We start from the raw sequence: 144,179 nt of genomic DNA on the forward strand, positions 1-144,179 counted from the left end.
TCTCTCCACAAGGCAATCGTTGATTATGCTCCTGTTATTTAATGGATTTATTAAAGGCTTAGAGGACTTATGCGTAGAACTGATTTAGATTGTTGTCATTTATTAGTCGATATTTTTTGCTCATGCTATACAATAATCACATGTCACTTGGCTGATGCTTACCCACAAAGTGATTAGACCGTATGAAGTGAGTATACTTTTTATTTATTTCTGACTGTATCTGTCTGTCCAACACCTGAGAAATAAATCATTTACTGGCCATGAAATTTGCTGTGGATTTTTATGATCCTTGGATGATGAACTCCACATTTAGTGACCTTTTCAGCTGAACTGGAGAAGGTTGTCATCATCCAGCAATGACATTTCTTTATTTAACATAATGAGTTTGATCATCTTCTCTTCTAATATTGGTAAGTATAAATATCCATATACGTACCCAACAATAGAATAGAGGTCTGAATATGTGACAAAATGATGTCAAAGTTTCACTTTTTCACAGTTTTCAATGTCAACATCTTGTTATACCTTTAGCTGGTTTTATATTTAACACAAGGGGTTAATTGAAGGTACATAACCACTTGTTGTGGCAACTGGTTCAGTCAGAAGTGTGTGTGTGTGTGTGTGTGTGTGTGTGTGTGTGTGTGTGTGTATGTGTGTGTTGAAATGACTCCTATTTTATGTAAGTAAAGTAAATGAGCCAATTTAGCTGTGTATTGATTTGAGAAATCCACTGAAACGTTGTTGAACACACACACACACACACACACACACACACACACACACACACACACCCTTCAATATCCAAGCCAGTTAGCCTGTATAACTCCTGTTATGTCTCACACACACAAATAATACCATGCATATTTGTTTGTTTGTTTTTTTGACTGACACTAAAGGACGCCAAAAGATTAGCTGCAGGTCTTCCGAAGCTTTAAAAGTGATTGTTAAAGCCAAAGTTCTTCTTCTTCTTCAAGTTTTTCACAGAATGTTGGAAGGAATTAATCCAGTGGGACAGATTTTATTAGATACAGTCACATTCATTCTGGACCAGAAATTATCTTCCAATTCATCACAAGAATTAGGACTCATTTTGTTGTGCTCATTTGTATTAAGAAATGTGATTCCCATTTAGTCTTATGTTAACAACTCCTAGCCAGTTTGCAAAAAAATTACTGTGATTATTTATGGAGAACACAGATAAAACAGCAGATAAAAGGTATGCTGGGCTCACCCTCAGGTGACGGAAGGAGTTGAGAGTAGAACTTGTTGACGTGTGAAGAGGCAGTTGAGGTGACTGTGTTTGCAGGCTTTACAGATGCAGCCAGGTCAGTCGAAAAATAAACCAGAAGTTGACATAACTTGGCTCCAGTGAACACGTGCTCTGTTCTGGATCTGTTCAGTTTCTGATCTTTCCACTTTTTCAGTTCCAGTTCACCCTACTCTCTTCATATCTTGACAAAAAAGACAACAATATATCTACAACAACAAAAAATATTCAGTGTGTCAGTTTGTGGCACTACTTGTGAAACTAATGTTTCCAGGTTGTCCTGACAGGCAGCACTCTCTTTCTATCAACATTCCTTACCTCTCTCAACCCTCTCATTTGCTCTCTTGCTATGTCTCTCTTCATCTTGTTTATCCCTTCATTTATCTTTCTCTGTCTGTCTTTCCATGTAGGGTATGTCTCTTTGCCCTTATCTTCGCCTGTCAGTCACGGTGCTCTGTGGCGCCCTATTTAGTATTCCCCTCAGTCACATCTGTCGGCTCGCAATCAATCACACACACACACACGCGCTCGCACACACACACACACACACACACACACACACACACAGACTGCAAGTACTAGTGTTAATGACTTATATTTTAACACAGGCTACAAATTAGAAAAACAAATAGATGCAGTGGCATACCCACACACCCACAAAGCTGACAGTCTCATGTCCTTGGTTGCATGGTTTAATGAGCAGGAGGACACATGTAATGGCTGTGCTGGTCCAATGTCACGGTCACTTTATTAAAAGGGGAAGTATTTTGCAATCGCACCACGTCTGGGTCATTTGTACCAAGGACAGCCAGATTTGGCGTCCCATTTCAGACTCAGTCTCTTCCAAAGGACGAGGCCCTCGGAATGGAACGTGAAACTGTCCAAGCACCATCAATCACCATGGTGATGGTAAACATTTATGTTGCTAGATAATAATTTGAGATAAATGTGAAGTTAGTTTACAGTCATTCACTGTACTTGTTAAATACAATAAAAGAACCCCAACATGTGCTAATTATATAAGCCTAACTCCCGAAAGTCCACTGACTGAATTTGTCCTTTTTGTGTTTCTACTACCTTCTTCACAGCTCTCTGTCAGGTTTTGTTATGTTGTCTGCATGGCTGCATATCCCACAGGGATCAGAGCATTTTGCCTGCCTGATTCTGCTGACGTGTTTTTTTGTTGATTTGGTCATCAGTGCTTGCTTTTTATGCTTCAACTATGATTAAGTAGGCTACATAGTTAAATGTAAAAGTTCTTTTTTTGTCTGCTTTAACTGGGTTTATTGTTGTTTTATGATCGGGAGTCTGCACAGGTAATTTTATTATGAAAATCGGATTCTCTATGTCATTGTGTGTCTGACTTCCTGCCCAGTTCGATCTGCTCTATGCTGCTTGATGCAGCTTCTGTCAAAAATAGACCCACTGCCTATTCTCTGCGGAGTGGACAGCTGCATCTGGGGCGTGCTGCTGCCACGTCTGCAAGCATTAACTAGATTGACCGTGATTAGCTCCGCAGCCGTAACGCGGTGGAGTAGGACTCGGTGGACTTTGCGGTTGAAGGCATGTCCTGGCAGAATGTCATGCAAATTTCAAAAGCAATGTGATTGTAAACAAAGTCAATGTTGTGAATTAATGGAAATTTGTTCAAGAAAATTATTCATCTTAACGAATCTACGACAAGAGAAAGAAAAATATTTAACAACAAAAAGAAATTAAGTTCCTGGTGAGTCCGAGTCTGAGGTGTCACAAAAACAAGATCAGTGCATACATTGCTGGCTAACTTACAGCTAACATCTGTTCACATCAATGGGCAAATTAACAGAGGCTGCAAAACAGTCCTATGATCAAATTTCCACAGATATCACGAGGCTAACAATACAGTCCTCTGAACAATTTGTACAGTTTGTGTTTTTCACAAAGTTTATGAACTAAGTGACTCTACAACCCGCTAATGTTTTTTTTGTTTTTTTGTTGTTGTTTTTCAATACTGCTGCATTTTAATGTTTATTCTGCCTCTTCAGCTTTGTATTATAACTGACTAATGTCGTTGACTGTGTTCTTAATATTGACTCTAGTTGTTTTATGAACTGCAGCTTGTGCTCTTATGTTCTGTCGCCTCCAGCTGCATTTCTACTTAAGCTCTGTAGCGCAAGAACTTCTTGTTGCATGTTTGTTTTGGCGTCTTATTCCTGCTAATGTAGCAAATGTAATGTTTATTGTATTTTTGTTTTACCTATTACCTATTTTCAGGGTGCCTATTGTACATCGGGCCTAGGACTACAGATGAAAAATAGCCTTTTGGCTAACTCTGGCATATTTTGAGCTATCATGTTAATATGCACTGTCCTTGCAAATATAAATAAAAGTAAAAAAAACAAAAGAAATGAATGTTGCATACATGAATTGATTAATTGACCCTTCGCTAAGCCACATCCCCCTTAGTTACTGTTGCTAAGTCTAACAAACAGACCTGTCAGACTTTTATCACGGCGCTGCCACTGTCTATTATTTCACTCCCAGGATGTTGACAAATTTGTGGAAAAAGCAATCTTAGAAAGAAGCAGGCAGTTTTGCAGTTGTGTTGTGCATTTGAAGGCTGTATTCAGGCGGCTATTGAAACAGAAGACAATGATATTAAGGATCAACACTATTCCTTTAAAGCTGGTAGGTCTCTATTCACTATTACAATCATTAAAAAGCAGAACAGTAGGGCTTTATAACGTTACATTCAGTCGTAAGTTAGTTAGCATTAGCAAACCAACATTACATTAGGAACAATCCACAGCCTACATTTTCTGGATTTGTTTTAGGTTTTGGAAAGGGAATAAATCGTACTTCTTCTTTCAACCTCTCTGGGTGGCGACTGTAACTATTACAAGTTCCCCAGGAACAGCGTTTAACCTTTTAAAAATACAGTAAAATAAAGCTAGAAAACAACTCCTTTTACATACAAGTCAATGGAGTGCAGCCATGAAAGTGTCGGACCTAATTTAAGGTGAGTCTTATACTGCGCTGTCATTGGCCAGCTTCGTGTTCGGGGCATGGCATAGCGAAGGGTGAATTGCATGATGTATACAAAAGCAACCCTGTTATGTGCATGAAACGTAAGATAGTAATATTTTTTGCTTCCAGAATGGAAAACATTTTATGCAGAATTTAAGGGAATACATTTTACGTTTATTAAAAAGTTTAACAAAATACTTGGTGGTGGTTGAGGTGAGTCCCCCCCACTTCACTGTGAAGTGCTTTGAGTATCTATGATAAAGCGCTATATAAATGTAATTCATTATTATTAGTAGTAGTAAGGTTGTTATTTACTGGTCATACACTAGCACTTAACATTAGTTTTTCACAATTGCTTAAACACTAAACCCCGTTCTCTGAACCAAATGCTCAGTAGCCTAAATCCATTTGTCGAATCAGTCACTCTTTTGGCAAAACCTTAAACAAGTTCAGGTAGTTAAGTTGCAAATCTCATGCACTCTTTTTGCAAAACTCTAAATACATTCTCAAACACCAAAACACATTTTTCACTGTTCAATTCAATTCAATTTCAATTCAATTTTATTTATATAGCGCCAAATCACAACAACAGTTATCTCACAGCGCTTTTCATAAAAGAGCAGGTCTAGACCGTACTCTGTGATGTTATTTACAGAAGCCCAACAGTTCCCACCAAGAGCACTGTGATGCACTTGTGTTGCAAAATGTTAAATACATGACGCAAAAGTTAAACACAACTACAACACAGCTTTTACACACAACAACTCATAATTCTGCTCACTTATTTCTAATGATGTGATAAAACCTATATGTGGTCAAGACCCTGGCCAGTGTAGTAGCAATGTCACACTTTGACCAAGCTATAAGTAAGTGACTGTCATTTGACCTTGGGGCCATATTACACTGAACACTGTCTTACTTTTCTGGGTGGTCTTTGGAATTTTGTGTTTGAGCGTGAGCAGCAGGATCATCAGCCGGCAGTGCATCCTGTCTATCTGACAACGTCAGCTTTTACTGTGGTTTCCCGCTAAGCAAGTTGTTCAATATCAACTAGCAACCAGTGATTCATAAATGTTTACCTTCAACCATACAGCCCTTACCTCAATCCAATAAAGGATAAAGGAATGAGAATTTTTCTCTGCCTGGTAGTGGAATGTCTATGACTCATTTACTAGGTAAAATCTCTTACAGGCAATGGAATTGGCCTGTGGTGAGATAGGTGTGCAGTGTACAGTAAGGCTGCATCCAGCACACCAGAGGGTTTTCCTCCTTTGCTTGGCAAGGGACAAGGTTGCATGCGATGTGAACGGAGTCCTCTGGCCGGACCCAGCACAAAGACGTGATGGTGAGGCAAAATTAATCTCTCATTGCCTTTGATTCTGCACAACATTTTTTTATGTAATAGGCTTTTCATAGAGTTTTCTCTGTTCTCTGGGCTTACAGTACTGTATTTTTATGCAAGTGCTGAATGTACAAATATTCAATACTGCATTACTTGCAGTACTTACTGTATACTAGATATTTACTGTAGTAAGTTGTGATTACTATACTTTTTTAAATTTGAAAATGTGTTTCCTATATGCCAAAAAACATTCCCTGGACGCTGTGTTCTCATTTTTTTAATGTAGTGTCTAAAGAATGCTCTGTTGTGTTTTATATATTGACTGTGTTTATGTTTTGAAAGAGGTGTTTGATTTTGAGCATAGATTACATGGTTTTTACAATTGTTTGATTTTGCCAGAAGAGTCAGGAGTTTTGTGAATATATTATATAGTTTTGTTTAAAGTTTTGAGAAAATGAATGAAGGTTTCAAGAAAAAAAAAAATAAATAATAATAATAATAATAGCCCCCAAAAATGACATGTGCACCAAGACTACATGAGCTCTACAAAAAGTGACTAAACAATCAAACTAGTCTTCTAACAACTAAAATACAAAATTATGTGGACCTTTACTGTAGCCATAACAGTAGCAATTTCCAGCTCAGAAATAGGTCATTGCAGCAAAGAATATATCAGAAAAAAAAAATTGCAACCAATCTTTTGCCACCCGTATGCAGTTAATGAGCCAGAAGTGAACCATTACAACCGTTTTGTGCCTGTTGGTTTGCTACTCCAGATAAAGCCATCAATCAACAGGATTAACAGGGCTTATGTTAGATAAAGATATACCATTAATGTTTTATGTTGCATAATACCGCAAAGAGGAGGGGTGATAAAGATAGGAGAAAGGAGAGAAAGAACTGAAGGGTCAAGGAGGTTAGAGCTGGAGATGAGGAGATGAGAGGGCAGGAAAGGTGACGAGGTGAAGAGAGGAGAGGTGATGAGTGTAATGGATTAATATCGAGGAGAAATAGACAGGAAGTGAAAACACAAGAGGAAGGGAGGGATAAGAAGTAGGAGATTTGGAAAAATGCCAGTATTAGACGTGTTCAGAAAACAACACTGTGTTAGACAAAAAGGGGCTGCACTGGTGTGGGCATGTGTGTACAGGTACTGGAGAAGAGGAAATATGATCCAGAAAGTCCATTTTGAATAATACAGTACCTCTATAAATAACAAAGTATTCTGCCAGGAATGTAACCTTGCACTTACTTAATTTGAGTTTTTTTAATTATTAATTATTATGCCCAGAATTATGCTTATTTTGTTTAATTCTGTAGCGCACATCTTATGTCCAAGGCCAAAATTTGGTGCCAATGCAAGCGGTAGTATGCAAGGTGTGAAGTGAGAGTGACTGGGATAGTGAATGGACATGTAAAGCTTCTGACATAAAGCTGTTATAATTTATATTTTTTATAATAACTCAAAATGACAATGTGAAAAAGGTTGCTTGTAATGATGAACCTACAGAGAATTATCATCTGAATATGCAGCACCTCTTGCCTTTATGGTACTTGTTAGTGAGTCTGAGATCATTGTTTAGCTGTCCAACCCACAACTTCAATATTTTGATTCGCTCTCACTCCTCTTGTAGGGACATTTTCTGCTACATAAGGTAGTGAAAAAATGCTAAAAATCCACTGAACACTACTTGCTCACACATAGAGCAGCATTTAGCAAGAGAAATATGTCAACATCTGCTATGGGATAGCACAACATTTGGTAAAGACATTCATGGTTCCCAGAGGATGAATCCCACTGACTTTGGTGATCCCCTGACTTTTCCTCTAGCACCACCATGAGTTTAGTAAAATATCTTGACAACTATTTGATACCATAGACTGAAGTGACCATATTTGGACAAGAGGGTGGAGCTAGCTAGCTTGGTTAGCAGGTGCATCCATAATTCACAGATGCTAATTCAATTGTAATTCCCACAAGGTAAACATACCGCGGTCGAGCGGGGGCAGGGACCTGGCGTTTTTTTAACGGTAGAAATGCGGCAGTGGATGCTGTGATGTTATACGGATTGGATATGTCCAACACTTGCAGTTTGTGTTTATATCTGTCTTTTTCTTAAGTTGAAAGGTGATCCAAATTAAATTTTACTGCTTTTTCGGTGTCTTTACAGGGGAGTTGCGGTGTGAGCCGCTATGTTGGTCTGTTGTTTTGCCCTCCAGGTCACCGCCCATGTCACATGACTGAAAACAATGAATTGCAGTCTGACTTCTTTTGCAACCAGTGGAGTCGCCCCCTGCTGGCAATTAGAAAGAATGCAAGTTTAAGGCACTTCCACATTGGCTTCACTTTTCAGATCTGGAGGTTGCTGCTTATATGAAACATACATTCCTGTTTCCTCAGGGTTAATTGTAAAAATGGTGCTAGTCTGACTTTTCATCTACCACCAAGAAAAAAATGTATTGGTTCAAATGTTAGCATGTTAACAGGTTAAGGTAAGATGGAGAAGATGGAATACACTGTACATGCTAAATGTTAGCATGCTAGCATTGTTAGCATGCTGATGTTACAGCCTCACAGAGTTACTAGCATGGCTGTAGATTAACAGAGGGGGGTGTGTGAAAATTCTCCATCACTGGAAAAAAGGGAGCAAAACATTTAAAGGAGGTAAAAGACAAGGAAGACTGGAGATGTGAGAGGGTTAGTAAGAGAAACCAAGAACAGAGAGGGAGAAGGTGGAGAGGTGGCAGATAAATTGGTATGTGACTGGAGCTGTTATCTATTCACTCATCACTGTGTTAGAGGAGACACTCTCACTCTCTTCTGTGCCTTATCTGTCCCTGTTACTCTTTTCTGCCTCTTTCCATTTGCTTCACCGGTCTCTTCTCTCCTCTGTAGATATAGATAGGCTACAGATTAATAACACGTTGGACCGAGAGACAGAGGGTAGGAAACAGTGGCATTACGTACTCTGCCAATTTATGCAAGGCCTCTGCAGCATACTGGAGGCCTTACACTTACAGTGTCTGTAGATTTATTTTCTTAAAATTTTTGTCTCTCCTATTTCAGACAAATACATACACACAGGATTTGTCATGCTATATCATTATCTTGTCGCAAGTCTGAGTGTGAATGAGAGAGAGACTCCTGCTGAGTGTAAGAGGGAGATAGACTGACAGTGATAACAGGGTGATGATGGTGAGATGAATAAGTCCTGACAGAACGGCTCACCCAGACACGTGCCTTGTCACCAATCAGGCTGTCAATTGTTCCTCAGTCAATCAACTGTTCAGCCTGCACTTAGATTATATGACACACTTAGCCCTTTTAGTAGGTAGTCATGCAGATAGTTTTGATTTTAGTAAGTTTTGAGGTCCTCAGACTTGGAGTATGAGAATATAAATCAGCGCATCCAAGTCTGAGGCTATGGGTCTTTTTTGGGTTGGGAGTGAATTTGCTGTCCCAAGTTCCGGTATCTCAGGGTGTCATTCACATGTGAGGGTAAAATGGAGCGTAAGACTGACAGGTGGACTGGTATGTTGTCAGAAGTAATGCATGTGTTATACCAGACCATTGTGTTTAACAGTGTTAGGGTAGTTACTCAAAAAAGGTAATGGATTACACATTACTAGTTACTTTTTTTTAAAGTAATGCATTACTTTACTAGATTTCTCACTGCTGAAAGTAACTAGTTACATTACTTTTGGATTACTGCATAACATCACCTGTGATGCACAATAACAATATAAAGTTACACCTCATATATGCCCAGATCAACACAAATCCTTATTATAATGAGGACACAGGATCTCTCTTTTATGCTCTTTAATACTACAAAGCTGACAACAAAGTTGTGAACATCAGCCCAACATTTGTCAAGAGAAGAACGAGGCTAGAGTACAGTACTACAATGCTTAGAACTTCAATTGGACATTTGGAAACATTAAATTTTTTTAAATAATGAATTTCATTACAATACAACATAACTTGAAATAGGTTGTCCTTCCAACCATCTAGTACAAATATCATTTTGTCAATCAATAAAAAAACAAGAAACTGGCCTTTGTCAAAATATCAGATTCTGCTGAGACTTCAAAGGAAAAACAGTGAGAGAGAAGAATTTAGAAAGTTGTGTGGCACTACAGGGAGCCCCCAGGTGCAGTAGTGCATGGATCATGCGTAAAATTCTTCCAGCCAGAGGGAACGATCACGAACTGATCACGAACCGTTCACAGCGTGTCGGTCGTACTAGCGACACAACCCGTACCGGAGAGGGAGTGGGGCGGTGGAGCGTACACAGCCAGGAGATCGTGGAGCGACCGGCCCGCTGCGGAAAAGTGTTAAGCCCTGGATATAGTTTCTTTTAACTACGCGTTCGCGTACACAAGATGGCTGCCATGTGTATCCTGCGTTCCTTTGGAACATAGGTAGTGCACGTCTCCAGATATTAAGGCTACGCGTCTGCGAGATGCAATTCCGCACATGAACGTGGTGGCAGTATGTCGATCTGACCGGCAGGTCAGCAGCAATCTATCAAATCATTAATCAATTGATTACAACACTGGTGGTGAACAGGGAGTTGAGCCAGATGGCAAAGCTTTAGATTTACCAGTCAGTCTGTTTTCTCACCCTCACCCTCATGAGCTTTGTTTAGTGACTGAAAGAATAAGATTGTGGATACAAGCAAACAAACGGACCCTGGGGTAGATGCAGAACACGCAAGAGAGATTATATATCTCATCTGGCTTGGAAACGCTTTGGGATCCCCCAGGAGGAGATGGAAAACATTGATGGGGAGAAGGACGTCTGGACAACCTTGCTTAGACTGCTTCCACCACAACAGAGCCCGGGATAAGCTGTAGAAAATGGTTGGATGGATATAAGTTTTAAGGGTCATCATAACTGAGACTTCTGCCATCAAACCAGTACAACAACCACCTATTTTATTCACCTCTGTTGTATTGGGAGGGTGTCAGATATGTCAGCGATTTCCCTCAACTGCTTTCAGATGTTGTGTCAAGGTATTTGTGCAACAAACCAAACAACAAACAATGTTTTTTTTTATCATCACCTTCTAAAATGACCCAAAATGCAGACGGCACACACTTTTCAAATGTGAAAATGGCAACAGATTTCTGACTGCATCAAATTAGAAGCTAACAATCAACTAGTTATCCCAAGTCTGATCTGTAGTAGTTGATTTGACCTCAACACTTTGTCTAGACGTCCATTAAGTGCTTCCTCTTGTGGCAGCATGTCTCTCAATCTGAGTCCAGTTTGCCTCTGTAATTAACTTTCTCTCTTTGCCTCTATTTTCTCTCTAACTCGTTTTGTTGTCTCACGACCTCCCCCGGCTCTTTCTCTCCCTCTCTGAGACAGAGCCGGAGGAGATGATAATGGAGGATGGAACATCGATTTAGAGCTGAAACCCAATGATGAACATGCTCACGCATGTACCTACACACACACACACACACAAACACACACACACACTGTGATTTGGTCTGAGTGAGTCACACCTTAGCGTGGATCTCCAAGTTAAGGTTCTTCTGTTTAGAAGTTGCTGACAGGAGAAGGAAAGAAATCAGACTGACATGTAGATTGTTCTGGTTTACATTCTCCTCTTTTTGGTGAGGACAATATTATAATGCCTCGGCTTAAAAGAGCCATCCATGGACAAGTGGTCAGATTAATAATGTCCGGTCATCAACCTGAAAGCAGGTGGGCCCTCACAGGAAGACCCTGTATACTCATTCAGGGTTGCTTACATCTTGCACTAACGCTAATAAACTGTCAATGGGTCCTTTTGAAGAAGCTGCAGTGACGTCAATGATCTGATGGGCCATTTTGTGCTGCATCATAAGCTCCATTCAAAAGGGATTTATGTCTGTAGTGGAGGTCAGATCATTTTATTTCTGCAGCAGTGATGTTAATCCCATCCGGATCGGCCACGTCTGTGTTTTTCACCTCCCGCCCTTAAGACACCTGCTGTCTCAAAAGCTGCTCCGATTATAGTTGTTCCATCATGTTTTGATGATGATGATGATGATGATGATAAAGGACACACAGCCAACTCAACAACCACAGTTTTGTCAACACTGTCAGCACTAATGTGTTCTGTCATTTCTGTCTTGATGGGAAACTATATGATATACAGCACTGTGCAAGAGTCTGATTAAGTCATTCACTGATAAATAAAGTCTATTAACATGTCTACTTTTGAAAGCATTCTTACTTTCTAGCATTTTTTTTTACCACACCTACCCAAAACTCTTGCATAGTATGTATATATTTGTGGCTAGCATCTTTTCAGCTATGGCAATTTAGTGTATTTGATTTTTATTTTACGTGCCACTCTTTATGGTGGTTTCTGAGATGTGAACCTAGCCTGTTTTTGTGTCTTTAAGAAGTGACTTGGCCAAACCACCTTTGGTACTACCAAACTGGAATCAAACCTATGACATGAGGGTGTGTTTTTGTTCTGTTTTTATTTGTTACTGACACCTAGCTTGCCGGGTTATTGCAAAGCATTTGCTGAACCCTGTCTCTTTCTTCCTCCCCCTAGGGACTGTGTGTCTATGTTCAATACGTGTCACTCTTGGACACAGACAAGAGACCAGTCAGAGACAGCAAGAGAAATATCCTAATAAATTACATGTGAAAAGAATTGAACCCAAACCCTGGCCTGCACCAGAAACCAACAAACTACCCTATAACTAACCTTTACTGTCTGCTTTGTAAGTCATATCAATCACAGTCATAACTGAGTTCAAAGCTGTTTGGACTGACCATACGGTTGATTTTATTCCCCACATTATCCTGAGAAACTGAACCTGTATAAATGTTATCAGGCAGACAAACTCTGTTTTTCTGTAAATCTTTTGGCTTTACATGAAAACCTGAGAGTTTTAGTTGTTAGGAGAGTTCCTACTAGGGTTCACCAGTTTTTCATGATCAAAGGACAACTGATGTAAACTTAAATTTCTAATTCATGTGAGTTTATGCTACATTTTCTAGCAAATCTGAAACTTGTCTGAAAATTATATATTCATATATACATATATTTAAACATCCCAGAAGCTTAGCTGCTGTTGAGTTGGTCAGAACTACATGCAGCGTTAGCATGTGGGCTCATTACCACTTTGGTGTTTTATTTAACAAGTTATTAAATATGCATTATGTTTCAGATACTGTAGATGCCACCCCCCATCTTTCCTCAGAAACAGTAGCTGCCATTACTTTCTCTGGGCTGAGTGTTTATTATCTCTTTGCCTCCATATGTCCATAGTGGGTTAGTTGCTGCTCTGTGCACACAAGATGACACGTGAGTTCAACAGCCGAAAATCCACCAGGCTGCATAAAAAAACCAGTGTTAATTCTGTAAATATGTCTCTGGGGCTGTTCAGCCAATATGCACTCTCTGTCTCACTCTCACTACTGGATGATGTGCCCCTTTTTTATATAGAGCCAATTTTAAATTGGTTTTGGACTATTATAATTGGAGGAATATGCTATTTTCTGCACTATTTGTTTGATATGGCCAGTTATGTTTAGCACCTCCTTTAAACCATTAGCTGAGGAAAGGCAGGCAGTCATGTCAGGATATTGGTAGAAAACGGTATATATATTTATCCTTTCAATTTATTTTTCACACTTGAACCAAAACAGAATAATGTATGCACATGTACTTGAACAAAAAGTATTTTTAAAGTTTACTCGAGCTTGTACAGTGTTTTTTTTTTTTTTACTGCACTTGACTCTTATTTTTGCCTGTGTCTTGTCTGTGAAGACAGCAGCTTGTACATAACACATCAGGCATGTGTGTATTTGTGTGAGTGTGTGGGTAGCAAAATAGGAGGCTGAATATAGAATATAGTTCTGCATGAATTTACAAGATCAGTCCAGAGGTCAGGAATTGTGAACTTTACAGCACGCTTTATTATTGTATTATATTAATATACAGCAGCATTTATACCTTTTGTTCAGTTTGTTGGACAGATGACTAAAATGTCATTTGAAATTGGGCAACACCTAATAACTGCACCAGAACATCAAAGAATTCTTGGAAAAGATTTCAGACAGATTACTGTTTTTTTACTGCAGTGAGAAACACCATTTTTTTTAAGTGCAAAGCTGCATACACAATTTTGGTCATTAGGGGACAGCAGAACTCCACACAAGCTGACAGAAGTGGAGATAATACTGCCTTATAAAGTAGATGAGACTAACAATTTAGCAAACGGCAAACATAGAGCAACAGTAACATTCATTTGGAGTCGTGTCACCTTATGAGTGTCCAACATTCTCTCTTCTTTTAGGTCTGGTTTGGTCTCCACCAACTCCTGAGAAAGCACCTGGTCCTTTTCCACTTTCTTCACCAGCTAATTTGTCAACTTTGTCACTCTGTTGTTTGGTGTTGGGCATGTAGTGTACAATCAATTTATCAGTTTGCTGAAAACTGCTGTGTGATAATTACCTGTGAGTTTGTCACTACAAGGTAGTGACATATTTTCTATTAGACTTGCATTTGATTAAATATCACAAAAAATATTGATTAATGCAGCTTTATAATATTTATATTTTCTTAAATATTTCATGTCTTAGGAAAGCCTAATGGGCAGACTGATGATTCCTGGTGTCTGATTGGAAGCACAAGACTGCAAGAGACTATAAGTTAGTGAATGAGGTCTTCTTCCATCTGTTTGCACTGTCTATGGTTATTATACGCTGTGTGTACTGTCTGTATGTCTGTGTGTGACCTGAATGTGTACGTGGCTGCTTCATGTGTGAATAATTCTCAGCAATCTGCGGTTCACTTTACTTCAGTTCCAAACTCAACGAGGGACTTACTGATTGCAGCATAAAATTATGCCACACTAAATGTATTAGACACAACAGGAACAACAGAAATACACAGTCATTATGGTAAAACGTAAATAAGAAGACTACAGGAAAACAACTGTATAAATGCATGTGGGGATGAAATTTGAATTTTGTATGGGTGTGTTTGCGTTTCCTGTTTTGCAGACATGGGTGGAGGTTTCACTTCCTCCTCAGCAAAACTTCAACCTGACAGAATCTGCAAGTCTATAGGTAAAAAAAAGAGAGAAAACACACTCTCTGTGCATTGTTGAATTTAGTTTCTCTGAACTTCACATTTTTACCCACAGTGTCAGGAACAATACGTGTGCAATAGCCTGTAACATCTACTTTACCTGTAAAATATTTAGTTTATTTTTCATTGTTGAAATTCAGCTTCTTTTTAAAACATAAATATCATCACTCAAAACACATCTATTCCTCCTGCCTGAAAAGTATCTGTACATTATATATATTATATAGTGCAAAGTTACAAATAACACTTCACGAGTCACATCTCCATAATTAAACCCAGCAAAAACTGGTTTTATGCTGAAAAAGGTCAACTGTTGAACAGGTCAGGCTGACCTGACACATAACAGAAATGTTTATTTAAGCAAATCTATTTACACATCTAATGATATCACACCTACACTAACTTTTGTTTACATGTCAACTAATGTGGTTACTGGCGGTGAATTACTCTATTTCATGCCAGCCATCGTTACCCAAAGCTCCATGTTTCTGCCCATGTTTGTCTCATTTAATGTTCTCAATAACAACTGTATTGTTTTCTCACAACTCTTATTGAATACTCTGCACTCCTGCCGGATACTCTTCTTTGAATTGCCACGCTAAAGGCTTTATTTTTCCTTTACATAATAAATTTTATCTGGCAGTTTGTGCTTACTTGTTTCCTTTATTCATTTGATGCTGATGCAGAATCCTCTGCATGTTGTTTTGATGACTTTCCAGATCTCTGTAGGCTCTTTGACGTCCTTTGAGACACACTTGTGATGAAGAGGGAAATTAACTTGACGCGAAACTCAATGAGAAATGCTCAGCCTTCCCTCAGAAACGACTAGTCCTATCCTCAGGCAAAGCAATTAAGCCCTAATTCCCTCAGTGGAACTAATCACTATAAGATTATAGTTGTGTAGTCTGTACTCAGGTGGTAATGCCCAGTAATGTGAAAGTGGGGTGGTGTTCCTGGACCTTCCCTGGATCACAGAGTTATAAAAACAACACAATCTGCTCTCAGCTCAGGTTCTTTGAGGACAAATCAAATGTTTGGAGCAGAGGGAGCCAACGCATCCTGAATGCTACTGTTGGTCAATATCTGTCTGCAAAAAACAACAACAACAAAAAAAACACCATCTGCATAACCTCAAAAAGGGGAGTATAAACAAACGACTTGATATGCAGCTTTAGTGCCCCCCTGTGGTGACACAAAGCACATCACAGGACATTCAACAAGTGGCCGGTTTAGTATATTTCATGGAAACTGCTAGGACAGATGCGTGCTTTCTACAGGTTACAGCATTTTGGCATTATTTGATCATATTGTAGACATATTAACATAAAATAAATTTTTGTCAAAAGTCCCACAATATCGTGTGTTTTTGCCTTGTGTAGTTTGTATTAGTGAGATTTACAATGCATCACAGTAATCCTAAATGTTTTCATGTCACCTAGACTCAAAGCAGCAGATACGCTTTGGGCAGTGGAAATGCATTTGATAAGACTTCACACCCCGAACACAGATCAGAGGAGATTTGTGCCGCTAGATATGATTCAGAATTATATCACCGATCAAAGGTTAACCTCTGATAACATATTGTGGTGGAGACTAAAGCCAGCTCCGCTCAGTATCTGTGACAGTGTTCCAACAGAGGGCGCCCGGCTGAAAAAACAGATTGTACCGCCAATATTTCAAGTCAACTGTTGGGTATTTTAAACTTAAATACCCCAATGATCAACCTGACTCAAAGGACATGTAATATCAGTGGTAAAGGGCCCTGACAGTGTTCTTGTAACCCTATGATTTAAGAGAAATTAAATGAATGAGAATAAGAGCATTTAACAGTGATGTGCAATGGGAGGTGATTCAGTAAACTCACCATGCACTTGTATGTTTTTAGCAAACCAATTTTGGAGAATTTAAAAGCCTAATGTTGGCATATTCATGAGTCTCGTGACTGAAAATGAGGAAACAATGCCCAAATTGAAAAAGAACACTTGACTTTACTGGACATGCGTATCTTTGACACTTTCACTAGTTGATATGGAATTGCTGGGTATTATAGAGGACTGCTTAGTGTGCTAGTATAAGTATTACAGTAGGGCACTTTTATTATTAAATAAATACAAATCACCCCCCATCCTCCTCTCTCCTCTCTCTCTCTCTTTTTGCCTCCTTTTTCCCTGTCTCATTGGTGTATGGCGCCCCCTCCTGTTGCTATTGGTCCATTCACATCATTTGAAGCAATCACTCATTTCCTGTTAAAACTCCACAGATCATACATTTCACAAAAAAAGATGATTTATCCTGCCTTATAACCACAAAACTAAATCTGAAGTATTCTAGGGGACTAATTACAATTCAGGTATCTTTGAGTTTTTGAGCTTCAGCCACCTTAAAATTACTATCTTGTTACACTCTATGAGTCAAATTAGGGCCTGTAAATCCCTGGGGTCTGTACAACAAATTGTATTATTGTTCTTTAAATGTGCAAGTCGCATGCAACATTATCTCCATGTATGCCAGGAAATAAGGATGTATGCATGGATGGATGAAAATAGTGTGGCTCCAGAATATACTATTAGTGAATAATAGCATTGGTGGCTGCTGTAGGTAATTGTACTGATTCTCATGGCAACCTTAAGATTCCTCAAAAAGAAGGAATCATAGTTCATGGAGGATTGATGGTGTTTTTCTCTCTCCTTCTAGGTTTCTGTGTTATTTTCTGACCACTGTTTTCCCAAGTCGAGCCACTGATTAGAAGAAAGTGTTGCAGAGATCTGTACAAGAACATTGTAATGTTGTAAATCAAGCTCTGAATATTAGGGACCAAACTTTTAACAATGAAATCTGAAAGCTTCTCTAAACGTTCTCAGCAGGATACAAGAAGAGAAAAGAAGTTGGAGGTCCAGTGGTTTGAATCTATGGCCAGAAATATCTAATGCTGACCTGGGGTGTGTATGAAAAATGTCTGTCTGATTCAGTTTTAAAAATTGTCAATTATACACTCCATAGTGTAGTGTTTAATAAATATAAAAACTCTAAATACAAGTTTATTGTGATGTGGATACGTTATTACTTTAAACTACACTTCCTTGTGTGTAATAACATTTACAACGAAAAAACTTGATATATGCAGTATATCAAGTTTTCAGTAGCCTATATAAAGTTTTATAACTCCGGGTCTCCTCCTGCTTGGATGGACGTGAAACCGCGCATGCGCTCCGCCGCCCTGTCCGCCAGGGCGGTGATCTCGCTCCCTCTCTCTCTCTCTCTCCTCTCTCTCTCTCTCACTCACACACACACACATACACTTTCTGTATGTCTCTCTATCACTCTCTCTCTCTGGGAAAAACCCGAGCAGGAGGAGAGCAGCAGAAGGGGGAGGAGGCGGACTCCTTCTTCTTCTTCTTCTTCTTCCGATACAGCGTCGGCGGTAGGATATTTAGAAAAATAAATCAAAAGAAATCCACGCACCAACCCCCCCACCGGTGCGGAGCCACAGAGGGGAAAAAACACACGGATGTGCCTCCGAAAGCGCAGCGGATACCGCCCTCCGGACCTTATTAATGCCAAGATTGTGAGTATCTGATCGGCTGCAGAAGCGAGCTTGAACACGGGGAGGGAGGGGTGCTGGTTTCAGTTTAATTTCCCCTTCCCTGGTCTCCAGTCAGCGGCGGGGCTTTTCCTCGCTCCGCGGTGTTGAGGAAAAGGTCGGTCTCCGTGGTTCCTCCCCTCCCCTCCCCTCCCCTCCCTCCTTTCCTTCTCACCTTCTTTCCTTTCTTGCTTTCCTTGATTCCTTCTCAAGAACACCAACAGCTCATTGGTAGAAAACTGAGAGAAAAATGGAGGGTTTTCTTACTTTACTTCTATATTTCTTTCTTTCATTTGTCATGTATAGTGAGTTTGGAAGAAACTGACTGTAAGCGGACGTTTCTGTGGGTTAACCATGCAACCTTCAAAGACAGTTTCTATAGGGGAGAACGGGTTCAGTTGTAACCCACCTCTCTTGTTAAACCAGCATGTAAAACACACATTTTGTATAGAACTTTATTCGTTTGACTGAAACCTTTTATTCTCTGATTTGTTTGTGTGTTGTATCTATTTCCCCTTTCAACTAATAGCAAATTGTCTTTTACTGTGTTTATGTCTGAACATACATTTGCAATGCAGATTCAAAAATGTAAGGAAGCTATATTAGGTGCCTTTTTAAGTTAAATGTTTGATAAAGTTGTTCTCTGGCAACATGAAAGTTGCAGCGGACCTGGGGCAGGTTGCACAAAACACCTTACATTCATCTCCTGAAGCTGTCCTTCAAATGTTTAAGGTTTTCTCCTAATCTTGAGCTGTGTCTCAATTTGGATTCTTCCATTAGTACATTTACATGTAGCACACTGTGTGCACTATTTACTTAGTATGTGAATTTTGACAGGGTAGTCAAACATGGCCGTATTGCGAATTGAAACTAAGTGGATCATTCTCATCAATAGTTGCAACAATTGTCAGCTACCAAAATATCTTCCAGCTTGCCGCCATTTAAACAAGTTTGAAAATAGGTTGGTTGACCCTCCCCTACGCAGTCATGATGTAAAACCATTGAGGGTGAGAAGTGTCCAGCGTTCCACCCTCATGCTTTTTCACTGTTTTGAGTGTACCATCATTGTGCACTGCATTTCACCATGTTTGCCAGTGTGAAAGCACATATGCACTCAAAAGAGTAAATATGGAAGCGTGCAAATTGAGACACAGCATTTGTCTTAAATAATCCTTTAAAGTTAGCTAAGCCATTGCACAAAAGACCACAAATGTCCTCTGACTCTATCTTAACCGCAACATGACAGAGTTTATGGCTATAAATGAAGAAAACAATGGCATCCCAAGAGGAATGTTCCGCGACCATGAGATCCCACTGGACAGACAATGAGCAATTAATTTTACATTATTATAGTCAATTCATGAGTCATCCAACCGTCTACAGTTTACCTTACTTTCCACTGTGGTGTTATTTCAGCAATTTGGCAATTAATGGTTGCTCCACCATTTTATGATGTCGGCTACCATCACTGCATCATTTGAAAGAGGATTGGGAGGTGGAAAATTAAATTTTGTATGGAATAAACGTACGAACCATATAAGCAGTTAGTCTAACATTAACGGATAGACATATTTCCAAGTAAGCTGTAAGGTTTCTTACAGCTTATGTTAAAGTTATTCTTAGCAGTTTTGTTGGATTCCTTCCTGAAACTAGTGATCTATTAAATGTTATTATTATTTATGTTTGATCCTCTTGGATGGACCTCTTCACCAGACTTTGGATGAATTTTTGTTGCAATTTCCTTCCTAATTTGTTGTTTTTTGCTTGCTGTTATTTGTGGATCAAGTATACTTTTTAGTACATGGTCTCTTTTATTGAATTCCTCCAGAAGAAAATATTTTCTTCCTCTGAGCAATTTGGTTTTCTTCTGCCATTTAAAAAAATAAAATAAATAAAAAAATAAATCTTATCACTTTGTGAGACGATAAGATGATAACGGATAGCCTAGGCTATCACAAGTACTGGTCGATGGATGTGGGATTTTCAATAGCCGATATTTAGAGTGCAGGACAGCCAAAACTAACCCAATTTTCCACAGCAGCCACACTGACAAGGCTGTCTCTCAGCTAGGCTTTCTCTCAGGAGAAATTAAGCCTTAAATGTTATACTGTTTTGAGATACAGATTCAGTAGATGTTTTAAATCTGTGTTTTTGTTTTTAGTTGTCAAGTTTGCTAGCTTGCTACATAGCAATTTGCTAGCTTGAGACTTCATGCCTCAACGACATGCAAAGTCATCTTGTTCTTTAAGTTGCAGGAATGACTGGAATGGCTCGAACATGTAATTTTTCAAATATCAAAAATAAATTTTGTGCTTGTGTTTTGAGGAATTTTTCTCCCAGCACATGAAGTGGAGTGATGTAATTGGTTTAGGGGCTGGTTTATCTCAACAACGTTTACAAGAATTTTTAAGATACATGGCAAACTATGCTGAACAGTTAAACTACATACAGAATCTGTGTATGGTTCGTTCTTTGATTATTCCATTTCAAAGCCAAATCGTAAAAATGGAAAAACGGTAAACAAAGAAGCAGACATCTGTTTTTTTCTGTTTTAAACCCAAAATGGAAAAACAAAGCAGCTGCATTTTGTTCTGTGACCGACGTTGTATCACTGCTGGGTTTCAAACTAACTGGCTGCTGTACACGTGCACCTGATGCAACAGCTGTGGTCTGCCTCCGTCCCCAGATTGGTCACACTAGCAAAACATACATGGTATTTCTTTTCAAGTCGCATCGCATCTCATAGTGACTGTGGCGAATATCACTGTAGAAGTGAGCACTATATTATAGCCACATATGAAAAAAAAAATTAAAGAAAATGTAAGCTACTTTTTTTGCAAGATCGCGCCAAGCTGGGTTTGAACTCACTGGAGCAAGCAACATTTCCGTGTTGTGACTTGTTGCATTGCATAAACAAGGAGGAACAATCACCGTCCATCCGCAGCGCACCTCTCCCTCGCCCTTTATGCTCCAGCGCCCTGCTCCCTCTCCAGTAGACCTACAATGGGTTGTGTTGCCCATGGAACCGGCGCATTGTGGAAGGTCGGTGATCGTTCCCTTTGGCTGGATGAAGTCCGACGCTTCTGGTTTTATGCATGATTCATGTGCTACTGCAGCTGGAGGCTTTCTGCAGCGCCATGCAACTTTCTAAATTCTTCCATCTCAAGAAAAAAATAAATGTCAGGTTGAAACCCTGTAGAGAGACTGCTGCAGCTGTTGTGTCTTCTCTACACTGATTGTAGCAAAATGGCTACTTATAATGGCTACTAATAATGGGCATCGCAATGCTTGAATTAATTCATAATTAAGAAAGACATATTTATTTGCCATAAAGTGCTCGTCCATACCGTGCTTTAAAGCAGAGCTTTGCTCCAAATGAGCCCAGTATGATGTATTAGGCTATATAGCCTACATTTAAATAATGAACGAAAATTACCCGAACATCTTAATCAGTGTATGATTTGTTAATATACAGCTTGCCGAATTAACTGATTACAGTTCGTCTTTGGTGTGTACCATTGGATGTACTGACAACTATCACTGAATTAATTTGATATTGAAGAAATCTTAAAAAGGGTTCTCAGGCAACTTCTGAGACGTTCCTCTTCCTGTCCCAGTTGTACATAGGCCTCCTGTTTTTCTAACTAAAAACCCACTTATGTTCAAGCTCATCTTAATTACATTTAATCAGGTACCGCCATCGCCCAAGTGTATCTGCTGCAGGTTTATAAAGTGTAACACACAAACCTACACAAATCGGACACATTAAATATCAAAACCAATATTTTTCCGTTTTGGTTTTAAAATGGAAAAAACAAAAACTTGTTTTCTTTTGGTTTTTCCGATTTGGTTTTGAAACTAAATAATCACAGAACCATACACTGATTATACAGACAGCTTTTGTTTTAGCTTGTTTGTAACTATTTGCTATGGAGCCTATCAATACTACGGCCTTTAATAATTTAGCCCTTGGGCCCGTTTAATACCCGGTTTCAGTACCCATCTCTAGTCTAGGTATTTCACTTTTTGTCACATATTTTGTTCACATGACACGAAACTGAAATAATGTTAAAGTTTGTCACCTGTCTGCAGTGATGTGTTTTTCTCTCATCCTCGATGATATGAAGTAGCCTACTGACAATTGTCGCAAGAGGTTTTGTCTCCGTTCTGACCGCAGCGTCCTCCAACTTGTGACTTTATTGTTGTATGTCGTGCTGAATTTAGATTTTTGCTATTCCAAATGCAGCTACATGACTTCAGCGTATCTGTTGGTGCTGCTAAAGCAAAAAAAAGCACTTAAAGGTATATACAGTAAAACTTCAATAAATAGCCGAGTCCCAAATAGCCACCTACCCCGTTTACTGGCCTGGTGTGGGAACACATTTTGACAAATAAACGCAGGTCTCCCTTTAAACGCCTGGTCTGGTTGTTACATCTTAAACCCTGCGGGGTCGCCTGCTTTAGCTGCTTCTAAGCTGCTTAGATCGTTTATACAAATAGCCTATGCAATAGCTAATGTTTAAAGTGGTGGTTTATGCTGATTTTCTGGTTCAAAATCTTATTATGGGGTCGTACCAGAACAGATTTACATGGTTTAATTTTCAAAAAACATATTTTTTTTCATACTGCACATTGCTGCAGCTCCTCACCATGTGTTGAAGGCTTTGTTTTAGCTGTGGAGTGATAAATCTTGTCTTTGTTGGGAGTTGCACACGAATAGTTCCTAGTTAAGGAATACTAGCCAATCAGAAGCAGTGAAGGGCGGGTCAGCCAAAAGACAGTAAGCCGCTTCGGTTAAGCTGTAGGCTACATGGACTGAAGCAAGAGTTTCAGAGTGGTGAGTTATTAATCTGTAACAAAAGTATTTTTCATCCATAAAGTTATAACTGAGCTCTGTCTCTACATCACAGTAACAACTTTCTGTCCATTGACTGCCTGGAGGGTAGCTAGTGTTTGGAAGGGAGAGGGTCTAGATCAAATGAATGACGTGTCTTTGATATTATTGGATCATTTTTGTACATGTAATATTCTCTTTCAACTATTTCATAGTAGCCTATTTTAGTTTTGTGCAACAGGCCTGTCCCGTATGGACGCCTTTCCCAACTAAAGGCAGGTTCAATTCAATGATTTGAGCAAATAAAAGCCCGGGCTATTAATCAAAGTTTTATGGTAGTTCTAAGCGGAAGTCACCAGAACAGTTTGATTCGAAAAAGCCTTATGATTTTGTAGCCGACAATGTTAGCCGGTGGCAGCGTTGGACGATGGCATCGTCCTTCGCTCTTAATTACTCGAAGCTTCGAAGCTCAAAAAATTATTTTCAGGCCAGCCCTACATGTTGCGCCTGGCACTTTAGAAGTAAGAATAGAAGAGACATTTTTAGCACAAGAGCCGAAAAGCTGCCACTGTAGCTTCTCCTGCGCGCTCGGAAAGGGAGGTGTGAGCGATGCATTCATGTGTTGTCGGAATAATCAGAATCTTTTTTTCCTCCTTTTGATAACGGTTAATTTACTGTCCATGTAGAGTGAACTAGATGTCTGCGTAGGGCTGTGCAATATGACAAAAAATCCATATCCCGATATAGGTCATTCCATATCCCAATAACAATATAGAACATTTTTGTAAATTCAATGAAAATGGCATTTCCAACTGTAACTTGGGGTATTTCTCTGCATTATTAAGTTGAGATGACAAATACCATGATAGACAACACAGTAATAAGTAATGTAACTAATGTTAGCTAGGTTGTGGGTTAGCAATCTGACGCTACTGCTGCAAAGCTAACATGAGAGGACGAGACGGCCCCAGAGCAGCTCCAGACAGCGACACTCGAAACCCTCCTGCTACTACAGCTAACATCACAACAGCAGCATGTCTTGATGAACTATAAAGTAAGCTGTTTGTCCGTGGGCAAGTCATTTGACATTACCAAATTTCTGCCCTGCAACACCGGCATGTGTGGAAGAACGGACCGCAGTGAAGTTAGTTTCAAGTTTGATGTTAGTTTTACGTTGGACATTCGGTAGATGCTTTCCAACGTAAAACTAACTTCACTGCAGTGCAAAGCGCTGTCCCTCCAAAATATTACAGTAAAGTGTGGAATTTGTGACACAACGATATAAATCGTGTATAATTGTAAATGATAGACGGTTTTCTATCGTCGCATGATAGATATTGTCATATTGCACAGTCCTATGTGTGCGTGTTGTTTATACGCTCTGATAATGCTAATCCAACAAATTTTCGTTGTAGCATCCATGTTGATTAAGAGCACATGAACACACTTAAGTCGGAAAATGACTTCACAACTCGAGAAATGGGACCATCCGAAGAGCACATGAATGCATCGTGAGCCACTGGTTGCAATTTACAACCCTCACCACTAGATGCTACTAAAACTTACACACTGAACCTTTAATATTAATATTTGTCTATTAACAGCATAAATCGTTTTAAGAAAAGGTAAAATGTAAATTGTTTAGAAAATCATGGCACATGGTTGCAACCTTATGATGAAGAAATAGTTGCTGAAAATTGTAAAATATATACACATCGTTATTTAGATTGGCTTAACTTGGAACATGATCTTAATTTCTGAGGTTTTGTGTTTCTATCTGGATCAAAGTTTGACACGAAGTCCCTCTAGGAATATTAAAACTTGCAGTGGATGTTGTAGTGATGTCACAAGTTACTTTAACAGAAAAAGTGAAATTGAACAGTGGTTGCTGTTCCTCATAAGTGCATACATGGTAATAAAACACAAACTCTGACAGGGTTATTGCCTCTACCTATGTAACACAGAGAATTTAACCCTGACCCTAGTATGTTCCATACAGATTCAGTGAGACAATAAAAAGCTCAGATCAGCTGGTATTTTGGACAGTTAAGACAAAAATCACACTGTCTTTGTGAATTTTGTGAGTTTATAGTGACTTTGCTGTACTTGATGGTATGTTTATGTATAAACTGCCACCACGAAGTTCCTGCTACAAAGCAGTCGAGCAGCAGATTTATTGTGTACATTCTTTTGTATAGCACACCCTTTAGCTTTAAACTATAGCTTTAATATTCCTAGTGGGACATATAGGATTATATCATTCCTTTTTATGACCATATAAGGTTTAGCCTCTAGTTAAGCGCTTTTAAGAGGAAGAGACACAAAAAAGGAGAAATGAATCTGTTGTTGCATTAATGTATAGGTTACTTAATTTGAGCACATATGGTATTTTACAACTGATGTTCCTTTACTTTCTCTCAGGCTCCTCATCCTTTCGCTGTGTAGTAAATGCCTTTTCATGAATCACACTGGACAGCTCTGTGTGAAGGTATTGCACAGGAAGGTGTTTTTGAAATCAGAAATAAAGGTGTCAGACTTGAAAGTATGGCCCTTTGCATTTCTTCCCTGTTTTCTATTTGGTGTCTCCAAGCATGTGGAACTGCTGGCTATCAAATGTCAACATCCATCTCCTTTTATCCTCATAAATCCTTTTGTTTTGGGTTCCTTCCCTGTAGCCGGTTCAGATTACACACTCGGCTATAAAAAAGAAAGTCCTCTTGAATGAGAAGTGAGATTTGTTTTCAGGTGCCTCTGTGAGGTTCGAGGTTATAAAAACCTTTTACGCACGTGAGTAACTAAACCAAGCTGAAGGAGGGAAAGTTTAATTGAACAATTTCAAAAACATTTGGTGTGAAAACGCCCTCAGAAATTGCAGGCATCCAAATTCCTTCTCTATATGCTCTGTCATTTATTGGAGATTTTTACTCAAAGCAGCAGTTGTATACTGCATCACCATGGAAGCCAACATAAACAGTATCAGCTCTCAGAAAAAGAAGTCTGTGGCCTATTTGGGGTCCCAAACCTGAGATTAAGAAACATACCACCTCTCAGATACTGACATACACCCTATCAGGATTCTTGAAGTATTTTGCCTACTTCTTTTTGCCAGTTGGTACACACTTCCTCTTCCTGCGTCTTTCTTCATTGTGTCTGTTGCTTGCTTCCTCTTTTTTTAAGTTGGTCATCGCCTTCCCTTCCTGTGTCTCTCGCTCACTATTTCTGTCTCCCCCATTGTTTTTTCTTTTTGTCTCTTATTGTTTGTTTCTGTCTTTCTGGCCATCTTTTGTGTAATGTGTGTGTTTGTGTCTATGTAAAGTGTGTGGTTGCCATTCTAAAGTGTCTTTGTCATCATCTTGTGCTTCTAGTGTCTTGTGGTGGAACTGGTCAGTCTTTGTTTCTTGTTTGATGTTTAAGTCCATGAAAACACAAAAGTAGAACTCCCATGTCCCATATTGATGTAAGTTGAAAACCTTAGATCTCCCTAATGTCAAATGTTTCTCCAGGAACAAACCCCACCCACCACCACCACCTTATTTTTAGTTTGATCACCACACATTTTTGAGGTTCCGGGGGGATTTTGAAAGGATTGCATCAAGAGGTCGGAGAGTTTTCTCAGCCCATAGAGGACCATGTCTTGGGAAAATATGAACTCAACAAAAAGTCACAGAAATTGGAGTTCCAAGTGAAAGCTGAAACATTCTTTTGTGAAATCTAGAGCTCTAAATAACAATTTACTTGATTATTATATTATATATAATTTTCAGAAGGCCAGTGTGATCAAATAGTTTTGTTCAACTAACACTCCAAAACTACTCACAATTGAGAACCTTGAACAAGGGAATGTTTGCCACAGTGGCTTGAAATATGACGAATATAAAAGACGAACGGAGAAAGGAGAATAATTTTCATATTATCAAAATTGTTGCAGATCATTTTTCTGTTAATCACTAAATTGAAATTATAATTATTTCAGCTCTAGCTGAAAATCTTAGGTGTGTCTGCAGTTGCATTGGCAGATATCAGATTGATTTATCAATAGGGTTGGATACCGAAACCTGGTGCCAATATAGAACCAGTTCCTATATGACTGGCACCTACTGGACTAAATTAGAACGCAAATTTCAGTACCTCATTTTGGTCCCACATAAATGTGTCAATTGAACCATTTTCTCTCTGGTGCTCCGAAACAGAGGTAAGGTATGGTCATCACCATTCACTGCAGTACCAAATGTAGCAGCTGACAGCCTCTGTCTGTATTAATGCGGCAACAGTACAGGCTAACGTGAGCCGTAGCGCATGGCAAAGAAACAAACCTGGCTCAACAGCAAGCTGCACGTGTTAACTTTTATCGTTATTCACCCTCTCTGTCCCGAGGCCAACAAACACTCTCCTCCAGGCCAACAGGAACAACAACAACCGTCCCCCTTAACTCTCTGTCAGTCACAGGTAGGAAAATAAAAGATTGACAGGCTTCTACACAAAACTACAATAAACAGCCCTATCTTTTACTCTATCTATTAAGTTTAAAGTTGGTTTGTAGCATAAGAAAACCTGTTAACTGTTATTTAGTGTTAAATTATTTTAGTTGGGTTAGGTGATTTAGGTTTTATATATTGTGAATTTGTCATGTAAACAACCGGAATCATAAAAATCCCAAACGATACCCAAACCTAGTTATCAGTATAAGATTGAAATTTCTTTTTGGCTCAAATCAGATCTGAAAATATCATAATCCAGCCAATATCAGTATGTAAGCTCAAAACCTCAAAAATCCAACATCAGTGCAGTCAACATGCATTTTCTAAACATGTTCATAATACATTATCTAATCTGTGCTACATCAGCTAGAAATCAGAAATGTGCCACCTTGGAGCGCGCCGGTAGCCACAACAGTTCTGCTCCCGCTTTGATTCCAGACGAGGATTTCTGATGTATGTCACAACCCATCTATATCCCCTTGTTTCCTGTCAGTCTCTTCACTCTCGACTTCCAGTAAAGGCAAAACAATCTTTAAAAAGTGTCACCTCTATCAGGCAGTGCAAATGTGGCCTTAGGCGTTGTCCTCACACTTGACAAGATTTCTGGGTAATGAAGTCTTAGAAATTCAAATTCAGCTTTATATTGCAGTCCTCTATAATCAAATTAAAACAGTACAGGGAAGGCATGAATTCATACGTAGGGGTACAAGTGTCCACAAGTTAAAATATACTTTGAGTTATGGGGATGTTACTCTGTATTTTTTAAAAGTAAACCTCTGTTTATTTTGCCATAAGTGTCAGGTTTGAGGCCATAGTCCCTAAATTAGTCCTTTCAGTTTCTCCAGAATGACTTTTTAGCATCATTAGCATTCCTTATTGAAAATAATTGGCATGATGAGCAATAACCTTGCCACTAATCTCTGTCTCATGGTTTCAATTTAGAATTCAGCTGCTGTTTAAGAACTCCAAGCTTGCATTTGTTAAGAAACGCTTTGGGGAGCTCACATTTATTTGTGTTTTTTACACTGTTTTCAACATATTCAAATTGTTTTTCTTTTCCATGCAACAGATTTTCTATTCTCAAATTTGTGCACATTTTAAATTTGGTTTGAAGCAGTATTCCCGATTGTTACGGCCCTGGTTTGGTCCAGTCTTCAATGCAGGGTGTCTGCGGGGTCTTAAAAAGTCATAATAAATAAATTGTTGCGAAAATTAAGGCCATTAAAAAGTATTAAAAAGTCTTAATCGCCATTTAACAAAGTATTAAATTTTGAAGATATTTTTTTCAATGTGAAAATCCTGTTTGTCCAAAAGTTTGTTTGCTAAAAGTGTAGGTGAACGTATTTATTTATAATGCGTAGCCAAAAATACCAGACAGGCAGAGCGTAGCGACTGTGTCTCTGTAACGTAAGGCGCAGGGATCTACCGTGCGCCTATTTCACTCATAAACCTTCAAAAAATAGATCCGTGCGAACCGGAAAATGATGACGAATACAACCGACCGTAAACTCCCACCCCGCCGGACCCGCATTGTTAATCGTCCAAAACATAGTCGGAGTGGCGATCAGGAGTAACGGGATTAACCCGGTTGGGCGGTCACTCTGTGGCCAGTTGAACAGCCCCGTACCTGAAAAACAAGCGTGAGATGCGCCGCCAGCTGCTGAATCGGTAAGACAGAAGACAACAAGGAAAATTCAAGGAGCTTGTGTGTTTGGCTATTTAGCTAAATTGGTGCTTTTTATTGAAACAAAATCAACTTTTCATAAAGCCGATATTCTCGTCAGTGTCACTTTTTGTGAACAAATTAATCACAGCCTGGATGGAGCGGGATAAAAAAAAAAAAAAAGCTTGATGTGCTGCAACAAACTTTATAAATGTTGAACTCAGTGTTCTGCATAAACGGTAATGATTGCTGACGAGTTAGTAGCCTGCCCACCATCAAGGTTGGAGACTATCATGTAGCCTAGAGCATTTTTCTTGCACAAAGTTAATCAATAAAAAACAACCCCAAACTGAAGCAGCTGTGATTTGAATTAATATTACACTAGTGGTAAGTTATATATTATTATTGAATATATTAATATCAAGCTTACAGTTTACTATTAAATTAACAATATACTTTTTATTTTAATGTTCTATTTTTATACTAATACAGTCATTTAGACTAGTTCCTCCTCCAGGTTGTGCCTGTGCTACACCGCCTACACTACTTGCGTTATTCATCACTCTGTTTATTCTCTTCATCTTTGTTCCCCCCTGGCCTATTTGAATTTTGTTGTATTGATCAAGTGGTCAATGAAAGTTCTCACACGTCTTTGCAGGCAAGCTCACATTATCTAGTTTAAACCAACTAAAACACAAAATGACACTGTGTTTCACATGATTTGCTGTAATATTGCGTACATAAAAGTCATAGCTTATGTAAAACAGTTGCTTTTCGCAGGAAATCTGACCAGTCCCTCACATAGAAAACTAACTAACTTCTAGGCAACTGAGAAAGTTGGTGAATGCCTCAATTTTTAGGTAGCGTTACAACCTGATGACATATAGGCAATAAATACGTTATATGTGTATATATATACTTAAATTCCTTTTAAAACCTCAAAAATGTCCCTTTTAAAGGTGTGTGGCTGATTTAATCGGTTACAGTTCAAAGTGGCGCGGCAGTCTTAAAATATGTTGAAAAAGTCTCAAAGGTCTTAAAAAGGTATTGATTTTTACTTCAGGATTCCTGTATATACCCTCACTGTTTTTTTGGTCACTTGGTTTGGTCCAATATATCCGTGGTCACATCATAACTGATACCCGATCCGCTTAATAAAGTCAGTATCAGCACTGATACTGATTGGGTGTATTTTCACATTACAGTACCTGATTCAGTGTTAATATGAATTGTTTTTTTTCAATTATTCTTTGATGGGTCATAGCAAAAGCATACCATGATCACCAATAGAAGACTTGCTATAGCTCTTGATTGAATAATCTTCTTAGGACGTCCTCACAATGTTTGTAGAGTTCATGGAAACAGAGTGACTTTTTCTTTCACTAAATCTTTGGAATTTATTTGCTTAAAATGTGAGCATCATTTGAATAAAAAATTGTGTAATAGGATCCGCCATTGATGGACGATTTTTAGGTTGACAGGAGGATGATTGTTACACAAACACTCACTATGGCCTTTTTTCTCTCCTTGTGTGTTTGTGCGTATATGTGTGTGTGTGTGTGTGTTTGTGTGTGTGTGCTATTGTCTGTGTATACCTATGTTTTTGTGGATTAATATACATTCCCCTGGGATTTTTAAATCATTTTGTGGGTGCTGTATGTTCTGTGTGCTTGTAAATTGGTCCGTGACTCCATGCTCTTGTGGGATTTCACACGTTAATGTGTGACTGTGTATGTTTTTTGTGACATTTTCGTACTGTGCGTGCTTGTGTGTGCTTGTGTGTGGCATATTTGCGTGAATGCATGTTTGCACGTACATTTGTGCATTCCCCTGTATGTATGTGCGTGTCTGTTCTGTTTGTGTGTGTGTGTGTTTTATAAAGGAGAGGTCCGAGGCAGAAGGGGAGATGACATGCATGCGTCCGGCTTGCTAACATCGCTGACGACTCGCACACTAACCTGCCCGCCCTCACGACATGACAGACGTACTGGTAAACCTGCACCTCTTCCTCTCTCTGTCAACCAAAATCCTTTTTTTTGCTTTTCCTGTGGTCATTTCTTTATTTCTTGATGAATTTCTTTGTTTCACTGTCTGGAAAATGTTTTTGGAACTAAAGCATATATCTGCTAGCAAAGGAACAGGCCAATGGAAATAATATTAATAATAGGACTTTTACGGAACAGAATACAACAAAAACTTGTGTACTTACTCTCTAATCTATTTAGAAGGGATGTCCTGTTTTTCCTTTTATAGTCAAAAAATAATAATTTTGCAATTATTTTGACAGATACTGCAATATGAGTCACTATTTTGGGGACAATGGTAATATTAGCTTTACCATATAAAAATGATGTTATTTCTGCTGGGGTCTTTACCAAACAAGCATGTTCCCTTATGTATATAGAACATGCTTTTTGTAGGCCTCTATAGCACAACAAAGCTTCATTTATAATGGTATATTGTGACATCTTTATCAAAAAATGGCAGCTCCAGCGATTTTGATATTGCACTTGGCCATATTGCGATTTTGATCATTTCAATGAATTAAGCGGGTCAGATACTGGTATTTACTTCATACTTCATTTATAAGCTTAAATTATTCATATGATATGAATGAAAGTTTAATTGGGAGGTTCCAACTCCTGAAATTGTTGGACTTGATCCAATAGAGAGAAGACGCATCACTCTAGAGATGAAATGAATAGAGTGTGGAGTAGGGCTGCAACTAATGACTATTTTCGTAGTCGACTAATCTGTTAATTATTTATTCGATTAGTCGACTAATCACGATTATTTTCGTCACCCCCTAACCCTAACCCTAATTAAACAATTTAACTAATTAAATATCTTTCAAGTGAATTACTGATCTCCAACACGCAGCCTAACTAGCTAACGTTACCATTAAGTGAACAAGTTTTACACCAGTATCAACGCCAGAGGGAAACCAGGGAAGAAGACAAGACAGCGTAGGCTACTCCTAAAATTTCTCTGATTTATACAAACTTTAAAACTGTTTAACAAAGATTTTTGCTTGGGAACTATATAAAATAAAAGCAAAATTAAAAGCAAGTACTATAACCACAACTGTACACTAACAATGTAATGTCTATTTAGAACAATAAAGCAAAAGTTCCCTTTCATACTACTGTGGTTTATTTTTCAAAAGTGCTTATAGGCTATAACTCAGTGGAGAATGTTTTGTAGGCTACATCACGAGCCAGATGTCGCTTGATGTACTTTAAACCATTACTCATTACTAATAACGCTTTTAAAGCTGGGTCTCCAACATTGCCAGCATTGTCTTGTCTCATGAGAGAGAAAGAGAGACGAGCGAGAGGATGTGCTGCGCGAATGCACTCTGCAATCAAATAAGATTTTAAATAGGCTTAGTAAAAAAAATAAAATAAATAAATTAATGTATAGGAAACACTGCCTTTCCTCTGTCTCTGCAGCTCTGCTGTTCTGTGGTCAGAGTAATAGAGATGTGCGGATCGATCCTAAAGTATCAATATTTCTGATACCAACATTTCCTGCTCTAGGATCGATACTCATATAAAAGGATCGATATCTAAACTCAGTAATTTGGAGTGAGTGTGTGTTTTATCATAAGTATCTTACTGTCACCAGGATGGTCTAACTGCTCGGTTGATAGGAACTACTTCCTTCCGACTGTCAAAGTCATGCTTGCGCTATGGCTCTGTGACGGAGCTTCTTTGAAGTGAGCCGCTGCGGCCTTTTACATTTCCTGCGATTGAATATTGACTCTGGCTGACTGTAAAAGCAGTCACGTCTGGCTGCATTTTAGCTGTGAAGGTAATAATGTTGCTCTGTGTGACATGTGTGCAAAGACAGTGAAATACTTTGGCAACACTGCAAACTTTGCTACACATCTGAGATTAAGTCAAAATAATATGATGATGTTATGAATTGACAGTTCTGAGCAGGATATTTTAATTATAATTAAAGAATATGACTATATAAATATGAGTTTAATGTCTTGTCATTATGCAGCTTTTATTTTGAATTGGTAAGGCCACAGCCTACTCCTTTTTTCTCTCATAAATACAGAAACGGGAGAGGGTAGGTCACATTAAACTAGAAATAAAATATGTAAAAAGTATTGGTATTGGTATCCGCAATACCAGCCTGGGTATTACTTGGTATTGGATCGGATAGGAATTAAGTGGTATCGCACATCACTACAGAGTAACTGGGACCAGAGGGCCCTGTGGGCGTGACTGGCACCGGCTGGCTGACACCGCTAACCTCACGGGCACTTGTGGAGCTTCTCAACCCCGAAAACGTTTGAGCACATTTTCGATTCGCCATCAACTTTGGTCAAACTGCCAATATTCAAGTTCTACACAGTTGATTTCTCGCCTCAAAACCGCTCAAAAGTGTATTTAGTAATTAAATAGCGTACAAATCTTGTAAAAACAAAAGCCGTTCTGCTGTTCGCCTCTTTATCCGTTAATTTCGCTTCTCGCATGAATGCTTCTTCTTCGTGAGTTTTCTTACAGTCGAGCAGTCATGGCAGACAGTGGAAGTGATGTAGACGCTCTCACCTGTAGAGTGAGTCCTCGCATCGTAGAAAAACGTTGATCGTCCACGACAACACAATTAGTGTTCTCAAACTGCATAATTGTCTGTATCTGACAAATGTCTGCGGTTTAGCTGAACCTCTAGAGGATTGTTAGTGCTTCTCTAGCAGGGTACTTGAACTTCAGCATAAAAGAAAGATAATAAGAGAAATGAAAGAAAACAATATGAAGCTTGGCTCTTTTGCCTCTAACTTTGATTCAGCTGATTAGCTAAATGGAACAGATATATTTGTAACTTTACTTCAAATATTGATATCAATATATGAAATAAACTACTGTGCTTGTCATTTCGATGTTTTTTTTCTCCTCTCCCCTCCGCCGCTTGATCATTCTCCTAAATTTAACTGGCATTTAATTTTCACATGTCACTGGCACTATATATAACTGCTGTCAGCTTGTCTCCCTCATATCTCCTTGTAATTTCTCTCTCCCCTCTCTCCCTCCCTTGGTTTGCCTTCTTTCTCTTCCTCTCTCCTATACTTCTTTTCTTATCTCGCTCTCACCCATTCCCTCCACTTTTTTTCTCTGATTATCTCTGCCTCTCACCCACTTTCCCTTTTCATCACCCCCTCTCTTTCTCTAGTTCTGCCTCCCACTCCCCCAAATTCCTTAATTCTCTCAACTTTCTCTCCCTGTCCTTTACTCGCCTAATGTCCTTAATGTTTCCTACATACATAATGATTATGAAATACAGTGGAGCTGTGCATATATGGCTATGTGACTGATTGCTTGATGGTATCATGGTATTAAGGCTTACTGTTTCAGTGTCTTCTGATGGATGTGAATACCCTTGTCCTCAGTCAGTCAGAGGAAAGCAAGACATTAGCAAAACTGCTCTGAGCAGTCCTGCAAACTGCTGGCCGCTTTTTTACTGTCCTCCCCATCAAAGAATAAGGAGAAAGACTCGGCAGGTTTGAAGAGATGTTCCTGAAGAGATGCATGGATGCCTGGAGCATTTATGTAGATTGAGGGCTAAATAGTCAGATTTGTAAAGTGTGGCATTCTTGTGAAAGAGACAAAGACGTTGGCAAGTCTAGACTGGCCTGCAGGGGTGTCCAAGTTTAGAGGAAGAAGGAATACAAATTATGGTTTTAGGAGATTTTTTCTTTAAGCCATCGTGGCATGAATAGGCCCATGCAGTCCTAACGGGTTGGGTTGCGTCGGGTTGGTGTGTGTGTGTGTGTGTGTGTGTGTGTGGACAACAGGTCTGATTCATCAAGATTCAGAAGAAACCAAGAAACCCTGTGTGTCACAATACCTCTGACTCTGTTTCCTGTCTCCTCCCTCTCTCTCTCTCTCTCTCTCTCTCTCTCTCTCTCTCACTCACTCATTTTTTCTGTCTCCATCTTTTCCTGTTGCTTTTCGTCTCTCTTCCTCCTTTACTGGAGGCAAGGCGTGTTGATTGATGGAACTAATGTAGCTATTAGCAAAGGAGTGAGAGAAAGTCAAAAGAAGGACCCGTTTTGTTCTTTCATTCAGTCGTCCATCGTTGATCCACCATTGAATCGTCTCGTCTCTGGTGAGCTTTGCTGCTCAGTGTTTTCTATGTGCTGACAGTTTAATGTGCCAGTATTTGAACAGGGTTTGCGCACTCTTCAAAGTTGTGACTTTATAGCTCAACAGGCAGTACCGGGGTTAGTGGTTGGAGTCACTTTCTGGCTGCCTATGCAGTTGGAAAGAGTGTCTACCAAAGTTTTGGTCGAGTGTTGCTTCATTACTCAAATTTATGTCATTTAATAACGCCTCTGTGGGTTATTGAGGAAATTCTCTGTTGTCTCGCTGATGAAACACTTTCAACACCCTCTTAGATAAACTTGAAAATGCATTGTCATCAAGCTTAAACAAGACTGTGTTTCAGTTCCTGAAAAATATACATCTTGGTGATAAGCAAATTTTGGCTGATAAACAACAAATAACCTACATATTTGTCGTTCCAAATCAGAAGGTTTCAGATGGATTTCACACTTTCCAGTGCAGGCATTAGCTGCAATTTATAATTTAACATGTATTTGGTTGCCTTGGGAACAACTTAAATTTTAAAAAATATGGTTGAATAAGCAAATGTTTACATTACAATTCATAAGTGCTAATTTTGTCAGCAATGGTAAACGTCCCTATTAAAACCATAAAAATCCTCTTTTCAGACATTTTAAATATACAGTATACTGCCCCAATTTAATTGAGAACATTTTAGTTCAAATGAAAGTGAAATCTCTCATTTGAGATTCATTTATACCAATGTATAATGTTTTTATTGTTTAATTTGTCAAAATATGTCAAACGTCTGGCATGGGCCCATGATTGTTCCCAGTAAACCCTCCTCACGATTTATTGATAAATCAATATATACTGTATATATAAAAAAAAATAAATGCAGCCAAAAAACTATTATTTAACTAAATCAAAACTATGGTGGAAATTGCTCTTCAATACTTAATCTTTACATATGTCTTGACATTTTGTCTATATCTCTATCCTATGGTATGCTGTTGGCCAAAATTTCTGGTCTCTGTTTCTGTTTTTATTACGACTTATAAAGACCAATTCACTGAGTCATTAATTATTAGCCTATAACTCAAAGCAACATTATGTAAGATTTGTTTGTTTTTTGTGCGATTTGGCACCTCTACCGTTTCAGAGTGTAATGCACCACTGTCGTTGTGACGGCCTTGCCTAGTTGGATGTTTAACTGTGTGGTGTTGTAACTAAGTTGTAAATAAGGACAGCTGTATGTGAAGGTTCTCAGTCAAGCAGGTCATAGTTATCCAAGGAAGGTTAAAATCAAGGGCAACTGGACTTGGTTGAAGATACTAGAAGACGTTTTGTCCCTCATCCAAGTGACTTCTTAAGTTCTGACTGACTGGTAGGACAACTCAGCTATTTAACCTTGGTGGGGTCGTTTGCCAAGATCATCGATCCTACTGGTTCTTTAGTGATCCTGGCTGTTGTAACGACAGTAGTTATGGTCATTAGAGCCACCCGAGGACAATCCTCTCCTAGCAAAATATTCAGGCCTACCTCCACACTGCTGGTGCATTGCGTAATATGTGTGTAATTGAATTGAATAGATCAGCCCCAGATCAGGCCCCTTGTCACTGATACCTGATCCAGCTATTTGAGTCAGTATCGGGCCGATATCCAAAATCAGTATGAGATCAGTGCATCCCTAGTTTTTATTATCTTTAATCAACTGTATCCTGTTTTTTGTATCCTTATGAGCTTTTAATGTCCACATTGCTTCCCTTCTGATAAAGCAATGCATTGCTTGTTTCTTTCTCCCGAGCCCTGTTGTCATTGTTGCTTGCTTTCTGTAAATGCAACAGATATGCACAATTTCAATTTATGCAGCTGTCACATGGGTATACCATTACCTGAAGCATTTAATTATGCTTCAAGTCTATTTTTTTCACAGTACGCCCATAAACAAAAAGGTGATGACCAATGAAAAGGAACTGAATAAATATCTTTATCTACATTTTGCAACCTAGAGTGTGCTGTTCTCTGGCTCTTTGCTCTGGTTTGTAATGTAGCCTAGGTTTTAGTGATGGCTTGGCCATCATGCATTGCTGGACTCGGTAGTTTAGGTTTTCTGTTTTTTGTTCCAAAATGCAATTATTTTTGTTTATGATGTGTGTGTGTGTGTGTGTGTGTGTGTGTTCAGAGCATAGTGGTTTATGTTGGTAATTGTCATTTTTGTGCTGGTTTATAGTTCCGACCATTAGTGAGGTGAGGTGGCTGGTTTTTTTGCTACATTTTTGAGTTAACGAAGAAAGAGATTTTGGTAAAATTTTTATTTTTTAAATTATTAAATTGATTAAATTACATTTTTACATCTTTTTTCAATTTAGCATGTTGATTAGTCACAGTTGTTTTTTAGTGACATCGATGCTGTCTCGTCAACTTCTAGCTTTAGACATCGGAAAAAACCATCATCGACGAACATACAGTATGTAGTCATAGTTTTCATTAATGTTTTTTTTTGTAGGCTAATTCTGATTTCCGATTTTTTAAATGTCTGACCTGCCAATTTCAGATTTTCTTTATTTCTAAGAACTATAATTGACAGCGTACTTAATAATTTTTGTAACTTTTATTTAATCGAAATAGGCCCGTCGCAGTGAAGTAATTTCCCCTATGGTAATATGTTGGGGCTCAACAGCGCGGGATACGGTATTATTGCTATTTTTGATCAATGAAGTAATTTGGTTCCATATAGCATAGTAAGTGTGTCTGTGGATTTTACCTCACTGCTAGCAGCTTTATGGTCTGAGCAGGCTAGCTGCTGGGAATCGCATTGCATTTATTCACTGAGCTGACTTACAATCGCTATATATGGCGGCTTTTCCATTACCAGTACCAGCTCAACTCGCCTCGACTCGATGCTACTCAACTCGGTTTGTCCGTCCTCCGTTTTCCATTGCAGATAGTAGCCAGAGATAGCTCCCCTCAGTGTAGCTTGTCGTCATAGCGACGCCACACACAACTGCCGCGATGTAACTTTCAATGCGACACACACACAGCTGTCTCTTGATTTAAGTTAAAATGTTTCAACATTACTCAGAATGTAAGATAAGCGGTACGAAAACCTTCCAGCTGTGTTTTTTTTCTGCTGTTGTTGCTGCAGCGGTCTGTGTGACGGTGGGAGCAGAGGGATCTGTGAGCAGGCGGCTGGCCGGCCTCACGAGCTCCTCCCGCGGGTTGGCCCAGGCTTCCCTCGCCGCCACATGCGGAGCTCTTCAACTCTGAAAGCTTTCAAGCACATTTTTGCTCTGCCATCGCTTTTTGTAAATCTGGCAATATTTGAAATCTACACAGTTGATTTCTCACCTCAAAACTTCTCAGAAGTGGATTTAATGATGAAAATTTTGTGAAAAAAATTGTAAAATATAAAACGTTCTGTTGCTGGCCTCTGTCAGGCGCGCGCAGTGTTAATGCAGTGAATAGTGACGATTCTCTCTGACCAATCAGTAGTCTGCTGTGTTTTCACGTCACATTTTAGTATTGCCTCAGCTCGCTTGGAGCCTCGACGGAGTTGATACGAAAAAAAGTACCTGGAAGCAGGTACAGGTACAACTTTTCCACAATGGAAAACCAAACAAAGCCGAGTCGAGCTGGAACTGTGCAGTGGAAAAGGGACTGAACCCCTGGAGCAACGAGAGGTTAAGTGTCTTGCTCAGGGACACATTGGTGGATGTGTCACAGTGGGGAATTGAACCCGGGTCTCTCACACCAAAGGCATGTTGTCTTAGGCCCCATCCACACAAAATTAATTTTCTTTCTTTATTAGGATCCCCATGAGCACTAAGCGTTGGCTATTCTTCCTGGGGTCCATTCAATTGTATTTCACAAAACATTGGCATATAACCTCTGATGCAGACTGATATGATGTATAATAAATAATATAAATAATGATAATGATATTTGTTATTTTTTACTTGATTTAAACATATTTGAAATAATATATTACCCTATTTCTAGTATGTTATTTCCTATCTCACCATTTTAATTCTACTTATTCTTCACCTTATTATTGTTTACTCACAAACTACTTTAATCTGCTCACCTTTCTTTTCACTTCAGACACACACCTACACCCGTCTCTCTCTGTTGACTTTCTTCAACAGCAGTTTGTTTTATCAAGTCAGCCAAACTCGGATTTTGGATTTTTTCACCTGCGATTCCATTTTCATGGCAGCAGGTGAGCTGCATGGAGGGGGGTTGTTGTTACTGAAGTAGCCTATCAAAACAAAACCATGGAATGACATCATTCACTGTTGCTTTACCTGGCCCATGCTTGTAAAATATCCACCGTTTCCTCTTCTTCTATCGTAATACCAGATAATCTCTTTCGTTCTTTCTTTACAAAGTGCTGAATTGGGTCGCCATTAATCTACCTGGGTGGTCTGCACAAGTAAAGTCTATGGGGCAAACCACAGCTTATTTTGGCCTGACAGGTATCAAAAATTGCAAGCTTTGTGTCTTCTTCACAGGGTTGGGTATCGTGTCAAAGTTTATGATACCAGTACCAAAACCAGTAACCTGAAAGTGATACCGATACTAATACATCATTCGATGCCTTTAAAATGCCACCTGTTGAAGCCATAGTAGTTGATTGATGGCCTGTTATTATTTTTATTGTTGTTATGGACAAGCAAGATAATCTATTTTTATTTTTTTTCTTGTTTCAAATAACTTTTACATAAAAGTATTGGGAAATTGTATCAGATCCTTCTCATCCTAGGCCTAATTAGTTCATCCCCACGGGTATTATACAGGAAAAGACTACAGGTTGCAAATTTTTGATCGTCCAGCTGATCAGACTAACTAGCAGCTGCAGCGGAGGCTCCGTGGGTAAAATCAGCTAATCGCTGCTGCGCCACAAAAGTGTTTAATTGATGTGATGGAACGCAGTGATCGATAGGTGACAAGTGATGTGAATAGCAAATAAAAATGTACAGAGAGGTGTTAAATGATACCAGTAGATGAAACCAATGGAAAGCCAAGCTTATGGTGATAAACTCGCAACAGTGACAAACATGCCTGAGACCCCAGCCGTAGGTGAGCGGCTGTTAAAACCACTCATGGACTGAGCGTGTGCAGGCCTTTGTTATACAGTTTATGGTGCAGGCACATAAGGAAAAAAAAGGCGGGCTCTTCTCTTTCTTTCGGTGTGTTGCTTGTGTTTTTGGCTGCAAGCAAAACCATTCAAACAGTCATTTTTGCCGCAATCTGGTTACAAAAATTGATTGAAGTACTGGTTTGATGTTTTGATTCTACTCGATACTGGGCTGCTTCAGTCGATATCATAAAGGTATTGAGTAGCGATACACATCCCCACTTCTTCACACTGACTGCATGTTTTGCCGCGTGTGTTTGACAGCGACAATAGTTGGTTACTATCTGTGCACCATCATCCGGCGCAACATGCATATAAATCTGACCAGAACAGAATCGAATATGTGTACTGATCGGCCCCGGTCACTGGTCATTGGTCACCAGTCATGGTTGATCAAGCTGAAAACTGTCCGATTCCAGTCACTGGCCGATCGACCCGTGCATATCAGTCTGAGTGTAATGCAAAGGCCGAGTCGGATTTGACTTTGTTAATGCTATGCAACAGTTACATGACAATAGTCACATTCTTGATTATTTTCTGCATTAATTAATTCATTTAAAGAAATAACAATCATGATTTAAAGCCCAAGATGATGTCATCAAATTTCTTGTTTTGTCCAACCAACCCTAAGGGTTGACTGTTTGTGGTAGTCAAAGCCCTGAAAAAAACAGCAAAGTCTTTCCAGAGTGAATAACTACGAATTAAGTCTCTTTGTATGTTTCTTTCTCCTCATTTTGGACAGGAATTGTATTTCAAGTGTTTAGGCAGATCCTCTTGAAATATGTGTTGCAGCTTGTACAGTTATAGTGGTGTGTGTTTTTGTGAATGTGTGTATATGTGGTTGTGGTGTGATCATAGGTGGACATGTGTATGCTGTGATTGTGTGTGCATCACAGTGTGTTTGTGTACTGTAACTTTGAATGCACGTGTGAGCAGTTGTAGCTTGATTGTGTGTATCTAGTCAGTGTGTGTGTGTGTGTGCGTGTGTGTGAGTGTGTTTAGACAGGCTTGTCCATATAAGGAGAGGAGAGGAGATGAATTTGGGAGCTGATATGGTTTGTCGGCGCAGCCCTCTGGTAAAAAAAAAAACCTTGAATCTGTCACCACAGAGCGCTGTTAGGTTGGATTTATAGACCCAGTTACTGTGTGTGTGAGAGAGAGTTTTAGTGTGAAAGCGAGGGAGTGTGTGTGACATTTTCAAATAGACTAAATGAAGAGAGACGGATCAAGAGCGAGGGAAGAGGAGCATACTGTACAAAGCCATAGCGTGTGTGTGTGTGTGTATGTGTGTTAAACAGTGCATTAGTGAAGCTTTAGCAGTGTTTAACATGTCAGGGCAGGAGTTCGGAGAAGCTCCTCTCCTCTATAAAACATTTCCAGCACCAGATCTGGGATGTGACACCTCAACCGCTTGTAATAATAATAAAACAAGAATCACAGGAACATAAATAGAATCTGCAAAGAAACCAGAAAACAACTTGCTTTACCTACAGTGACTTCAGAACCAAAACACTGACCAAAACAGAAACACGTCTGCTTAAGTTGAGTTAATTTACTGTATAAGTGAGGGAAAATGGAAGCAGTGGCAATTTCAACTCAAGCTGGGAATTTAACGATTGAAGTCCTTTTACTCCCACTCATTTTTGTTGTGTATTGAAATCAGAGCTGAAACTGTTAATTATCTGATTAGTCGATTAACAGAAAATTAATCTGCAAAGCGTTTGGTGATTGATTAATCGTTACAGTTGTTTATTTCAGCAAAAATGACAAAAACGGTTCCTCAGGTGTGAATATTTGATGTTTTAAATTTTTGGCTTTTGGACTGTTTTAAAGAATTATATTTTCAATTTAATAATCTAAAAAAGAATGAACAGATTAGCCGCCATAAAAATGATTAAGTGCAGCCCCATTTAAAATGTTTTATGGTTTTGTGCTGCCGCTTATTTTAATCACACCTGAGACAGTGTTTCCCACATACAGACTTTGCTTGGGCGGGCCAACCAGGTATATGAACGACCACCCAGGTAAATATGGCGACCCATTTTAGCATTTTGCAGAGAAACGCAGAGAGAGATGTTAACTGGTACTTTGCTAGAAGACGCGGACACGATGGATATTTTACAAGCCCTGACCAGGTAAAGCAACAGTGTCAGTATCGTGTTGTTAATGACATAGCCTATTGAAACGGTCAAAACCAAGTGTCCTCCACATGCGTCCCACCTGCTGCTGTAAAAAAAGTATCGGGGTGGAAAGATCAAAATGTTTTGTGTTTTCTCAGCGACAATCAGCCGAGCAGACACATACAGGGAGGGAGGGAGGTAGAGAGAGGGAGAGAGAGAGTGTTTACAGTAAGAGACCAGAGGTGTAGGTGTGTGTTTGTGTGTGTGAATGTGAGGAAAAGAGACATTTACACTGTCATTCTGTGGGAAACATTGTGAAATCTTTGAAAACACATGCCAGATACACAGATGAAATACAGGTGTTTCCTCGCCTGAGGTCTTTTTTTAATGTTGTGACTTGACTGCGAACACACCCACAGAATAAAATCATTGACAAAACATGAGATAACGTGTCAGGCAGGTAATTGGAAACGGACCAGCCACTTTCAGCTCTGAAGTAATAATGCCTAAAAGATTAAGGAAGTATGATGTGTAGTGTAGCATGAATTTAGGTTCCACAAAAGGCAGTGCTGCACAGGTCACATTTGTTGGAAATGGGCGAATGAAGAGTGAAATGAAAAGTGATGAAGTAAAGATCTATGATTTTGTGATAAGTAGTGATGTCCTTATTTGATCTGCAGGGTTGTGATTGGGGCTTGACAACTGAGATGCTGGTATTTTTATGGAATTGGCAGCAAAATAGGGGGATCCCAGGACTTTTAGCGTGTGTGCTTGTGTGTTTCTGTTCACGTAAGACTATTGTATGTTTTGAGGAAAAGACCCCCTTTACATCTGGCACTAAAATGCCTTCAGTGATGGGATTGCAATCAGATAGTGTTTGACCACTATGAAATTACAGGTCTAAATGCACCTAAGGTGCACTGAGGATAAATTGTGAACCCGATCAACTTTTCACCTGTTTCAATTATTTTTTATATTAAAATAGCTGTTTAAAGTTTAGCCATGTGGTAAAATACGTTTTTAGATTAAGCAAACAAAGCGGAGAACAAAATCTGTGGATGAAAACCAGGCAGGCGGTCCAACAGTTGAGCCAATCTGACATGCAAACCATGATTCTAAAAAAAAAAGAAAAAAACTGAGATTTAAAGTGTTTAAAAAACAAGTTTACATTATAAATATTCAGCTCCAGTGACAATGCCAGTTATCTTTTACTATCATTATTTATTTTGGAGAATAACCTGGTGAGGGTCCCCTCCTTTCCACACTAGTGCGTCCTGTGTCCTCAATGACACTCACTGCAGAGTGAACTCTGCACTGTTCCCAGTATTCAGCAAAAAATATGCTACAGTTAACAAAACTCTTACATTTTTGGGTTTTATAATGTAAAATATTAAACCTCAAACACACATGCACACGTGCACAGACAAACAGCAGTGGAAACAAACAGTTTTTGCACTGGTTGCCTGCAGGTGGCACGTGTATCAAATTTTTACTTTCGTTGCCTGTAGATGGCGCACATTCATTTATCTACATCTGCAGATCAAACTGCTACTGCAGCTACCGCTCTGTTAATCTAAAAAGTTCACATTTTGTCCTAAGAGTTCTTCCTCTAAGGACCATGAATGTACCCAGTAAGTAAAAAATAACCAGTTGATTTTATTTTAATATTCTATTTTAGGTTTCATATTTGTTTGTGCAAGTGCAAATTTTGGTCTGATGGAGGAAGCGTTGGGCAGACCAAGCAACTGGCAGATGATGGCCATCCACACTCTGCTCTGTTAAATCATAACAATGCAAAAGTTTCATTACAGCCCGGCTGGTAGAACCTCCTGACTTCAGGACTTTGAAGGTTAGCAAGTGGGTCTACATGCCCCAGAATTCCTCTTTGTCTCTTACCTCCCCCCAGTTTTATCTGTGACTCCCTTTCTTTCCTTCGCACTGCTGCCACTTTTTGTTCAGTTCAGCGTAATGTTCATCGTCCTAATTTAGACAACACATACAAAAGACATTGTGGACTGTGCAAACGGCAGAGACAAGAAGTACAAGGCCTTTTGGTTCTGTCCCTGACAAAGTCTGATATGTTTTAATATAGTAGAATGTTTTCAATACACCTAAAACTTTTTTTGAAAGACAGAACATACTTGAGCTCTTTTACTCCCCATTACATCCCCTCTCTCTTTCATTTCATCTCTTTGTCTCTTGATCTGTCATTGTGACCCCCACCTCCACACACACACACACACACACACACACACACACACACACACACACACACACACACACACACACACACACACATACTCACTGAGGACTGTTGGCAATCAGGTGGTGAGATTATGGAGCAGTAATCTCTGAGATTAATACTTAAAATGAGTGCTTAATTACTTAAACCCTGCTGGCATTTGCAGCTGCGTGTGTGTGTGTGTGTGTGTGTGTGTGTGAGTGTGTGCGTGTTGGGAGATGTACATGCAGTACACAAAAGCCCTGGCAGTGTCTCTCTCTGAATTTAAATTTCATCTTGCTTTATTGGTATGGCATGTGAGTCCATCTGTGCTAGCAAAGTATGCAGAGATGGCAAACAAACTAGGACAGTACAAAGGTGATCACGGTGATTTTGCACAGAACCGCTTGCATTTGCACTTATAGTATCTCACAAAAATGACTACACCCCTCACATTATTGTAAATATTTGATTATATCTTTTCATGTGACAACACTGAAGAAATTACACTTTGCTACAATGTAAATTAGTGAGTGTACAGCTTGCTTAACAGTGTAAATTTGCTGTCCTCTCAAAATAACACATCACACAGCCATTAATGTCTAAACCGCTGGCAACAAAAGTGAGTACACCTCTAAATGAAAATGTCAAAACTGGGGCCAAAGTGTCAATATTTTGTATGGCCTCCATTGTTTTCCAGCACTGCCCTCTTGGGCATGGAGTTCACCAGAGCTTCACAGGAGGCCACTGGAGTCCTCTTCCACTCCTCCATGACGACATCATGGAGCTGGTGGATGTTAGAGACCTTGTGCTCCTCCACCTTCTGAGGATACCCCACAGATTCTCAATAGGGTTTAGGTCTGGAGATATGCTTGGCCAGTCCATCACCTTTACCCTCAGCTCCTTTGGCAAGGCAGTGTTCGTCTTGGTGTGTTTGGGGTCGTTATCATGTTGGAATACTGGCCAGCGACCCAGTCTCCAAAGGGAGGAGATCATGCTCCGCTTCAGTATGTCACAGTACATGCTGGCCTTCATGGTTCCCTCAATAAACTGTAGCTCCCTAGTGCAGGCAGCACTCATGCAGCCGCAGACCATGACACTCCCACCACCATGCTTGACTGTAGGCAAGACACACTTTGTACTCCTCACGTGTTTGCCGCCACACATGCTTGACACCATCTGAACCAAATAAGTTTATTTTGGTCTCATCAGACCACAGGACATGGATCCAGTAATCCATGTCCTTGGTCGACCATGGCGAGGCCTGTTATGAGTGGAACTTGTCATGTTGAACCGCTGTGCGGTCTTGGCCGCCGTGCTACAGCTCAGTTTCAGGGTCTTAGCAAACTTCTCAAAGCCTAGGCCATCTTTATGTAGAGCAACCATTCTTTTTTTCCAGATCCTCAGAGAGTTCTTTGCCATGAGGTGCCATGTTGAACTTCCAGTGACCAGTGTGACGACCTTTCACACCTGAAACCTTGTAACACGGACAGGGAGGGAAAATGGCTAAATGGGCCCAATTTGGACATTTTCACTTAGGGGTGGACTCAGTTTTGTTGCCAACGGTTTAGACATTAGACATAGAAACGGCTGTGTGATGTGTTGTTTTGAAGGGACAGTAATTTTACAGTTATACAAGCTGTACATATCATATAATAGATATAATCATATATTTACAAAAATTTAAAGGGTTTATTTTATCACTTTTGTGAGATTCTGTATACTGTATATTTCAGGATATATGAATGTGTTCTTAACTATACAGTATACATTTGGTTGTTTTTATTAATACATGGCAGCATGTATGCATGAAATAACATTTACATGACATCCTTAAGCAATTAAGAACAAAAACATATGTTCTGGTGAGACCAATGCTCATGTTATTACGATTGTGTATTGAGAACCGGTTCCAAGTAGGAACCATTACCAAATTTCCAAGAACCAACCAAGACTCCTAACTGTTTGCATATTTCAGCGGCGCTCATGATTCAACTGCAGTGAGCATTTTACAGTCCATAATAATGTCACATATCTGCCAGGACCTGCTACGCCGACCGAACATCGCGTCATTTGTTACGCAGTACGTCAACAAAGCATGAAGAAGAGAGAACTTCTGTTTACATTCCTGGACCATGGGGGACTGTGGCAAACACTTGAAAGTTTAGCTTAGCTTCACTAAAGAAGATAACGACACAGCAAAATACAACACCTGCATTAAGCAGATTTGGTGCAAGGGAGGAAGCAGCTCCAATATGATGAATCATTTAATTCAACGCAGCGTGAATCTGAAAGAACGCACCAGTGTTCAGTGTGTTGTGGTTTCCCAGCTACAGTGATGGCCCAGATACAGCTAACGCTAACAGTAGCAACATCTCAGACTCAGGTACAAAACACATATGTGCTGACATTCACCTTTTATAAAGAAGGTAAAGTACTACTACTACTACTGCTACTGCTACTTCTCACCTGATTTATTACCTGAATAAAAACTTTCCTCATGAATGTATGGTCTCAGTAGCTAGTTTCAAGTGTTCTTCAATACTATGATGCTTATTTAGTAAATGATAGTCCCATTTAGAGGAAAATAGATGATGCACATTGACATGTCTCTTCCATTGCATCCTGTCAATCATGCAATTCCACTGCACTGTGTAAATTTAACCAGCCCTGTTGAAAAAATCTGTTTAATTTAGTGCTTTAAAAACCAACAAAGGCCCTGCCGAGTGTCCAGATACAAGGGGCTTCCACTTCCATAGTCCTCTACTGGTTTTCACATCATAGTTGCACACATAGAGAATGAGCACACACAAACACAGACAGTATAAATACTAGGTACGAGATCTCGTACCATTATGACAATATTTCTCGTTGGGTAAAAAGGTGTCTCGCGAGACTCGCGCAATTGGCATTTTTCACATGCTGTCAAGCCACACGTTAATTTTGTCATACAGTGAAATACAAATGTAATTATAACTGATAAGATCACTCACAGAGCAAATCAACTACTCCCAGCTGATGCAACATCGGCGTATGCCCTTATAATTAACTGAATCGAACAGCTCGCGCTGTGAGTCCAGACAGCTTTGGCGAGTGGTAATGTAGCTGGTAGAATTTTGCAACATAAACGTCTAAAAACTGAGGCTCTACCTTGCTCTGTTTGGGACTGTGAGCTGCACTTTTTGATCTGCTGAAGTTAACATGTGGATTTGAGGTCACTTTCGGTTTCACATGCAGTCCCAAACTGTGTCGGTCAAACGGTCTGAAGGGGATAACGTTACTACCAGCGGATCAATAACGTAATGCACCGCAGAGTAAAGGGCAGGTATACTTCTCATTAAATGATGACATTAGTCTCGTAATATTATGACTTTTCTCTGGACATGTCAGAGAACAGAGATGTGCAGAAAGTTCTGTACATGAAACACAGGAGCTAATAAAGTCCAGGAGTTTCTAACTGAATTAAAATTAAATCATTTATTATTTAGGTGAAAAGATGCCACAGTCGCATTTAAAGCGGTTATTTCCCCAAACAAAGACACAGAAGAGGAGGAAAGACTAAATCGTGACTCAGCAGGGATGATTTTAACTAAGTTGATCTACGGGAGAAACAGATCTGATAGCAGCACAGAATGACTGAGAGCTGCACTGACTTAGATTCTGGTAGAGTTAGGCTATAGAGTTTGAATTGTCACCTGCCACTTGAATTTTGTGGTTCTCTTGACATAAATAAAAACATTTTCACCATAAACCGGTGCAGGTAGATTCATAAGAATGCAGGAATTAAAGTTTTTAATGCTCAAAATGTCCATATAATTCAGCACCAAAAATTTCTTAAAAATAGCGTTAAAATCTCGTCTCGTCTCGATCTCTTGAACCCAATCTCAAATCTTGTGGGTTAAGTGTCTCATCACACTCCTAATAAATATGTATGTAAAAAATACATTTAATAAACTGTGTTACTTGAATATTTTTTACTGTGCTCCTTAATTTCTTTGAGTTCACATTGATTGTGGCAGAAATTGTTTTGTAAATAATAAATAAAGATGTCTTGGGAGATAAGTTCAAACTCTCCTCCTGGCTCCTTTTTCACTGGCCAATCATGGCGTAACATTTTTATTTATTTATTTTTTTCCAAAATAAAGCAGTGGTCGGATACAGCCCCCTAACAAACAAACACTTGTGATGAAGTATACTGGCAGCTTCAAGGTTTTTGGTTTGAATTTCTCCCTAGGACAATGTGACTAAGGCAATTACATAAGGCATAAAATAAGAAACTATCTGCTTTCGCCTTTTTCCTTTTCTTTAGTAACAGGTAGTCTGTGCCCTTAAGCAAGGCATTTATAATCCTAACTGGTCCATTTGAGTTTCTTATTGGCCTCTGTGTGTGTGTGTGTGTGTGTGTGTGTAGCAGGGAGTTGTGGGAAAACAGCATGTGTGCCCTGTCAACCTTACCAGGATAATTAAAGGGTAAAAAAATATTTACAGAGATGGAGTTAAGATGACAAGGAGAAGTGAACTACCATGTCTGTGTGCGTGTAAGTCTTTCTAATGTCATCTAGCTTAATCAGATTGACACTTGAACCGAATCCTGTTAAAAACGCACACACTGAAATTCAAATGGAACAGAAGAGGAAGTAAGACATCTGCTCAAAAGGAAGTGCACACATTTTCTTTTTTTCTTTCTTTCTTAATGTCTTTTTCTTTGTAGTTTCCCTCTATTTCGAAACTGAACTGGTAACGAACCTTGCCGTATTCAGTCATCATCTCTAGAAAACAGACACACACACACACAAAGGCAGAAACATGATAGCTCTGTGTTATAAAAGATGGGCCGGGTGATAAAAGAGAGGAAGGGAGTGTTGCACTTGTCTCTGGCTCTGACTGTGCAGGTAAACTGTCACATCAGAGTGTGTGGGTGTGTGTGTGTACGTGTTCCTGAAGGTGTGTGGTTGTCTATGTATTTTGTGTGTGTTTGAGTAGTGACTATACTCACACACTGTATACCTGTCAGCAGTGCCACAGTTGGCTACCTTGCTCAAACACACATTAACAAAGAAACATCAGTTCACTTCAGCTTTTCGTTGCTCTTCTTCAGGCAATCTTATGGTCACTATACATACCTGAAGTCCTGCCCCCTTTTCTTAGTTGGCCTCTGATCAGCAAGCATCTGTAACTTAGTGGGTTTTCTCCATAGGTGTAATAAGAAAGCTGGACACAGTGGGGTATGTCAGCTTCGTTGCCAATTTGACCCAGTGGCAAACCGCCGTACTGCAGGCCGAAAAGTAGTTTCCATGAACTCCCACTACTCCTATGAAAAATAAAATAAAAGATAATGTTTCATTATAAAAGAAACATTGGTAAAACTGTTATATTGGTAAAACAGGATATCCAAAACCAAAAACTGGGTAGTTAAAACTCTTTTCCAGAGCCCAGAAAATCGTATTTTTATGTGCATGACAACACATACACTAAGTGAAAAACTCTTGGGAATGAATGGGCGCCATCTTGAAGCACAGTGTCCAGATCTCATAATACATCCATGGTTTCATCACAAAGGTTGTTTTCAGTCTTTGTGAGAAACTGTTCCTTTAGTTTTCTGTATTTTTCAAATTTGGTTTAATAAATCTGTTTTAAAATAAAATGTTGCTGTCTTGACAAATCTAATGAACTGCACAACATACCTTAGAGTAAGGGTTCCTAACCAACAAGTGAGCATCTGGAAGCAGCAGATATGTAAATCTACACTAAGGTATCTGATGATGATGTTGTATTATGTTGTATCATGGAGCACGAAATGACTCCTCTCACTATGAGAAACTGATCCATTCATACAAATAACATTTGGAAAGTCTAAAAGAGCCACAAAATTATATTTTTACCCTCAGGGAAAGTTAGCAGAATGCTAAACCGGAAGTTAGCCAGCTCGGCTGGCGGAAGTCAACACAGTGGAAAATAAAAACCCCACCGCCAACCAGCATTTGGCGAAGTAATTACAGAGTGAATTAGACACCAACGCACAAATATAAATGCCCATGATTTTTTGGCCACGTGTGCAGAAGTATAAATTTGCATTAATTAATTAATAACAACACTGTAGACTGAAGTGCTGCTAATGTATTGTAAAATTCAGCTTTACATGTGGGATCTATGTTTTCAAATAGTCTTGGCACGTGCACGTGCTTCTGGCAATCCAAAGAATTTAAACAGTTTACATTGTTTAGAAGCTATGACTAAAAATAATATACAGTTTATGTTACAGCAGTAGATCATAAAGAGACAAACCTGCAACATTCTTTATTGACATGTACTGGCTTTATATTGAATTGTGACTGTGTTTAATCACTCAGCAGAACAGATCCTTATTAACATGAAATGTTGCAGGTTACGGCTTTCAATTCTAAATTTACTCGGTTAACAACATCAGACCATTCTGCCACATTTGCCGGCTGTCTGGAGTGTTGGCATCAAACACACACACACACACACACACACACACACACACACACACAGGTCAGCAGCCTATGTCTGTCCCTGTGCTGGCAGACAGAGTTGACAGCTGGAGGCTAATGTCAGCTGAGCTGTAGTTTCACCATTTTAGAGAAATGTAAAAATAAGAAACACATCCAGTCTAATGGTAATAGCATCGATGTGAAATTCTCTGGCGGGGACACACACGGCACTGTCTGTGTGTATTTGTGTGCATTGGCTTACATTTCTTGGTACACCTTTTATGTGTGCATATGCATGCGCTTTTTCATTATGTTTTTTCACATGATGTACACCATGTGCTCATACATTCATTACTGTTTGTAACTATACTGTATGTGTACCACAAAACTTCAATTAATAGCGGAGTCCCAAATAGCCGCCTAACTCCTTTACTGGCCTGGTGTAGGAACACATTTTGACAAATAAGCGCAGGTCTCCATTAGACGCCTGGTCTGGTTTAAGTTCTTTGGATGTATAAAACCTCTTAAACACCGCGGGTCGCCATTTTAGATGCTTCTAAGCTGCTTAGATCATTAATACAAATATTAATGTTTAAACGTATGATCAATGTCAGTATGGACATACTGCAAAGTTAGATCGGTTAGATTCTCCACAATTCAATCCTTCAGTTCATTTAATGGAAACGAGCCCCAAAGTGTAATTCTTATAGATTTACCGGTGTAACCTGCATTCTACAAAAAAGTGCTGACTGTCGTTACCTTTTGAAGCGCTCGTTAAGTCCACTTGTTAGGAATGTGTCCGTTCCTTGATTATTTATAGCCTATTCCTTTAGTCTGTAAGGGTCCACCAGATCAAAAGAATCAACTTTTCATAAAAGTTGTAAATCCTGTCCTGTGAAGTCCATCACTCTCTGTCTGCTAATTTCTCTCATCCTGCACGGTGCTGTTTTCAAGATGTTACTTCAAAATAAAAGCGCATGTCGGCGCTAGATCAAATGAATGACGTTCATTTGATATTATTGGATAAGTTTTATACAAGTAATATTCTGTTTGAAATAAATAAACTGTTTCATAGTAGTTTCAGTTTTGTGCAAAAGGAATTAAAGGCCTGTCCTATATGGATGCCTGTCCCAAATATAGGCAGGGTCAATTTAGTCCAGGCTATTAGCTATGGTTTTATGGTTTTATGGTATATTTGCCCCTATGGCTGTGTTTCTTAACTCTTTCTGGCACACACGTCTCGAAATAATGAATTGAATCCAAGCTGGGACTGCTGTTAAATTGTTTAATTCTATTTTAAAGAAGATGGTGGGAGCTTTAAATAGAATATACACTTACAGGAACTGTAAATGTTAAATATTAAAAAAAATGCATCAGCCTTAAAGATCTTATCTGCAAATCAAGCGATCCAGGGGGCTCAAGGTCCAGAAGCCAAATTGAGAAACATGTGTCTATGTGTGATCATCTGTCTGTGTGTGTGTGTGTGTGTGTGTGTGTGTGTGATCACAGCTCAATCACATGATGCATCACATTGCCCGGTCTGTCTCCATACCCGCACTCTTTCACTTCCTCTATTCTGCATGGTATCTGTCTCTTCTTCTATACCCTCTAAATTAGCAAATCTCTTGTTTCCTTCTTTCTCTCTTCCTCTTTTACTCTATAATCTCTTTCTAGTCATCTTTTAGCATATCGCACCTTTTTTATTTCTCCCAATACATTTATTTATGCCCCCTTTTAACCTCTGTTTTTCTTTTTTCCATTTTAATCTCTTTCCCCATCTCACTCAGTGTTTGAGAAGAAAAAGAAAAGAAAATGCTGACAAGAATGTGGTCAAATACCGAATCATTATTTTTGTATAAAGTTATTATATTTTCATCTTGATCTATATCTGAAGCTCGTTTATGTAAGCAGCTTTATGTTGTTCTGTCTTTTGCGAAACCTCAAAGCAGGTTACACTGGAAAGCTCATAACTGCATTCAAGTCAAGTCTGTCTTCATTCTGCTTTCCTCTCCCTCCCATCACAATTTCCAATAAAATTATCATTAGCATGTATGATTAACAGACAGCACTACTACTCAATGCGTAAAAGACTGTCTGGCAGGATAGAGACTACTGCCAGAGAAGTTAATAAAATATACATTTTAGAATCCATTTTAGAAACTCATTATCATCAATCATCCATAAAGGCAAACATGCTATGTGTAGTATTTTAAAACACTGGCACACACACGTTTGCCATGCTAACTGTGCTACCTTGGTATGATTACTGTAAACAAAGATGATCACGTGAAGACCATTTTTAGCCTCTGTCCAACATCAGTGGTGTTGTGAGAGCTCAAGTTTCTCAATATTCAGACACATCTCTATATGTTGGGACATATTGTTTTCAGGAAGATGACGTTTTTTCTGTACGCAATTAAGCAGAATGCTTTACCCCTCAGGCAGCTCTTTGTGGCACCCTGACCAACCTGAAAGTCATCTCTTGTTAGCAAAAACTTTCCCCAGACCCACGTTAGGATCAGTGCGAGGCTCTACAGGTTGACAGGCTTCTTTTGGATTCACTTGTGGGTTTTATTGAGGATTGATTGCAAAAATGCTAGATGTCACACCTTGTGACGTTTTAGATATGAAAATTTAATTGTTAGCAGCTCCACCAAAAAGATATTTTTTTGTCATTGTGGTTTTGATACTTTTACTTTTAATTAAAGGATATGAATACTTCTTCCACCTTTGTAAATGACTCCTAAGAATTCAGAAGAAATAATAGTATCTCTCTCTCTCTTTCTCTCTCTGTCCATGCAGTACACAGGTCCGATCCCGGCCGAGCGAGGGGGCGAGCTGGCCATGGGGGGAGGTCGCAGCGAGACCTCGGCACTGAGCGGGACGGGAGGGGGGCGGGGCATGGCCACCACCCAGAATTCTCAACGGCCCAACGCCTGCTGCTTCTGCTGGTGCTGCTGTTGCAGCTGCTCATGGTAACAAACACACACACACAAGAACACACTGCATTTACTCAGACAAATACACACAAACACTTGCACACATGCACCCCTAATGTAAGCAAACACACACTGGCAGAGCAGTTCTCTGGAGCTGAAGTCCTGTTAACACAGCTGTAACAGATATGACGCACAGCTGCCTTATCGTTATTGAAATATTCTCCACAAAGTTTGATGAGACTTGTCAACTTCAGCAGTATCTGTGCATTTCCTCTTCCTTAGTGTTACTGAGAGGTTTTATAAAATGCATTTATTAAGTAACAATGAGATTAGGGCCTAATAAAGTTAAGCTTCAGTTTCTGTTAAAGTGGATTTATCGCTCTACGTTGAGTGTCTCAGCGGCACAAATGGGTTTTCAGTTGTGTAGCATGGTCTGCCTTGAAACTATTGCTGTGCTGTGCAGTCCTTAAGAGGAGGTCTAATCATTCTTGAATTTACTCTGATAGAAAATGGCAGTCATAGCAAGCAGGAAGTCTGCACGATAAATAGCTTTGCCTATCATGAAATATGTCCAATGTTATTTGATAAGGAGCATGTTACTGAGCCTTTCTTCAAGTTGCTTTATCTTGTCTTCGCTTGCAACAATCTCTGCCAGCATCAGAAACTTGTATGGAGGATCCACAAGCAGCCCAAGCTGACAAATCACCGTTCTGGTGGTGTCCACTTAGTATACTTTCAGCTACCGTGGCATCGACACATACTTAACTATTTTTGGTCCAGTCTCTCTATGTACACACATACAAATACATTGGACAAACCTGCTCACAGTCACACACACTGAGTCTCCAGACATTAGTCAGACAGTCGCTGTACAGTGTTTAGGTGTATGTAGTTCCCACAGGGGAGCTAATTATTTATAGATCTTTCTCTCTCTCTGTGTTACTCACACCCACACACACAGTGTGTAGACACCTGTAGCTGCTGCTTTACCCTGCTGTTAACATAACTGTGGTTACTATTGCCATTAAATGGGGTAATAACATCCCTGTGGGTGATTGTACATGTGTTTATAGTTCTGAGAGCAGTTACTCTTCTGTCAGCTGTGGTTTTGTGTAGTGTGTGTGTGTGTGTGTGTGTGTGTGTGTGTGTGTGTGTGTGTGTGTGTGTGTGTGTGTGTGTGTGTGTGTTCCCTGTCTGAAAGCCGTTTTATCATGTCAGTCTCACCGTCAGGAATGAAGAGGAGAGACGAAGGCGGAGTAGAAGGAAGAGAATATCACAGGACACCAAGATGGAAACTATACCAGACCGTGAAGACTGGTGAGTTTGCAGCACTAACACACACTCATTGCGTTTGGTTTCAAATTTGTTAAAAGATTTAGATAAACCTTTTGTAGCTTAGGCCATCACACAAAGAACAATGATTCATTTTTGGTGTGGATGCAAGATTATAAACATTTTTTATATTTTCCATGTGAGTGTCTGCTCTTCATTTCTAACTAAACATTCTCAGCCATACAAGTGAATCATTACACTCTCTTATAGTTAGCATGTGAATTGTCAATTCACATTTATCTTCTAACATGTTAGCATGCTTGTAGGGTATGCAACGGTAAGCATTTTAACATGGGTACAAAGTAGCGTGGTTATGATGGTGAAAATTAGCATGCAAATGTCAGGACTTTTGATCTATTGATGGTTGTAGATCAACAAACCTCATCCTCTGGGGACCAGAAAGTCCTGTACAAAAAACACACACACACACACACGCATAGTCGGATTTCCAGTCATATTTTGGTGTAGATGTAGATTCCAATGGAGGTGTGTGCTCTACTGAGTGCTTTATAATTTCTGTTTAGTTTACTGGTGAATGCAGGATTCATGAGATATTTTGCATTCAAAAACAATACAGTTGCACAGATGTGGTGCTGACTGGAAGACAAAATAACAGTTACTAGAAATACAACACAAGGCAGAAACAAAATCCCAAACATTTAGGTAAATAATGAATGAAATAAATGAACCATCCTTTTTACTCCTCCTCCCTCAGTACCAAACCCTCAGCAGAAGAGATCCGGCTGTGGTCTCAGTCCTTCGACAAGCTGATGAGGAACCCGGCGGGTCGAAATGTTTTTCGGGAGTTCCTGCGGACAGAGTACAGCGAGGAGAATATGCTGTTCTGGCTGGCCTGCGAAGACCTCAAACAGGAAATCAACAAGAGCGCCATTGAGGAGAAAGCGCGCTCCATCTATGAGGACTACATTTCCATATTGTCGCCAAAAGAGGTAGGAGAGCTCTTAGCTGACTTAACGTTGCTGTTTTTTGTTAATATTGCAAGATATTGCAGATGCAAACAAGGGCAGGTTGAAAGACACCGACAGCCAAAAATTTATTTTCTGTATATCCATTTTTTTAAAATTTGATTTCATAATGTAACTCACAAATACAACACTCTCTGAAAGCTGAAGGTTACATCTCTGCCACATCACAGTCTATCACTCCCTCTTTTAGGGACTTTGTTCTTCGGAGAGATACCCTGGAGGTTTTCAGACAGTTCTAGGGGTTACCGATTTACTGCTTGTGTCATTGTTTAAATTCCAAGAGATTATTGCCTGTTAATCACTTCAGGATGTTGAACCATCATAAGAACGTTGCTCAAGGTCTGTTCTTGTATCTGAGAAATGAGATGATTGTAATTTAGGGAACTACAGTGTTTTGAAAACATATTCTTATGTAAGATCTGGCTGATGCATTTTGTTTTCCAATAGGGTTATTGCTTCATCCGTGCCCAACTGTCAGTCTGTGTGTCCATACGTCCAACATTTTGATTCTCTAGAGCCATTATCAGGCCAAAATTCCCACTTATACAAAATAAATGGATAGTTGTTATGCTAGGAAATTTACTGACCACATTCCAGATGATCTCTTACACTACCATCAGGACAAAGTTTAATCATTTAGGCCTTAGTTCAAACAAAGGATTTGATGGTTCTTGCTTCTCAAATGTGAGAATCTTTAGCTTTTCCTTGTCATACATGTCATGCCGTCAACTTGATGGGTATAAACCCTTCATGGAAAATATATTCAGCAGATAAAATCGATAATGAAAGAATTGTTAGTTGTACATCATCATGTTATTAATTCTAACATTTCGAAATAGTAAGAACATTGCAGCCTCTGGGGACTTCTGCAGTGTTTTTGTGAACAGGTCCTTAAATTCCTCTGCAGCTTCTTTATTTTTACGTAAAACTTGTCAGGTGTTACACACATGCTCCATGTTCACACCAACACGCACCTTAAGAAATGCGAGCCCTACTGATTGAACCAGTGATAAACTTAGACATACTGTAGTACACAGACACACAGATATTTAAAATTTATTTATTTCTGGTGTGAAATGGGGGAAGCATTGTCTGCTTTAATGGTATTTTTAACTGACCATGTGTTTAACAGTGGTTGCTTTATTTAGTTTAAGAGCTTGAGGCTTTGCTTGTCAGGCTCCATCACCAGTGTGTGTGAATTGGCATGTTAAGACACTGGTGTGTTTGAATGTAGAGTTGTCTGCATGTGTGTAAGTGTGTGTGTGTACAGTGTGTTTACAGGAAGCTATAAATTGCTGCTCTCATCACCTTCTGGCAGTAGATGCTTTTTTTTTTTTAGATGCACATGCACAGAGAAAAATACAGAGATATCCAGACATGTGAATTTGGCAGAAAAGATGCATGCCTGGCTGTCTGTCTGCATGCCTGACCTTGGTAGGATGCCTCTCTCTCTTTCTGTGTGTCTCTTTCCTAAATAAGAGCAGAAGGAAAACATAAGAGAAAGCTTGTCATTCTATAAATATCTGCTGGTGCCGTAGCTGTGGGGCCACTCTGAGTGTATATATGTATTTGGCTCTATGGAAGCTAATTAATGACAAAACTACAGAGTACAAAACAACTTCAAACTTTAATCAGCCTGTAAGTCCAGATATGAGAGTGCAGAGACAGATTTAAAGATGGGATATTAGTTTAAAATTTTCAAAGTACAGAATCCTGGTTTTCTTGCGTTCAGATTGAAATCAGCACAAATGTTCCCCCCAACGGAACCAACCGATCTACTGCGATCTACTGGAATGAGTCCGCCAAGCTGACTCCAGGAGGTAGTATAAACAGAAGTAGTCCACGTCTGTGGCGTCCGCAGCTGTCCATGTGCACTTTCACATTGGAATATATTTGAGGCTTCATAAAAAAGACCCAACGCTCGCAATTTAAACCTGCAGAGAAACACAGAGACGCTATCTTGTATTAAGCTACATTAGAAGACGCAGAGAGGGTGGATATTTTACAAAGCATGTAAAGCAACAGCGGACACAGCTGTTGGTGCAATGCCATTCAGTTACACAGTCGCTTATCAAAAAAACAGAAAGGGAAAAAATCAAAACGGCAGTTGTTTTTATAAAATTGCTGTCAAATAAAGTCCACAGAGCAGACAGGTGCAGGGAGAGAGAGAAAAGTGTAGGTGTTTGTGTCTGAAGGGAAAAGCAAGGTGAGCAGATTACTGTAGTTTGTTAGTAAACACTAAAGTAAAATTAAATTAAAATGGTGAGATAAGCAATAAATATTTTCCTGCTACAGTTTGGAGAAAAATGATTATTAGAATCAAGAACAGTTATTTGAATAGACCTCTGCCAGAAAAGCAAATGCTAATGGAGATCCTAATAAAGAAAGTATTTTCCAATAAAGAAAAGTTACAGTTGGGTATGCTGTCAGTTATAGTTTTAGAAAGAAAGAAAATTGGAATCAGCAGGTCACACATTTAACAAATCGTTAATCTTAATCAGCCAGGACAAATAACATTAGTGGCATCTTTAGTTTTAGTAAGCCGATGTTATGATAATACAGAAACAGAGCGCTCTCTCTCTCTCACACACGCAGACAGTGACTTACACACTCACGACCACCTGACTCATTGCCAGAACTTCTTGGGCACCCATCCTGGTTTCTGCTGTTCTGCTTCTATCTATCAAATACATAGCTCTGGCTCGTGAAGTGACAGCCTGCCTAACAACAGACGTCAGTCGGTGTAACGCGACTGTTGAGCCCCTAACAGTTTAGAATATTCGCTGTTAATTACTAGGGCTGCACCCGAATATTCGATCGTTGGGTACACATTCGATTTTCAATTTTGAGATTAGAATATTGAGGGGGTTTTTTCCATGCGCCTGACCTCCACAAACAGCAGTGAACGTAACACTCCAGTTCACGTCAAAGGGGGGAAAAAAATTAAGTCCTCAGCTGTGTGGGAGCACTTTAAACTGAGTAATAACAGCAGCAATGTGGCGTTTATTAATTAATTAATAATTGCTTAATTTCATTTCAGATCAAAACAGTCAAATCGTAAAAACTGTAGGCTACAAAAAACAAACAAAAACATAATGAACACATTTAAATTATATTAGGCCGATTATGTAAGAAGAACATTTAGTAAGCTATAATAAAAGTCAAAAGTGAATTATGCGTTATAACGTGTTATTTAGTTTCGCTAATAGTTCTGCTGTCCATGGACCCCCGCCCGGCTAAACCCATGCTGACTATCTGATCCCTTTAACCCTGCAATAAATATTCCTCTTTTATGTAACTCCTCCCTTTCTTAGTCCCGCACTTGGGTCTTCTAACATAGCCAAAGTTAAAAACAAAGTTTTGGTAATAATCAATTAGTTAGCCTAGCTATGAGAACAAATATACTCTCTCTCTGTTTCTCTCTCTCTCACACACGCACACACAGACAGACTTACGCACCCATGCCCGCCGTTATATCTCCCCCATCCGATCCTCCCTCACTTGGCAGAACTTCTTGGGCATTTATCCTTTTTCTGCTGTTCTGCTTCTATCTATGAAATACGTAGCTGTAGCTTATGACAGCCTGCTTATCAACACACGTTTAAGCAATTGCCATAACGGGACTGGGAATTGGGGGGGGGGGGGGGGGGATCCTTTGATGTGTTGTCTTACTTTTGTCACTAAACAAAATTTCCCTCCAGGTGAGTCTGGACGCCCGGGTTCGAGAGGTGATCAACAGGAGGATTCAGGACCCGACGCCTCACGCGTTTGAAGACGCCCAGCTACAGATCTACACGCTGATGCATAGGGACTCCTACCCACGATTCCTCTCATCCAACATCTACAAGTCGCTCATTAATGGCGGCTCGCGTACCTCCTCTGAATCCTAGTCCCACGCCGCCTCCCCACCTCTGATCCTACACTTACAGGATTGATGTCAGACCATTTCATCGCTTCTCTCGCACACTGCTCCCAGTACAAAATTTTACAGAATTTCAGAGTCCTCCTCAGTTCACTTCTCTTCTCAGAATCCCAAATCTTTCCAATCTCTAAGACTTCTCATTTCTTGTTTTTAACCCTCCATATCCTAAACCTGTAGTGCTGTTGCCAAGACCTCCTTTCCTCTCCTCTTTTCTCTTCTCTCTCTCTCCAGTTGACTCTTCTCTTCTGTATGTCTTCTATTCCTTCTTCCTTCTTTGTTCTCAATAAATCGCCCTTTACACTGTCCCACCCCCACCCCATTCTCTTCACTTTTACGGTTGGAAAACTCAGCCAAGTGTCTAGAGGGCCTTCAAAAACAAGAAATGTAGTAAATTAATAACAGATTTACAACATAAAATAAAACTGTATAACACAATAACATTTATTTTTCCAGTAATAATGAAAAAGTAAACCTGTTAAATTCTATTAATTTTGTTATTAGAACAATATCTTAAAATGTTATACCCATAAATATTTTCAATCTCCATAAGCATCTGAAACAGTGACATCATATTAGGTAACCTTTCATTCATAACATTTAAATTATTAGTGCCACATGTTGAAAGTAGAATCCATCCAGCAGCCAAGAATTGATTTCAATATGTATTTGTAAACAGGCCAATCTGATAATACATGGACCCATTGGTTTTTAACAAATTCGTCACTTCAAAAAAAATCTTAACTCAAGGTCCAATTTCTAGCTTTTCTGGAGCTTTTAACCTCATCTCACTGTCTTCCTCAGTGGGTGGAGTTTGCACAGTTTGATAGTTCTGAGCTACGTCCTGTACGGAAGGATGTGGTTCAAAGTTCCAGAAAAAGATAGAGAGTAAAAAGATTACAGTCTGACCAATACTGGATATTTAACAAGATTGTGATATCTGCTAATGTTCTTCTGTCCGTCCAACTCCATTCTTCTATTCATACTTTCAATCAGTTTTCTATCTTCCCACCTTTTTCCCTGTTTTTCATCCTCAACAGAGAAGCAAGCAATCTCGTAGTTGAAGTATTTCTTTGGGACATCATCTACTGTTATGTGGACATGATTACTTGGGAGATTTTATTGCATTTCAAGGGGAGAAAAATACATCTGTGCCATGGATTCTTAGAGATTATTTTTTTTTGTGATTTGCCCATCCAGTCACATTTAAGAGCCAATTACAGATGGATGCCCCTGACTTCCGCCCACCTCATCGCCTGTTTTTCATCCTATGGTTATCCATACCAGGACTAACGGAAAGGCAAAAGAAAAAGATAGATCATTCCTTCTCTTTCTTTTTCTCTCTTTCAACTGGAAAACACAGGGTGCTCCCTCCATCCTAGCTACAAACGAGAAAACATTTTGTTCTTATTTTTATTGTTTAGTTATCCGCTCTTGTTTGCTGGATCAATCATTTCTCTCCTGTGATAAACAAATGGATGGCTGTCACTTCCTTCCGACTACTGATTTACAAACAGACGTCTATTTTTTAAGAGAAAACTATATGGAACATTTTAATCATTGTTGATTTTTCTTTTTGTTTTGTTTATTTGGTTTCTCCCGCTCGCTCCCCTTCCTGGAATTTTTGCAAGAAGAGGAGGATTCCTCTGGGACTGTACTGATCCACACCCAACGCAACACCACAGACAGCACAGACAGGTGCAATAAAACACTGGAGTTTAGAAAAACAACACACACATACATGTGTTACTATACTTCAGTGGATCTCTCAAAAACCAAATTGATAAAATTCCTTCTTGTCCAAACCATAATCCCTTAACAAGATATGATCATGTCTACCAAAATAGCAGATATTTATACCTCAGGTTTGTTGTGTGAGATTTTGTGAATTTTATCTATGCTGTGAAACATTTCTCATTTTCTCAGTGAAGCGATAATCCACTGCCATGCAGTTATAAAAATAATGCACCCACAGAGTGTGATATTTCGTAACAACCATCGGCACTTCTAATTATTTAAAGTGTGTCTTTATTCATATTTAATACTGCAATACGCCTTTTAAATGTATTTATTGTGTTATTCAGTATTTCTCTAGGCTAAAGTTGCCATCTTTTAAAAAATAATTTAATTGTTTACTTTTGGATCTATTAATCATTTTATCATGTTCTTTTCTGAATGTTAGAGCCTTGGAATTGGAGCTGAAACAATTCAAACAGTTGATTCATTTTTTCAATTAATTGATTAGTTAATGGACAGCTTCTCAAATGTGAACATTTTCTGCTTTTGGTGTATGATGTAATTTGCAATTAAATATCTTAGCAGTTTCCACGGATACAAAAAACAAAATATGAAAATATATTTTGGCTATTGGTACATGTGAATTGCATTTTTCACACTTTTGACATTTCATGACTAAATAATTACAAATTAACACATTGAAAAAAAAATTGTTCATCATTTAAGCATTTAAACTCCATAAAACACAACTTGAAGTGTCAGAAAGGAAAGACTCAATGTTTAAATTAGCTCACGTTAAATTCTGTTGTCTGCACAGTGTGGATGGGTGTATTCTCTTAAAAAGCCAGCATTCAGTGGAACATTATAATGTTCTTTCTTCTAAACCAGTTATGAGTACAGTTTAATTTCTGCTGCATTGATGCCATATGGACATTAACATAACTAACATTTCCAACTAGAAAACACTGTATACACCATTATGTAGTAAGTAATGTAAAAGCAAACTGCATACAATTGGAATTTTTGAAAGCTGCAGTATGTCTGACTTACCACTAAACATGACATGGGGGGGGGGGGCACCTGTAGTTTTAATGGTCAAGAAGGACCAAAGAAGATAAAATGTTGCTGTCTTCTATAAAGATCCCCAAGTTTTAAATCCAGAAGTCAAAGTTGTCCTACTAAGTATAGTAATACAAGTATACGCACACACACACACACACACACACATCAGGGTGGCCTACCTGGGCACTGCTGCTGCTGACCTCTGCCTCTGTGACCTCTCACCTTTGATCTCACCACTGTCTGTCGCCCACTCCTGATTGGCTGCAGGAGGCTGCCGGGCTGAACTGTGGTTGGTCAATTCAGGAAGGGGGGGTGGGAGGAAATCCCAGGTGCAAAAAAAAAATAAAATTAAAATATATATATATAGATATATTAATGAAATACAACTAATAAAATATATAGCGAGAAAAAAGGAAGATATTATGTGAGAGGGGATGCGCACACCCAGTGCTTCATGGGAATTTGTAGTTTGAGGAAAAGAAACGTTTGTAGTTGTCTGTGGAGGCAGAAACAACAGATTTTTAAAAAAAGAGATGCCGAGCTCTTAACCAGATTGGTCACTCAGAATGCTTTTATCTTAGTATTGTTAATGTTATTTATTTTATATTTTGTTAAAACTGTGATTTTAATTGTACATATAAAAACGGAAACCCTTGAACATCTGATGGGAAGCAGCTTCATTTGTTCAGTGTTTGTGTGCAAGTGATTTTCCCCCCCCCCATCTTCTTCATCAGAGGTACAGTATGAATTTCCCTGAACCTTGCCACTGTCACTGCTTTTCTCTACCCTGCCTTTTACATGATAAACAATTTATAAACTATTTGCTTTACAATTCAGGCCTTCTTTTTATAGCCGTGCTATTGGATTATTGAGGCGGTACGATACATTGATATTTGGGATCTGATCAGATAAATTGGCCAAGAGTTTTTTTGTTTGTATTTTTACATAAATACATAACAAAGAATCATGAGAAGGATTCCTTTGGTGTTTTTTGTGACCAAGCTATACATACTCATTCTAGCTAAACTTATTTTCTATCATAAGAACAACATACCAAATGACCGCAGAGATATGGAAACATGGTGGCAGCAATAAAAATGATTCTAACAAGGAAAGAAACAAAAGCAGTCAGACACACAAATCCCAGGGACAGTCAATACCAAAGAATGCCAATAATCCACTGTAAACATCCATCAGTTTTTATTACTGCTTCAACTTTGACCTCCCGTCCTTGCTGTAATTGTGTGCAGTTTTCTTGCACAATCAAGGGATTATTAGCAACATTTCAAGTGCGCTCACTTTCAGTTTTACCGCCAAATAAAGTGCTTTGGATTATCTGGTTTAAACTGTTTGCTTGTTTCCAACCTGTCTGACCACTCATGTTTCTAATCTCACTAGACTTTGTTCCACTCCTAGCAATAGCTTGGAGAGTACATTTTATACTCTAACTGATAGGAATCAGGGGCCCAAAATTGCAAAATAAAACCTTAGATTCAATACACCAGAAATTTTCCTTTAAAAGGAAGCAGGTGGGTGTTCGTGGTGCGATAAGGAAAAGGTTTTGCTTACCCTGATTGTGTGTGCTGAAGGTTTGAGCTTCACCCATACTGTAGGTTTAAGCCCCAGCAGCTCTCCACATACTATAACCACTATGTAAATAAGAAGACATTAACAGCTCTCACCAAACATTAGTTAACCAACCATCACACACACACACACACACACACATTTAACATCTGTACATATCCCCCCACTGGTAAATCAAAACCTAAAAACAGAAAAATGAGAGGAAAAAAACAAAACTAACTCACCACTGCCATAATGCAAGAACACAAAGGCAAAAAGCAAGTTGACATGTTCCTCAAATCTTCGCCAATCGGTCAAAACCTTACAGACTGCAGACTGATAAAACTCATCATTTACATATTTGACTCTTTTAGAGTTTCCATGAAAAAATGTAAACATCCACAGTCAACATGGTTACCTACCCATTTATTTTTCCCATAGTCAATATTATACGTCTCACAGAGCTTTTCTATGGTGAAACTTTCAGAAGGTGGGAGCTTAAGATTGCGCTGTTGAGAAAACAGATTTTTTATTTATTTATTTTATCCACAGCTTAAATCAGTTAACTTAAAACATTTTTAACTTTGGTTGAATTTGGTGGTCATAAGGTATACCTATATGATTGATGCATTATCCAGGAGAGTCCTTTGTTTCTGTTTTAAGCAACACTAAGGATAATGTTAAAAGAAATAAATTCAATGGAAATAGATAATGAAGAAAAATACTTCTGGAACAAGCAACTCAACTTTACTGCAGAGAAAGAACATGCTCCTTCAAACCTCAATTTAGTTACTGTAATATGCGCCAATCCATTACTATTAAACAAGGAACAGTCCATTCAAATAATGCTGGATCAAAGTCAAGCAGTAGTGGATCTGAAGGTCACTGAAAAGTTTGATTTAATCGGAACTGATCTTTTATGAGACTACGTGTTATAGTATACACTATCTCTGAGAATCCTCCGTCAATATAGAATACACTATTTAATTTCATAAATATATACACAACAGAATCACAGAATTAATTATTTCACTGTTTTTATACAGGCTGTATAAAGCACAAAACTTTTTTTCTACTAATATTATGTATTGCAATTGCTTCCAATTCACTGCTAGCTTAACCAAAAGTCACAGGCAAACATACATTCAACATATATGAAAAATAATAATAAATACTAATTTATTTGCTTTAAGTTTAATGAAGCACAAAATAATGGCCCTATAAAAGGTTTACCAACTTGTTCAACACTAGCATTTGCTAATACTAACAGCTAGCTAGTTTTGGTAACTATATATTTTTTGATATTTCTGCAGCTTTGGCCTGAAAACATGGTGAGATGTTACTACATAGTAAGCTACATACAAAAATATTTAAAACTAACCATCACATTGTCTTTAAGATATGATTTCTCACTCAAACCACACTGTAAACCAAATATGGTCAAAGAAAAAATGAGAGAAATTTACACAGTCAGATTGTAACCTGTTGGCTAGTTCACTGTAACCACGTCTCTCTCTGATCCAGCAGCCCTGCGTTCTGTCTACACCACGACTTCAGTCTGTTTTCCATCCAGGGAGAAGACACCTAACAGAACCTGGTATCACAATGGCCTTCCAGTGTCTCTCCCATGCTCATGTATGGAAAGAGCTCAGCAGTGTTTCCACAACAAACACAACAGGAACTTTCTCTGCTCTGCTTTCTCACCACTTTTCATCGCCTCTGTCAACATGCTCGCGTCATTTGGAAAACGGAGAGGACGGCTCGGGTTCATACTTTAATTAATTGTGATTCATTTGATTTATTGTTTAAATGAATGAAGGTGACACAGGCCTCTGTTGTCATAGGGAGGAATTTCATAAACAGTGATCATGTTTACATTTTCTTGAAGATAAAAAGTCTATACTTAAGTCAGACTGTTGCCTTTTCTTTATAGTGTATTGTTTATATAATAATAGAAATCACTTGAGCAACTTAACATAACTTGAAAATCATGTTTTTATTTACCTCCAGTGGTTTAACTACTCTTCTTGCTGCAGTTTGTTTAAAAAAAATACACAACTAAATAAATCATAATAATTCCCTTATGGAAGATTATTAAATAATTATGGTTACACTATTTACTCAGCATTTTACAGTTGAAAACTAAACTTGTCGGTCCTCTGGTGGACAAACTATGTAAGGGTGGCAGTGTTTCTAAACCACTTATCTGCAGACATAACACCAGACTATCTATGTGGTCTCTCTAACTGACTCATTAAAATATGTGAAAGCGGTTGAGATATTTTGCTAACTATTAAAATCCAGACCAGCCACAAAGAGAAAAGGACTACAGTGATGTTGTCTTAATCCAAGAGCTACTTTAATATAAATGTTAAGGGCAAAATATGTGGCAGCACAACATGGCAAAGAAAGGCACATCCACTGTTTCTACAAGGCCTAAATGTGATTTAAATCTGGCTTAAAGCTTCATCTAGCGTATGAAATAAACTCTGTGCTCCATACAAAACAAATTCAACCAATAGAAAACGTTAACTGGCTTATTTTTCTCGTAATATATAACAGCTTTTAGTTTTATAGATATATAAAATTATACAAAATAAAGAAAAGAACTATATTATTTTTTTAAATCCACATTCAGTTCACTTAAGTCAGTTTGCTTCATGAAGGAATAATAACCACAGGTCCTCTTCAACAGAACTGGAAGAAAGGAAAAAAAAAGAAAGATCGTGATTAAGATTCTTTTAAGTTTCAACCTATAATTAGAGCTCATTTTGCCTAACTTAGAGGTAAAGGAGCCCTATCCAAACAACTTAAATGAATTTCCTTCCTCATTAAGCTGTTCATTAAAAGCTAAAACAAAGTTACGCTGAGTTTAACTTTAAAACGCAAGATGCCATTTGTTTACTTAATTAAAACCCTGCATTGTTTACATGTTTTCTTGCTAGATGTCTTTTTTTTGCTGCCTTTGTGGGTACATTGCTATGTTTGTTGGCACGTTACTGCTGCCAACTGCCAATCAGTGGAATAGCATAAAACAATACAATACAAATTCACACTCCTTAGCAATACTAGTGGTCAAAAACTCCTTAGGGAAGGTTTATCTCTTGCCGCCATCTTTGTAAGTTATTACAGCCAGAAAGTACTTGCTTTGAGCAAAGCAGTGGAACCTGAACAGAGCTGATGTGGGATGAACCAACTTTTTAGTACTTTTAATTAAAATTATTTCTCTTTGATGAACTCAGCTAAAAAGTGCACTAATCTCTACATTCTATTTAAATAATGGATGAAGTAACCATGTGTCATGTGAAAGGTGTCACCCGTAGTGACAAACAAGAGAATGTAGGTCTACAGAGCTTTGTAGTTTATTTTAGCGCATAGTTTTGCTTTTACAGCACATTTTCTGTTTGGTCCAGTCTCAGGCTCTCAGCAACCCCGCTTTTTTTGATAAGCCTACTGTACACTATCGGCCCAGCACCAAACAGCGAGAGAGACAAAAAGTTAACAAATAGCTGATGAAGAAAGTGGAGCATCCACCAATTTTTTTTCAGGGGTTGGTGCAGACCAAACCAGAGACAGAAGGATGGTAAATATTAGACTAACAGTTATTAACAGATTTGCTTAATGTTCTTCAATTGATGCAGATTTAATCACAGTAGATTAAGCAACATATCTCTAGTAACACAAACTTTTAAATATTTTATTAATTTGCTTAATTAGCTTTAAACATTTTTTGGTGTTGGGTGTGTTGTTGGGTTAATACCTACTATGTATAATGTCAACTTTCCCATCCATCCATTTCAGAAATACAAATGTGGTGCGGACCAATGAGCATCTTATGAAGAACTACTGGCAGCTATGGGCATGGTTTAGGTATGACAACAGCAAGAAGCAAAGCAACTGTTCAAGAAAAACAGTGGCGTCTCCTGAAGAGATTGGCGTAGATGCTGTTACTGCATCAGTTGTATCCAAACTGGAGAGTATTTCTTCATTGAAAGAAGAGCAAAGAATGGCACTGAAGGCTTTTCTGGATGGAAAATGTGTTTTTGCTCTTCTCCCAAGTGGCTTCAGCTCTCTTACGACATCATATGGTTCGTTGATCTGATTGGTTGAAGTTAACACTGATAGACAAATGGTTCATCCAATCACCTGCCAAGTATTTGTTGAAGGTGCCTGCCCTTTTGCAGTTATCAAGAACAACTTCTCAGATGGTTAAGTGTAATAAATCATCTGGTGCATTCGCTTGCCAAATTACACGAAATAAATATTTCTACATGTGATGTTCTGTGTGTCATTGTAATAAGAACTTCCCAAAACTACAAGAAGGAGAAGGAAGAAGTAACAATGGAGAAGAAAAGAGAGGGATGCAATGGAAGGAGGAGGGTGAAAACCACAGCGAGGAGGTGTGAGATGTAAACAAGAGGTGAGGGAGGGGAAGGATGAAATGTGAGGAAAGTGAAAAAGAGAGAATGAGAAGGAAGGAAGGTGAGAAGAAGACAAAGAATTAAAAAAGAAAGATCAAAAATAAGCTGTAAAGCAGAAACATTTGGGAAAGAAGAAAAATTGGGGGATGAGAGCGTTAGGACATAAAAGGTGAACGGAAGCAGCACTAACTGAAGGAGAATAGAGGAAGAGACCAGTCTCTGCTGCCATCTTGTGGTGGGAGTCTGTTACTGACATTCAGGTCAATCACTCAGCCTTTATTACACTTCAAAAGGGAAAAAAAGTGTATTGTAATTTAGTTATTAATTGATTTTAACTGGACCTGTCCCATGCACATAAATACTTCAGTAAATAATGTCATATATATATATATATATATATATATCTCAGAGTGCATTTCAACATGAGAGATGAACTGTTAAACATTTGATAAGAAAACACATATTTCATGTTTATTCTGAACAACCTTTACATCTTTATTGTATAGATTGATTTTGCAGGTTATTTTTGTGAAGGTTTCACTTGCTGATGGGTGGATGGGTACATACATACACATTTATTTTATGGGTGGATATACATAGTACATGGAAGAACTGATCTCTGTATTTTAACCCTAAATTAAACATTTAGCCGTTTGTTAATAATATTCAATACTACTAATTAGTATTTATTGTTTCTTTACCTTCCATCGGTTGCCGCAGCTGTTACATAACACAAAGGTGGTCATTGGCTCATCAGCACTGCGAGTCTGGACCTACGACACACACATGAAATAACATAATGAAATATTTACCTCAAACTTTTAAAAAAAGTTTTTTTTTTCCTTTTGCCATTTTAATGTATTCTTTTGAATTCGTCAGATTTTATTTGCCGAGTCACAGTCCTGAAATGCTCCAATCCTGATTCAGGCATGTAAAACACTTTGTAACTTTTGTTTTGAAAAAGTTAAAGAAGAAAATGAAGTTTATTTTTTTTTTTAAGAAAACACACCTGTGTGTAGGTGCAGCTCTTTCCGTGACACTTGTTGCAGATGAACATGTCCGTCTCAGTTCCTCCAACCTTCGACAGCTGATGCTCTCTGATGGACTCTTTAGTCAGAGCCTCTCTGATCTGCTTCAGCTCTGCACTCGCCATCTCCTGCACACACACACACACACTTCAAATATTTAAATAGACAGGATTCAAATATTTACAGCGGTTAGATGCATTCTTTGACACTTGAATGTGCTCAAAAATAAAATATCAGTATCACTAATCTGCATTTATATGCTAGCTCAGTGATATTTGCAATGAGGGACTAGACAATATTTAATCTGTTTATCAGATTAATATATCTCTTTGACCTTCATCTTAAAAAACCCCCACAAACCCTAAAACCAGCCTTAACACTCAAACAGCCCCTTGAAGATGTAAGGATGAGACTAAATGTCTCCATGACTAACCTCAGCGGTCATGCAGGCAATGCGTTGAGGCGAGATGTTTCCACACAGGACATTACGCCGCAGGTCGGGATTCTTCTGGTCCTTCAGGTTGGAGATCCGGCTTCGTAGACGAGATTTATATTTCATATCTGTTGACTTAAACTCCTGGAAGATCTGTGGGCACAATGAGCAGTCAAGGACAAAAACACTACAAGTGATGACAAAACACACACATCCTGTATGTATCCATCACATGCATCTTGGATGCGACACTGCCTTAAGCTCCTCTTCACTCTGAATAGTACTGATTTGACTTCACGTAAAATGTAAAAATACAAAAGGATTTGCACACTTGCACATAATGTATGTATCTGTATGAAAAGATTCTCAACTTAGCAAGATGTCTGCTAAGTTTGCATCAGTGAAACTAAAACACATAGGATCTTGAAGAATATTTGGCTTGGAGTCAAAGAGGATTAAATGTCTACAGGTTGTTCAAGGCTATGGTGCTTATTTTGCATAACAACACAAAATTGTTGGATGGACAAAAAAATGGGGAGACAGCCTTACTATTCTTTAGGTCCACTAGAGGAAAGCTCATGTTGTTAACTAAATCAGAAAAGTGTAACACCTATATGGTGACAATTTAGGACATCTCAGCCTCAGCTTATCAGGCTCAGCTCTGCGTTGTTAAAGTCAGCTCAATTCTCATCAGCTTCAATTTGGGCTGAATACATTATGTTTAACCATTCAACTGAGATCATTTTGGAGGACATAGTTTGGGGTGCTGTTGAACTGTATTGCATCATACAGAGAGTTGTTTCTGTTATTTAGCCTTCCATTATTAAAGTGAACATGGTGGACATAATGCTGAACAGACACACGGGCCTACGTCGCCCTCACAGAGTCCGTCTGCAAACACAGCTCAAGTGTTTCTCTAACAAAGTGAAACACACCTCGACAGTACACTCAGATTAAGATCTTTCATTCAGGTGTGAAATCCTGTTCTGTTGGTTCATGTGTGCATTGAGAAAGTGAAAGGATATCCTCTTCAATTTGTGCTGCGAGGTGCTCACAGTCGACTCCAATTGTCTTGTGGTCATCTGGAATGAACTCAAACAACACACACACGATTGTTTAATTTTAAGTGTTATAAACATTAATTCACTTTTTACAAAAGCAAAATGAATGACACCATGATGAAACAAACTGGGAACATGCAAACAAAATTACTAACACACATTTGCTGCCAGAGTTTGATTTTCACATATTTATTTGATTGGTTTATTGTTGTTGGAATAGATCTTTTTTTTTTTTTTGAGTACTTAGTAATGCTCTTACCCAGAACTAGGGATGAAACAATTACCGGTTTAACGGTAAACCATGGTAAAATTCCTGACGGTTATTATTACCTTACACATTTTAATTACCATGACAACCGGTCACAGCAAACTGTCCAGCATCTCCCAGAAGCAGGCTCGCATGTGCAGAATGCAACGTGGGTCTGTTTGGGTCAATGACAACACGGTGGAACGCTGCAGAGATTTTTCAGTCACTCTGAAGTCTGGTCGTATTTTAGTTTTTATGAGAGCGCTGAGGGAAGCTTGATTGAAGAAAATAACCTTATAGTGAACGCAGGGCGAGTTAACTTTTAGCTTTGGCTTGTCTGTCTGACTTGCTAACAGCGTGTAAACTGAAGCTCTGAGTGTTGCTGCTTTTGTAAAAACACTACAAGTTGTTCTGCTGCTGTATGCGTTGTGTGTTTTTATGTAATTGTCCATGGGGTCATTGTATTACATATATTATATAAAATCTTGATAATGCACACTGTTTATTTTTTATGCAAACAAAATGGCAATTGTATTTGTAGTTTTCAATATAAAACTTGTGGAAATGGTTTCAGTGTGTGTATCAGTACATTTTAATCTTTTTCGGCACATTTTTACAATACCGTGATAATACTGATAACGGTGATAATTTTGGTCACTATAATCGTGATACGAAATTTTCATATTGTTTCATCCCTACCCAGAACAAATGTTAAGTTTTGATCCAATTGGAAACAAGAACTTTTTCCATTTGCTCACTTTGGAATTAAAAAGATCACCCAGGTCTTGTCAACTTTTTTGGATTGTGAAAACACCACCTATAAAAAAGTACTTCCTCACCATCAGTCTGCAGCGCTGCCACCAGCAGCTCTCGGCACTTGTTCCGCACACTGTCGGTGGTGACGGGAGCGGGGGGGAAGGAGGTGACCAGAGGTGGGAGGGTTGGGGTAGTGGGACTAGTGGGCGTGGTTGGGGTGGTGGGGGGCTCCCTAGACTTCTTGCTGCTGAGTAGTAGAGTAGAAATGATGCAAAAAATAACGCAGTAGGGTTTGGAGTGACAGAAACATGACTGTGGTTAAAGGACAATCCCACTTTAAAGAGGTCGTATTATGCTCATTTTCAGGTTCATAATTTTATTTAGGCGTTTTACCAGAACAGGTTTATATGGTTTAATTTTTTCTTTGTTCGGAGTTGTACATGCACAGAACCTAGGTAAGGACTACAAGCCAATCAGAAGCAAAGTAGGGCGGATCCTGAAAAGCAAGGTAGTGTGATCCAAAATAAAGCCACTTTAGACGGTAGCGAAAGGCCAGGCTTCTCATTTTTAAACGGTGCGTACGTACAAAACAGGGCTGGAAATGTGCGTACGCCACTTCCCAAGCAAAGGTTGTGATCTATAAAAAACAAACGTGACGGGGAAATGCGCGTCCCGTTAGTAAACTCTGAACCATGCGTACGCACATAAAGAGGAGAAATGAGAAATGGCGACTCACATGGCAGAAGGATGAAACTGCGAAATGAAGGCCTACTACTGTGTAAAATATATTGAAATATTGCCACTGAGTCGTATAGGCTTAAAGCCTTTCTAAATAATCATACACTCGTTTGTGAAAGAACTCCTCAAATATGTTGGACAGTTTAATCAGGAATTATGTTAATTAATAGGCCTACTTGCATGCATTGAAATTTATTCTCATAAATAAGGTGAACAGGACAAATTATATTTAACTGTTGCTGTTTTCAATGTGTCAGTCGAGCAAATATGAGTGAATAGTTTCATGTAGTGTTATCACATGTTCGTTTCCTTATCGAGCCAAATGCTGTGCACCAGCGTGTGGATGCGATGCGCTGCTTTTAAAAACACATTTTGGAAAAATAACACTATTTTATTGTCATTTCACAGCAAGTCACGGGCTATTTCTTTCAACTCATCGCCAGCCTCGTTAAGTGAGTGGGATGTAAATACATGTTTAAACAAAGGTGGAATGCATTTGGTTTACTCTCTTTTCAAATGGGGGGACCCAAGTTAGTACCTGGGTCATCCCGTCTTGCGTGTGTCCCCACCTCCGGTCAGTGACGTCACTACTCAAGAGGGATGTCCCTTCCTGCAGATCGGTTATGAAGGGTTGGAGCGCCGGTGCCCCCTTTCCTCCGTGTGTTGCATGAAAATGCGTTTTTTTTAACCACCAAACAACATGCTTCAGCTTCACTAAAAAGGAACATGAGTGTCACACTGAGTTAAATCTCGTTTTGTAGCTTCTCTTTCAGAATTTGCCTCCTTTTCTTCATGCAGTCAGTACGTATTAATATTAATGAGGGGCGTTTCACTGACCATTTATAGGCAACTATGGCCGTTTGAAGGGTCAGACATGGAGCTCCCTCACATGCACCACATTTCGCACGGTTTTATAAGTCTGAATATTTTTTGGCATACGCCATTTTAGGCTTTTGGGCACACATACACTTTTGGTGAGGTTTCTACGCACAGTTTTATAAATGAGACCCCAGGTTTTTAGGCAGTTCAGAAGCAGAGTTTTATGAGGGACATGGGAACTCCCTTTCGGGTGGACTTGGGCTTTTTCTCTTACATGCAAATCTATTACATGCACAAAAATCATATATTCCACAATAAATGAAAGGAAAAAAGCCAAAAAGCATAATATGACCTCTTTAAACCTTCTGTTATTAAAGACAACATGGAATGGAAAATTCCCTTCTCTTCATGAGAATCATGCTGCGTTCCAGACAACTCGAAAGCTTCAGAAGTCCAACTAGAAAAAGTATATTGGCTATGTTCCTACTGGGGCAAATCCATCTACCCCAACTTCATGAAGAGGAGGTTGTCAGACGTCACACAACAATGGCAGCACCAATAGAAGCGCATATTATGAATGGTAAACATCAACTAAAAGGCAACATAAAGTATGTAGATTTGCCTGTATTTAATTAAAATAATACATACTATCATATAGTTAAACCACCTATGTATGTAAATTGATGTTGCAATTAGGTAGTTAATACACACACAATCACTAAACAATCTCTGAAATTCATCTTCTCTGCACAAAAGTTATTCAGGAAAACGTTAAAAATGCCAAAAAATGTGAAAACTAAATATACTTAAATATACAATATGTACTGACTTTTGAAGATTACCAACCAATGTAGCTGCACAGGAAATTAATGAGTAACGTATATTTGAGTCACTGTGTTGCCACTGGGAAATTCAGACATCCAGCTGTGACTGGAACGCAGCATTAGTCCATCTTAAGTGGCCTCATCCTCATCCATTGTAATTAAAAAATGACATCATCACTGTGCGACAGACCTTTTCTCGCTGCTGCCAGAGTCCTTGGAGGTGGATGATGACCTCACAGGTGAGCCTTCCTTCTTCTTCTCCTTCTCATCCGAACCATCTGAGACACAAAACAAAAAACACATACATGGATACACATTTCTGGCTCAGTCATAATGTTAGGGCTGGGCAATAAAACAATATTAACTATCTTGACATAATTTTTCTCAGTAACAATACAACAAATGTTCAATGAATGTTCAATGTTTGATATAATTCATTTAAATTACAAAATGAATTAGCACTTAATTATTTTTATTAAAGGTTCAGTGTGTAAGTTTTTGTACGATCTAGTGGGGACGGTTGCAAATTGCAACAATGGATCACTGCACATTAAGGTGCCCCTCAGATGGTCCATTCCCCGAGATGTGAAGTTGTTCTTACGACTTCGGTGTGTTCATGTGCTCTTAAGTTGGAATGTGGATTCACCATGGACGCTACTACAAAGATGTGTTGGATAGGATTATCATCAATTTAATTTCTAAATCCAAAAACAAAAATGCTGTGAAAACTTTCAACATATGGTCCTTTTTTAATATCTTTATACAATCTAGACCTCCCTTTCCAAGCGTGTAGGAGAAGCTACGGTGGCCGACACGCTCTGTCAGCCCTTGTGCTAAATAATACGTGTGGTCCTCCATTTGTTCTAATTGCTCTTATTTTCTTTTTACTTCTAACAATACCAGACGACGACGATGACGACTACTACGTACATATTCAACGTAGTGACAAAGCAGAAACAATGCAAAATGGAAACTTCCATGATAGAAATGGTTCGTTCTAAGCTAATAAAAACAATAAATAAAACAGTTCATTATGTTTTTATACACTACTAAAAACATAGTACAGAATCTCACAAAAGTACACCCGACATTTTTGTAAATTTGTTTATATCATTTCATGTGACAACACTGAAGAAATGACACTTTGCTACAATATAAAGTAGTGAGTGTACAGCTATATAAAAAAATGTAAAAAAAAAAAAAGCTGTATAAAAAAATAATAAATAAAATAACAGTGTAAATTTGTTGTCCCCTCAAAATAACACATCACACAGCCATTAATGTCTAAACCGCTGGCACACTCACTTTTGTGAGATACTGTATATTATCAGAGTCGGGTTTATTGCCAGGTACATTTTCACATACGAGGAATTTGCCTTGGTATAAATTGGTGCTTACAATACACATGAAACAAATAGAAATATATAAAAAGTAAGGAGATCAAAAAAAATTTACAAGTATACAAAAAATACAACAACACTACAATGACAAGAATGCGCATGAGCATAAAGCACAGTTGAGCGTTGTTGTAAACTGTGGGGTCAGAAGTGTGTATGAGTGTGTGTGTGTGTTTGGGGAGGGGGGCATGAGAGTCAGTGACAGACAGGACCCGGGCCTTGTTGCGAAAGCCCACTGCCATCGGAAAGAAACTGTTCTTGTGGCGAGAGGTTTTGGTCCTGATGGACCGTAGTCTTCTGCCAGAGGGCAGAGTCTGGGAGGGGTCAGCCACAATCCTTCCTGCAAGCCTCAGAGTCCTGGAGATGTACAGTTCCTGAAGAGATGGAAGGTGACAACCAATCACCTTCTCTGCAGAGTGAATGATACGCTGCAGCCTGCCCTCGTCCCTGGCGGTGGCAGCAGCTCCTGAGTGGTGAGTACCAGATGGTGATGGAGGAGGTGAGGATGGACTTGATGATGGCGGTGTAGAAGTACACCATCATTGTCTTTTGCAGGCTGAACGTCTTCAGCTGCCGCAGGAAATACATCCTTAGCGGGGCCTTCTTGGTGATGGAGGTGACATCGCTCACTTGAGGTCCTGGGAGATGATGGTGCCCAGGAAGCGGAAGGAGTCCACAGTGGCGACAGGGGAGTCACCCAGGATGATGGGGGAGGGTGGGGCTGGGCTCATTCTAAAATCTACGACCATCTCCACTGTCTTCTGAGCGTTGAGCTCCAGACTGTCACCAGATGGTCAATCTCTCACCTGTAGGCGGACTCATCCCCAATGAGCCCAATGAAGGTGGTGTCATCCGCAAACTTCAGGAGCTTGACGGACTGGTGACTGGAGGTGCAGCTGTTGGTGTACAGGGAGAAGAGCAGAGGGGAAAGAACGCATCCTTGAGGGGAACCAGTGCTGAGGGTCCTGGAGTCAGAGAGATGTTTTCCCAGCTTAACATTCTGCTTACCGCCCATCAGGAAGTCTGTGATCCACATGCAGGTGGAGTCAGGCACGTTCAGCTGAGAGAGCTTATCCTGTAGCAGGGCCGGGATGATTGTGTTGAAAGCAGAGCTGAAATCCACAAACAGGATCCTGGCGTAGGTTCCTGGGGAGTCCGGGTCCTGGAGGATGACATGAAGGGCCATGTTTACTGTGTCGTCTACAGACCTGTTGATTTTGTAGGCAAACTGCAGGGGGTCCAGGAGTGGGTCAGTGATGGATTTTAGGTGGCACAACACAAGGTGCTCAAAGGACTTCATAACCACAGATATCAGGGCGATGGGTCTGTAATCGTTTAGTCCAGGGGCCCGGTCGCCACTCCTAAACGCATCTTCCTTTTCCAACCTCTGCTGTCTGAGCTTAGCTGTGATCCGGGGTTTGTCATTGTTATAACTCACCCTGGAGCGTGTTGGAATGCAGCTGCCCTCACAGAAACTGATGTAGGACGTCACAGCCCCTTTATACTCATCCAGATTGTTGGTAGCAGTCCTGAAAACATCCCAGTCAGTGTAATCCAAACACGCCTGGAGGTTCTCTACAGCTTCACTGGTCCACTGCTTTGATGTCCTCACCACAGGTTTATAGATTGTTAGTTTTTGCCTGTGTGCAGGAATCAAGTGAACCATGGCATGGTCAGAGTGTCCCAGTGGAGGTCGAGGGACGACGTGATAGGCACTGCTTACTGTGGTGTAGCAGTGATCCAAAGTGTTCCCCTCTCTGGTTGGACACTTGAACTGTCTGTATTTGGGGAGTTCATGGCTGAGGTTTCCTTTTGTTAAAGTCACCAAGAACAATAACAAAAGGAGTCCAGGAATGTCTGCTCTACCCACAGTACACCATCAGCACGTTGGCCTGCGGTGGGATGTAAACACCGAGCAGAGAGTAGCTAGCAAACTCATGTGGAAAGAAGAATGGTTTACAGTGTATCAGTAAATATTCCAGGTCATGACAACAGTGTTGCTGAATCACTGTCACATCGTTACACCAGCCACTGTGAATGTAAAAACAGACACCTCCACCTTTTGTTTTGCCGTAGACTTGTATGTCGCGGCCTGCTGTGTAGACCTGGAAGCCAGCCAGCTGCAGCGCAGAATCCGGTATTGATCCACATAGCCACGTCTCCGTGAAGCACAGAAGAGAAGATTAAAGTCTCTATTTTCCCCCACCAGTGGCTGAAGTTCGTCCAGTTTATTGCACAGTGAGCGCACGTTAGAGAGAAATATTCCCGGTAGCAGCGTGCGGTGTCCTCTTCGGCGTAGTCGCACCAGCGTACCAGACCTCCTACCTCTCCTCCGGCGTCTCACCACATGAACAGCGGAAAGTGAAGCCTCGACCAGAATGTCCAATAATTCCGCTTATGATACTATAAAAGTCGGAATTAAATCCGCTGGTGTTGTTCCCCTGATGTTTATGAGCTCTTCTCTGGTGAAAGGGCTCTGGGTATCACAGCAGAATGCAAAGTTAACAAACATAAAATTAACAAACAGAGCGCACCAAAATACCATGGCTGCCCTGAGCGGCGCCATCTTACCATTTATTGCATTTCTGTCAAGAGACCCTCCTAAATATTACACACTGAACTGGGACCTTCCTTGTAGAACTGAGTTCCTTGACTCAGTACATCAAGCCGACCGTCATTAACCTAGTTGTTGTTGAATCTAACTTTTTTCAATTGATGCACCTGGCCAAAATAAAGCATATTCTTCCGAGGCAGCACTCTGAGTGCGCCTTTTAGCTGGAATGCGTAACTCGAGCATAGTATTTATTATATGGTTGTTTTGGCTTTATTTATTTGTATTTCGTACCTCGTGTGAGCTATGTATTTCATGTCTGTTATTTATTTTTCTGTACAGCACTTTGTGGCTGCTTTGGCTGTTTTAAAGTGCTCTGTAAAATAAATTTTGATAGATTGAATTTTACTCATACAAAAATGATTTTACCATAATTGTTGTTGAATAACTGAATGTTCTACCTCAGATTTATTTCACAGTGTCTCGCAGTTTGGCAAATGTTTGTCATTTTCTGACCACAAAGAAAAGTTTAAAACCACACTTAATGGTGCGTTCCATTTGACATGGGAAGTCGGAATTTCCAAATTCATAGTTCAAAATTTCAAGTCGGATTTCTGACTTGGGAAGTCAGGGGGAACCGCACTGCCCCAACTTCTTGATCCGAGATGGCTGTTGGGGTATCAACAGCTGTAGTTTATCCTGCTTATTAGCACTTCTGTGTTCACAGAAATTTTCATACATAAAGTGCTGTCCAGCTGCTGTCTCTGGACGTGTTGCCTATGAGTAAATACCGCACAATGCTTTTTTTTTTCCTTTTTTTTTTTTTTTTTTTTAAATCAACCGCTGTTTCAACAGCTAACCTGGCTAATTGTAAACAATGGCTGGCTGAGCGAGGTTTTCCCGCTTGTTAACTGTAACGCTGTCAACTCGGGTATGAAGTCGTTCCCAGCTCCCACCTCCGAGGTAAATGGAACGCAGCAAAATCATCAGATTTCTTCAACTTTCACTCAGGAGCAAAAATCATTTTAAACTTGCCATATTGCTTGGCCCTACCTAAAATTAAGAAACATTACGCAGTAGACACATCAACATTTCATACATGTACAATGAAACCTGTGGAAAAATTTTGGATTTGATTAGAAGATTGATTTATGAGGCAAAATTCCTATATCATAGCAAACAGTACAATTATCTTTCTTCATTACCTGTATCATGACAGTATAGTTAGTGTATTTAGAGAGGACATCATGTCATGTTAGGTCCTCACAAAGTTAGAAGTAGGAGAGCACTCAACGCATACCCAGCAGTTTCTTCCAGGACTTAATGAGAGCTTTGGCCAGAATCTGAACTTCTTCATCTGAACTCTGCTTCCTCACCGCGTTCACTGACATCCCAACTCTGGTTGACTGCGAGAGCGAGAGAGACAGAGAGAGAGAACGGGGTTGTGAAAAACTGATATATGGTTTATATGTTTTCATACTATAAACATTATACATATAAACAATTTCTTTCCTAAGAAACCAGTACATACATCCTTGGTGTTTGTTTTTACTTATTTGGTCAAAATTTTAACAACCAAAACAGAAATCATTTTATTTATCCGCCGTGATAGTGCCCCCCACGCTCTTCAGTGGCCATGACTTTTGGGTTCCAACTGACAGCGTTTGTGCTGTAATTTGATTGTTTCAACATCTGTGTAAGCAGGCACTAAAATAGTTAATGTATTATGTAACACCACAGTTAACAAACAGTTAACCAACTGGTGGGTGGGGTGGGTTAATGAAATTACTATGAAATAAATTAATCATGTTTTTATTGCCCCTTTTGTGAATGGGTGTAACATTACATAAAAACGGCACACGGCTGCTTTCTCGGTCACTTGGAACAGCCATTGTTCTGCGTCCTATGTGAAGAAATGGGGTCAGATTTTCTGCATGCGCACTCCCAAGCCTCTTGCCTACTTATTCTGCACTGTACACACAGTGACAATACTACAGCTAACGAAACGGAGTCTGCCAACACCAAAAAACAACCGGCTCCAAGCACAACACAGACTCCAACACAAAGCATGAGAAATATATTGTGATATTGTGCTTTAGTTGTCTCAAGTGAATGAAAGTTATTGCCGACCAATTACTAACTTTATCCATTGCAAAATACTATAGTTGTAATGTTGTGGCTTGCCACATTACTTCACCAGCTAACACAATCCATATTACTATCCTCTGTACCAGTATTATGTCAAAGTGCTAATTTTAGCCAGCAAGAAATTATATAATGGTACAAAGCAAATGTGGAACTATTCGTTTCTAAAACTAATATTAATGTAACGCAAGGGCGTCCAGCTAAATTAGCATGGATTGGTTGTGTGTGGGTCTCAGTCCCTTTAACTTAGGCCTTCTCTTGTTATATCTGTTTCGGCCGATGCCAAGTTCTTGCTCTTGAGCAAGTGAGGAGCACATGCTCGGGAACCTAGTGGTTGCAATCTGAAACGCTAGAGGCCACTGAAAACTCCACATTGCCCCACAATAGCCGTGTTATAATTTTTGTTAGTTTCTTTTCACAAAAAGTGTGGTAAATTAATATTTCAGTTTGGCTTTAACATGTTATGCTGTTTAAAATGTCTTCATAATGTCTGCACAATTCAAATCAATATACTTTATAGGCATGAATGGTTAGGTTCAACAATGTTGTTAAAGCAGAAAGTCACATATAAACAATAACAAAGTATATATAGAAATAATAAACAATAAAATTAAATTAAAAAGGGCCTATATGTAAGTTTTTCAACGAAATTACTTATGAATCAAATTTTCATTGCCTAAATGTGAATGGGCTCAAAACTCACTTAGAAATTAAGTTTACTGTGACCACCCCCTCCCTGTTTCTGTATTTTTGAGAGAAATAAGGAGTCGGCTGTAGCCTTACCAATTCAAAATAATAGCTGCATAATGAAAAGACATCAAATTCATTCAAACGTCATATTCTTTAATTATAATAAAAATATCCTATTCAGAATTGCCGCTTCATAACATCATCCTCTTATTGTGGCTTAATAGGGTGACCAGACATCCTGAAAAATCCGGGACGGTCCCAAATTACGTGCAGTTGTCCTGACTCCTGTCTGGTTTGTCCCAAAAATTAGACCCAACATGAGTTTTGATTATAGCCTAAATAACATTAAATACTGATCGTTGTGTAGTTCTCTCGCTCCAGCAGAGGTTGCAGGTTATCTGTACATTGTGTCAACAGCGTTGTTACAGCCACAAAGTAACACACGTCGTGCTCTTTTCCCCTTTTTGTTTTCTTGTGGTAAGTGGAAGTTACAGTCACGGAAAGAGTAGCTTCAGGCAGCCACGGCACGGCGGAGACATCTGACACGCACTGATGACATGAATAAAATAAAAATAAAAATTAGGTAAAAGATCATGATTTATCCACTGTTACATATCCCCAGTAACTGTGTTTTTACTAATGACAAACAGGCGACTTCATGAACAAAGATAATTAATTTTAGTTGTTGTGCTTAGATTCCTCCGTCCTGAATTTCACTCATTCTCATCTGCTCACCCTATGACTTAATCTTAGATTTTTAGCAAAGTTTGCAGTGTTGCCAAAGTATTTCACTGTCTTTGCACACAGATCACACACAGCGTCATTATTACCTTTTCAGCTAAAATACAGCCAGACCTGACTGTTTTTAGTCAGCCAGAGTCAGTATTCAATCGCAGGTAATGTAAAGGGCCGCAGCGGCTCACTTCAAAGAAGCTCCGTCACAGAGCCGTAGCGCGAGCATGACTTGGCATGAGGAAAAGTAGTTGCAATCAACCGAGTATAGACCATTCTGATGACAGTTATATACTTATGATAAAACATACACTCACTCCAAATTACTGAGTTTAGATCCTTTTATATGAGTATCGATCCTAGAGCAGGAAACGTTGGTATCAGAAATAGATACTTTAGAGTCGATCCGCACATCATTACTCATGAGTTCAAGCGAGCACGCGTACGAGTACACACCTGGTTGCAATCTTAGAACCGCACTGCTAGTGGCTGCTGAAAACTACATAATGCCCCTTTAAAAAAAGAACAAACGAACTAAAACCAAATTGGTCTTGCATTGAAAATATGTCTTGCTTTTTGACAAGCAGTAATTTTTCTATGTATGTAAAAGTTCAGCATCTCTCCTGTTAAAATACCAGGTGTAAACAGACATGGTGGAGTCGGTGGATAATGTAGATGCTTTGGTCTTTAGCTCTAAGGTCATCGCCACAGAATTATTGTTGCACAGAGGCGCTCATGCAGCAGCATGCCTTGTGCAAAGACATGTTGTTTTCACTGACATGCAGACACGGATACAGAAACATGGGATATAAAACAAGAAGCAGAAACAAAGCGGATCGTGTCAATGGGTGTCGGCCTGGATATGAATTAGTATCTGGTAGTGTATTATGAGCATTTATCACTTCTACATCACTGCAGCAAGATTAGGAGTTCAGCAAAAAACTTTTTTTTTTGTTTTAATTTTTTTTTAATTACATTAGCATGTAAGAAAACCTGTGTATCAGTCAACAGAAATAACTTCTTGGTCATCCTGAGGCCAGACTAGTAGTGGCAGTGCTAGTGGTTATACTAGTACTGGTAACAGCAGTGATAACTACCGTAAAACTTCAATTAATAGCCGAGCCCCAAATACCTCCTTTACTGGCCTGGTGCGGGAACACATTTTGACAAATAAACGCCTGCCTTAATTAAACGCCTGGTCTGGTTTTTATAGAAGTTCTTTGGATTTATAAAACCTCTTAAACCCCATGGGATCGCCCGCTTTAGCTGCTTCTAAGCTGCTTAGATCGTTGATACAAATATTAATGTTTAAGCGTATGATCAATATGTCAATATGGACATGCTGAACATCGTTAGATCGGTTAGATTCTCCACAATACCACTGTTAAGTTCATTTAACGGAAACAACAAGACCCAAAGTTGAATTCTTCTAGATTTACCGGTGTAACCTGCATGGCTACAAGAGAGGAAAAGGGGGGAAAAGTGCTGACTCACGTTAAGTTTGAAGCGCTTGTTAAGTCTGCTTGTTAAGTCCAAATGTGTCTTCCTTTAATCTGTAAGGGTCCACCCATCAAAAGAATCAAAACAGCTTTTTAGAAAAATGTATCCAAGTTGTAAATCCTGTCATGTGAAGTCCATCGCTCTCTGTCTGCTAACATCTCTCATCCTAAATATTATTTGTATACAGACCTAATGGATGACAGTGGTAAGATGCTTCAGTTTAATACATTTAAAGACAAATTCAAAATCCAGTGCTCATTTAAGGAATATAGCAAAATTTGTAAAGTAATACCACTTCCTCTTGTGAACCTAATCCAAAACACGCTCTTACAACCAAACATACATAAGTAGTCTTGCCAGAATCGGACAAATGCAAATAAGCGATAGGAAGTGCGACAATAAAACTATTCGCAGCCTTTCTCTGGGTGTTTATTGGAAAAGGGAAAAATCTACCACCTTTTGTAGGTGTAACAAGACTCTCAAAACTACAATGTATGACATAGTAAAGTTACGGTGACACGGAAGGAAGAGCTGAACAATAACTGTTGAATGAACGGAAATAATGTGCCTTCATTATAATTTCATAATTATCTATTTTTGTTTCAATTTTGTATTTTTTTTTTGTGTGCGTCCTAAATTGACCTAACATGTAAATTTACTATCACTAGTATTGTTGTTATTATTTTTAGTGGAGCCTTGCTGTTCTCTTATGTTTTGTATGGTTTTGAAGAATGCAAATAACTTCCTGACGAGATTTTGTACAATTGTGAATCGTAAATAAAATTTTTTTAAAAACAAACAAAAAAAAACAACATCGCTCATCCTGCACCGTGTTTTCGTGAGGTGGCTGACTTCAAAATAAAAGTGCATAAGCCTGTCTGTCGAGCTAGATCAAATGAATGACGTGTATTTGATATTGTTTAATAATTTTTACATAAGTATTATTCTGTTTGATATAAATAAACTGTCATAGTAGTTTCAATTTTGTGCAAAGAATAATAAAGGCCTGTCCCATATGGACGCCTGTCTCAGATAAAGGCAGGGTCAATTCAGTGATATTAGCAAATAAAAGCCCCAGCTATTATTCAAAGTTTTATGGTAATCTACATTAGGTTGTGTACAAAGGGGTGGAGTTAATTACCTGCAGGGTCTCCAGGGACATCTTGATGTTCTTTAGTTCCCTCAGCAGGTCAAGAGCTCCATCCTGTAGACAGAACAATAAACAAAAACCCTCACATCACCTTCTTACCCAGTAAATGTGGCCTCGTGTGAACACATCAGTGAGTAAACCCAGAGGATGAATCTTTTTTTCCCCAATAATGGGTGTCTTTCAAACAGGGCTGACACTTAATCTCTGAATTTTTTTGTTCATTAAATGGACATCCATCTGGCGAACTGACAGATTTGTTTTAGTGGACATCACACATTTAACCAATAAAAGTCAAGGTGACTTTATTGCATGTGAAGATTCATGGTTTCTTCCCAAAACTCCCACCCACAGCTGAACAACTGTCACCCAGATGCCCTGAGACAATCGTTCAATGTATACTAAAAGGTTACAGAGAAGATGGTGAATACACGAGAATGTATGTCAGTGAGTGGAGTTTTGCTCACTATTGTTCAGGAGATTGTCACTTTAATTTCACTAGGTTATCAGCATTATACAGCTAGTTAGTTCACTAGTGGTAAATGCCACATCATTAACGTTGGAAGCTTACATACCTCAAATTTAATCAGAATTGATCAAATTACTATGTGTAATATGTCAATGTTGTTCGTGGTGCTAAACCCAGTAAATGAAAATGATCCACTACTTTACAGCTCTGCATAGATTTTAGCCTCCATTAGCTCATTGTTTTGGTTCTCTAGCTGCACACATATTGTATCATTCATCGCTCTCAATAACCTCCCAAATAAACCACAGCCAGCTGCCCCAAGACAACACACACAGGCAAGCTGAGGGTACCCTCCCTGCCCACCAACCAAACAGCAGAGCTGTTGAAGACATTCAAGCATTTAGCACATCAAGAACAAGATACTTCCCTTAGGAGTTGGTGGAGACCAAACCAGAGCTAAATGAAAAGTGAATATTGGGGAAAAAAACAATGTTGCTCCATGTCTGCTGGATATAAACAGTCAATTCTTTACTACCTTAGCCACAAGTCATACATAGGTGAATTTATTTTAAAGAACTCATATTATGCTCAGGTTCAAAATCTTATTTAGGGGTTGTACCAGAACAAGTTTTCATGGTTTAATTTTCAAAAAACACAATATTTTTGTCATACTGCACATTGCTGCAGTTCTTTTCACCCTGTGTGTTAAAGGCTTTGTTTTAGCTATGGAGTGATCATCTTGCCTCTACATGAGCAGTTCCTAGTTAAGGACTACTAGCCAATCTGAAGCAGAGAAGGGCGGGTCAGTGAGGAGCCAGTAAACACAGCTTCTGTTCTGTTGTATATCTTACCAGCTTAGCAACATGGACGGGAGCAAGAGTTTCAGAGTGGTGAGTTATTAATCTGTAACAAGAGTATTTACTTTTCATACTTTCATCCAAAAAGTTTTAACTGAGCTCTGTCTCTACATCACAGTAACAACTTTATGTCTATTGACTGCCTGGAGGGTAGCTAGTGTTTGGGAGGGAAAGGAGAGGTGTGTGCTGCAGCTCAGTGTTCTTTCACCTGTGTTTTTAAGGGTGTGTCGGACTGCCGCTTGACGAGCATTATGACATTTTGCTTTCATCCATGCATCGTCAAAGGGAAACGGCTGGACTACAAACAAGCTATTTTAAGGCAGTTCAGAGCAGTGTTTTCTGTGGGAGTTCGGAACTCCCTTTGGGGTGGACATTTCAGATTTTTCAATTTGCAAACCTATTACATGCACAATATATATATATATAACTCAATAAAGGAGACGGAAAAAGCCAAAAGGCATAATATGACCTCTTTAAAGAAAACTGTATATAACAGTTTCTGCTGAGACCTTCTCCATTATCCACACTTGGTTCAGGCTGTGGTGGTCATGCAGACTGAGGATGGTTCAAAAATATATGAAGCTTTTAGTTTAATATGCGATTGGTCTGTATGTAGTATAGGGATCCATAACACTGTGTCCAAAATGTCTTTGGATAACCACCGCTTCACTGTGCAGAACGACGTACAGTACTGTGTAAAGGTATTAGGCAGGTGTGGAAAAAAAAGTTAACATGTCTACTTTTGAAAGCATTCTAATAGATTATATCATTTAACAAAATATAGTGTAAAGTGAATGAACACAAGAAAACACCAAAATCAAATCAATATTTGGTGTGACCACTCTTTGCCTTCAAAACAGCATAAATTCATCTAGGTTCACTTGCACACAGCTTTTGAAGGAACTCGACAGGTGGGTTGGTCACTTCCAGGACTCCTTGTTCTTCTCTACGCTGATGATAGTTCTTAATGACTTTCACTCCATGTTTGGGGTTGTTGCCATGTTGCAGAATAAGTTAGGTGCCGATCAGATGCCTCCCTGGTGGCCAGTACTTCTCAGCATTGAGGAGACAATTGATTCTGACCAAATCTCAAACTCTGTTCGCAAAAATGCAAGAAACATCCACCATGCTTCACTGTTGCCTGCAGACTCCTTTTTCGATCCGATTGCAAAGGGAAGTAACCATGATGTGTCCTTCATCTGCTGCAGTAAGTTTCCTTGGCAAGTTTCTTTCTGCTTCTTTAAGACCTTGGACAGCACATCTGGAAACTCCTGTTCCTCATTGCTGAAATTTCACCAAATTCAATTTGATTTAGATTTTTCTTCTGACTTTCAATGTCGGCAGTTCTCTGTGCTGTTCAGACTACAAAACTTGTGTTGTCTTGTAAAGGCCACGACATACTTCCTTTTGAACAATGCGTAGAACAATGCATAGGCTTAGACAGGCATCAGCGATGCAAGTGGCATTGTTCATATACTTGCCTGCGCACTTTGCGTGTACCTGGAGGATTAAACGTGAATCCACTTGGGGGCGAATCATGGCCAGATAATCCCTCACAGACACCGGATTATCTTCCTTGACAACCTCTGAGTTTGCACATCGTAAACAAACTTAACATAGTGACACTTGAGGAGGTTATGATTTTAATGAGACATCATAATGATCTCGGTAATTGCGGACTAGTTCCAGGAGTTTTATTGTAAACATCCCACCATAAATCTCCTTTTTTCAAGTCTGCTGCTAACCTTCTTCTTCTTTTGCGTTTAATGGCGGTTAGCAAACCAACTGCATACCACCACCACCTGGGCTGGTATGTGGAACAGTAGATTGCTGCTGACCTGCCTGATTAAACGAAGCATCGATGCAAAGAATTTGTGTCGAAGCATTTTATTAATCGATTTGATCAATTTAATCAATGAATCGTTTCAGCCCTAGTTCACACATAACAACAGGCGAGCGCCGATCAATCGCTGATTTGCCCCCGATCACAGCCCGACGGTTGGCGAGTGCAAGGACTGGAAATTGGGCTTAAAAATCATGTAGTGTGAACTAGGCTTTACTTGTATTTTGTTTATTGACAAATAGAATCTATTAACATGTATATTTTTCAAAGCATTCTTGCTTTACAGCATTCCTGATTTCCACTGCTAAAAAACATTTGCACAGTACAGCGTTTGTTTTCACATTCAAGTGTATAAGCACAATTTTGTGACATCATCAACATACAACTTACACAAGTGCGATGTACAGCAGCAGACATCTTGTGTCATCTGAGTTGTTTGAGGAGGAAAGAGGAGATTTTAACTATTTTTAAAGAGGGACTTGAACTTTTTTGGGGGGGGGACCATCTTTATTCTTATTCAAAGCAGACTATTTTTAATAATTTAACATAGTTGAAGGTCAAACTTCCCTGCTTATGAACAGAACTGCCCGCTGGCATTCAAGTGTTATTAGACATATTTTGATCATAAATGTCTGCATGTTCTTTATTCATGTACTTAATGCTTAATCTCTCCATTATAAAAGTAAAAACTATACAGAACCTTCCTGGGTTCATGCTAAACGTTTAAGTAAACAATGCTCCAACATGTGCAGTGACACCTACACATAGGCCTACAAATAAATAATAGTTTCTTCCCTAATAACTGACTCACTTTTTGCTCTGTACTCCAACACACAACAACAACCACATGAATTTAATAACCTCTGGAGCTACAGGTAAAACATTATGAGGTGAGTTGACTAGATAATTGATTCAAGCTGCGAGTGTTTTAATTGGCAGCTTTTTGACCAATAGCTGCCGTGATTTATTGCCAAACTATCACCAAAAATCACCAAAAACAGAAGCGTCAGCCTTGTTGTGTGTGAGATTATCAGTAGAAATGTGCAAACCCTCCTCCACAGAGCTGTGATCATGAGTTAAAACACACTCCCCGTGTTTCCAGAATTTTCCCTCTATCAGCAGTTAAAGGTAGAGCTCATCACCTGATCGCGTGTTTTCCAGCGGATGCAGCAACTGTTTTTACACTCACCGTGTTTTTCTTGTGCACCATTTTATCCAGCTTTTTGGCGATGCGCTCCACTTCCTGGTTTTTAGCCATTTTGAGCTGATTTCTCGCCTTCAGTTCTCCTCCTCTGCTGCGGTGAAAACCCCCATTGATGAGGGAGACAAACTCTCCCCGTCGCTCTCTCTTTCCTTCTCTACGCAGCCTGTCTGTCTACTTCTCTCCCAGCTGCTGCCTCCCTCTCGTTTGTTGTTATGTGACACCGTGGGGCGCCGGGAGTTGTAGTTGTAGTTTTAATTTTTTGACTCGCTCCTATTTCGTCCTGGAGTGGCCAAAAGGCTTACTGGAGGACACTTCTCGGGTGTGGGCATCTGATTTCTCCGCAGGGTTCCTTATTCATGCTGCAGCAATCATTAAAACTACAAAGTCAAAATGTGTCTATTTATGTAGCAACATTTTAGCCTATTTTATATATATTATCTTATTTAGGCTATATTGTTGGAAAACAGTGAGGAATTGCTTAAGTTAATTGAATTTGGGAGCAGCATCATGATCCTTAAGCAAGGCTCACAAAAGTGTTCTGATAATGTGATTTTCTTAATTTGTGCATACCATGCTTTTGTAATTTAGCTAATAAAACCACAGCATTTTTTAAAGTGTTGCTGTTTGTTAAAGGCCCATTTTTAGCTCCATTTTGTTCATGCTAGAGAGGCAGTCTGAATCTGGTCCAAACCTTCATGCTACAACATCAATACAGACTACAGGACACAAACTAGGCTATTATAGGAAACCATCTGGAAAGCTCGCGCTGCAAAAAATATCGCGGGTGACAGAGACCGTGAAATGTCAGGTGTAAAAAAAAATGTACATAATGGTTGCAGCACCTTCAGGACCTCTCATTGTTTTCTTTTTACTAGAAGGTATTTCACCACCTCCAACTATTTTATTTCTCTCTATAGTTGAACGTGTGGACATTTCCATTTTGAAATATTTCTTCAAATAATTATCACTGTAATCTAGGTAACAAAGTGCTTCACAACAATCAATGTAAAACATAAACAAATCAAATAAAAATTGGTATCACGGTGGTTTTACCACAATGAATAGGCTAACATAAACAAGTCAATATACAAAGAAAGGAAAAATAGATTGGGTTATTTTGGCATTTATTTTTTACCCTAACACTGAAGAATCATTATTCTGTTTAAATGTGTAACTGTTTTTATGCTTGTAAAACGTTTTGAATTTTGAACTTTATTTGTTTATTCATCTCACACTGACCTTGAACCTGCTTTATTTCTTTGCACCAAACAATCAATATATAGTGTAATTAGACACTTTTTAAGTTCAGCCTGCATGTACTTACTATGTCGTTCCTCTAGATGTCAATGTTAAGTTATTTTCTGCATAGTGTCCAGGGTAGGAATGTTGACAATAGCATACAGTAACTTTTTATGTGTATTTTTGTAAGATGCCAAGCTTTGAAAAATACATTATTAAATACAATTTATTTGGAAAATATGTGAGTGATTGGTGTCTCCAAGATGATTTAACTGCAGTTTCATTGTGTAATGTTGAAGCCATCATGGGTCCCGATGAAGGTTAAGACCTGAGTGAGACATTTTCTTTTATATTAGATTTTTTCAATTTTTCAATTTCAATTCCAAGGTGGAAGAAGGTAAACAAACCTTCTTCCACCTTGGAATTGTAAAAATATTAACAATAATCTTTATTTATAGAGCACTTTTCAAACCCAAGTTAAAAAAGTGGGTCATATATATGTATGTATATATGCATGCATATATATAAAATAATAATAATAATTTAAAGGTTCAGTGTGTAAGATCTAGTGGCATCTAGTGATGAGGGTTGTGAATTGCATTACTCTATCCAGCCTAACACTGCCCCCTAACTTTTCAAAGAGGGTAAGACAGCCATGGTGTCTGACACAGCACAAAAGATGTCTCTTCTGAGACAGCATAGAGTGGGCAGTCGAGAAATTAGGTTTCTTTAGGTATATTTATTAAGAAATTATATTTACTTAATTATTCAGTAAAACCAAATGTTATTGTGACCTGGCCACTGACAGATACCATGGAAAATGTAAGCAAACACTGTCACTGTTTCTGCACCACAGTCCATTATAAACCACATATTAAATAAAGTTTATAAACATTGACAAGGGAAACACATTAATTCTCTCAGTGATTATGGACCATCTCCAAACTGCCCGACAACAATAATATCTGGCCCACTGCCAGATTATGGTGCTTTAATATAAAGAAATAAATACTTTGATAGCTTTGCTTTAAAAATAGATCCCAGTCATGACAGCAAAAGTTACTCACATAATCACTTCTTCTTTAGTGGTTTTGCCTACAAAATAAAAGCGCGAGAAAGCTTGTTTATTGCAATCTTCTATTTGAAGTAGAACAGAGCTTTTACTTTGAAGAATTCTGAACGACACTAAAAGAGTCTGTAGCCTGCTTGACACATCACTGAAAGAGCCGTCCGGGTTGTGAGTCCTGTGCCTTACCAACTGAGCTAACCAAACAACATTCCAAAGTAAGGTAATATTATGGCTAATATTCTCATCCACCATCTAATGGTTGAAAATATTGCTCCTATTCAAAACTTATTTGCAGACCCCTGCAGTATATTATTACTACATCTTCTTCTAACGTACATATTCAACATAGTGATGAGTGTCTGCACTGCCTGAAGTAGAAGAACAAGAACGTAGTGACGAAACGCTTTCTGTAGCGCTGTTTGTCTGATTTCAGCTACTGTAAACATGATGATGCAGAGTGGCAACGTCCATGGAAGGGGGTGCCCGTGGTTATGTACATATAAATGTCTCATTCTAAGGTTATAAAAACATAATGGTTTATTATATAAAGTCTTCATACACCACTGAAAACATAGTTATGGATCTTATATTGCATTTCTGTCATTAGATACTCAGAAATATTACACACTGAACCTTTAAGTAAAATTGAACAATAAAATTCTGGATAAACTCTTCGATAAAAGTACAAGTTTTAAGAAGAGATTAAAAGAGCATCCTGACAAAGCCAGCCTCATTTCCTTGTGTCATTGATCATGGCGATATTCTCAAACATTTCATCCATCCATCTTCATCCGCTTATCCTGGGTCGGGTCGCGGGGGTAGCAGTTCCAGCAGGGGACCCCAAACTTCTCTTTCCCGAGCCACATTAACCAGCTCTGGCTGGCGTTCCCAGGCCAGTGTGGAGATATAATCTCTCCACTTAGTCCAGGGTCTTCCCCGAGGCCTCCTCCCAGCTGGACGTGCCTGGAACACCTCCCTAGGGAGGCGTCCGGGAGACATCCTTACCAGATGCCCAAACCACCTCAACTGGCTCCTTTCAACGCGAAGGAGCAGCGGCTCTACTCTGAGCACCTCGCGGATGGCCAAGCTTCTCACCCTATCTCTAAGGGTGACACCAGCCACCCGCCTGAGGAAACCCATTTCGGCCGCTTGTACCCGCAATCTCGTTCTTTCGGTCATGACCCAGCCTTCATGGCCATAGGTGAGCGTAAGAAGGAAAATCGACCGGTAGATCGAGAGCTTTGCCTTACAGCTCAGCTCTCTTTTCACATCAATCTTGTCACATCGGCGCGGTAAAGCAAGTGCTTTACCCCCCCGCTCCGATTGTCTGGCCAATCTCCTCTTCCAATCTCCCCTCACTCGTCAATAAGACTCCAAGGTACTTGAACTCCTTCACGTGAGGTAAGGACTCATTCCCTACCTGGAGTTGGCACTACCTGCTGAGAACCATGGCCACAGATTTAGAGGTGCTAATCCTCATCCCAACTTCTTCACACTCTGCTGCGAACCGATCCATTGAGAACTGAAGGTCACGGACCGATGAAGCCATCAGGACCACATCATCCACAAAAAGCAGTGACGAGAACCCTCCGTTCCAGCACCTTGGAGTAGACTTTACCGGGGAGGCTGAGTAGTGTGATACCCCTCCAATTGGCACACACTCTCTGGTCCCCCTTTTTGAACAGGTGAACCACCACTGGGCTTACCCGGTCTGTCCAGAGTCTTCCCCCACCCCCTGACCCAACTGCTGACTGGTCCGGCCCTCTCTTCACCTGAGTGTCCGAAACATGCAGCCTCAAATCAGATGAAACGATTACAAAATCGATCATCGATCGTCGACCTAGGGTGCTCTGGTACCACGTACACTTATGAGCATCCTTATGTTCGAACCTGGCGTTCGTTATAGACAATCCATGACTAGCACAGAAAAATAAATGAAAATGTCCTATTTTTGTTAATGTAATCTACAACAGATTACATTTTTAAACAAATTCCCCCGACAGGACAACTCATAAGACTCTACTGTAGTGGTCCTGACTCTCTCTCTCTCTAAATTTAAATCAGACAACCCTCTCTGCATTCCACACGAGTAAATAATTCTTGGCGAAAAATTTTTTGGGTCTCATGAATTCTTGCTGCTTGATGTCTGCAGCCAAGAGCCTCCTCCAGCTGGGGATCTGCAGAGCAGAACTGGCAGCAACATTGACAGCTGCTGGGTGAGATAGTTGCCAGTCTGAGCATGTGTGTGTGTCTGTGTGTGTGTGTGTGTGTGTGTGTGTGTGTGTCTGTGTGTGTCTGTGTGTGTGTGTGTTTACTACAGAGAACCTGGAAAGCTTAGAGGTATGCAGCAAGGGAGAAAAAGATGCAGAGGAGGGAAACTCATCCAAGAGCTGATTGAAAGGAAACAAAAGCAGCTTCTTCCTCCTCTCTCTTCCCCCTTTTCTTTTTTCTTTCATCCTCTACTCATCTGCTCTTCTATTAGGTCTTCTCTCATTCTCCTCTTTTTTCGATCTTTTCATGTCTCCCTTTCTTGTCTGTCCTTGCCTTCAACCTCTCTTTTGTCACTTTACATTTGTTTCTTCCTTTCTCTTTTCATCCCTTTTTTCTTATTTTCCTCCTTTCTCCAGGCCTCATCTTATTCCTGATCGTTCCTGTTTTCTGTTTTCTTCTCATCTCCACCTCTCTATACTTCCTCCTCTCTTCCTCCTCATCTCTTTTTTAAATCTCTTCTTTCTCCCCTACTTTTCTTCTTTTCCCTTTCATGTCTCCTCTTCTTTTTACAGTCCTTCCTCTGTTGTCATCTTCCCTTTTCTCTTCTCCGCCTCACCTCTTATGTCCCCCCTTCTCCTTCTTAGATCACTGCTCTTTCCTCTTTCTTTTTACTCTTTCTTTTCTTTTTTTCCAATCATACTCCATCAGGTTTTCTACTCCTTCTTTCTCTTCTCATCTAACCCTCTTCTTTCTTCCTATCCTTTTCTACTACTTTACTCTCACTCTTTTGTTGTCTCGTGTTTTTTCCTTCTGTTTTTATTTGTTCTCTACCTTCTCCATCCTGTCAACTCTTTCCCTCTTTTCTATTTCTCCTCTCACATCTCCATTTCTTTTCATTTTCCCTTTTTATTCCCCCAACTTCTCTTCCTTTACTTCTCCTCTAATCTTCCTTTATCCTCTCCTCTTTTCCTTCATTCTCTTCATCTACAACTTGTTTCTTTTTACATCTCTTTTTCACTTCCTCCTGTTCTGCTTGTTCTCTCAACTTCCTATATCATCATCATCTTTTGTCCTCTCAACTCCTCTCTCTCTTCTGTCTTTCTTGGCAGAGATCAAATTTTGATCTTGAACCATATTCCAAACACATGTAAAAGAACAGGTGAAACTTGTTGTTGATGTTTTTACTGCACAGGCCATCAATTTTCACCGAAGTTTATAATAATAATAATAATAATAATAATAATCTTTATTTGTAGAGCACTTTTCAAAAACAAGTTACAAAGTGTAAAGACAATAATACAAAAATAATACAAGATAAAAGCATGAAAACATTGAAAAGACTAAAATACACGTTTAAGATAAATATAAAATCAGTAAAATACAATAAAATAAAAGGGATAAAATAAAGTCACTTAAACTTAAAAGAGTTCACTGACTCAGCTGACTTGATTTCCTCGGGCAGGCTGCTCCAGAGCCTCGGGGCCCTGACAGCAAACGCTCTGTCCCCTTTGATTATATTATTAAGATATCCCGGAAAGTAAAAAGATAACAGCGGGGATCATGATAGGAAGACAATCAGTGATGTGATACATGACGTATGTAATGAGAAAAATATGATTGAACATTGAACATATCATTGAACATTATTTAAACAAATGAGTCATGTTTTATTCATTGTATCTGTGGGAAAAGAAATCCTCAGAAAATAATTGAGGTAGCTTTTGGAACTTTTAATAAAGTTTTATTTGTTTTTCCTGGAAACAAAAAATACCATATACATATATATGTTTTTATATATAAAAAGGAATAACTGTGCTGACCCTGCACTACGCTTGGAACTGAGCTATAAAATTGGACAATCATCTTGTGAGGTACAAAGTGGTATTATGAGACAATAACGGGCCGGGGCTTGCTGGTTAGCATGCCAAATTCAGTAGATATCTCTGCAAAACAATATATACAGAAGATATCTTGACATGACGTCAAAACTGTTACTTCTTCACATTCTGTTGATAATAGCTATATCTTACACATTGTACCTTTAAGCGTGAGTGAAGTCACTGTACTCAGGATGACGAAAGTGCCCTAACTTGATCTCTCCCTAACCCTAAAGAAGTCGTTTTTGTTTATTTTTCAACAGTGGTTTGTAAGGATCAAATGAATGATGCTGTCAGCCCAGTAGGCTTGGGCCGATGGCTGTCAGATGGTTGAGCAGGCCTCGTGATTGTAAACCCCCCCGTCAATAAAATTCCAAATTTTTCACATAATACCGCCATCTGAATGCAGATTTTAATCAGCACGAAAATTATTATTATAAATTTTATATATGCTTTGCACCTTCCTCGGAATTCTCCTCCCCACACACACAAGAGGCCTACACCTCAGGAAACACACCGGCTTGCCCCGCCTCTCTCTTTGTATCCGAGTGAAGTCTGTGCGAGTGAACACATGCACATAAGACGACCGCTAACTTATTGTGCTGCAGCTGAATGGCTTGAATGATGGTGGTTGCTTATGACTTGGCATGATGTGAGAATCCCAACAACTATGGAAAAATGCCAATAGACTTACAATGCAATGAATTCCATTACAACATCACCTCTAACATATAGGCTAAAATCAAGCTGTGCCAGTAAACTCTGTTACAATAATGCTTTACTTCTTGGTTTGCAGGTTGTGAATAATGACAGTGTTTGGTTTGTTTGTTAACTTCTTTAAAATGACTTTATTAAGGAGTCTTTTGGATTAACTTCTGGCAGCAGGAACTGTTCATTCTATGTAGAGTAGATGTATGTATCCAGGAATGGTTTATGTTGTGTGTATTAGATCAATGAAACCTGCTCTCAGCAGCTGAATTCAGGAGGTGCCCCCTTGTGGTGATCTATGGGCTCATTCGAAGTCACCTCTGACGCCAGGAAGTGTTTCTCCACTTAAATGGATCTTTGGAGTCTCAGTTATTGACCATCTGGAGCAGGAAGTGCCTACTCTCCTTGATCTGTAGCTATTCATTTTGACCCTCGGCACCAGGAAGTGTTCTTCTACTTATACTAGATCTATGGAGTCACTGCTAGTTATGACCTCAGACAGGAAGTTTCCTCTCTGTTCGATGGAAGGAGTTATTCTTATTTCCTTCAGAAAGCAGGCCAAGTATTGTGTAGCGTTGGCTCCTTCTTCCTCTCTGATGGTAAATGAGTCTGCTGAGGTTTAATCAGAACAGAGAGTCTGTTCATAATTAGATCAGAGTAATTCTCATGCCTATTTGGATTTGGTCATTTTATACACATAACAGAGAGTAACTGGATATGCAGAGGTTTGCTGGGAAATTAGATAACTTTTTTTTTTCAAAAATGTAATGATAAAGATGTCAAAATCACTGCTGCAAACAGCAAGACTCCAGTGTAAAAGTTGAATGGTTTTATTAGGACAAAATGGGACTGCATAAGAGACACGTGTACCATCTTCAGTAATTACTGTAACAAAAATCAAAACACAATAAGCTTGTTTATTTGACATGTGAAGATTAGAGTCTTCTATGCAAACAGGACGAGATGATTGGAAAACTGAGGCTTTCGCTGATTGTTTTGGATCAGTTACTCTGTAATCAAAACGATTTTTATAAATATTAATTGATCAGATAAATATAAAGTGCTTTTCATGTCATGTTGTTTTGATATGAAAAGTTGAAACCTCAAAACAATTTGGGTGTGTTTTTCTTGACTTTCCATGAAACTCAGTTTTGGACTGCATCATCCACTGCATGGGAGACAGTCCTGGATGGTTTCAGTAGCAAATCTTAAGGGAGCGGCTGTGCATTGTTACCTGGGACAGTTATTTAGACTTACATTTGCCAAATCAACCACTTAGTCTTCTTTCTTTAAGTCTTTTCTCTTGTGAAAGTAAAAAACATAGTTTGAAACCACCAACAAATCATTCATCTTTTATGTGACTTGTGTCTATTTGTGAGTGGTGTCTTCTAGGCCTCGTCTAAATACAAACTTGACTGACAAGCGACACAGGTTTGTTTGTGAGATTTATGCTTTATCAGATGTGTTTACAAGTAGTATGTTTTGTTTTTTCAAGAGAAAAGACTGGTTGACAAATGTATGGTTTACTTCCCCTCCTCTGCTTAAGAGGAGGGCACAGCCACTTCTCTAAGCTCTTCCATGGTAACCACCCAAGACTGTCCCAACCTTCATGAAACTATATGTTTACAGTAATTGTAATATTTTATGGCACTCTAATGGGGCCCATGTAGCAGAATAATGTGTTTTGATGCCAAACAGTCCAAAAAAAAGTCCAATTAAATCTTGTTGACAGTAGAGAGAGATATATTTTTGCAATTCAAAAACATATGAGAGCAGTTTATTGTACAGATAAATGTCTTTGGTCCAATATTCAATAAATTTTCAAGGATCCCACCAAGAATGTTGCATTGCATTCTAGTCATTTAAGAGTGTAGATTTTGCTTCCCTGCCTTTTCCACGAGGGATTTCTCACTGTATAATTCTTACACATTGATGCACAACTGCTTGAGTCATTTTACTGTTTCTTTCTTGATGTTGTCAAAGGTGTTGACACATTTTCTCTTATCGAATGCATCCGAATTGTCTGGATGTCACATTATCCAACAAACAACTATATGAAGCTAGTTCTGCTTTTGGAGATTTAACATGAGTAAAACAGATACTTATTTGGCTTATTTACAATCACTAGTACTTTTCAAAAATGGATTTATTCAAAAATGTTTCTGCAGTTATTGTATTGAAGTTGATGGAGCAGGAAAATGGTGTCATGCCCATGAAATTTATGCTGTAAAACATTCATATTTAAACATCAAAGGAAAAGAAACAGAGAGAGGAAACACTGAACAGACCGATCAATCCGCAGCACGAAAGACTGTCTGACGCCACGACTGAACTGTATTAACGTTAGCGGTATCTGTCAGAGCTGAGACATGAATGTAATGAGTCATTATACAATGTCTTGAAGTCCGCAGTTTGACAGAAAAAGTGAAATCAAACATATCTATTGGGTTCACAGTCTTACATGCAATAGAAGAGGAAGATTCCAGTACTCATTAATAATGTAGGAAATAATTAAAAGATTATTTTTATTCTTTAACATTGGATTTCTTTGGTAAGTTTTTCTTTGCTGTGGTGTCTCTAATCCTGCATTCCTTTTGTTAAACTGCTGCTGCTGCTGCCAGAAAATTAAAGTGACTTTCCTGTGATTAAGCATTAATCATGCATAAGTAAAATACATTATAACTAACTGTTGCATGTTAATCCCTTGATGTATTTGATGATGTCAACATTCGACCTTCTCTGTGTGCGTGTACGTACGAATGTACATGTGTTTGTTTGCTTCCCGGCCGGGTGCCAACATTCCAGCCAGGCAGCCACACCAGGAGACAGGAAGTCAGGAACAAGGTGACGACGATGTCATCATCCTGGGACAGAGAATGAGGCCGTCAGTCCTGTGTGGCACAGGTTCGGCACACGTCCAGTCATTCTCCGCCCTGCAGGGTCAGCAACATGTGGCAAGCAACAACAATCAGCCTGGAGACAGATGTGAGGAATTAAAATTTAATTTCAATCCAGTGTTTCAAGTATGCTGTTGACAACATGTGTGTCAGAATGAAAATAAGACTCATGAATAATTTCTACTGACGTCAGAAAGTGATTTGTACTTAATATTACTTAAATGTCAAGCTTTGTTTCAAGTCCCCCACATTGATTATTGTTACTTCACTTCAGTGTCACTTCCTTTAATTTAAGCAAAAGACAATACAAGTAAAAGCCTCCATTTAAAGGGGCTATATGTAGATGTCTTAAGTACAGTACTACTTTGATACTGTCCACCACTGGGCTTAGCTTTGGCTACCTGAAACTAAGGAAAGGACTAGATATGTTTTTCTATATTTTGGCTCTGGACGGAAAGCTATCATCCATCAAGACGGTGAATGTGACTGGCCTTGAGCCACATTGCTTCAAGTGGGAGCCCCCTACCCCTGGCATTAAAATGTGTAACAAACAAGTACAACACAAAACACCATTCACAAAATGAAGTGTGTAATCTACTCACACACACACACACAGCTTGGCATACATGCTTGGGGCAAGTTCTGCCATCCTACTATACGCCTATGTGTATAGCACTGTTACACACGTAGCCAAATTTCTTTGTATTTGTATTTTTGAAATATATTTTTATATGAATAGTCTTTTATCAGATTTAGCTATTGTTGTAATTTCTATTTGTTCGGGTCAATTATGAACTATAGCTAAAATTTAACTGCTAGTAAAAACTTGAGAGAATTAGCTGGAGTTAGTCCTCTTCTAACACTCGTTATCTCACTCCAAACTTTTGATAAAACTTGAGAGCCCTGTTCGTAACGTTCAACTTAGATTTATTGTGGTTTTACCGATACTCAGGTACACAGCTTCTCCACCTCTCAGTCGCAGTAACTAATGTGACCCACATAATATACTACACTGCAACAAAACGGCGACAACAACACAGAGGAAGAGCTGTCCACTAACACAACAGTAAAGTTACTTACTGCGGTCAAACTGTTATAAAGTCTGACAACTATCTCGTTATAATATTCAGTCCAGTTCACTAACTGTTTCGTTATCATAAAGAGACATGAAAGATACACAGATAGTAAAGATAGTTACTGTTGAAGCAACTGAGCCTGAACATGTCTAGAGAAAAGCCACAGCCTGCATGCCGGTGTTTCTGCGTTTATTGCCGGATTTCTGTATGAAAGCGGTTGTGTTTTGGATTATGCTCGATCATGAGTTCAAGCGAGCACATGAACGAGCACACACCCGGTTGCGATCTTAAAACCACACCGCTAGCGGCCGCTGAAAACTGCCCCTTTAAACTAACTATATAGTACAGAAATATTACAAGCAAAATGTTCTTAAAATATCAAAGCAAAAATATTCATTCTGCAGACAACTGGCCTTTTTGACTAATGTATTATTGATTCTAATTCTGATATTACTATATGTGGCATTGTTAGGGGCTGTGCAGCCTAAGCTTGTGACCGGAAGGTTGTCGGTTCAATCCCTGGACTAGCAGATGGTTGGTGAAGCAGCAGATGGTTGGTGAAGCAGGAGATGGTTGGTAAAGCAGCACTTGTGCAAGGTCCTTAACCCCATCCGCTTCAGTGGAACTTCAGGTTGAATGTGTACTGTAAAAATGTGATCAGGATGTTTATGGAAAAGAGAGGCTTCCTCTCAGGGAAACTTATCTGAATGAATTAATCTGATTATTAATACTGATGTATAAATGTATATGCAGCATTTTACTGTTGTTGCTGGTCGAGAGGGAGTTAGGTGGAGATAGTTTAGTCCAGTGGTTCCCAACCTAGCAGTCGGCCCCCTTACAAGACAAATTTGAGTCCTGAGATGATTAATGGGAGAGGAAAGAAGAAAAACTAAGTTGTGCAACACAAATCAGTTTTCAGTTTTTGGACTTTTTTTTCCTAATCTTTGAGGAGCAGATGTGCTTTTAAGAATTGTTTGCTAAATGTTTTCAGTTAATAGAAATTCTTTGTGGAAAAAAACATATCAGACATAAATCTTAAAACATATCTGGAGAGGCTCTTTCAGCAGGTTTTTATGCATGTGCAGCATGTTGTTCTGCAGAATTCATATCTGGTTTTAGTTCAAAATGGTTTCCACTGTCTCACTGTACACCTTTAATGACGTAAAATCTTCCTTCAGGTCGACACGGCATGTTGCTGCCTATACTGCATATACTCACTAAAAGCTAACTTTTAAATAAAAGCCTAATAGACATTCTGTAAGTCTTCCCTTCAGTCTCTCTTGCTCTGCTTCCACTTTTCTTTTTATTGTGAAATGATTTGTCTTTATGAATGAAGACAGTGTATTGTACAGTGTTTGCATGTGTGTGTGTGTGTGTGTGTGTGTTTTCCTCTTGGCCAGGTCACAGCAGGACTGAAGTCCGCTGGTCTGCTGCTGGGTCGTGGGAGTGTGTCTGTTCTGATGTAAGTTTGTGTGTGTGTGTTTTATGAGTGTTTTAAGATGTGTGTGTGTGTGTGTGTGTGTGTGTGTGTGTGGGAAGGCATTGGCAGCCCCACTCCCACACACTTCCCTCTCACACCCCCTCCCCCTCATATACGTAGTACACTCACACACACACACACACACACACACACACACACAATGCTCATATATAGACATCATGCATGAAGACACACACACAAACACACTTTCATAATTCTTGCATTTATTGTAAATTTTCTTTTTGCATGTTCTCACTTTAAAAGCTATTTACAACCTCTTTTAGCATAAGTTGCTGAGTTTGGAGCCACTGTGACTTTTTGAGGTCACGGAAAGAAACACTAATTATCTGTGAACGAGGCCTCCGGGTTCACGTCCTTCACTGCTTTACATGAACGTCACACTGCTTCCCGCTTTGGCATTGAAAATCGACATTGAACATAAATACAGTCCTGCAAATAAAGATGTTATTCCGAGGGGACTGAGTTGAATATTAGCGGTAGGACTCTGTGGAATCAGTATTGTCCCTCCAAAAAGGGAAACTGATGATGTGAATTAAAAATAAAAATTACAACAATGAGTAAAAAAGTAAAAATATCCAAATGTAGACAAATATAAGTGTAAGAGAGAATGCATTATGAAAATTTTACTTAACTATTTATTACTAATGCAAGACCTATAGCACTGTTTTGTTTAGTCGTCACTCTTAATGTGCGTGTGTCTTCATGTGTCATTGAAGGGAAGGTGGCATTGTTTTACCATGGCGTGTGGTGTTGCTCCTCTGGGATTAAAGACAGAAGAATAGCAGCAGCTTTGCAGTGGTGTGAAACTGAGAAAGTGTTTGCTCCCTGCTTCTTCTTCCTGTCCCAATGCCACCACCCCCATGCCACCCCCACCACATCCACCCCCACTTCCTCTCAATTGGACTCATGGGACTTTAAAATGACTGCCCGTGTCCATCAGTCAGTCAGTCTGTCTCTGTTTGTGTTTTTCTATTCAGTTCATTCATTTGCATTAACATCAACCATGAGTTCAGCCTTAGCGGCCGGTCACACACACCAGCATTGACAGTGAGGTGTGGTTTTTGTGTGTTTGTGGGGGGTGCTAAGCAAAGCTAAGTAAATGACTGCTTCATATTTATGAAAGTTGTATTAATTTTGTCATCTAACTCTCAACAAGAAAGCAAATTTGTGTATTTCACAAAATGTCAAACTACTCTAGAGTAGTGGTCAAGAGTCCACAATAAAGGGATGGAAAAGTACAGTTTATTTCAGTGTAGTATTTTTGTAACTCTGGCTACGGCTCTATCAGTTACGCTAACATTGTACTAGATAATAGACCCTTTCCCCGGCAGACATTTTGACTTATCAAAGCAGGAAAGGCACAGGTGTAAAAAAAATAACATTAACAAAGGCTCCCTTCCATTAAGTGCCCCAGTAAGCCATGGCAGTGAGAGAACATGCACAGTACAAGAGCCTTTGTAAAACCAAAGTTGACGAAAACAGCTCACCACATAAAGTATCTGAGACCATTTTTGTGAAATGCTGCCTGTTTTCAAGGTCAATAGTGAACTATCAAACTCAAATGAATTTATTGAACCATAGTTTTCCCTCAGTGCTTTTGCATACACTGCTTCTATGGTCAGATGAAACATAACAGGTTGACATCCAGCAGGTCAAAAGAGGTTTTATAAGGTAAATGAGTTGCTGTCAGTTTCAATCAAAACAGTCATGAAGTAATGGGCTTTGTCCTTCTTTCAGCATGCCTGCCCTTATTATAGAAAGAGAGTGAGAGAGACAGAAAGAGAGAGAATGTTTGCATGCTAAATTGGATATAGGTCAGGCCATGGTGCATGCATGGCTTTGTGTCTCTGAGTGTTGAAAAGGCGCTCTAATCTTTATCCACACGCACACATCCCTCTCCACCCTCATGCTGCTTTCAGCATCTCCCCACTGTGGCAGCAGCACAATTCCCAGAAACTGCACACCATCCCGAGCAGACACACACACACACACACACACACACACACACACACACACACACACACACACACTATAGATTCCTATCAGTTGTGCATATAAGTGGGCGCAACACGTTTTACACGTGTGTCGACGTGTTTACATTGCGTATGAACTAAGTGCAGCAGGACAATGGTGGGACGCAGTGAATGTGACACGGCTCTGTGTGTGTGTACATTGTTGAAGACCACACACACACACACACAGGGGATGTGTGTTTGTTTTTCTGAAAACCTGTGTCTTTTGTTTGTCTCTGTTTGTTTTGCACTCAAAATGCACCATCAGCTCTTTTCTGATGAGTGTTTGTGTGTGTGTTAAAGAGAGTGTGACCATAAATTATATGTATATGTGTAAAAAGTCAAAAAGCTAGGTTTCTGTCACCTCTGTCCCTCTTTGTGATCACTTAAAACTCATATACAATATAAAAAAGGACTTCTTCACAGAGTTACGCTGCTGCTTGTTTTTACAGGTAGATACAGGTGGTTCTGTCTGTGACAGGGGAGTAGATATGGTTTCATAAGTTGGGAGGGAGGTTATTCAACTAGAAATTCTAGCATCTTTTTTTTAGAAATATTAAATAAAAAAAATTCAGGTCATTTCAATCATTTCTACACTATAAAATATATTGTAATTTTACAGTAAATTGGCTAATAATTGCAGTAATTTCACAGTAGTGCACAGTGACTATTTTACAGAAATTCAGATGAAAATCACAGTAATGTAATATAAATTCTTTTAATCATAAAAACATGTCATATTTGGAATGAGTTTCTATGACTTTCCATTAGCTCTTACAACATTATTATTATATTGTTGCTTTTACAACCATGGCTGCTTGTTAACTGATAGTGAAGCTCATCATGCTGCTGTGTCTGACTTCCTGCCTGGTTCGATCTGCTCTGTGCTGCTTGATGCAGCTTGTGTCAAAAATAGACCTGCTACCTATTCTCTGCGGAGGGGAGAGCCGCTTCTAGGATGCGCTGCGGCTGCGTCTGGTGTAATGGCCGCAATTAGCTCCAGCAGCCGCGGCGCATCTGTAACGCGCCACAGCCGGAGTCAGTGGATTTTAGCCGTTAGGCCATAAAAAAGGAGGGAAATGCACACAGATGTACTGGGAAGAACAAACAATGTTGATTCGGACATCAGTGCATCATGATTTCACACATACCCACCCCCCAACCACACACAAACTTTTAAATGTACACATCACCTAACTGCGCACGGTCACATATTTACACACCAGGAATCGCATGCCAGTACTTAAACGACCATGCAGTCATGCCAGGCTTTCTCTCTCTCACACACACACACACACACACACACACACACATACAAACTCTCTCTTTCTCTCTCTCTCTCTCTCTCTGCAGTCACTGATCCCCTCCCTCTGTCTTTAACATTTTCTGAATAGTTGCAGAGACCACAGAATACTTTCCTAACTTCTGTGGCTGACTAAACTGGAGTCTCTGAGTTTATTCACCATCACTCTTCCTCTCTCACCCTCTCATCCCTTCTTCTCTCTCTCCATCTGTCACTTCCACACTGTATATATATGTATCTCTCTCTCTCCCAGACAACTCCTCTTTCTTCCTTTCCTCTTTCTTTTCTTCTTTTGACTTTAATCGATCTTCTTCTCATCTGCTCCTCAGTGTGTCTCACCTTTTAGGAATCGGTCTGTTTATATGTACAACTACTCTATGTTTCCATTCAGTTTTTGTAAAATATTGAATGAAATGAATGAATTTTCCTGATATTCCCAAAAACAAAAACAAAAGTCTAGAAAGCTCATTAATCCATTAATCCCTTGTTGCTTTCCCATAGTCCAAAAAATGGAAACGCTACTTTACATATTACAGTACTTTACTACATGAATAACTGCTCATAAACAGTCATGAAGGAGTCTTTATGACAAAGAGACACAGCAGCTTCCACTATTTGGGGAGCTTTCAGTCAGCAGATCCTTAAATAACTAAGAGATAACAAAACTTTTCTGAAAGTCCAAATCCACATTTCAGCTACTGCAAATTTCAGCTGTTATTGTGTCTATTATCTCAAATTTACATTCTTTTTTATCCAATACAAACATTTATATTGTTATTTCTTTCTTCTTCTTTCAGAGGAAAAAGCAAAAAATAAATAAAAATACAACATTCAACCAGTGTTAAACAATGTGCATCACATTTTGTCTTAAGTTGAAAGGGACTGAAAGACACTGACAGGAAATGCAGCGAAAGAGAGTGAGACGCAATAGACGCAGTAAATGTTCCCAGCTGGAATCAAACCCGGGACATCGCAGTTCATCACAACCACTGAGCCACCAGATGTTCCAATTTAAATTTGTTACATTACAATTTACAGGTTTCTTTGGTTTTCACTAATACTGTATATTAGAGACTGCATTTCTGAAATGTAGCAGTAAGTCATAGATATTATGTTCCAATATTGGATAAAGTTATATATAAGCTGATCCAAGCAAGCTGATTGGCCTGGAGTGTGAAATGGGTAAATCAAAGAGAACAACATAGAGCTACAGTCCCTCAGAAGTGTTAACTATCATCACCCCCCACTCCCCACCTCCCCTGTGCCTGCTTTTAACTTGATGATATGATCTCTGTCTGTCATCACTCAAGACTGGCCACATGCACATACACAACATTCAGTCAGTGCATGGAGAGAGTGTGGCCGAGCAGTGTCAACCTACTCAGAGTTAACTCGGGGGGTGGGCAGGCAACCTCAGGGTTGACAAACTCTGACTTCTTACACTGGAGTTAAACGGTACTACGACGGTGGATAAGATGTTGGTTAGTTGAGTCTGTGTTAACCCGGTGTTAACTTAAGTGGAGTTGGTGCGCGTTCGCATAAAAAGGGATGTGATCGCAGTGCATGCTCCGTATTTCTCCAGAGGAATGCACGTTGGTATTGTCAGGAAATTATGAATGTAAAGACAAGTTAAATCTAATATCGTGGCGGATGACAAAGCCAGCGAGGCTTGTTGGCTTCGCATTGAGAGGCCTAATTATCTTCATAGTGTTCTTATTGTAGTTCAAATCTCTATTATGTATTTTATGGGTTCTTCCTTTGTAAAGGTACAACTGCACATAAGGTCCATTGTAATAGAAAAAAAGGAGCCAGAGGAGAGGGGTAATAATCCGAGAGAAAATATAACTTCAAAGATTAACCTACAAGGAAAAAACCTTTTTTTCTCTAACATTATAGTCACACATTTTATGAGAGAAACTTCGATTTGCAAGGCTGCAACATCACACACACACACCTCTGCTGTGAAGTATGCATGCAATGGAAAGTTATATTAAACTTTGCTATCGGATTTAGCAGTGAGGAAATATTTGTGAGTTTAGCCAACAATCACAATCATGCACCTTTGCCGTGGATTGGGTGTGTTCAGAAGAAAACACAATCTTGGTTATTAACCCCCACCTTTTTTGGACACGTAAAATAGTCAATCTAAATATGTGAAAACACTTCATCTGCATCCAAGAAACTATCCCGTTAATTAATTAAGATTTCCTCTCTAAAATCCCAGAGACTGCAGGGCTCGCTGTATCAACATAATGCTGTTGTGTTCAGAATAACTTCATTTTAGCTGCAACTGCAGTGCAACAAATCAGGATGAAATCTAAACATATTTCATGAAGTGGTGTGTATTAATAGCCTACTTCTCATCATTAATACTGAGTACAGATGTGGTGTGTAGTCCACGTATACAGGGTAACCTCAAACTAACCATGAACAAAACCTGCTCGGAGCAGTTTAGAGATGCGGCGTAAATTGCCATGGCAACAGACCTCGGGTAACACCTATCCCCCATTTGTAGTACGGGTTAACCGGGAAGTTACACCCGACGTCACAAAGTTACTCCTGAAGTTACCTGGATAAGCCAGTTACCCCGCTTCGTAGTACAGGGCCCTGTTTTAGAAAGCAGGCTTAACAAATTCTGAGCTCAGGGTTGATTGAGCCTGAGGTGGGAAACTCTGAATTTTGGTTCCAGAACAGCTGATCAGAATAAGTTCAATCAACTCTGAGTATGTTGAGCCTGCTGGAAGCGCATGCGTGGGGATGAAAAAAAGCCATCATCAATGGATCTCCGATACTACGATTCACCATGGCAACGGGTAAATAAAGGCAGAGGTGGAGCTAGAAATGTGAATGCGTGCCAACGCGGACCATTATAGGCTCCAAAACACAGGAGTGGAGGAAGGATCAATGCATTAACATTATTAGGCTACTATACAGCGTTGCTCATTCATCATTTACCAGACAGGAATTTCCTTAATGAATGAAAAAGTGCTACAGCCCATTACATTAGATTTTAAATAGGAAGGCTATATTTATTAAGCTGTAACCCAACGGGACAAAATGTCTGTGGCAATCGGCCAGTCTATAGATCAAATATAGCTAAGACACAGTTTACTCGTGAACCTGTGATTGTAAAGTTACAGTTATACCCAGCAGGTTAGCCTATTAATTATTTTTTTGCAGTGGAAAATGTGTCTATAGGTTAAAGTTTTAGACGTCTATTTTACATTAATAAAATCTTGCTAATTTCGTATTTTATTAAAGCTGTCAAAGCACATTCAGACTATCAGCAGGTAATAATGAAAAACTCACTTTTAAACCTTATTTAGGCCTATTTGTTTCTGCTACACCACAGCCATCCTCACTCAGAAATAGTCACATCATCTCCAGTCGATAACTACGATAGGAATGTTCCAATCTGTGCGACTAGCCTACAATATGAAAGATTACTGTTCATTGATCAGTTTTATTGGTTACATATTAAACAGTGATTACTGCAGTAATGTAGCCCACAGTAAGTGTTTTCAGTACAACATTCCACAGAGTTGCAGCGTTATACCTAAAGACGGACATAGATTTTATTCTGGGCTGAGGATAAATCCACGATGTGCGGAGATCTGTCCTTACCTTGATGACAAATTGATCATAAAATGTCATGTTCAAGGTCATGTTTGGGTAAAAAACTAATAGCATGGATTGGCCTGATCTAAGTATGGTTTTGCACAAATAAAAATTTATTCACATCGCGGAGAATGTTATTATGGGTGACAGTAGGTCTCAGAGGCTTGTAGAAGAGCTGATCCAACTCCTTGTCCCACCAACCCCCAATTAACATTAACCTCTTGATTAAAGTAACCACAAGTGTTTTAGTTCCCTAAACCTAATCTTACCGTAACTGTGATTTATGTGGCATAACCATAATCTTTCTTTAACATTAACCATACGGTAGTTGCCATGCACAACTATTGTAGAATGTGACAATTTCAGTTTTGGAAATGGCCGAAACAACAACAAAAAAACATCATAATACTGATGTTTTTGTTATTGTCTGGTGTAATTGATTCTAAAAAGCATTTCATTAATTAGCATTTAAACTATGAAGGGACAATTTTCATCAATCCCTCCAATCAATCACTCCGACAATCACTGGACCATGGTGGCCACATGATTTATTATATAACTGTGCAAAATTTCATCAATATTTTATCATTTTTAGGTAAATGTTACACAGAAACCACTGCTTTCAGTTCACTTAAGTACACGGTGAAAATCAACTGACAGATACATGAAACTCCAATGAGAAAGGCACCATTAAAAAGTAACTTGGACAAAAAAATAAATGCTGACTGTGATGGATTAGCTATCTGCAGCAAGTTTCGAGTCTCTACAAATTGATTTTTATAGAAATGAACTGAAACCACAGGCTGCCTGGAAGAGAGGAAACCGAAATAAAAACTTACTGTACGCTTTGGAAAATGGCAGGCAGTAATTCAAAGTACACATAATTTGTATTAAATTAGGTAAAGCATGCAAAGACACCACTATAATCCTTGAAGGTCCTTTAAGGCGACCTACCACACTCTGGAAACTATGGGATACACTTCACTGACTGACTTAATCCACCAAACATAAATGAACAATTAAATAAAAAACAAAAAGTATCTGCCAAGAAAAATCAGATTCACTGCATTCCTCCCGTCTCTCAGCTGTGTTCCAGCAGTGGTGGGAGGCTCTGCTGAATTAGAGCATTTTAAAACCACACTGCTGAGGACTGAGTAATGTAGCAGCAGCTCTGCCTCTCGCTCTTTCTCCTCCAAAATACACCAGCCCACTTCACATCTAAATCATATCTAAGTGTCAGCCACAATCAAAACAACTGAACTGCAACCCAGAACCTTGGATAGACAGGGATTCAACAGACAAAGGACATGACTAACACATATAAAGCAATAGCCTACGTCTACAGCCCACACTACCTCTCTGTGAGGCTACTCACACAGCTAACATAAATGGCTGAATAGATTAAGTTTATCCTAAAGGTTAAATCAGACCATGTTGTTACTTAATCAGATGGGTTCATCCTCCGAATTTTACTGTTGGAGCGTTGTGGTAATTCATCCAACATGTAGGCATACCTACTGTGGCAGCTGCATCCTCTCACTGAACTCAAACTAACTAGAAACTCTAGTTATGCCCCCAGTGTCCTCTTTCCTGTTGTCTCTGTAAGTTTATTAAGCAGATCCTTAGTGCTCCATAATACGTGCAAATGTTTCTTTCAACATTTTCCACTCATCAATTTTTGGGGTCCCGGGCAATTTTACTTGTAATTGCATCACCTCTGCTTTGCATTCTGTCTGAACACACTGTTGAATACTGACATATAACATGCTCACAATTATGCTCCTAAAAGCATCTAACAAATGTTCTACATATTCTACATGTTAGCACATAGGCATGCTAACATGGTAATGGTTACATGCTAAAAAGGTACACACTAGCATGTTAAGGTAAGCTAATGTCATACAAGCATCAGTATTGTCAGCATATTTAGCATTAGGCTACTGACAATATGTGGACAAATACAGAAGTATAAGTTAATATGTTTTCAGTCATATTTTTGATGTTAACACCAGAAAACCAGATACCAATGTCAAAATCATGCTAGCAATAGCACCTATAATTATATTTGCCCTTAGCCTTTTGGCCTTCTCTGCCATGCTTTAATCACAGATTGTCAGTCCTGATTTAAATTAGGATGTTTTGCCTCAGAAATGACTAGAATGAACATCATCATTATCCCATTTCACCTCTAAATCACTTTCTCTCCCCTCAACCGCACTCAAAACAGCTGCAGCCTCTGGAAAGTGGTAAAACAGTACTTAGGTTTTAAATTAGTGGCTTTACAAAAGGAATGAGTTTGTGTTGTCTTAACAAATGGCTGGGCCAGCAGTTTTGGGTGGGACAGAGGGTCGAGGACATGCTGAACTACTTTTGCAGTTAGTTTACAAGAAACTAATGTACCTCACTGTATTGGATTAACAAGAAATGATACATGACGAGCATCTACGGTCGTCAATCAAGCGATTTGGAAAAGCTTTAAAATTTAAAAACAAAGAGGGAGATACATCTTTTTGCAAAGATTTAATACTTTATTTTGTGTTTTATGAGATGCTCATGGTGTTTCACCACTGTAAACAATTTGATAAAAATCTTTCCAGCTGTAGCGTTGTGTGACATGGTCTATCAGCAACTCAAAAATCAAACAAACTTAGTCTGCATATTAATATTTTAGTGTTCTTAATTCTGTAAACCGGGTAGAATTGGAATATAGAATAAAACTGGAGCACAGCTCAAGCTTTGTAGAAAATAAATTACTAGAATAAACGTCACCATTATCCCACTTCACATCTAAATCACTTTCTCTTTCAAAACAACTGCAGTAGAGAACACTGGCCTAGAAAATGGATAGTATTTAGATTTTAAATTAGCGGTTTGTGATGTTTTCACACACAGCCCAGGGCTGTGCAGAGAAACACTTACGCATCTATAAACTTGAAAATTTGTTTTTGGGTAAAGACAGAGTGTTGCTGTTTATGCTGACCTGTTTTCAATAATGATGATGTAAAAACAAAATGATAAACATGCTAAAATACTAAAATGAACATATTTAGTATCCAACTTTATAGCTGAATTACTGTCTGTCCGCTCCATCAACTGAAGCAATGGCCTAGAAAACTGCCAGTGGTAAAAGCTGTGAAGATGTGCTGTTTGTTTTAACAGACAGAAGGAAGGAGTTCAATCGTAAATTGATAACTACTAACTCTAAAGCTACAGTATATACAGTACCTACAAAATGGACCTTGAGGTGTGCAAAGTCAAGAATGAACTTTCAACCTCAACTTTTACAGTAAGTCAGCTCAGAGTCATGAAGATGTCACCTTTATGACACCTTCAGTTCAATAGAAACCAAGTAATCTCAATCTTCTGTTGAGGACCGAATGATATGATTAAAAGCTCCAGAACAGCTACTACTATGGACCAAAATGTGCTTTAGATTTTATGTGTTTGGATTCGGACACCTTAGGCTGCTCTAAACTGCTTTATGTTTATACATCTTAAATATACAAACCTTTTTTATAGAGTTCAAACTTTGGATATCATTGCAATGGATATCATGCTATCATCATTTATTTCAAGATATGTATTTTACAAAACACATCACTCTCACAGAGAAGTTATGGGATGGGTGAAATAGGATGAATCGTGTCCCCATTAAGAAAGACGCAGTGCGCATTTACATTTTACGCACAATGTAGAATAGCATAACGTCATTGATTATTTGAATCTCCCGACACTCTGACAGCATCAGTCAGGATGAACTTATAGCAGCCTCTCTAATCATGAAAGTAATTTGTTAAAGCATAAACACATGGCATTTGCGCATGATCCATCAGGGGAGCTACTGCCTACTGTTAAGAGGAGCCAATAGGAGGCCATAACGTTACTCATGGATTTGTTTTTCTGGTGCCAAATGTTTCTCACTGTTGGTGAATTATTAAAAAAACAAAATACCACTTAATTTCGGGTTTAAATGCGTTGTATCGCACGTTACTGAGATTGTAACGAGTATAATATTACCATTTTTTTTAGTAATGCGTAATCTTACTGCGTTACAGCAAAAAGCAATACATTACTGTAATTGCATTACTTTTGTTACTGGCGGTAAGGGAGAAGCAAGATGACTGGCAGTAGCAGAATGTAGTGGACAGGCTTGGGCATTGGGCTCGACCATATCATAGATGTAGGATGGACCTGAGCCATTTGCAGCATGGTAGGCAAGTACTCGTGTCTTGAATCCGATTTGAGCAGCCACTGGTAGCCAGTGCAGGGTGTGGAGGAGCTGTGTTGTGGAGGAGAACTTGGGTAGGTTGAAGACCAGCCAAGCTGCTGCCGTCTGGATGAGCTGTAGTGGTTGGATGGCACATATTCATCATCATTCGTCAAGAGCTGAACTTAATAAGACTTCCTCTATGTACACAAAAGGCCTATTTCTCACAAATATTGTTCTCAAATCTGACAAAATCTGTGTTAGTGAGCACTTCTCCTTTGTCGAGATAATCCATCCACCTCACAGGTGTGGCATATCAATATGCTGATCAGACAGTATGGGTATTGCACAGGTGTGCCTTAAGCTTGATTTATACTCCTGCATAGTGTCTCTGTCATTATGCAATTACACCACCAAACGCTAGTCTGTGGTAACGCTACACCTCCACACTATGATTTTTGCCAGCCGAGCAGGCTAACTTCCAGTTTAGACATCCACTAACGTGAATGGGGGTAAAATTGTATACGTGCGGCTGGTATAGCCTTTTCAAATGTTATCGATTGAATGGATCACTTTCTGATAGTGACACGAGTTGTGACGGGCAAATATATTGATCCACCATGTTACAACCGCAGATTTGGCCACTAGTAAAAGTTACTTGAAAGCACGGGGTACTTCCTGTCGGCTCAGAGGCATTGCGAGGCTACATAGCCGATTAGTTCTTACGATCCACGTCGCCTCGACATTTAGTTACAGTGACAACGTAGGAAAGGAGGCTACGCAGAGGCTACACCGTCGATTCGATGCAGGAGTATAAATTGCACTTTAGGCTGGCCACAATAAAAGGCCACTCGAAAATGTGCAGTTCCGTCACACAACACAATGCCAAAGATGTCACAAGTTTTGAGGGAGCATGAAATTGGCATGCTGACTGCAGGAATGTCCTCCAGAGCTGTTGCCCATGAATTGAATGTCATTTCTCTACCATAAGTTGTCTCCAAAGGCGTTTCGGAGAATCACAACCGCACACCACGTGTAACCACACCAGCCCAGGACCTCCACATCCAGCATCTTCACCTCCAAGATTGTCTGAGCATTCCATAGGCCACAATCAACAACCTGATCAACTCTATGTGAAGGAGATGTGTTGCACTGCATGAGGCAAATAGTGGTTACCCCAGATACTGACTGGTTTCTAGACCCCCGGGGACCCCCCACATACAGTGAAACTGCACATGCTCAAGTGGCCTTTTATTCTGGCCAGCCTAAGGCACACCTAATACCCAAGCTCTCTGATCAGCATCTTAATATGCCACACCTGTCCCAGCAAAGGAGAAGTGCTCACTAACACAGACTTTGACGGATTTGTGAACAATATTTGAGAAAAATAGGCCTTTTGTGTACATACAGAGAGACTTCTTTGAGTTCAGCGTTTATAATTCTATTCAGTATCCACACCAGCTGCAAAAAATATCCAGAAACAACAGTGGATTAAGGATAGAATATGAAAGATGAAGTACATTGATTAGGGACAATTCTGCAAAACCCTGAAAGACTTTAAATACCAATGTTTTAAAACATCTCACTTTCCACAGTATCTGCATACAACAACTATCCAGTATGGTTAAGGTTATGTAGTGGTTAGTTGCAATATTTTTAGGATTAGGCCTGCAGGTCTGTGACATGATGCAAATTCTGATGTCCACAACGTGTCAACTGATTTATGTCAAACCCTCAGTTACCTGTAATTGGTGTGGTTGAACATGAAACAAATAAAACAAATATGATTTTCTACTGGTTTAGACAACTAAAATAAACCATAGCTGAGATTACTGCTTAAATCTTTTTCTGAGTTTCTTTTTCTTTTTGAAAAGGCTGCAGCCCAGAGCTCCAGTTAAAAAAATACACTGTGACTGATAGTTAAGTGGACTTTAAATTAGGGCCTATATCCAATGAAAGTGGTGTTGTTTTAGTGCTTAGCAGACAAAAGGCGTCTCATGAAGCAGAGTGCTGTTTTTTTTATCATCAGAGATACTCAACTCTGCTTTAATTAATGGTAATGGTAAACCACAAATCACTAGCACAAACATTATAATTATGCCACTTCACAGATAAATCATTTTCTGTTCTCCCAACTACACTGAAAACAACTGCAGCCCACAGCACTGGCTTACTAAGTGGATAGTGGTAGAGTAGATAGTACTTAAGTTTTAAATTAGTGGCTTTTCTCTAGGACTGAGGTTGTGTTTGTGTTTGAGCACTCTGCAGGACTCTAGCTACAGATTTTGTAAACCTGTTGTTACTTCACAGTTGGTGGAGCAAAGCCAGACAAAGACTTTGCTTGTTGAACTGTTAAAAAAATTCTTCGGACCTTTCAAAATTCATTGTCAAAAGTACTCCTCTTTTAGTACCTATTACCTATATTAAAAGACGATAGTCCAACAATTTGCTGCAATTATAATACAGAGCGGAAAAAGGTTATACATTAACTGGAGATTTGGTGACCTTTTGCAGATGATTTTCTGTTTGCTTCAGCACCCACAAGTCTGAGGCCATGGTACTCTAGTGGGTTGAGAAGTAGTTGCTGCCCTGATGGAGTTCAAGTATGGTTCGGGTCCAGTTCATGAGCCTGATATCTGATGGTCGGTACTGATTTTGCGGTAATAAGGGCATGGTACTGGGTTGTTGTGGTCAAGAGTGGACTAGGCATGAGGGTTAGGGTTAACCTAGATCACTTGCTAAGTGAATCTCTCAACTTAGTAGTTGAGCTACTTTCCAACCCTTATCCATAGTCATGAGCTGTGGGTAGTGACCAAAAGAATGTGATTGTGTAGCCAAGTGGCCGAATGAGTTTCCTTGGTTGGGTGTTGGGGCTCACCTTTAAGGATAGGTTGACGAGGTGATCCAGGAGAGCTTCTGGCCATGTCCTACAGAGCCAGAGCACACTGGAATGATTCTACTGTGTATCTGGTCTGCGAACGTCTCGGGATCCCCAAGGACGAGTTGGAGGATGGGGACTCTTTGGGAAATTTCTGAGCTACTCTGCTTAGAGTCGGGTTCAAGTTAACTGTCTGAAAATATAGAGAAGTTGGTACAGTGAGTTTTCCATCTTAAAATCTATATATTGGCGATGATCCACATTCAATGGGTTCGTCATTTCTTTATATCTTAGAGAAGGAGACATTCTGCAAAGTGTCTCTCTTCCCTTGCTAACACACTATGTCACAGACTCCAATAATAACTCAGCTTTGAATGCAATACCCACTAATCTAAACACTGTGTTGCCCTCCACTCGTCTGGCTGTGTTGTTCTCAGTGAGGTTTACAGGAGGCAGAATGAGCTTTACAGCTGCCAACTTCTAAGGACACACAGTCTCTAAAAGGAATCTTCATTCCAACAGAGGACATATTTTGGAAATGAAGTGTAGCATAACTGGTAGAAAATTTCAATTAAGCTGACTATGTATAACAAATGTAAGGTAGTTAGTCGTAATGGCACATAGAAATATACTTTGTGTTACACTAAGAGCCTGATTTACTAAAGGTTTGACTCTTTCAAAAGTTGTTCATTTAGTACTTTTGCCTTAATGAATATGCAGTTTGGGGCGTTTCATTGTTATTGTGCAAAGTCGTGGGAGGGTAACATGCAAATACATTTATTTACTAAACGCAATGTGATCTAACAAGCCTAAACGCAATTTCTTGTGAGTGCAAGAGCATCTGTATTTAATACATTTGAAAGGAAGGTGCAAACCGCCATGTGTTGCGCAGAGATGGCTGCTGTTATTGTTGCCAGAAGGAGACACAGCCGTAATGAAAGAAGATGTAGAGAAATTAACAATATTAGATAATATTATTCTATATCCAATATATAAAAATATAATTATTTTATTTTATTTATTCCATGAACTATATGAATTGAATAGGGTTTTGTTTGGTTTTTCCTTGAAGCTTTGGCAATACTGTTGTATTAACATTCATGCCAATAAAGCAAATTTTGTTTAGACCTGACTTATTTTCTCCGTGAGATGGAAGAATTAAAAAAGTTGCGTGGTGCTAAGGAGAGCCCCCAGCTGCAGTAGTGCATACATACGATTTCCACATACTCGGGACGCACTGAATGAAAAAAAACAAGGTTTTTACGCAGCCAATAAAACACGCAAAACCCTCATTTAAATACTGCCACCTCCATTGTGCAATAATTCTTAGTAAATCACCCATCATGTCACAGACCTGAAGACCTAATCCTAAAAATATTGCAACTAACCACTACATAACCTTAACCATACTGCATAGTTGCTGTATACAGATACTGTGGAAAGTGAGATTTTTTAAAACATTGGTATTTAAAGTCTTTCAGGGTTTTGCAGAATTGTCCCTAATCAATGTACTTCATCTTTCATATTCTACCCTTAATCCACTGTTGTTTCTGGATATTTTTTTGCAGCTGGTGTGGACACTGAATAAAATTATAAACGCTGAACTGAAAGATCTAAGACTTTCTCTATGGACACCAAAGGCCTATTTTTCTCAAATATTGTTCACAAATCCTTCAACAGCTACTAAAATTGCACGTGCAATTTTTTAGAATGCACACGCAATTTAGTACTTTTTATTTGGGATGTTAGTAAATCTGGCCCTCAGTGTTCATCATCTCAGGAGCATGAATGTGCAGCATGCAGAAAAACAGCATGTCTGAAAAGCCTCAAAGCCTAGAAAAAAAAACTTTTAAAAGATTTTGTGACAACTGCTAACTTCTTCAATATGGAGATTATATATGGAAAGCCATTTGTTGTCTCACGATCACATAAATTTTATTTTGTGATCGTCACAATGAGCTTATTGTCTTGTGATTAATCAACCTTGTTGCAACAAATGATTAATCCACGATTAATCTGTGTGCTGCCAAAAAAGAAAAGAAAGCTCCCAGACTAATTATTTTGTCAACTGAACATGGCGTCAGAGCAAACTCTCACAAGCATAATTTTGTGATGACATGAAAACAAAACCTCAGAAATAATTGAATCCATGTCTTTTGCATGTGGGGGTCTGACAGATAAGGCATTAAGTTGTGAATTGAGAACTCATTTTAAATTGGAGAAATTAAAGAAAATATAAAACAGAAAGAGATGAACTAAAAAACGGCAGTCCAGTCCCAGGTTTGAACCAGGTCAGATCTTACTCTTATCTTTCCTAAACTCCACATTTATTTGTCTGATTGTGTTTCTTCTTTTGTATTGGTTTAGTTTGGTATCAAGATCAAATTCTATGCAGCTTACGGGCCCCATCTCATTCCTTATCACCCTAGGGCCACCATCGGCCCCATCCCAATCCTTATCGTCCCCCTCCTCCCCTCTGAACCAGGGCCAGTGTTTGAGTGTGTCTGAGGCTGATAGCATTGACTTCAGGAATCACTCCATCTCATTCAGCAGTTCCCACAGGCTCACCACAAAAGAAAAAAACACACTTTACACAGACGACAAAAGAAAAAAATAGACTTCACTTGCACACCACAAAAAAAAGAAACTCTTTATCTCCCACCCAACTCCTCTCGCAGTGCCAAACAATCCAAAGTCCCACTTGTTTCACCCCCTCCCTCTAGTTTTTTCCTCGTGTACATTGTAGTCTTGCTCTCCCTTTTTCTTTTGCTCAGAAACACATGTTTGATGGGCAGAAGATATTCAGTTGCTGCCGGAAATGAACGCGAGTCAGAAAAATGTGGGGAGTTTACAGAAAGTAGTTGTTAGCAGGGCAAAAAGGAGAAAAATGGGAAAAATAAGATAAGTGGAAATGTACAGACTAAACAGGCCCCAAGTCTGTTTGTGAAACAAAGAGCGAATACGTGAAATATTGCACGGACTCACTTCTTCTGTTGTATGTGTTCGTGTGAAAGCAATGTTGAAAATTCTTGATCTACTAGCAGAACATTTCTTGACAGGACATGTTTAACAGGGGAGGTTAATCATGTATCACTGACTTCTGGTTATTTATAAATGTATTATTAAAATGTCAAATTGAATTTGTTTTCCACTCAGATTGCTAAAGTGACTGTAAAGCATTATGTTAAAAAAAATTATGACTTATGAATTATGAAATAATGACACAAAATTGCCTATAAATGTACTTTTTAATAACTGTAGAAACAAGAATCAGTTCCTTGATAACTGACTGATCTGATCCAATCAGAGCTGAGCTCACCTAACATGCACAACTTTCCCAAAGTAGTACACACCTAAATATTAAAGGTTCAGTGTGTACTATTTGGAAGGATCAATTGACAGAAATGCAATATAATATACATAAGTGAGGGCTGAGTGATGGTGCATTCATGTGGTGTCGGAATAATCTGAATTACTTTATCCTTTACTTTATCTTTATTGTAAAAAGAGGAATAAAGTGTGATACGAAGACATGGGACATAAAGAAGTAAACAGCATATAAATACATATAAGATATATAAAAAGACACAAATAATTACAACTTTGCCTGGGGTAGTCTATATTGTATAAAGAGATTAAAAGAGGACAATATGTTTACAGTTTTCACAGCCTTTTTGTTGCTGGATTTAGTTATTAAATTGATATAATGTACAAAAAGTACTTGTTTTCTTTTTCCTTGACTTTTATAAAAGCAAAATACCACATTCTCCCACATCAAAATCTTTCTAATATGGTAAATGATGAATCTGCTGAATTTAAGTCAAAGAAAAAATGCTGAATTTTGTATGCCTGCCAAGAATTGCATGAAAATGCATTTTGCTTTTAAACGCTATACTATTCTTTGTGGGGTTCATCAATAGCGATACATGATCTGCATATATTTAATAAATGTTATATATATTTAATAAATGTTAACAATCGTTAACAGCGCTGCAATCAGAAACGATTTTGAAATGGGTCGCCAAATTTACTTGGGCGGCTGTTAATCTACCTGGGCGGCCTGCCCAAGTAAAGCCTATGTGTGGGAAACATTGCATTAGACACACACACACACACGCACACACACACACACGCACACACAATTTATACATTTGACAGTTATTTATGACGTTACGGTATTTATTTAATCATATGAAAGGACAAAAAAAATTAAGTCCTTTGTAAACGAAATTCAATACTTTTAAGGCCTTATTGAGAATATTAAATTCAATACTTTTTAAAATACTTTTAAGACCCAAGGGTACCCTGTTTAAACCTGCAGTGCGGAACTTTTGTCTCCCCTTGTGGCAGAGAGAGTAATTACATCAATGTGTGTTAATGATGAATGCCTACAGGTGAGCTCACTCCAGGATAGTGTTTATAAATATTTACAAAGCTATAGAGAAATTTCCACAGATCCAGAGTAAAGAAACTCCAAATGTTTTACAAATACCAACCTCTCCAACTAATGCGACATCTGTGCCTGCCCTACATCCCTTCTCTTCTCTCAGCACTTTCCAACACAGTAAAGCTACCAATGGTTATCAGTGTTTGTCCTCACCGTCATTCGCTGTCTTTTTTTCACGTCCTTTCTTTGAGGAGTGAAGCATGTGTAGCACGTGGACCATCAGAAACATTTCTTGGACATTTCTTTTTTTTTCTGCCATAGGCTCCACCACACTCCTAATTGCTTTAGCCTACTCCGACACCATGGTTGCTCCAGAGACATGTAGAGACAGAGTTGTATAATCTCCATTCAATTTCAGTTCAAGTGGCTTTATTGGCATAACTGCAAATACATAAATTCTACTGGGGTTGCAGCTGAAATGAAGGTATTCTTAATGCAATAGCATTGCATTCATATATACAGGTAGCCGTGCAGCGTCTGTGATGTAGGGAGTAGATTTTAAGTCATTAACAGGTCAAGAGACTGTCTTAACCTAAACAAATCTTAACAGTTAGACAGCAGATCAGAAAGCACTTAGATTATTTTTGAAGTGGAAAGATACTAGCCACTTTCTGTGTTTTTTTATGCACATTTTGAAGTATTGCATTAGAAAAGGTTGATGGAAATGGCAAAATACGAAAAAATCTCCTTAAATATTCAAAAAAGGTATTGACACTCACTTAAAATTCACATGACAGTTGGATGGAAACATGGCTAATGAAAAACGATGTGTTATAATGACATCATGTATAAGGAAATCTGTTGAATTTTTTTGTTTTAGAAAATATCTGTCTTGATTGCTGAATATGGAACTCGTGTTTTAAGATTATTTTTGGAGCTTTTATCAATAATCATAAACTTTATAACATTCCACTTATCAAACCCAGAGTTTACAAAGTGCTAAACTGCTTTGCTCAAATTTTAAACAGCAGTTAATGAAGTGACAACTCTCACCCTCCAAAAAATTTCAAACTGGCAGCCTTGAAGTTTCCTCTAATGCTTTAAAGCTGCAGCTGTCCAACACATAGGGAAACAAATACAACTGCACGACACAAAACACAGAACTGTAGCTGTGATAAATGAAAACTGAATGAAAACATGAAAAATGTCAGGGCATGCATCGATAAGAGAAACTCATTTTGTGACATTAGAGTTGCCAGTTTGAATTCTGGGGCTCATACAAACTGAAAAACAAATGATAAGTGGTGATACTGCAACAGGAAATATAAAAACCAAAAACTAAAAGTAGAAAGTCAGCACAATGAAAATGAATAAAAGTAAGCAAAAATTCATTAAAAAGTATTTTCACTCTGAGCAGCTACCACTGAGGTGCTCTTGAGCAAAAAACATTTACGTGGGTTGATGCGATCATGGTTAGCGCCCAGTGTGAATGTGCGGCATTGTACTTTGGTGGGCTGGAACTCGTAAATGTTCTTGTGTAATAAACCAAGCTCCTGATGATGAATGACGTTGCAGTGGTGATGAAAGGGGTTATTCTTGGTCATAGACCTGCAGGGCTCAATGTTCAGTTCATCAGCAGCCTCTACATGGGAAATTCAGTTTTTCTTATTTCCTCCAGTTTTTCCCCTTTTTTGCTAAAGCTATTTTCATGTCGGCTTGGTTCTTTGTTCTTTGCACTTGTCTGTACTTAGAAGACATTTTCAAAAGTAAAAATATTTGTTAGCCACTTATTGTCAGGATGCTATATATGCAAAATACTGCATTTACTTTAGAGAATAAAATGACTCTACTGCCCCTTTGATTGTAAGTCAGGATTGAGAATGTGTATCTTTAAAGATGACTCTTTATTCTATACTAATCCAAATGTGAGTATGTAGTCTGAAAATATGAAAAGGGCTCTGCTGGCGGGTCAGTGGCATGTACCAGTCTGAAGGAATGTATGTGAGGAAAGCCAAAAACATGCGGCTCACAACAATGCAAAGTGGGGTTTTAAAGAATTCTACTGCAAACATCTGAGTCATAATTTAAAACAGTCTGTGTGAAAATACCTAAATGCTGGGTGTGCAGACTGAGCAGTCTGTGCAAAATTACTGTTAAGACTCCCATCCTCTCTAAAGGAGTTGGTATACTGCAGCTTTGACAGCATATATTAAATATCATCTTGAAGTTAACCCAGTTTGGTATGAGTAATGACAAAGTAGCCTATAATGTAAATGTAGCCTGTAATTTACATGTATAGTAGGTACCTTATTGGTTAACACAGAGTCAGTCAACGCCAGAATCAAATTGGAGTCATCTACAGTATGTCACTTTAGACTGCTTTCACACAAAATATGTAATTTTTTGTGCTGAGAAACTGCTTTCCTTTTATAAATTTTAAGAAAAGTCAAACATGCACGTTGTTTCCAAAACTGATCCATCATTTTAGGTTACCTGCTGCTGAGTTGTTGTATCTGATTCCATAACTTAACTTGCTCTAAATATATATGTTGTAGATAGTAGACTGTTTATAAATATTTTAAGAATGCAAATAATCATTATCACTACTATCATTCCATCAAACATGTTTTAAGTAACTATGTTTCATCTTAAATATGCAATAAGCTGTATTTTTTTTACATTATAACATTAATGTTGAACACGACGCCCGGGGGCAGCACGCGATTTTCGAACAAAATGCAAATAGGAAATCCATGGACTATCTTAGTATTTTGTCACCCTATGCATGTTCCACACCTCTGTGAAGCTAGGAGGCTCAGCTAGAAGCTCAAACCAAACATTTTTATCCACATCAAACACCAAGCATCTAAATGAACTTATATCACAGCATAAATCGCTCTGTAATCACTGTACACGGCTGTAGTTATTGCCATCCAGATATATCTCATCTCATCCTACACCGCAGTCCGATCACTCTAAAGAAAGCCAAGATAATCCATCCACCTCACAGGTGTGGCATATCAAGATGCTGATCAGACAGCATGGATATTGCACAGGTGTACCTTAGGCTGGCCACAATAAAAGGCCACCTGTATTGCCTCCTTGAATTGCAAGAATGACACCACACAACTACAGTACTTCTATCTTTCTCCATTCTTGAAGAATGAACTCTTTCGGATCCTAGACGCTGGATTGAGAATGAAGTTCAACTCCACAACCCCATAAGTGTGCAGCACACATGCAACCCCACACAAGAATACTGCCACCACCATGCTTTACTGTTGGTAATGTACATTTTTCATTGTACTCCTCACCCTTGCAACGCCATACAGTTTGGAACCCATCAGAGCCAAAAAAATATATATCCTTGTGTCATCACTCCAAAGAATAGAGTCCCAATAGTCTTCGCCTTTGCCAATATGGGCCCTGGCAAATTCTAGACAGGTTGTTTTTGTGCATTAAGGTATGATATCATGGGAAACACTAACAGCACTACAACACTAACTAACTGTGCTGCAGATTTTCTTCAACTTCTCTCATCACAAAACGTTTTTGACTAGGTGTTAACTCGTTTATTGCCTGGGCGTGTCAGCGAGCTTCCCACAAGTACATCCTTTTCAAATATTTTGATCCCTTTTGCAACAGTACTTAAACTTATTGGCAATGCTTTACTAATTTTTTTTATAACCTTGACTATTTTTGTGCAAAGAAATTACTTTCTTTCTCAGGTCTTGTGACATTCATTTTCCATGTGGTGCCAGTTTGCCAGCACTGAATGGGACTGTCTTTTCTCTCTTAAATACCACTCATAATTGTTAATTATTCTGTGGTCACCTGTGTGATGATTGATTGGACTCAACTGTTGGTGGATTCCTGTTAATTACAATTGCATGAGGTTTTTCTCCCAAGAGATTTATTGGGGTGCACACAATTTTGCATCATGATCTTAAATGATTTTGTCCAATTTTGCCTTTGTACTGATTAATCTAATTTGAAACCAATAAACTGTCACATTCAGCCTGATCGGTCCTGTTTAAGTCTCTGTGAGTTTTGTTCATTGGTCTGTTTGGTATCTGTTATTTAGTATGTGTTTTTGGTCCATCTCTTGTGTTATACTGTTTCGCCTTGTTTATTCTTGTGAGAATGGTTGTGTTCGTTCTTATTCTGTTTTCTTGTCCTATTACTTAGTCCTGCGTTTTAGTTCTGTGTCTCAGTCATGTGTTAGTGTTTACTCCTGGTCTGTGTACTTCGGTGTTTGTTGTTTTGCCCATGTCTGCTCTGAGTTCTGTTTATCTTAGCTTCAGTCTGTGTTCCTTGTTGGTGTTAGTTTATCTGTGATCTGTTTGCTGGTGTCTGTTCCCCCATTAATTCCTCTGCCTGCTTGTCCACTAAATACTTTGAGTTCCAGTTAATATATGGTCTTGTGTTTTGCATCTGTAAGTGCCTCTCTGTTCCCCCCTGCTGTCTCTCTGCCTGCCTGCCTACCTCGTTAGCCTTGATCCCTGTCACCTGTGTTACTCCCGACCTACTCGTTAGTCTGTGTGTGTGTGTGTGTGTGTGTGTGTGTGTGTGTATATATATATATATGCCTGGTGTTTCTGTTGTGTCTGTTCCCTGTGAGTTCTTTGGATTACACCTGTTCTTGGATTTCCCTGGTGGATTACCTGGTTTGTTTGGACCATTATTTTGGACTCTTGCTTCTTCTGTGCTCACCCACAAATACTGACATAAAACATATTGCACAAACATCTTTATTGTATATTAATTTAATGCTTCTGATGATATCTGTCGGGATTCTCATAAGTGCTGTGCACTGTAAATGTCTTGCAGTGCCAAGAATCAACAGCTGACTCTGCAGCTTCACACAACCTTTAGTCTCTTAGTTCATTGTTTTAATTATCTGAATGTACATAGTCACTTAGCCTTTTTCAATATCCCCCCATACAAAACCATAGGAAGCTGTTTCCAGGAAACAAGCTCAGACAATCCTACATTAGCATTTTAAAACTTTTAAATGTTTGGGGTTAGTTAACAACTGGCCCCATCGCTAAACCACGCCCCAAATACACAGCTGGCCAATCACAGTGCACTATGGGACTCGCTCTTACTGAGGTCCAACACTTTCATGGCTGCGCTCCATTGACTCGTATGGAAAAGGAGTAATTTTCTAGCTTTTTCTGCTGTATTTTTCCAAGATATGGTCAAACGCTGTTCCTGGGTCACTTGTAATAGTTACAGCCAGTAACCAGAGAGGTTGAAAGGAGAAGTACGATTTATTACCTTTGCAAAACCTAAAAAAAATTCAGAAAAATTTAGACTGTGGACTGTTCCCAATGTAATGTTAGTTAACTAACGCTAGCTAACTTGCTACTGAATGTAATGTTATATAGCCCTACTGTTCTGCTTTTTAATGATTGTAATAGTGAATAGAGACCTACCCAGCTGTACAGGAACAGTGTTAATCCTTAATACTGTTGTCCTTTGTCTCAATCGTCAGGTGATGCGGTGGTTCAGTTTTACTCTGTGATTGGTAGGCTTTGGCTTCTATTATTTTTTTGACGTTAGTTTGACAGCCTGAATACAAGCTTTAAATGCATTTGGATCATTTTTCTTCTTGGATACTTGTAACTATATCTGTACGATATTTTGTGAATGGGAAATATACACAGAAGTACCATTTGATGTGATATAATGGATACTGGATATTTAAGATAGCTCAGTTTCTCTGTCTCACCATCACCAACCAAAACCTTCTTTTGGTTTTCACTATACAACACTTAGCACTGCTATCACTACTGGTTTACAGACACATTTTGCCACTGTTACAAATAAAATATTTGGTTAAAATACTTTGTACCATATGTGGTCATTTGCGGTTACCACTTGTCACCACTGTTGAGCCTGGGCTATGACAAAATGATTTGAACCAAGAAACTCATGTTCACACAATCCTGAGATGGAATCCCTGAGGAGCCTCTACTTTGTCACATCCTGCCTAGAGGAAAGGCATTAAAGAGACCACATGTAATTTTAAACATTTACTTTAACTCAGACAGAGACAACTGTAATCTATAAATATTTGGTGTTATATCTTATTGAAGTCTGGGTACATTCTAAAATTGTCAGCATGCTTCAGGGAAGCAGAGTGTTAATTATTCCCTTCCACAGTCAGATTTTCCCAGACAGCACAGGGATCTGAATCTTTAACCTTTAACCTGTTTGCTAGGCAGAGTGGTACAGTTTGACAGGGGGTTGACTCAACTTAAGCTCATGCGGCTGATGCGGTTGCCAAAGAAAAACTACTCTTCAAAATGTATAACTAAACAGCTCAGCAGAGGCTTGTAATTTAAAGCTATTGGTGAGCTAACACTTCCTGTATGTACATCTCTAAACTCCTAATCATATGTATGTGACTTCTGTGAATTGAAAAATGCCAGCAGGCACCATGACTGACTCAAAAGTATGATAATCCATAGCATTTAATTTTATTTCCCAACCATACACTCTAATATATGGTGAAAATGCCAGTAGCATTTACTGTTTACAACCCCACAATTTGAATGATTTATTTTTTTTCTGTTGCCACCACATTATTGGCATCACATTCACTTGTAATCAGGAGGAATGGTATGCTATGACTTTTGGCAGTGAAATAGTGGCAGTACAACAGTAGCACATGAGAAAGACGGGTCACGTATTATAAATAACCATTAAGTCCTACTGCGGAGTCGGGTTGACAGAATTAATTTTCACATTTTTTCCCCCCTGTTCTGTTGCTGTGTTATAAAAGATTGATTAACCAGCAGATAGGGTTAACCTCCTCTGTGTTGCTGGAGTCTCCGCGTGTATGTCTGGTTGGAAAACTGCAAAAAAAAAATTGCATATTTTCTGGTAGGGGCGCTATTTTAAAATATGCTCATATGGGTTATATTTGGAGGTTGGTTAAAACAACCTATGTGGTCATTTAGATTGGAGGACTTGTTGATATTAATGGATAAAGGAAAGTATCCGGGTCACCTGTTTAATTCAGCCTTAAGATGTTTGACACAAAAGTCTAATTTTGATATATTTGAATACACAAGTTATGTATAAAAATGAGCAGCTGTGTCTCCTTTCAGGCACAGGATGAGGGCCACAATTTGACCCCAGGACCTTCTATGGATCATAACTCTAACCACTGAGTCACTGATCTACTCATCATAAAAGACGACTCATATAGTCCTTATCATGACACCCCATGGCCCACAGGTTACTTTCCCATAATGCATCTCTACTTTATCTCCAAACCGTTTCCGCTTGCTTCCTGGATATGAGCATGTCTAATTCTAAGGAAAAGCATGGGAGTTTCCTGATTTCCTGAGACTTGAAAATGAAAAAGAAGCAAATGATGCTGCTTTGGAAGAGAGGGCGAGATGAGACAAGGTGAGTGGAGAAAATGGAGTGAAGAGAAGATATTTAAAACCTGAAAACAGAAATGGAAGAGATGCAAACAAAAGATTTTAATATTTCTGTGAAGGTGGCAGAATAGAGGAAGAGAATACTAGCGTGAGAGTCAGTTAATGAAAGACAGAAAATGACAGGGGTGAGGAGAAAAAGAGGACAACAGGACGTAAGAGATGAGAGACAAAAACAAGTATTCGTCTAGAGAACAGAGGCGTTGTGTTCAGTGGGAAAGGTCGTATATTGTCCTGCGGTGTTGTAGTGCATTAATTACAGGATAAGAAATGATAAGCTCTGCTGCAGGGCTATGAATAGACAGACAGAGAGACAGACAGATAGCTGACAGTGCAACCGGATGCTGACTGTCTCTTGGTTACTCACAGTTTAAGATGAAGTTAGAAAGCGAGTCGGCATTTGTTCCATTTTGTAGTTTGGCGATTACACCTGACACAGTTACACCGGAACTGACAGGACAAACAAGTTACTCATTTGTTAAATTTTCCCCCCATAATTTCTCAACTACCTATATTTTGAAGAATGATATCCAGGTCAATATTCTTTTAAAATGTAAACACAAAGATAAAGCTAGATACAACTGTTTGAATGGCAAGTGAATTTCTTATAAATACATAAACAAGACAGAACCATTCCCTGATCTTAATCTGTATTTGTTACAGCCTTGGAGAGTCTGAGTGGCAGGTTTTAAAACAAGCTGGTAAGTTTTCTTATTGTCGCTCTGTCTCCAAGGGGGAACAATAAATGATATTGTTTATCAGCTTTTACAACAGTTTGGAAAAACAGTCCAATTTTCACACTTCATATTTATGAAATTATTCAATCAGAGTTTGGAGTGACTTTCATACACTCCAGGACCCTGAAACCAACTTAAAGGTTTGTATAAACCTCCAGTTCAAGGGGAATTTAGGAAAAACATTTCTTCTCAATAACGCCCATGTATTTTTGGATCATAAAACATCACACATAAACACATAAATGACCATGCAGACATCTAACACAAGCAAAACAGACTTATTTTCTCATTGAGCAGCATCTCTTGAATTGTACAGTGGGTTTTGAGTGAGTTTCATGGGGTCGTGAAACTCCTCTTGGAGCCCACTCAGCAAGCCAAGACTTGAAGTGAAAAAAGCATAATTACCAAAATAGAAAATAACAAGGTTTATTCACGCAGTGTCAGCAGAGTGGAACATTGAAAACTGGAAGAAAAAAAGCCCAGAGGTCTCAAAAATAAACTTTATGTAATTTAATGTAGCTTTGTGTTGTAGGTCCTCCACTGTCATCAAGACACCCAAAAGACTGGCTCTGTACTTTTTCCAGTTTTTCCAAATTATAAGGCAGTTCACACCAAATTGTGCATTTTCTGGTTTATTTTATTACCAAATAGGCATCTTACCATTTTTAGCAATGCTAACGGCATGGTTCTAGGGATGGTACTGTTGGTCTGTCAGACAGTCCACCACTTTTTTATTTGTCCCATTAGCCTCAGCTGTACTTTGTTTTTGTGCTTGTTTGCAAATGTTAGCATGCTAGCACACTAAACTAATGTGTTTTGGTTATTGGTTACAGAGATAGCCCTAGCTCCACACTCTTTTGCTAAGCATCACAGGTGCTGTCTTTACCTACAGTTTAATATGGCCACATTCATTTAAAACTGCAAACACTTACATCATAGGTGTCTGGTTACTAAAAGTTGTTGTCTGAAGCTTAAAAAAGTGAAATGATACAAAAAATCTTCTAGTATTTTTTCCTGCTTCATGAGAGCTCATGAAGGCTTGTTAAATCCCATTTTTAAAGGTCAAAGGTCATACAAATTATCTGTGTTTTTGGTAGTATGTGTTTGCTGTTTCTTTTGTGTAGCTTGTGCATTACGCAACTGTGTGTATGTGTGTGTTTTTAAGTAGGTGATAGAGGTGGGGGATTCCCGCAGCGACCCGGGTTAACGGTGTGCATGTGTGTGTGTCTCCCATCCATCATCACACACACTTCCCTCCTTCAGCGCATTCGAAAATAGAACAGTGTGTGAACATGACCTCTCCCACACATAAACACACACGCACACACACTAGTAAACACACCCATTACGATGCCATTGTGTCTTGGTTTCTTGTCCAGAATGCGGGTGCATGTTTGTTTGTGTTTGTGTGGGATTGCGTGAGTGTGGGTGTTTGTGTGCGAGTGTGTGTAAGTGTGTGTATTATCAGGAGCTGTAAGGAAAAATGTCCCCTCGCCATGTCCTTCCTCCTTCTTTCTCTCTCTGTCTCTCTTTTCTTTCTCGCCACAAAGTCTGGAGTCTCTGCCAAATTTCCTTTGTGGCAAAGGTGTGGTGCCACGACACTGTCTCTCCCTCTCACACACACACACACACACACACACACACACACACACACACACACCTCCTCCTTTTTTAGTAATAGAAACATCCACACATTGGACAGAACATTAGGTGATAATGAACTCCATGGTGTCCTAATGTATGAACACAACAGATGAGGTGAGAAACGCCTGGTGATGTGGTGTTAACTCTGCTGAGTCCATTATTTCCTAGGGCACCTCTTCTTACATTATTAACTTACTAAACTTGGAGTTTGGAGGGAAATATGGAAACAAGTATTGAATGGATTTCCATGCATTTTATACAGAGATTCATGTTTCCAGGGGCTGAAACCTGAAGCCACAGCGCAGGTTGCCACATTCACCTGAGAACCAGTTTGGTCTCCGTACATGCACAACGGTACAAATTTCAAGAAATTGCTCCACCATGCAAGCCCCTCTAAAACCACAAATTTCACAAGAATGGTGTCAATTTTGTCATCGCACTGATGGAAAGAAAACGAATGGGCATATTTCCTAAAAGGCTGAACTATTCCTTTAAACATCCACAGCTGAGTATGTGCATGCAATGATCAGATCTGAGTGAGTGTAGATCTTCAAGGTTAACTAGTCTTCTACCTCATATTGTCGCATTTAAATGTATTGATTGCTAGTTTGATGCCCTATTTCATCCATTTACCTTTTTTAAAACATATCTTTAGATTTACTTGCAAATTTTGTCTATCTTGGTGTGCTTTTTTAAAATAAGATTTCTGCTTTTATTGTCCATGCACAACTTTGCACTAATTTATACTAATTTCCATATCAGCCTAAAGAAAAGCTAAAATCAGGACATTAGGAATAGAAATGTACTGTCCTTGATACACTTACTGTATTAATCACCATAAACAATAACATAAAGGCATAAAGACGCAGCAAGTACACACACACGTACGGGAAGCCTGGGACAGCAGTGGTAAGTAGGAGTAGTTCCTGGTGGGTCTACCAGGAGGCTCTGAGACGCCGCAGCAGGCTCCCCTGGAGCTGGGCGTGGGGAGGAAAGTGAATGTGTGTGTGTAGGGGGTCATTATATTGTGGTGGAGGGAGGTGGTAGGGGGGCATGTCCTTGGCAGACAGACAAACACAACACATACAATATTCATCTTAAGAGGTCATTTAGTTGAGGGATGAGTTTGAAAATAATATCTGACTTTAAAGCAACTAAATGTTTTTCCGTTCGAATTACTTAGACACAGCTACTCTGTTCAAGACACAGTATTTGCATCTGTATTATTTACTGAGACTGAAAAACATGCAATAATAAATTATTACAACAATACAGAACATTTAATCCAATGAGCTGTCAAAATCCAATAAATTTTTCATCATGCCCATATGTGTTAATGTTGCTTCTAATCTTCTGGGATTAATTTTCCCACATCTCAAAGTAGCTTGTGAATGAAAACTGTTCTGTGGCTGTCATGCTTTCAGATTCTCTGACCAGCACATGAAAGCACCACGCGAATCTGTTTCCCCTGTACAATAATAATTGATGGATCATTGAGATGATTCTTGATCAACATTTCAACTCATGTCTTTGCCTCAGTTAGTCACAGCTAGAGAGAATGTGCACCTAAATGTAACAATTAATCAATAACATCATTGCTCATTAACTTTCTGTTGATTGATACTTGATTAATCAAACACTTTTTATATCACTACATCCAACTACTTGCCTATATTTGACAATCTAAGTCCCTGTGCATTTTAAGTGCAATTCCTTTTCTTGTACAAGCAACTGGTTGCTGCTGCATCAATCAAACCTGGAACTTTACATTTGGGGTATACTACGCCCGAACCTCGTCAACACCACCACCTACCCCCAATCCAGCCACTGATTGCTTCTCTCTCTCTCACTTGTTGTTAAACTCAGCCACTAATCGCTTTGGTTGGGACTGTGGTAGACTGTGTTACCACTGTCCTGACCCTCAAATACACACACACTCTAAGGCCGAACTAACACATATAGAAACACATACTATATATATGTGTATTCATATTTTGTCTTTGTGTGCAAACGTAATTACACATGTGTCTTTTTAATGTGTGTGCTGCTTTCGTGTGTGTGTGTGTTGGAGTGTGTATCTGTGCATTTATGTATGCATGTGTGTGAATATGTGTGTGCTACAGTTTGCATGCGTGTGTGTCTTGAATGTGTGTATTCGTGTGTGTGAGAAGCTCCATTCTCAGTTGGACAGAAACAATGGAACCACTCTGATTACATCTCCCTGTACAGGCGGACAGGGTGTGTGTGTGTGTGTGTGTGTGTGTGTGTGTAGGACTTCAGGGGGGAGGAAAGGGTGGCGGTTGGTGGAGGAGGAAAGAGGGGGAGGCAACGTTTTGACCTGCCCCCTCCCTCCTTTGCTCTGTCTCCCACACACAATCATCCCTTCCTTTCGAGCCAGCCTGGCGTCTCATTGGTTAAATTCTCAGCTATATATTTATGTGATTGGTCAGGGCGGAGTATATATACTCAGCATGGGTCGGTTAACTCTGGCCACAAGTTTCAAAACTTTCAAACTGGGCAGACAGACAGAGAGACAGTGAGTCGGACGGCCTAAGTGAAGGAGGGGAATCAAGCTTTGGACAAACCGCTGCACCGCACACTCCAAACAAGAACTGTTGTCTTTTGAGAAAAAAAGGAGTGAAGAAAAGAAAGAGGCAGAGTCATTGTGGATCACTTTCAGGGGGAATATCCTGCACCACAACTTGTTTGTTTTCTCTTTCTTTCTCGTCTTCCCCCTCCTCTCAGATCTCGATGCTTTGCTTTGGGATTTGTGCTCCAAATCCATCAAATTCCTCTCTTGATATTTCCCTTTGTCATCTGAACCACTTTGATTTACACATTTCTTCCAGAACTTTGCAACCCATCAAACTGAGACAGACGTTTGCAGAATTTAACTTGGACTAAAAGTTGAATCCACAGCCGGTTCTGGAATGAATTTAACTGAGCCCAGCTTGTCTAGAGAGACTCTTCTGCATGCCAGCCGGGTGTCTCTCGGGGGCCCCTGGGCGTCCAGGACCCCGAGCCCTGCTTCTGATTCTGAAATGGGTTTTGAGCAGAACCTCTCCGGCGACTGCAGTTCTGATGGCCTTGGAACCGGGAACATGAGGAGAACAGAACCAAGGATTTCCCTCACACCCAGTTTAGGGGGACAGGGTCCAGACCTCACCCAGGCAGGAGGTGTGTCGGCAGGCACGGCCGATGGGAAGGCCGTGGGGGGTGAGCAGAGAATCCGCAGGCCCATGAATGCCTTCATGGTCTGGGCTAAAGATGAAAGGAAGCGACTGGCCGTGCAGAATCCTGACCTGCACAATGCTGTTCTCAGCAAGATGCTCGGTAAGACAAGGAATAAAAAACTTAAACAGGGCAAAAAAACTCTTCAGTAAATACCTTTCAGTGATGAAATCCAAGCAGGGTTGGCAACTTTTTAAAAGTTTAATAGTAGGAAAAAATCTCTCGACCTAGGTCAATTCAAATTTTTTTGCATCATTTAAACTTTGTCGAAGTGTGAAATCTACCACATCAGGACCCAGTTTCCCAGTTCATATATATATATATATACTGGGTTGCTACTCTGTCTAAACTGACATCTGTAATAATTTATGTTTGACTGAAGAACAACTCTGCAGTTTCACATGATTTAGCTGATGTTCTTATGTAAGATTCCAACAATTATCTTGCAGTGAGATTAATATAATATTTCATGTGTAGATCTCCACATTGAAGTGTTGACATTAAAGTAATCTCCTGAGCATCAAATTGTCACTTGAAAGGTGTGAAAAGTTTGTAGTTTCCACAACAAATGTCCACAGAAACTTCTCAAATCACTCCTGCAGCATAAATAACTTCTCTGCTGGTCATCATGCGCTCATTATGTACCAAACTCCATAGTGTAATACTACAATTCTTCAAAAAAGCAGAACAAAGTAAGAAGATTACTTTAGTGAGTTACACGGTCTTTCTAATATTACCCTGCTTCAAATACATATAATGTCTAATGTCCACACTTCAATTTACAAAGTATGCTGAGTTCTTTCACTGCCTGAGATTTTCAGAGACACTCTGAGATTCAAGTTTCTGGAAAGAAGCGTGTTTCTCAGATCTCTAGTCTGCTGGTGTCTACAATCATAAGACAAACTGTGATGTGAGCACATAATGCAGTGTATAAATACATCAGACCGGTGGCTGCAATTCATGGCAGTTTATGTATCTGATCAGCTTTTAGACCAGATGACATTAAGAACACACACAAACTAAAGGTATGTGGGGGCATAGTATAGACTCAATTATCAACAGTCTTTATTTCAACACAATAAAGAACACATGTAGAAACACATTTCCTTACTGTTCTTGTTGTAGCAGCTACTTGAGCGGATGAAGGGTGAGAACTTTTGTGGTTTCACTGTAAATGCTGCTGTCGTTGTGTGTGTTTTTGTTTGTTTTTCCCCATCACTGCTGTTTAATTTAATTAGACCTAACACACATTGCAGGGAGATCACCAAGATCTTCTGGAACCACAGTAGAGCCTTGAACGTGTACACTGACATTACAAATACATATAGGATTCAATTTGGCGCACAATAGCCAAGAACACAAAATATTGATTGGCTGATTTTGATAATCATTTCCTTCTTTAAGTCATTTCTTAGCAAACATGTTGGTATTTCACAGGTTCAAGATATTCAAACATGATTTTTTTTGATTGTCTGCTATAATAGTAAACTGAATACCTTTGGGTTTTGGACAGTTTGTTGGACATAACAAGCAGTTTGAATATGTCCGTTTGTTTGTTTGTTGTTTGTGATGACATTTTTTCACAATTGTATGATATTTTATAAGCCAAACAATTAACTTAAAATCAAGAAATAATCTTTAGATTAATTGTCATTTGCAGCCCTAGAATCTACAGTCTGAAGAAGATGTTGTTGACTTTGATTTAGATAATGATTATCAGTGATAATAATAGTGATCCTTTTTTTGAGTACCTTCTTTCTTTGCTAAGATGATGAAAATAATGTATGTAATTTTGTAATTTTGTCTTCTTCATATCTTTCAGGTCAGTCTTGGAAGTCCCTGAGTGCTACAGACAAGCGGCCGTTTGTGGAGGAAGCGGAACGTCTCCGTGTCCAGCACCTCCAGGATCACCCGCACTACAAGTACAGGCCTCGCCGCAAAAAGACCACCAAAAAACTCAAGCGGGTTGAACCAGGGCTTCTGCTGCACAGCCTAGCCCAGGGCGGGGCACCAGGACTTGGATTAGGTCCTGGTGTCAGCCCCTTGGGTGCAGACAGTATTTCTGGAGGTTCAACTTATGGACATCCAGGTGCCCACCCTCCGCATCAACATCACTCCCACCACCTGCTGCCTTCTCTTGGGCACTTCAGAGACCTCCAGGCCCCAGGACACCCAGAGATGGAGAGCTACGGCCTGCCCACTCCAGAGATGTCCCCTCTGGATATTCTGGAAGATGGGGCAGGGGAATCAGTGTTTTTCCCCCAACATATGCAAGAGGAGGCAGGGATGGGAGGTTGGAGTGGGTACCACCACCACCTTCACCATCACAACCAGCATTACAGCCATAATTACAACAACCACCACAATTCCATACATGGTGCAGCAACATATGTTCAGAGTTCAGGAATGAGTGCCGGTGCAAGTTTAGGCACCAGTATGAATTCCAGTTTGAGTCCTGGCAGAAGTTCCAGAGTTGATTCTAGAATGAGTGCTGTTGAGTCAAATATGAGCTCAAGCATGAGCTCTGTTACTTCAGTTTTGGCGAGTTCAGTCAACTCTCGGTTAAATGCTAATCATCCCTCAGGTCACCACATCTCCTTGAGGAGTCCTCTAAAGTGCCCACCACCTCTATCCGACTCCTCCTCCCCTGTTTCCTACACTCAGCCCGCCATCAATCTCCCAGAGCAGATGAAATCCCACCAAACGCCACATCAAGCCAGTGCTCCTGTTAGCTACTTCAGCCAAATGTATGGGAGCAGCACCCCGAATGCTGCATATTACATGCCCTCTCACCTGGGGCAACTTTCACCTCCTCCTGAAACTTCCCCTTCTTCCTGCTCATCCTCCATCCCCCCGTCAACCTTCCCTCCCTCTTTGCACTTAGACCCTCAGAATCCAGAGTCCTCCAGCCATTTGGGGTCTTCCTCTGATGAGTTTTGGACCGAAGTGGACAGGCATGAATTTGACCAGTATGTTAATGTCAGAAGGAATCGAGAGGAGGCCTACGGACATGGTGGGGGCTGTGGGGGGGTATCCAAAGTAGTGAGTGGACGCAGTAGCAGTAGTGTAGGTAGTAGCATGAATAGCAGTGTTAGCAGTATTATTAACAGGGATGTCAGTAGCATTTTGAATGGTGCTGGTGGGTGTGATGAAGCGAGCAGCCCTCTTATATCTGCGCTTTCTGATGCCAGCAGTGCTGTCTATTACAGTGCCTGTATCACTGGATAAATTATCTCTTATATGTACCTCCTTGCATATAGCACAGTTAGGTTTGGTTCATTTGAAGCACTGTTACATGAGTGAGGAAGTATGTCTGAAAGATTAGTTTTGGCTCATACTTTTAGTCTAGTCGTTGTCATCTCTTACTTAAATCTCATAGATAGAACTCTAAATTTAAAAATTAAATAAATTCAAAAAATTAAGTGAGTGCTGTCATCCTACAAATGTGTGCAGAAGACTGAGCTGGGTAGAGCCAAATCCCACAGTTTTAACTGGAAAAAAAAAACTTGCAAAGATGAAAATAAAATTTTAAAAATAAATAAAGTGCTAACTACTTATTTTTAGATTACTTAGTGCATTCCTAAACATGATATTAAACAGTTTGCTGGCTAGCTAACCAGCTTTCATTCATAGTTTTTTGATTGATTTGTAAGAAATGCATGGATTACTAGCTCTAGACACCTGGAGGCAGAAGCTCAAGCAGCTAGTCTTGTCCTTTCTTGAGCAACTGCAAAATTAGCCACTGTCAGTTATAGCAGATGACATTAGCTAATGGGGTTAGCTATCTTAAGGAGAAAATCAAGATATTATCTGTTGTTCCAAATGAATAATACTGGGGGGGGGCATGATGACATTGTGCTGCTCAGAGGTTGTAATATTTTGAATTTTGGCACCAGTGCCTAGTCCTACCTGAAAAAAGAAATAGGCCATAGTGAAGATAAACAGAAGGCAGCTGGACAGCACCTTAGAATAGATTTTAGTTTGTCACTTACTTATCAAGGATGCTCGGTCTCTTTTTTAGCATGTGTTATACTAATAAAACGTGAATCTTTATCAGTAGCTGGATACATGTATGACCTGGAACTTGTTCTGGTGGCTACATAACCTGAAGGATTCAGGGATGTGCAGCAAGTGCTTGTCTTTGTTGAAGTACCTTTGAACAAAGAACTAAGCTCCTAGTTGTTCCACCAGTTTTGATTCTCTACACTCTAACCCCACAGTACATGCTACAGGAAGATAAGATTATGCAAGCACGATTATTTTTTTGATTGCACTGTGTTCTCTGGTCATCAGAAAAATACGTCAAATCTGAATTTCATGATCATCTCATATTATTTTTGACAATTCATCTCAGGACCAGACAAATATTCATCTCACTGAACTTCTTAAAGTTTAGGTTTACTCATGTTTTTCGTTAAATGGAAACATTTGACAATGAAGGTCGGGAGATGGACAAAGAGAAAAAGACTCGATGGAAGAGACTTCAATTCAGCCTCCAGATATCTCTCTGCAGTGTTGTCGGGAAAGCCTTGGCCACAGACCCAGAGCAGACCACTTATGTCTCCCACAAACTATCAGGATGTTTTACAAGCTGGGTCGGGTTCTTTCTGACCATGATACATGCCGTTCCCTCTCAGTCTCAGTCCATGACAGGGCCTCATGTCAAACTCCATGCTAAAATCTGTAAGTTTTAAGTTGTTTTGCTTTTTGGCAAAGACAGATATGTTGATGATTCAAAGATCATACTTTTTAATCAGCAAGCCCCTCTGGTGAAACAAGCACATCACTTGTTTACAACAAAATGTCCTATTTCAAAGTGTAATTTAGTTCTACAAAGAGAAGAAGATTAGGTTCTACATATGCAGTGCCATTAGAACAAGTCTTATGTGGTATATCCTGAAAACAGCATCCCTTTATACGTTTGCGTATTTGCAAATTAATGCAAAGCAACATTTTACTGTACCAGATATTGGTAAGCAGCTTGACCGTTAACTTACAGATTGTTCCATTCTCAATTTCATTAAAACATTTAAGGATAATTGTTCATGTGCTAGGTCTTATATTCATTTTGGAAACCTTGGTTTGATGTAGCCATTTACTGTACATATAGTTGCTATGCCTCTCGGCAGTATGTGAAGGAGAAACTGAGACTATGAAATGTTCTCTTTGCACTGGGTTTAATGTCTTAGCTGTACAGAAAGAACACTACTTATCAAAAGTTAAATGTCCATTATTTTAAATATGTTTTTGTACAGAAAGGGCTGTGTTTATTTTGTTGTTTTAAAGATTGTTTTATAGATTTATTTTCTTAAAGGAATAGTTTGACATTATAGGAAATACGTTTATTCGCTATCTTGCTGAGAGTTATATGAGATTTTCAAAACCGCTATCATGTCTATGTGTATTGTAGGCTTCAGAGTTAGCTACAGAGTTTGCCAAGAAATAGTTACACCAGGTAGCTCCCCATAAGTTTGTGTACTTAATAAATAATGGTGATAAAAGTGAAATTTAGAGGTGATGGATGTCTGATTTGAAACTTTGGACTGCTAAAGGCAAAAGCTGTTTCCCCTGCTCACAGTCTTTGTGCTAAGTCAGGCTAATTGCCTCCCGGCTCCAGCTTCACTTAGCCAACCGAACTGACAGTGATTATGACATTCTCACCTCACTCTGAGCAAGAAAGGAAATGCGTATATCCCAAAAGGTTGAACTAGACCTTTAAAGATGATTTAAATATAAAAGCATTGGAGCAGTGAGTTTCCACTATTTTATGTTCCTCTTAAATGTGTATTATAAACTTGCCTTCGAAAGGAATTCTAAAGGTCTTTAATGGGTTACATATTACACTTTGCTCTACCAGTGACACCACCAAACTTTCCCTCCCACACCACTGTTTTTTACCTAAATGACTGGAAATTAAAATAAGAACTTGTGGTTTTGTTTGTGCTGAGAAAATGAAAAATCAACAGTTGTAGCCACTGTAGAGGTCTCTCTTTATGTGTTTATGTAGCATTTATCCTGTAATATCTATGTAAACAGTGGGAGCAAAAAACAGAAATCTCTCTTCAAGGATCTATCCTGCATCTGTTCTGCATTAGTCCTACAGACAATACTTTTTTTTGTATATGAAACAGTAGAACAAAATTGAGTATTTTGTACAGTGAAACCAGTTATATTTACCACACCGTTCCTTGTGACCTCCATTGGTTGAGAACAGAGCAACAGTAGATTTTTCTTAACAATTCCTCTAGAGGAAGAAGCCACAGAGAAGCAGCAGTTCAAGCAAAGTTACTTCTACATCTGCATTTGACATTCTTTTCTGTTGACACCAAACAGAGTCTTGTTTCCATTTTAATTTACTGTGACACACAAAGAACATCAGAGAGACAGGAATTTTTTTAAAGTCGTGCAATAACTCTGGGGCTTTTGGTAATAATTATCTGCAGGAAAAAAACGAAACACCCAAGATTTTGGGATTAAAACAAAGGACATTTTCTCAGCAGTCATATAACGACAAATTAAAACCAGGATTTTCCCAGAAGTGTCACTGTGATACTTCTAAATCTGTCTGACAGGGATCATTATTATATTTTCTGTAGTACATGGTTTTGTTTGTGTTTATATTTGAAAAATGTGGGTTGGCTGTAAATAGATCTGTTCTGTTTGTTAAAATAATTTTGCAAAATAAACATTTCTAAGGCTGCACTTTGGTTTTGTGATATTCACATCTGAGAGCTGACAAACATAACAGAAACATCTCAAACAACTGTCTGATGAGAACAAATAATTAAATGTAGATTGTGTATTTAGTTTGTTTTGCAATGTATAGATTTGTGACAGATTATTTGAACCTTTGTGGTGTTTATCACCTTGAAGTTCATTCTGTCAGAATGTGATGATTGGAAAATGTTTAGCCAATTCTTTAACTTTGGTTAAGTAAAACCAATCGGATCAAGTTAAGGGTTAGCCAATTAAGTTTCTTAAGATTACAACATAAAACAATTAGGAGATGATTTTTAAAAATGTATCTGGTTGAATAAGAAAAAATGAGCTAAAAAATCAAACAGTTTCAGTGTAATGTGTTATAAGTCAAGAACCGAACATGGCTGATAATATTTCCACTTCACCCTAACTGTCAAACTACTTCCTGTTTATAGTCATGGCTCCTTCCTGTGACCCTTTACTAATGGTGATTCATCCTCAGGCAAGGCATCCAGAATATTTTATTTCAATGTGATTCTACAGCAATAAAAACAAAAATATATTCAAAATGTCACACTGACTGTGTTGACACTGAGCTCTCTCCTCTCCACTGGATAATACGTCAAATTTCACGGAAGTTAGTTTTCCAACACCACATCATGGATGAAGTGTTAAGGGAGAATCTTGAGAGGCACCACAGTTTCCATTAAAATAAACGTTTTGCTACGTTTTGTCAGTGCTGAACTCAGCCAAGATCTATTTGAATTGCTGAACAAATCAAAAATGCGGTTGGCGATTCAGAAGTCTGCAGGGTGGTCAAACTGTTAGAGACAGATGAACTGATTAACTTTGCAACTTTGTATAACAATTTTTAAAAAGTAAAATGCAGTAAAATAAGCAGCTTTTTTAAAGAACAAACAGTAACTGCATTGTATTTTTTCAATGTCCACTGTAAAAGCTGTGGATCTCAGTCATCAAGTCTCCTGGTCTTTTGATGGATATACTGTATAAGGAAGACGAGAAAAAGGGTGGGGTGGGAAAAGGAGGCGAAGAGGAGAAAACGGGGGGAGACAGAGAGACAATCACCTCAGTGTTTGTGTGGTGCCGTAATCCTCTGTGATCTGTTCTGATTCTGTCCTCTCTGGGTTCAGATCAGATGCTAAACGAGTTTGGCTCAGCGGGGCAGTTTCCCCCCGAACAAACCGCTGATGGACTCAAAAGAAAACATTTGGAACAAGGAAAACTGTTCACTCCTTCTCTCTTCCTGGCAGTCTGTTTTCTTCTCTTTTTTGTATCAGTTTTCGGTCTTATTATATTCCCTCTCAGCCCCCCAGTCACAGTAAAATTTCTCTTCTTTTTCTTCTCTTTCCCACATGTTTGATTCCTTGTTTCGTATGTGTTAGCCCTTTTTTCTTTCTCTGTGTCCTTCGATCTCACCTTTTTCCTTTTCTCCACAATTCCCTTTTCTCCACATTTTTCTTCTTTCTTCCATCTTCCTCTCCTCATTGCCTTTTTTTTCACTCTTTCCCCCTCTTTATTCCAACTTTCTCACATTTTGCTGAATGTCACTCAATCTCCTTTATGTCACCCTCATATTTACATCACATTTACCCCCTTTGATCGCTTCATCTCCTTTTAGAAGAAGATGATGTATTTTATTTAACCCCTGGAGATGAACTGGTACCTCTCCAGCTACCAGTCCACGCTCCGCAACTCTGGTCTGAGCTTGATTCGAACCGGTGGCCCTCTGGTTCCCAGCCTAATACTTACGGACTGAACTACTGACGCCCCTTTTCAACCCATTCATGCTCCCTTTTGCCTCCACCTTCTTGTTTCTGGCCACATTTAGCACTATGCACCTTTCTTTCCACATCTTCTTACAACAACCAACCATTTCTTCTAGTCATCTTCTAAATGCTTCAGATCCCCTCTTTGTTTTTATTTCCCCCACATGTTGCTCACTTGCCCCATTTTCTGCTTGTCTTTCATCAGGACACAACTGTTTCACCCAATTTACCCGGTTTCCCCTAATTCCTCTCTTCCCCCATCTTCCTCTTTTTTGTTCCTCTCTCTCTCTTTCTAACCAACTTCCTTTTTTGTTTCACGTCATTCTTTTCTCTTTTTCTCTCTTCTTTCATCTCACCTTTCTACTTTTCTTACAACCATCCTCTTTTAGCCTTTAAACAATCTGTTTCACCCCATTTAACCCCTTTTCACCTCAGTCTCCCACTCAATCGCACACCCCCTCTTTTGTCAGACTTGCAGATCTTTTATTACAGTAACATTTCCATTAGGTTCAATTATGGTGGCTTTTTGTTTATATACATATCTTTACTGTACTATAAAAACCAAACTGGGGATTGTGAGTGATGTGGAGAATGTGTGAGTTTTCCTACACAGGGTCATGTTCTGTACTCAGTGTGTGTGTGTGTGTCAGTGTAAGGGTTTTTAAGAATTTATGTGTGTTGCTGAGGTAACTGACAGGAATGTGAGCCACCAGGAGGAAACTCCTGTGGAAGTTTGGGATGTTCGGAAAGGGTGTGTGTGCCTCCATATGTGTGCGTGTAGTGAGAGAGGAAGAGGTGTATATTTTTATGGGAACACCTCACCCCGCTGCTTGTTACCCTGACTGGAAAAGATAACATAAGCCTGGATTCCCCTGCTCCCAGCTGGAAATGAACACATGTGAGCTTCCAGGGTGTGTACATGGTGTGTGTGTGTGTGTGTGTGTGTGTGTGTGTGTGTGTGTGTGTGTAAAGGTCCCTGTGTAGTTTCTGTTTGCAAACAGACAAGAAATTTCACATGAGTCTCTGTTGGTTTTGTGCTCTGTGGCGACCCAGTAAAACAAAGACAAGTGGTTGCTACCACGTTCCTGTTTGGTTATGAGAACATTAAAAGAAGATGAAGGATTTCTTTCTTTCACAAGTTCTGATCATTACTTTAATGTCCTTAAAACAACAATCTATATAACAATCCAGTGTGTCGACACAACTTTTGTGACGAGAATCTATAAACATTACGTAGGTAAGAGATGGACATTTAGGACAATTAAGGGGTCACTGAAGCAAAGTAGAAAGGAAGAAAGAATGTAATGAGGGAATAAAAAGTCTCAGCTGGTTTTCTGGGAACCTCACAGTAACGACAAGACACATTGGAAGTCACTGAATTCAGCTCTTGTTCAAGTTCAAGAATGTAACACATCTTTAAAATGATCACACCTGAACTTGAGGCGCTGTGTTCTTGACGAAGGCGCCTGTGTTGGGATCTAGTTTTGAAACCTTCATCATTTCAGTTTTGTGCTCAGAACATTAGGCAGTCAATGGACATTAAGTTGTTACCGTGATGTAGAGACAGTGCACAGTTAAAACGTTACGTATGAAAGAGCAATTTGTTACAAATTAATAACTTACTACCCTGAAACGTCTTGCTCCAATTTAGGTTGCGAAGCTGGTTCAGGAACATGCCCAGTTGAACCGAAGCCCTGATTACCAGCTTGTCAAGAGCCGCCCTACTCTGCATCTGATTGCCTAGTGGTCCTTAACTAGGTACTGCACATGTGCAACATGTGAGATGCTTCACTCAGTAGCTACACACATAAATATATGGTGTTTGTTTTTCTTAAACCATGTAAACCTGTGTTATGCCCAGCTCGTGGAAGAACATAACAAAGAGGGAAGGTCCACGCAGAAAACAGTTTAAATGAATCATAAGGTTTTATTAAAGTTACCTTAACTT

General features: G+C 39.2%; 3 protein-coding genes across 8 annotated transcripts; 2 read left to right on the plus strand and 1 right to left on the minus strand.

Annotated features, from left to right (window-relative positions):
- The first annotated feature begins 18,048 nt into the window (after positions 1-18,048).
- rgs19 (regulator of G protein signaling 19) lies at positions 18,049-63,931 on the plus strand. Of its 5 annotated transcripts, none has more exons than XM_038722264.1 (6): positions 18,051-18,293; positions 31,166-31,273; positions 54,096-54,268; positions 55,451-55,549; positions 56,280-56,514; positions 60,252-63,931. In XM_038722264.1, the coding sequence occupies exons 2-6, from the start codon at positions 31,259-31,261 to the stop codon at positions 60,438-60,440; spliced, it is 711 nt and encodes a 236-aa protein (XP_038578192.1). In that variant the 5' UTR covers positions 18,051-18,293; positions 31,166-31,258; the 3' UTR covers positions 60,441-63,931. The 5 variants fall into 5 exon arrangements, with proteins under 5 accessions (XP_038578189.1, XP_038578192.1, XP_038578193.1 ...); XM_038722265.1 differs by having other exon boundaries at positions 31,169-31,273; XM_038722261.1 differs by lacking the exon at positions 31,166-31,273 and having other exon boundaries at positions 18,049-18,293.
- A 3,238-nt stretch (positions 63,932-67,169) lies between these two features.
- tcea2 (transcription elongation factor A (SII), 2) lies at positions 67,170-89,863 on the minus strand. 2 transcript variants are annotated; one of them, XM_038722260.1, is made up of 10 exons: positions 89,682-89,863; positions 85,318-85,380; positions 80,410-80,515; positions 75,352-75,439; positions 72,864-73,024; positions 71,742-71,798; positions 70,717-70,871; positions 70,265-70,411; positions 69,957-70,028; positions 67,170-67,531 (listed from the first exon to the last, which is right to left on the minus strand). In XM_038722260.1, exons 1-10 carry the CDS (start codon positions 89,748-89,750, stop codon positions 67,523-67,525), a joined length of 927 nt encoding a protein of 308 aa, XP_038578188.1. In that variant the 5' UTR covers positions 89,751-89,863; the 3' UTR covers positions 67,170-67,522. The 2 variants fall into 2 exon arrangements, with proteins under 2 accessions (XP_038578188.1, XP_038578187.1); XM_038722259.1 differs by having other exon boundaries at positions 72,864-73,027.
- A 43,145-nt stretch (positions 89,864-133,008) lies between these two features.
- Positions 133,009-140,447, plus strand: sox18 (SRY-box transcription factor 18). Its single transcript, XM_038723214.1, has 2 exons — positions 133,009-133,847; positions 135,568-140,447. The coding sequence occupies exons 1-2, from the start codon at positions 133,445-133,447 to the stop codon at positions 136,971-136,973; spliced, it is 1,809 nt and encodes a 602-aa protein (XP_038579142.1). The 5' UTR covers positions 133,009-133,444; the 3' UTR covers positions 136,974-140,447.
- Positions 140,448-144,179: the final 3,732 nt, after the last annotated feature.

This window comes from Micropterus salmoides, unplaced genomic scaffold, assembly GCF_014851395.1.
Source record: "Micropterus salmoides isolate LMB-PRFRI ecotype aquatic unplaced genomic scaffold, ASM1485139v1 Ms_hic_scaffold_16, whole genome shotgun sequence".
Classification (NCBI taxonomy): Eukaryota; Metazoa; Chordata; class Actinopteri; order Centrarchiformes; family Centrarchidae; genus Micropterus; species Micropterus salmoides.

Bases quoted from the DNA above. Each gene is read 5' to 3' on its own strand.
- sox18 (XM_038723214.1), top strand. From the start codon at position 133,445: ATGAATTTAACTGAGCCCAGCTTGTCTAGAGAGACTCTTCTGCATGCC. The intron at 133,848-135,567 runs GTAAGACAAGGA...CATATCTTTCAG, and splicing joins TGTTCTCAGCAAGATGCTCG to GTCAGTCTTGGAAGTCCCTG.
- rgs19 (XM_038722261.1), top strand. From the start codon at position 18,237: ATGTGCCTCCGAAAGCGCAGCGGATACCGCCCTCCGGACCTTATTAAT. The intron at 18,294-54,095 runs GTGAGTATCTGA...CTGTCCATGCAG, and splicing joins ACCTTATTAATGCCAAGATT to TACACAGGTCCGATCCCGGC. The intron at 55,550-56,279 runs GTGAGTTTGCAG...CTCCTCCCTCAG, and splicing joins ATACCAGACCGTGAAGACTG to TACCAAACCCTCAGCAGAAG.
- tcea2 (XM_038722259.1), bottom strand. From the start codon at position 89,750: ATGGCTAAAAACCAGGAAGTGGAGCGCATCGCCAAAAAGCTGGATAAA. The intron at 70,872-71,741 runs ATATCCTTTCAC...CATTGTGCCCAC, and splicing joins CGCAGCACAAATTGAAGAGG to AGATCTTCCAGGAGTTTAAG. The intron at 70,029-70,264 runs GTGTGTTTTCTT...TGTGTGTCGTAG, and splicing joins AGAGCTGCACCTACACACAG to GTCCAGACTCGCAGTGCTGA.